At 46.9% G+C, this 137,912-nt stretch overlaps 16 protein-coding genes, 1 long non-coding RNA gene, 1 other non-coding gene and 2 pseudogenes across 25 annotated transcripts; 7 read left to right on the top strand and 13 right to left on the bottom strand.

Moving 5' to 3' along the window:
* Positions 1-17,652: 17,652 nt before the first annotated feature.
* LOC140223464 (uncharacterized) lies at positions 17,653-20,627 on the top strand (annotated as a pseudogene).
* A 1,630-nt stretch (positions 20,628-22,257) lies between these two features.
* LOC117863048 (non-specific lipid-transfer protein) lies at positions 22,258-23,107 on the bottom strand. Its single transcript, XM_034746625.2, has 2 exons — positions 22,691-23,107; positions 22,258-22,517 (listed from the first exon to the last, which is right to left on the bottom strand). The coding sequence occupies exons 1-2, from the start codon at positions 23,016-23,018 to the stop codon at positions 22,501-22,503; spliced, it is 345 nt and encodes a 114-aa protein (XP_034602516.1). The 5' UTR covers positions 23,019-23,107; the 3' UTR covers positions 22,258-22,500.
* Positions 23,108-24,893: 1,786 nt separating this feature from the next.
* LOC140220041 (non-specific lipid-transfer protein-like) lies at positions 24,894-26,541 on the bottom strand. The gene is made up of 2 exons (XM_034746627.2): positions 26,124-26,541; positions 24,894-25,986 (listed from the first exon to the last, which is right to left on the bottom strand). The coding sequence occupies exons 1-2, from the start codon at positions 26,443-26,445 to the stop codon at positions 25,970-25,972; spliced, it is 339 nt and encodes a 112-aa protein (XP_034602518.1). The 5' UTR covers positions 26,446-26,541; the 3' UTR covers positions 24,894-25,969.
* A 1,965-nt stretch (positions 26,542-28,506) lies between these two features.
* Positions 28,507-29,795, bottom strand: LOC117862957 (copper transporter 6). The gene has a single exon (XM_034746516.2). It carries the CDS (start codon positions 29,345-29,347, stop codon positions 28,790-28,792), a length of 558 nt encoding a protein of 185 aa, XP_034602407.1. The 5' UTR covers positions 29,348-29,795; the 3' UTR covers positions 28,507-28,789.
* A 7,795-nt stretch (positions 29,796-37,590) lies between these two features.
* LOC117862769 (putative HVA22-like protein g) lies at positions 37,591-39,594 on the bottom strand. The gene is made up of 6 exons (XM_034746284.2): positions 39,293-39,594; positions 39,043-39,141; positions 38,554-38,610; positions 38,412-38,475; positions 38,039-38,245; positions 37,591-37,946 (listed from the first exon to the last, which is right to left on the bottom strand). Exons 1-6 carry the CDS (start codon positions 39,322-39,324, stop codon positions 37,830-37,832), a joined length of 576 nt encoding a protein of 191 aa, XP_034602175.1. The 5' UTR covers positions 39,325-39,594; the 3' UTR covers positions 37,591-37,829.
* A 4,427-nt stretch (positions 39,595-44,021) lies between these two features.
* On the bottom strand, positions 44,022-45,720 carry LOC117863133 (uncharacterized). The gene is made up of 2 exons (XM_034746730.2): positions 44,904-45,720; positions 44,022-44,823 (listed from the first exon to the last, which is right to left on the bottom strand). Exons 1-2 carry the CDS (start codon positions 45,432-45,434, stop codon positions 44,383-44,385), a joined length of 972 nt encoding a protein of 323 aa, XP_034602621.1. The 5' UTR covers positions 45,435-45,720; the 3' UTR covers positions 44,022-44,382.
* Positions 45,721-52,156: 6,436 nt separating this feature from the next.
* LOC117863255 (uncharacterized) lies at positions 52,157-58,072 on the top strand. The gene is made up of 3 exons (XR_011898712.1): positions 52,157-55,966; positions 56,087-56,264; positions 57,762-58,072. It is a non-coding gene; the product is annotated as an uncharacterized lncRNA (long non-coding RNA).
* Positions 58,073-59,250: 1,178 nt separating this feature from the next.
* On the bottom strand, positions 59,251-67,591 carry LOC117863252 (putative pentatricopeptide repeat-containing protein At5g37570). 4 transcript variants are annotated; one of them, XM_034746886.2, is made up of 4 exons: positions 65,335-67,591; positions 64,240-64,351; positions 63,942-64,018; positions 59,251-62,530 (listed from the first exon to the last, which is right to left on the bottom strand). In XM_034746886.2, exon 1 carries the CDS (start codon positions 67,522-67,524, stop codon positions 65,701-65,703), a length of 1,824 nt encoding a protein of 607 aa, XP_034602777.1. In that variant the 5' UTR covers positions 67,525-67,591; the 3' UTR covers positions 59,251-62,530; positions 63,942-64,018; positions 64,240-64,351; positions 65,335-65,700. The 4 variants fall into 4 exon arrangements, with proteins under 4 accessions (XP_034602777.1, XP_034602778.1, XP_034602776.1 ...); XM_034746887.2 differs by having other exon boundaries at positions 64,245-64,351; XM_034746885.2 differs by lacking the exon at positions 59,251-62,530 and having other exon boundaries at positions 63,721-64,018.
* An 845-nt stretch (positions 67,592-68,436) lies between these two features.
* On the bottom strand, positions 68,437-69,569 carry LOC117863254 (photosystem I subunit O). The gene is made up of 4 exons (XM_034746892.2): positions 69,383-69,569; positions 69,210-69,294; positions 68,908-69,087; positions 68,437-68,788 (listed from the first exon to the last, which is right to left on the bottom strand). Exons 1-4 carry the CDS (start codon positions 69,453-69,455, stop codon positions 68,692-68,694), a joined length of 435 nt encoding a protein of 144 aa, XP_034602783.1. The 5' UTR covers positions 69,456-69,569; the 3' UTR covers positions 68,437-68,691.
* Positions 69,570-74,696: 5,127 nt separating this feature from the next.
* Positions 74,697-76,112, top strand: LOC117863869 (F-box protein At3g44326). Its single transcript, XM_034747751.2, has one exon. The coding sequence runs from the start codon at positions 74,906-74,908 to the stop codon at positions 75,833-75,835; it is 930 nt and encodes a 309-aa protein (XP_034603642.1). The 5' UTR covers positions 74,697-74,905; the 3' UTR covers positions 75,836-76,112.
* Positions 76,113-76,507: 395 nt separating this feature from the next.
* Positions 76,508-79,134, bottom strand: LOC117863870 (small RNA-binding protein 11, chloroplastic). Its single transcript, XM_034747752.2, has 4 exons — positions 78,875-79,134; positions 77,118-77,186; positions 76,902-77,008; positions 76,508-76,802 (listed from the first exon to the last, which is right to left on the bottom strand). Exons 1-4 carry the CDS (start codon positions 78,993-78,995, stop codon positions 76,692-76,694), a joined length of 408 nt encoding a protein of 135 aa, XP_034603643.1. The 5' UTR covers positions 78,996-79,134; the 3' UTR covers positions 76,508-76,691.
* Positions 79,135-79,696: 562 nt separating this feature from the next.
* On the bottom strand, positions 79,697-84,115 carry LOC117863868 (OVARIAN TUMOR DOMAIN-containing deubiquitinating enzyme 6). Its single transcript, XM_034747749.2, has 8 exons — positions 83,062-84,115; positions 82,469-82,630; positions 81,396-81,473; positions 80,912-80,990; positions 80,657-80,802; positions 80,474-80,542; positions 80,183-80,348; positions 79,697-80,106 (listed from the first exon to the last, which is right to left on the bottom strand). Exons 1-8 carry the CDS (start codon positions 83,734-83,736, stop codon positions 79,856-79,858), a joined length of 1,626 nt encoding a protein of 541 aa, XP_034603640.1. The 5' UTR covers positions 83,737-84,115; the 3' UTR covers positions 79,697-79,855.
* Positions 84,116-93,276: 9,161 nt separating this feature from the next.
* On the bottom strand, positions 93,277-101,136 carry LOC117865255 (mitochondrial fission protein ELM1). 2 transcript variants are annotated; one of them, XM_034749412.2, is made up of 10 exons: positions 97,709-101,136; positions 96,396-96,634; positions 95,672-95,768; positions 95,400-95,549; positions 95,180-95,306; positions 94,361-94,473; positions 94,215-94,278; positions 94,037-94,130; positions 93,847-93,955; positions 93,277-93,674 (listed from the first exon to the last, which is right to left on the bottom strand). In XM_034749412.2, the coding sequence occupies exons 1-10, from the start codon at positions 97,895-97,897 to the stop codon at positions 93,576-93,578; spliced, it is 1,281 nt and encodes a 426-aa protein (XP_034605303.1). In that variant the 5' UTR covers positions 97,898-101,136; the 3' UTR covers positions 93,277-93,575. The 2 variants fall into 2 exon arrangements, with proteins under 2 accessions (XP_034605303.1, XP_034605304.1); XM_034749413.2 differs by having other exon boundaries at positions 93,601-93,728.
* Positions 101,137-101,272: 136 nt separating this feature from the next.
* LOC117865257 (uncharacterized) lies at positions 101,273-102,881 on the bottom strand. The gene has a single exon (XM_034749414.2). The coding sequence runs from the start codon at positions 102,500-102,502 to the stop codon at positions 101,723-101,725; it is 780 nt and encodes a 259-aa protein (XP_034605305.1). The 5' UTR covers positions 102,503-102,881; the 3' UTR covers positions 101,273-101,722.
* A 3,010-nt stretch (positions 102,882-105,891) lies between these two features.
* Positions 105,892-105,971, top strand: TRNAL-UAG (transfer RNA leucine (anticodon UAG)). The gene has a single exon. It is a non-coding gene; the product is annotated as a tRNA-Leu (tRNA).
* Positions 105,972-106,629: 658 nt separating this feature from the next.
* LOC117863439 (putative hydrolase C777.06c) lies at positions 106,630-109,485 on the top strand. 2 transcript variants are annotated; one of them, XM_034747136.2, is made up of 10 exons: positions 106,637-106,993; positions 107,217-107,352; positions 107,454-107,581; positions 107,687-107,834; positions 107,927-108,032; positions 108,523-108,590; positions 108,692-108,727; positions 108,860-108,969; positions 109,064-109,125; positions 109,207-109,485. In XM_034747136.2, exons 1-9 carry the CDS (start codon positions 106,785-106,787, stop codon positions 109,119-109,121), a joined length of 999 nt encoding a protein of 332 aa, XP_034603027.1. In that variant the 5' UTR covers positions 106,637-106,784; the 3' UTR covers positions 109,122-109,125; positions 109,207-109,485. The 2 variants fall into 2 exon arrangements, with proteins under 2 accessions (XP_034603028.1, XP_034603027.1); XM_034747137.2 differs by lacking the exon at positions 107,927-108,032 and having other exon boundaries at positions 106,630-106,993; positions 108,534-108,590.
* Positions 109,486-110,261: 776 nt separating this feature from the next.
* LOC117863441 (putative hydrolase C777.06c) lies at positions 110,262-113,276 on the top strand (annotated as a pseudogene).
* Positions 113,277-113,705: 429 nt separating this feature from the next.
* On the top strand, positions 113,706-118,015 carry LOC117863440 (small ribosomal subunit protein uS11y). Its single transcript, XM_034747138.2, has 6 exons — positions 113,706-113,865; positions 113,958-114,080; positions 114,198-114,243; positions 117,217-117,302; positions 117,376-117,505; positions 117,750-118,015. The coding sequence occupies exons 1-6, from the start codon at positions 113,863-113,865 to the stop codon at positions 117,815-117,817; spliced, it is 456 nt and encodes a 151-aa protein (XP_034603029.1). The 5' UTR covers positions 113,706-113,862; the 3' UTR covers positions 117,818-118,015.
* A 5,508-nt stretch (positions 118,016-123,523) lies between these two features.
* On the bottom strand, positions 123,524-126,085 carry LOC117865056 (beta-fructofuranosidase, insoluble isoenzyme 3). The gene is made up of 5 exons (XM_034749133.2): positions 125,862-126,085; positions 125,694-125,702; positions 124,511-125,553; positions 124,079-124,417; positions 123,524-123,974 (listed from the first exon to the last, which is right to left on the bottom strand). Exons 1-5 carry the CDS (start codon positions 126,022-126,024, stop codon positions 123,783-123,785), a joined length of 1,746 nt encoding a protein of 581 aa, XP_034605024.1. The 5' UTR covers positions 126,025-126,085; the 3' UTR covers positions 123,524-123,782.
* Positions 126,086-128,422: 2,337 nt separating this feature from the next.
* On the bottom strand, positions 128,423-133,208 carry LOC117862780 (beta-fructofuranosidase, insoluble isoenzyme 2). Of its 3 annotated transcripts, XM_072295168.1 has the most exons (8): positions 132,982-133,208; positions 132,265-132,349; positions 131,734-131,742; positions 130,467-131,335; positions 130,156-130,314; positions 129,133-129,380; positions 128,934-129,024; positions 128,423-128,837 (listed from the first exon to the last, which is right to left on the bottom strand). In XM_072295168.1, exons 1-8 carry the CDS (start codon positions 133,084-133,086, stop codon positions 128,652-128,654), a joined length of 1,752 nt encoding a protein of 583 aa, XP_072151269.1. In that variant the 5' UTR covers positions 133,087-133,208; the 3' UTR covers positions 128,423-128,651. The 3 variants fall into 3 exon arrangements, with proteins under 3 accessions (XP_072151269.1, XP_034602192.1, XP_034602196.1); XM_034746301.2 differs by lacking the exon at positions 132,982-133,208 and having other exon boundaries at positions 132,265-132,896; XM_034746305.2 differs by lacking the exons at positions 131,734-131,742; positions 132,265-132,349 and having other exon boundaries at positions 132,909-133,200.
* Between the last annotated feature and the right edge of the window lie 4,704 nt (positions 133,209-137,912).

Below are 137,912 nucleotides of genomic sequence, written 5' to 3'. Positions count from 1 at the left end.
CAGCCACGAGGAAGGTGATGGCAGGGCCTTCCTCGAGGGATCCCTCGTGCACCGTGCATTCTACATCGAGCTCTCAACACTCAACGGCAGCGGCGGCTTCCACGGTGTGGGGCTGTCCAGGGTGGCTAGGGCTGCCAGATCTGGTGGTGGAGCAGCCGGATCTGGTGGCAGGCAGCATCACGATGGTCCTACGGGGTGCGGCAAGGACGGTGCGGTGCGGCACTGTAGATGCCACTCGCGTGGAGGTGCGCCGGTGGCTGCTGAGCGCAGGAACGGTTTCAGCAGCGTGGAGGTGCGGCGGGCCAGCCCTGCGGCGGCAGCGAGGTGGCCAGCCTCATAGAGGCGGTTGCGGTTGTGTGCGGGCGGAGGCGCCCTGGGTACCGGCCCAATGGCGGCGGTGGGCGATGCGACAGTGGTGGAGGGTGTTAGAGCTGGTGGTACGGGAGCAGCGGTGGCAGCGGCATGAAGCGGGGAAGCGGCGCGACACGTTTGCTCACGAGCGTGGTGGCCAGCGGCGGCCGCACGCATGAGGTAGCGGCCTGCGAGTGGGGGTGCAGATCTGAGGCGATGACGTGGAGCAGGGCATGCGGCTGCACGGCCCTTGGCTGGTTGCAGGTGAAGATGCGGAGGCGAGGTTGTTGCGTGTGGTGACCCTCGACCATGGTAAAGAGGCTAGGTGGAGGAAGGTTCGTGCTGGCGCCTGCCGCTGCCGTTTGGGTCTGAGGGGAGGTTTGGCTAGAGGCCGCGCAAGAGAGGAGGTGCGGTGGCTCAAGGCCATGGTGGTGCCGCGGCATAGTGGCTACGCACGTCGAAGAGGAGGATCTATGCTGGGGGTGGAGTGGCATTGCTATCGGCATTCGACTGTATGTGAGGTGAGTTGTGTGCAAACGTTTACCGATTACGACAATGGCGACGCCTTTGGGTGCCATTCCCCTCCTTGGAGGTGTTGTCTTTGTGTTTTTGCACACCCCCTCCTCTGGTCGACGTTTGATACGTTTCACCAGGATGATGAGGCATTGTCTCTGGAAGCTTTGTGTTTGCGCACGTGGTGCAGCTGAGATTCCGGCGGCGGCAAGGTGGAGGTGAAGTTATTGGAGTATCTCGGTGGCACCATGTCACCCTGCGGCAAAGCAAGTCCGAATCCTTGGAGCGGAGTCCAGCGGCGGAAGTGGCGAGGCTCCCATCCGCTTTAAGGTGATGTGTCCAAGGAGTGGTGTGCGGCGGTGGATGTGGTGAGGCCCCTGCGCGTTCGAGTCGCCTTGGAGGGCCAGGATCCTGTGCGGTGTTTTGGTCGTTTGGTGTGTATGGTGCTATAGCGGTGCTTCGGCGTTGGGTCCTGCATAGCGGTGCTTCGGCGTTGGGTCCTGCATAGCGGTGGCCTTTTCGGTACGGTGCAGTGTGCTCATCTTTGACTTCTGCCGACGCCAGGCCATGGATTCGGAGACCAACAACCGTGTGTGCGTGACCTGAGGATGTCAGTGGCACGGTGGAGGAGTTGTGGTAGCTACACGGCTTGCAGCGGACTGCGGCTGGTTCGACGTGGGACATCGATGGGGATGACGACGTTGGTGATGAGGGCTACTTGTCGGCTTTTCTCCTGGGTTGTGGTGGTGTGGCGTGGTGATTGGTGCTCAAGAGTTATCATTGTGCAGCTTGTGTCGATATTTCAATCCGACCGGCCGCAGAGCCCCAGAGTTTGTTTTGTTTGGTTTTGAGTTCAGTTGAGTTCAGCGCGAGCTGTTGGGAGGTTCCTTTTGTGATTTTGTTGTTGTACCCAGTTTAAGTTCATTCTTCTTTTTAATATAATCGGTAGCTCTTCTGGTTCGTAAAAAAAAAAGGAACGAACACTTGGGGACACTTGGCGAGCCCGTGCGCGTCGTCCAGTAGAGTTGTGCAAGCTCAGGCCCGGCGCGGTAATGCATGTTTGCAAGTGTCGGGCACAAGGCTCAGCCGAGCACTTTGGTTCATGGAATGCATGGTAAGAGTTTCGGTTGTTTTGACATTTTGGGCTTTTGACAGCCTCGAAAGTGGAGCACGATGCGGTTTTTGACAGCAAGTAATTTGCTTTGCTTGTGCACGTGTCTGCACCCTCCCTCTATTTTTGACTTGCGAGCCATGGTTGGAGCAACAACTAGCGTTGAGGTGATCAGGTGAAGCCGTGAAAGAGGATGGCAGGAATGCCATGGCACGGCACGTCGGCACCCGGCAACACCTTGATGGGCTTGGGCAACGAGACCTGTTGTTTTCCCAGAGATTTCCTTGCGCTAAAGCAGATCATTGCCAATGCGAGAATGCCCCAATCTCAGTTGCCCCAGGCTGCCGGTGGGCGAAGCACCGCAATGCCGTTGAAGGAAAACGCGGGCGCGTGGCCGTGGCATCATTATTCCAGCAAACTGCCAAGCTTGAACGCACACAAGGGTGCTGCAGTCCAAATGTTTCTCAATATTTCTAGTAAAATCATTTCAACGGGAAAATTTCATATTTCGGCTCAACATTTTCGAGGCCCAATTAAAGTTTTGGTATTATTTGCTATATTTATTTTTTTGCCTAGTGGATAGGGGTTACAGTTACAGACCACCTCCACTAACCATACAAGCTATAGCTTGGTTCTCGCCTTTAGTATGTTCAATATTTTTTCAGGATGCAGTTTGTAAATTCATGGTTGCGTAGTTGCCACTTAAAATTATTCTCCCTCCCTTTCATAATATTTGCCTGGATGAAAAATGGGATCCCACGAATATGTGCAGGAAACACCCTCACCCATTTCACGTCCCTCTCTTGGACACGCACATCCCGTTTCCATATATTTCTCATCATGCTTCCGCATTTTAAAAAATGTAAGATAAATGTAGAAAATGGGTGGGACATGATGAAAATTTTTCTGCCCGTTTTCAACCCTAATCCTCCGCCACATCCACCTGGTTCTTTGCCGGTTTGCTTGTCCAATTATAGGGCTCTATTCCCTTAGCATTAGGATGCCCACCATCATGTGGTCTCCGAGGTTCCGCTACTCTGCTCTTCTATGTTTAATTATGCTCTCCAGCTCCTATGTGAAGTCTATCTTTTTTATTGGTTTTGGTTATGGAGTAAATTAAGGTGCACAGTTTCTCTTCGATAGAGGGAAGTACCCTTGCCATAAAGGGAAGAATAACTTCCCTCTTCCACATTGGCCTCCATGGGCAAGGTGACCATGGATTCATCCAGAGAGACAGGAGCCACTCGACTGCACAAAGAAGGGGTGGTCATGTGCATTTTCACTGTGGACGATCACCAGAAACGATGCCCAGATCACCGCCACCGTTAATGCGAAATGAGAGACCATACTTGAGCCCGTTCGGCAGGCTGCGGCTTCTCTTTTCCGGCTGGGCTTTTCAGCGGAAGCCGTTCGGATGGCTTCGGCTTCTAGGCTTCCGCGGAAGCCGTTTGAAGGAGGGTAACGACACACCGACGCACCGACGCGCCTCCAGTGCCTCCCTCTCACCCCCTCCGTCGCTTGCTCCCCTCCGTCCGTCGCTCCGGATCCGCTGCTGCCGCTCCCTCCGCTCCCCCACTCCGTCCCCTCCGCCCGGTCTGCGCCGCCGGCGGGCCCTCGGCTCGGCCGCTCCGTCGCGCTCGCCCGCGCGACGCCGCCGTCCGTCCTGCTTCTCGTCGCCCCCTCCGTCCGGCGCGGCCCATCCGGATCCGCCGCCGGCGCAGCTTCCGCTCCGCCGCTCCCTCGCTGCCGCGCGCTCCCCGCCGCCGGTGAGGCGTGGAGTGGCCCTCTCCCTCCCTCTAATCCGGCCGGGCGACGGCGCCGTTCCTCCCGCTGGACGCCCCCTCCATCCCTCGGTCCGGATCCGCCGCCGCCCGTCCCTCCAGATCCGCCGCCGCAGCTCCGAGCCGGCGCACGCGCTGCCGCCGCCGGTGGGCCGTCGGGTGGAAGGACCGTCTCCCGCGCCGTCGCCCCCTGCATCCCCTTCGCTCACAGGTATGGATGCTACCCCATCCGTATGCCGCTAGTGAATGAATGAATGCTTTCACCTCACATTTCTGGATGTGATTCCTGTTAGGCATGAAACCTGTTAGACATTTCACTAGATATAAGATCTGGTCAAGTACATACCTTAATGCTTATTGTTGCCCATTGTGATAAAAGGAAGGCCTGAAACTAGGATTGAGGTTATTTCATGGGTTATTCCTTACAGCAAGCGTATCTGAAACTGAAATATCAGGTTATAGCTTGATTGGTTGATTTAATTTCTCCCCTGGTTTTGGAGGCATACTTTCTTCTCCCTGTTTCCCTGTTACATACTAGACTACTTCATAGTTAGCTGACATAAGTAGCAATGGAAAGTTTAAGCGAACGTGGGTGGAATTATGTGTTTTCTCATGATATTTGGACCTTTATTTCCTTTTCAAGTATGCAAGTATTTTTTTAGATATACTGTGAGAAGTTTGCTGAAATTGTACAAAATATAAGTATAAATGCAGTATGAATTGACAATGTCTTAGAGACTTAGTTGGAGTAGACATTAGCCCTTTGACTGCACCAGGATTGTCAGCTAAACTAAAAAGGTCCTGATAACATGCACTTCCTGATTTTTACTTGGATCTTAGAGCCAAGTCTCGTGAATGTTTGTAAGCTGACTATCATTCTATCATCTGAAGACTGCATATTTCCTGATCTGTAGATTAATCAAGAATATAGAATGTCAAGTGCAATTGTGAGATCTTGCATTTTTTTTCTGAAGACGCAGGAGAAAGAGACCTTCCATTTGGAGCTTTCAGTTCTAAAGATGCACCAGTGCTTATCTTTTTAAGATGCATCTTGATGGTAGAGCTAGTGAATTTAGGTTCCATCAATGTTTGGCTCCACATATTGAAGTTGTGTATTAGTTTATTTTTTGTGTCTTCAAAGGTTAAAACTATCAGCGCCATTTATTCAATGTAGATGAAAGATAACAACTGTAAGGGGCAAGTCAGATGGATTCTTTAGAATTAAAACCTTAGCAGAAACTTGGTATTCCAAATTCGAATCCAGTTCCCATGTTGGTCGAGGTTTCTTTATCTTGTGGATTCTTTTCACCTCAGATATGTGTAATCTGACCTTGTGATTTCTTTTTGTCACCTTTCAGGCTTCAGGAGGAAGGGTGCAAGGAACACAACACTGAGGCAGATTCAAGGGTGCCCACACTGGCATCGTCATCGACTGGTTCCTGCTCTCCCCCCCCCACCCCGTGTGCCCGTACAATTTCCGCCACAAACGCCCCAAAGCACCTGCTAAGGCAAGTAACAATTTCTTTATTTTACATTGCTTAGTTGTGTACATAGGTCGTAGTTGTCCATAAATCGGTGCCATATAATTGCAGCTCCTGTGTGCTCAGATGAATAACCGTGCCAGCTGGGATGAGCCGACGACAAAAATTTTGCTGGACTTGTGCATTGAACAGAAGAACCAGCTCAACTGGAGCGATAGATGCCTCACTAAGTTGGGATGGAGGAATGTGCACTCCAGGTTCAGGGCAGAAACTGGATTGCAATTGGGAACGAAGCAGCTGCAGAACAAGCTCAGCAACTTGAGGAGGCAATTCTTCGGCTGGCGGGCATTGCAAACCTCATCTGGTTTAGGGCGCGACACACAAACTGGTGGTGTGTCTGCTGATGCCACGTATTGGGAGCAGGACCAACAGGTACGGACTTTGCGACGGCCCTAAGTTACTGATCGTCTTACTTGTACTATTTTGTTTGCGATGCTGATATTTTACTTTGATGGGACATTGCAGGACACCCAGGCGAGGTCCCAGCCGCATTCTGTGAAGCCTCCACCTTTCCTCAACGAGTTGTTTGAGTTGTATGGCCACGAACCCCAAGACAGGGGCACCTTGCTGTCGGCCGGAGGTATTCGTGAGGACACACCTAGCATGGGGACTGAGGGCAATTTCGTGGACTTGGAGCAGGACCCCGCCCCTGCTAGTAGTGCTCGTGTCAGTGCTCGTGCCATGTCAAAAAGGCCGGTCTGAGAGTTCTCTGTGGACAGTCCCACCAAAAAAAGAAGTGACAACTTGGAGCAGTACATTAGGGAACTATCTGAGAGTGTGGCCAAGCGGAGCCTGCTACGTGCGCCGAGTATCCAGGACCAAATCTCGCGTTGTATTGAGATCCTAAAAGAAGATGGTATAGAGCAGGGGTCGGAGCTTCACAACCAGGCTATGTTTTCATTTGGGCAGAGCGCGGAGTGTCGGTCCACGTTCATGGGGTTAGACACAAAAGATGCCCGATTGAGTTGGATCAATTTCTACTGGAACATGATGCACAAGAAGTGATGGTGCCCTGCTTATTTGTTAGCTTAGTTGCACTTGTGTTGTGTTGAACATTATTGTTAGCTTCTGTAACTAGTAGTGATCGTTGAACCTTTCTATGTGCGCCGAGTTGAACATTTTTAAGTTAATGATCGTTGAACCTTTCTCTGGTATGTTAGTGGTTGTTTCTGTTCAGGTGTATCTGACTGTTGACCATTTCTATTAGTTAGTTGTATTTGTTTAGTTGTACGTATAAGTTTTGTTGCTAAGTTACTTTGAAGTTAAATTACGTTCAATTTTTTTGCAAACTAGTTGTACCTCTCTCAGTATACAGAACGTTGTTCACCTTGTCTTATAAGCTGTGTTTTCATTTTCGACAGGTACTTGAAGTATGAGTGGTGCAGAGGAACACAACAGTGACACCGGCAGCGACAGTAGCTCTGTGTTCGATATGAAATGTTTAGGAGGAGCTGCACCCGCATATGCGGAGCTTCGCAGCATTCATCGTGCTAGACGGAACCCGCCAGTTGAGCTGCCAGTTGAGCTGCCACGCCTAACGGGTCGGCAATGGGTGGAGCTGAACCTCCGGGACAGGAGGCGGTGCTTCGATAATTTTCGTATGTATCCCGACACGTCCCTTCAGTTGCATGACATGTTGGTTAGCAATCATGGGTTGAAAACGTCGCAAGGGGTAGAATCTGTTGAGGCGTTAGCTATGTTTGTGTGGGCATGTGCGACACAGCAGGCTTGCCGTCAGATTAGAGAAAGGTTTGACCGGAGTTTGGACACAGTTAGTAGGAAGATGGCGCATGTGGCGAATGTAATGTATTCGTTTGCCCAACAAGTCATCGCTCCAAAGGATAAAGCGTACTCTACGGTCAATCACAAGCTGACCCAATATGCACCGTTCTTTGATGGGTGCATAGGTGCTCTAGACGGTACGCACATTCCAGTAATTGTCGGGCGTGAGTCCCGTGTGGATTTCCTAAACAGAAAAGGATGGACGAGCTTCAACGTGTTAGCCATATGCGATATGGACATGCGATTCACGTACGTAGGAGCTGGGATGGCAGGCTCGTGTCACGACATGGCGGTTTTGCGTGACTGTATGTCGGCAACGACGTACCCACATCCACCTGCAGGTATGTGACTTCTAAGTGTGCACATGTAGCTAGACTTGGAAAATGTGGTGCACTAATGTTGATTTTTTGTGATTACCTGCAGGCCGCTATTATTTGGTCGACTCGGGCTACGCCGTTCGCGAAGGGTATCTGGGGCCGTATAGAAATACGAGGTATCACCTGGAGGAGTTTAGCAGAAGGGCGGCGGACACATTGGAGGAGAAATTCAATTTTCACCATTCCAGTCTTCGCAATGTGGTGGAACGCGCATTTGGTGTCCTGAAATCGAGGTGGCACATTCTGCGGGAAGTTCCACTATATTCAAGAGAATGGCAAACCAAGATTGTTATTGCTTGTTTTGCACTGCATAATTATTTGCTGGACCTTGCCAATGACAGTTCTGCAGGATCGTCCAGGGCGCGAGAACCGGACTATGCGGTGTCCGAATGGGTGGCAGCTAATGCTACACCTGATATGGGCAGTGTCCGAGATTGGATTGCGGCGGGAATCTCGTTGATGTAGACGCGGGATGTATGTTGTGTACGTTCATGTTGTAATTTGTATGTACGAAATTGTAATATGTTGTGTGTACGATCGTACCCTCGAGTGTGTTTGTTATGTTTGCCGGCCATCATTTAAATGGTGTAGTTGCATTTACCGCTACAAATTTTATTTTCGAACGTAGCAGCGCATCTGTAGGGAAACCACTTTGGGAATTGCTAAGGATAAGCTGTCACCGCTCCCTCACTACTATCGGTACAGGAACAATTTATTTTCTGTTTTTTTAACAACCTTATATTTTTTAAGTATCAACAATTCCCTTATGATTTGTAGTCCCACACGTTGTAATTGTTTCATTTTCTAAAAAAGAGTAGGCAAATGAGATTTGATTAATTGGTTTGCTGCATAAATTGCTTTTGTAACCGGACTAAGTTTAACCTTGACCGTCATGTGGGCCAAACAGCCCGTTACCAGGCAAACCCGGCGGGCCAAACGGCTGTTAACAGGCACACCCGGCGGCAGCAGCAGCAGCTGCAGCGCTGCAGCAGCCGCAACGGCAGCCAGCAGCCGCAGCCGCTATAAGCGCTGCCGAACGCGCTACTTGTCCCACTGCCGTCACAGTTGAAGCCATGATGAGAGAGGAGGCATGTAGACAAATGCAAGGAGATGCGGCCTAAGTTATGCATGAACATCACATGGTTGTGCATATGGGTGCTCTAGAAATTAGGAAAAGAATCCAAACCTCATAGATGATCCTCAAAATCCAAAGCATATCCAAACATCAAAACAAACAAATGTTAGAACCTCCAAACCTTTAGCAGGCCACAGCCCACCTTTCTCTTCCTTCAGCCCAACCAACCTGGCCCGCTCCTTCCTCCAGCCTAGCCCGCCACCATCTCCACCTTCTCCCGCACGCACACCCGGCCAGGCAGGTCGTCCGGCCCAGCAAGCCGGCCCAACCCATTCGCCGGCATCGTCATACTCCTTTCCCCTTCTTCCTCCAGCCGCGAGTACATCCCCCCTTGCATGCCGGTGCGGATGCCTCTCGATCCGCCTCCCCCGACCGCCTTCCTGCTCTACGCCACGCATGCCGCACCGCCGCACCTCACCCTCCCCACTCGCCCTGTCAGAATCTCTCTCCCCCTCCCTCACAACCCTAGCCGCCCACACCTGCCCGCACGACGCCATGGCGTGGCCGCAACAATCGCTGCCCTGATCCCCCTCCTCCTGGCCATCTCCAGCCACTTTGAGCAATACCCTGGAGCCACCACAAATAGTTGCGCAGCCTCGTCCTCTTCTCACAGCTAGAGCCCCTCTCCTCCCCCTCCTACCGTCGCGCCACGTACATACAACACCCGAGAAATTCTTCCAAAAAGTCGTAGACCAGGCGCTTGTAAATATGCTACAAATTGACTTTTTCAACGGTATCTCGTATGGACGATCAGAGACTGTAGATGCGTAGAGCTCATCGAGATAATTTTGTTTTACTACCCATATATTTGTTTTGGATATCAGATCAACAAATGGCAAGATGGCAAAGTTTGATAGAGTTAGAGAGAGAGAAAGAGAAACCTACGTGACCCGTAATGACCGACCTTAAATGGCCATTAGGAGTCCGTTTTCTCCCGTGACCAGGTCCTGCGCGCCTCCTTTTCTTTTGTCCGTCAAAACCAGCAGCCGGCCCTCTATCCTTTTTCTCCCGTGACCTTAACCCACGTCTCCTGCTGTTGATCTACCGTGGTTCATTCTCCCCCCGCCGATCTGCTACTCCTGCCACCACTAAGGAACGAGAGGAGGGAGAGAAGGAGAGAAAGAGGAGAAGAGGCAAGGAGAGGAAGGGGGCTGCACAAACCATATGTTTTTTGGAGGATCAAGGTGAGATGGTTTTGATCTAATCACCTACTTTTGGATGAGTTTTAGGGCTGGCTTTTAATCTTTTTCGTTGGATTAGAGGGGGCATTAGAGATGGATCTCGTGATTAGTATCTGCAGAATGACAGTTTCAGCAGTTTCTGTTCATCGTTGAATTTGAAAATGATACAGTCCTAATTAATTTTTTCCACCTTTAGAGGTTTTTTAAGAAGACTTACAGACCTTTCGATGAAGTCCTAGATCATAATTTTTGGCCAAATGGTTTAAGAGATATTGCAGTTCAAAGATGCCTGTCTTATTTTGACAAGTTTCTGAAAAGTAATAGATCTGTTGCACCTTAGAGGCACAATAAGCTCTTCAAATGAATACCAAAGTTTTAGAGTTTTTATCAAGCTTTCCATATTAGTATAGATCATAATTTTCAGATGGCTAGAACTCCAGAGATGAAATTTTAAAGTGGACTAATAATTTTGTGTTGTCAGATTTAGCACTCGAGGTTGCTACAATGATTAATTAATCTTAGTGATTTTTTACTGTAAAGAGCCATATAACCAAAGTTATGGATAATATAATTGTGCATTCTCTGGTAAAGTTTCATAATTATTGGATGAGTGATGCAGATATCAAGGTTTTACTCTCGACTGTCAGAATTCAATTTAAGACAGATTCTATAGTCTGAATTGAACCGAAGATTAGTACAATTTGCTTTGTAAATAAAAATATTTTGACCAATAAAAAGTTGTTCTCTTTTCTCTGCAGTTTCTAAATATGTATTTATTTACTAGCATTGCTTTTGTACATTAAAAGTTAAAAAAAGAGAAGTGTTGCTGCTCTTGTAGGATGATTATGGTTTTGCAGTTTTTGATCTTTCTCGTATGTTTAAGGGTTCGGGCATAGGAGCGGTATGCCTATTGTTCATATATGTTTGTTTGAATTGTATGTACTGAGTTCATGATGCTAAACAGGTGGTATTGCTCCGGATCTTGCCTAGTGCCATTTGCATCATTGCTTTGAGACAAGTAAACGTAGCGGTGGTTTTGCTACAGTTTTAACCGGTTGTTTATCCTACCTACACCTTAAAATTCAAAACCTCAACCAAACCAATAGATTGAATTAACTGAAGTTTAACTTGTTCTTTTAAACATTTTCATAAATGTTGAGCTTCTGGCTATTTATTTCATCATGAGGAAAGAGGTATGTTTATGTACGCGGTTGTATGTGGCATAAGTGATAACCTTACTTGTAATTGCACCGTATCATTGCATCATATTGCATTGCACATCATTCATAGATGTCGTCGCTTGCTAGCCATGACCATACTGGTACAGCATCGTACGTTGCCCGAGGAGGAGTACGATGTAGCTTCATACCTTGTTGAGTATGGAGGCAGTGGACATAGCATTTGCATTGCATTTACACTCATTGTGGTTTATGTATTTGAGTATTATGCATCGACATGGAAGTGGATATGGGTCTTGATCATCTAAAGTAAATAAGCGGTTGTGGTTTATTCATTTTTGTTCATATGAGGATGACTTCCACGATTATCCGGTTTATCTTTTTTTATCATGTATCTATATTTAAATTGATGAATAATGAACACATAGTTTAAATAACTTGTTAAGGCAATTTTCTTGGTGAAATTTATTCTCACGTCCCTTTTATCTTTCTAGGTGCTTGAGTGGATGCTTTGCTTGAAGGGATGAGATTAGCTGCACATCTTCACATCTTTGCCACTTTCCATTTATAATAATAATGATACATTTGTCTTGTTGTAATGAGTAGACCTTGTGGTGACCACTTGTGGTTTCTTAATCATGAGTGCAATTGTTATCTTGTTAAGTTGCTCATTAAATGCTAGTGTGTGGTTTATCTTTACATATCATTTATGTTGTTGCTTCCATATTTTACTCTATTTATGGGGTTATGCTGCTAAGTTTTTGTACTCCAGCATGTGGGAAGGATGTTTAGTGACATCATGGGCCTTTGTGGCGCCTGGGGTGTTACAGTACACAAGCCCGGTGACACCCTACCGGTGTTCGTCGTCCAGAAGCGCTGCATCCAAGCTAGGCGCATGACACTAGGCAGTGCATTAACTCCACCTCACCCACCTGCGCTACTCTGCACCCTTATCCCTACATGCGGTCATCCCTTTACCCCTTTGCACGCACACCAGAGAGCCATGCCGGCGCACTGCGCAGCTGTCCACCATTAATCGCCACCAAGCTTACCCTCTGGCTCTTATCCTTATCTGCTAGCCTGAGCTCATCCACAAGCCTCACCTAGGGTTATAAATAGCCCCCTCCTGGCGCCTCTCCTCAACCCGCACCACCACCTCTTCCCTCCCCCACTGGTTGTAGGAACGCGAGCTCGCCGCCTCCACCCACCACTACGCTCTGTCCCCAAAAGCTTGGACAGGTCGAAGTCGAGTGCGACGCGAGCCCATAGCCACTTTCCTAGCACCGCTCAAATGGCTGCTCCGCGCAGACCCGCTGCCGCCGCTTTGCTTCGGCCGATATGCTACCTACGGAAGCACTCCAGGTAGCCCCGTCGTGCTGCCCAAAAGCTCTCCGCCCCCTCATGCCACCCCTCCCCCTCCTAGCCGCCATACTACCCAACTCCGGTGAGCTACCAACGATCCCCCGGTCACCTACCAGCTTGCTCAAGGGCACCTGCACCTGCGGCTCGCCATCCTGTACATGCCCGTGCATCCCGTTGAGGTCCAAACCCCCCTCTAGCCATGCTTCCCCTTTACCCTGCACCCCCGCCACTACTCCGACAAGTTATCCCGGCCTCCCTAGCCCCTAGCTCACCACAAGACCTAGCCTATCCCCTCCACCATGCCTCCCTAAACCCTGGACCCAATCCTTGCCGCGGCCGCCACCCTGTAGCGGCCGGCGGCGAGAACTCTGACCACTTTCCATGTTCCGCAACCGCGCCCTGACGCCCATCTTGGGGGGCGCCCTGACATGGCACCTAGGTGGCATCCATGCTAGCCTTAGCCCCGCCTGTCAGCCCCATTCTGCTGCCCCATCAGCTGCCACGCCACACCCCCTTCCCCATGCACGCAATCCAGTGGACCGCACTCACGTGCACCCCGCAGTCCACACGTCCATGAACCTGGTCCACGACATAGTAAATGTGGGTGCGCCCTGCTGACGCCACTTGCTGACCCATTGACTTGGCCCCACCCATCAACCTCACAGCTGGAGCAAAAATGCTAGGTCCACCCAGCTAAGTGCACACAAAACATCATTCAGCCCAATTCTTTTATCTAAAAATTCCATCAAAATTCCCGAAAATATTAGATAAATTCATAAACCTATTAGAACAATCCAAATCCTTTTTGCACATCTCTAAGGCCCAAAAACAAATAAGAACTATTTTCAACCAATAGAAAAGCCCCATAAGTGTGACCCAAATTCCCCCTTTCGTATTCCTTAGCTCCGGTACCCAATAAATTCCCAAAAATACTAGGATATATTCTAAGCACAACCATAAGCTCACATCCCAAAAATCATGTCATAAACCTCCAAAACCAAAGAGCCACCTAAAATAAACCTATAGAAATCCTCTTTTCTTATATTAGAAATTATACCAAAATCCCAATAATGCCTAGAAGCTTAGAAAGTCCTTAGCACATACCCAAACCCTATAACATAAAGACCACCATCAAGTTATCTCCTAACCCCAGAACCTACACCTAGAAGCTCACATAAAATATAAGGAACCTCACATGAAATATAGGAGATCACAAGAAACTCAAGAAAAACCATCTTAGTCCTATGCAATAACCCAACCCCCTTCACAACCCTTCTTAAATCCCTTCTGTTGAGCTTTGGATTACTTTGATTGGTTATTGATTGCGTGTTAATTTCTTTTGTAACTTAAGTTCTCTCCGCGAGGATCGTGTTCCACCTCGGAGATAGTCATCCGTTTAAGGATTCGGGTTCTCCACTCGATAAGGAAGGCAAGTCTTAACACCAACCCCTTGATCCTGCTTTTATCCTCTATTTTGTAATGCTAAAATTTACCCAAATAATAATATGATATTGCATACTTTCATAACCCCTTAAAATATAATGTTAGGCATATCCCAAGAAGCAAGCCTCTATTCTCTCCTCCTTGCTATAAACCCTAAGGAAAAGCCTTGTACTCAGGGCGTATTAGACTTCATATTTTTCTATTTCCAACTTTATTCTTTCAAGGATGCACAAATGTTATGAGTTTAGGTAAAGGAAACAACTATAAAACTTGACTAGCAACCAGCTAAGGAGGAATGCGAGGTAAGTTGGGTAGCCTCGCAGGGAGATCCTATCCAATGTTATCTCAATCGTATAAGTACCAGTTCATTGAGCAAGTCTTTCTAGTGTGTAAGTCCAACCATACAAGCTAAAAAGGTACAGCCTTCGGGAGTGCCTATTTATGTGAGGATTTGATTCACACCCCACTATAGAATCTAGTAAACCATCCCAAGGAGCCACGGTGGACAACGAATGGACTGGAGAAGGACCTTCGCATAGTCCCAGGTCTGGCCGGCATGGGTCATTGGTTGAGGTTCGGAGGACCTATTTTTATATCATGATATGATGCATCTTTTCCCAAGTTTGTCCTTGAGTTGACGTTGAATGGCCCCTGTTAGACCCTAGTGTTGTCCGTGGATGGAGTTAGAGGATGTCGTTCAGAGATGGATGCCGGTGGGTATGGATCTCGTAGGGTAGTACTGCCAGAGGCCTTGGCATGGGCTACCCGATCATATGGGTAAAGTGTACGAGCTCTGCAGAGTTAATTAATATATTTGAATAGTCGAGGTTCTCGATCAAGAACTCACATTGTCAAAGCTCTCTTTGATTAGTCCCACCCTTCTTAGTAAAAAAAGAGAATAAGGGGCGGATGGCCATGCTTTTGAAATAAGCAGGATCTTGACGATCGTTGCCATTAAAATATGGGAACTGGCAGGGGAGGCTTTATTTCCTCCTCCATGGCCAAAACAACATTATCATTATAACAACTCCCTTTTAAAAAAAGCCCCAATGGTGTTACACATTGCATACAGATAACTTTCTGCATAAAACCCTAGTCATTCCTTGATTTACCTTATGTGTCATTAACTTTTCAATGTTAGATATTTGCTGAGTATTTTTGGCAAAAGTACTCAATCTTGCTTGTTTTGCCAGGTCATTTAGGGAGCCATTTTTCGTCTTTTCGTCGTGTCTTGATTCCTTCCTGCTACTCCTTAAAGGTGATGATACACCGGCATAATTCCTTCTCTTATCTCTTCTTCTACTTTGATGATCATTCCGCTTAACATTGGTGCCGGATTCTGGTCTAGGAAATGGCACTCTATTGCTTGAGTGGGGACACTCGATGGGCGGTCCCTACAATAGCTCCTTGAAAGATGGAAGCAAGAAGGAAGAACGACCAAGATCACCAGGAATAATGATAATATTTCCGTAGGTGTCATGAGTTAGCGAGTCCTGGCTTGGTTATTACCTCCACACTTGTAGTTGATGGGGCGATCGGCGATGTTGTAGCACTTGGGGATGGTGATGGCGACCTCGGGCTTGATCCCGGCACTCTAGCGGTGCTTGACGGCATGACGGTGCAAAGGCCCTCCCAGCTCTACTTCCCGATGGTGCACACTGCGCTGCAGCAGTAGGCTGATGTCGCGGAGCTCGGATTCTATGCCATCGACGCGCACGGCGCCAGCCTCACAACCATCCTGTCCGGCAGCGTTGCCTCGCACTCGCCTGTGCCCTCAGCAACGCACGCGGCAACGGCGACGAGCAGGATAGTGAGCACAAGGCAGTGCTCCTATCCAATGTTATCTCGATCGTATAAGGACCGGTTCATTAAGCAAGTCTTTCCAGTGTATAAGTGCAACCATACAAGCCAAAAAGGTACGGCCTTCAGGAGTACCTATTTATGTGAGGACTTGATTCACACCCCACTACAGAATCTAGTAAACCATCCCAAGGGGCCACGGTGGGCAATGGATGGACTGGAGCAGGACCTTCGCATAGTCCTAGGTCTGGCCGGCATGGGTCATTGGTTGAGGTCCGGAGGACCTGTTTTTATATCATGATATATCATGATAGATGCATCTTTTCCCGGGTTTGTCCCTCAGTGGACGTTGAATGGCCCCCTGTTTAGGCCCCAGTGTTGTCTGTGGATGGAGTTAGAGGATGTCGTTCAGAGATGGACGTCGGTGGGTATGGGTCTCGTAGGGTAGTACTGCCAAAGGCCTTGGCATGGGCTACCCGATCGTATGGGTAAAGTGTACGAGTTCTGCAGAGTTAATTAATATATTCAAATAGCCAAGGTTCTTGATCAAGAACTCACATAGTCAAAGCTCTCTTTGATTAGTCACACCCTTCTTAGTAAAAGTAGAGAATAAGGGGCGGATGGCCGTGCTTTTGAAATAAGGAGGATCTTGACGATCGTTGCCATTAAAATATGGGAACTGGTAGGGAAGGCTTTATTTCCCCTCTAGGGCCAAAACAACATTATCATTATAACAACTTCTTATTAAAAAAGCCCCAATGATATTACACTTTGCATACAGATAACTTTCTGCATAAAACCCCAGTCATTCCTTGATGTACCTTACATGTTATTAACTTTTCAACGTTAAGCTGAGTACTTGTGGTAAAAGTACTCAATCTTGCTTGTTTTGCCAGGTCATCTAGGGAGCCAGTTTTCGTCTTTCCACCGCGTCTTGATTGCTGCCTGCTACTCCTTAAAGGTGATGATACATCGGCATAATTCCTTCTATTATCTCTTCTTCTACTTTGATGATCATTCCGCTTAACGCTGGTGTCGGATCCTGGTCCAGGAAATGGCACTGTATTGCTTGAGTAGGGACGCCCGAGGGGCGGTCCCTACAATAGCTCCCTGAAAGATGGAAGCAAGAAGGAAGAATGACCAAGATCACCAGGAATAATGAAAACATTTTCGTAGCTCCCTGAAAGATGGAAGCAAGAAGGAAGAACGACCAAGATCACCAGGAATAATGAAAACATTTCCGCAGGTGTCATGAGCTAGCGAGTTGTGGCTTGGTTATTACCTCCGCACTTGTAGCGGATGGGGCGGTCAGTGATGTTGCAGCGCTTGGGGATGGTGATGGTGACCTTGGGCTTGATCATGGCACTCTGACGATGCTTGACAGCATGACGGCGTAAAGGCACTCCCGGCTCTGCTTCCCGATGGTGCACACCAAGCCCGTACATGATGCATGGCAAGTGGGCCGATCGCACCAGGCCTCCAAAATTTTAGGGCCCCCATGTGTACGTGAGTACGTGACCTACTGACCTGTCAATCTCTCTCTGGTGGCCTCTATTCCTGCCTGCATGCGAGCATGCGACCAGGCCTGCATGGCTGCATGCAACTTTTTGTGTTTTTAGCCTGGGCCCTAGAGATTGGAGAATCTGTTGTCGTGTTGCCGGACCAGGACCGTCCGATCCGAATCATCCGATACTGATTAGCAGCCTAGCAGGCCTGGCCTGCCGCTGCCGCCTGCCGATTATTCTAATTTCTAAATCTAATCGCGAGAGCGCCGCCGGCCGCTGCAATCTCACCGAGTCGCCGAGCTGCATGCGAAATTGCCCTGCCGCAATCAAGTCTGCATGCAACGACTCCACCTGCCTCTGACCATCTGACGGCAGTCGGCAGGTCTTCTCCACAACGTCACAACAGTCAACAGAACTACAAAAGGCAAAAGCTACCGCCAGGTAATGTAATGCTAGGTGACTGGCTCTATGATTTGTGTGCAATTGGGTCAATGATTTGTTAAATGTTAATTTAGCTTTGTTGCTTTGTAATTCATGAAACAGGGAGTCCTATTTATTTATCATCATATCATGTCTTCTAGAAATAGAAAATATGAGTCAGGTAATGAAAAGCGCAAGAAGAAACAAAGGCTTGAGCAATTTGCTTGGACTCAAAAGGGTGCTCTTGATAGATTTGTTGTTAAGAACTGTCAAACTAGTGCACAAGATGAAACTCCTTAGGCACATAGTGATGGAAATCACGGTGATAACACAGACAACGTTGAAGCTCACACTTTAGGAACTGAATCAGTGCAAGTTAATCCCAACAATGCGGATGGTGTTGATGCTACCCTTGATGGATCAGCTAGTATTGAAAGTGACAATGATTTGAGGGTTCCTTTTCAGCCTAACATATTTGATCCAAGATATTGGGATGGACTAGATCAAAAACAGGTTGATATTTTGGTCCAAAAGGGTCCTAAAAGGGACTTGTCTATTCAGAAAGGTCCTAAAGATAGGTTATCAAGGAGGTTTTCTGCAGCATTATATAGTAGAATTTTATCAAATCGGGAAACTTGTGATAGAGAATGGCTGGTATATTCCAAAGAGCTTGATAGAGTATTCTGTTTTTGTTGCAAGTTATTAAGAAAGGGGCATTTAAGGAGTCAGCTAGCAAATGAAGGTCTGAGTGATTGGTCACATGTTGGCACTCGACTTAAAGATCATGAAACTAGTGCTGATCATATTACAAATATGGCTTCTTGGTATGACATGCGTCTCAGATTTGATAACAACCAAACTATTGATAAAGTTGCTCATAGAGAAATTGAGAAGGAAAAGGAACATTGGAGGAAGGTTTTGTTCAGAATTATTTTGATTGCAAAATTCCTTGCAAAGCATAACTTAGCATTTCGTGGCACCAATAGCAAGCTGTATCAGGACAGCAATGGCAATTTTCTAGGCATGGTTGAAATGATGGCTGAATTTGATCCGGTTATGCAGGAGCATGTTCAACGCATAACAAATGATGATATCCATACACATTACCTCGATCATGGCATCCAGAATGAGGTAATAGATTTGCTTGCTGCTTCTATCAGGTCTGAAATAATTAGAAAAATAAAGGAATCAAAATATTTCTCAGTTATCCTTGATTGTACCCCTGATATAAGCCACCAAGAACAAATGTCTTTGATCATAAGATATGTTGACACATCTTCAGATTCTATTTGCATTGAGGAATCATTCTTAGGTTTTCTGGATATTAATGATACTACAGGCCAAGGGTTATTTGATGTTTTACAAAATGAATTGAAGAATCTTGACCTTGATATAGACAATGTGAGAGGACAAGGATACGACAATGGATCAAATATGAAAGGGAAAAATATAGGGGTACAAAAGAAAGTTTTGGAGATCAATCCTCGAGCCTTTTATTCTGCTTGTGGCTGTCATAGTCTTAATTTAGCACTATGTGATATGGCAAAGAGTTGCGGTAAAGCAAAAGATTTTTTTGGAATCATACAACGTATCTATACAGTATTTGGTAAGTCCACTAAGAGATGGCAAATTTTAAAAAATAACATATCAGGATTCACTCTCAAGCCATTGTCAGCAACTCGTTGGGAGAGTCGTGTTGACAGTGTTAAGGCTATAAGGTTCCAAATGCAGGATATACGAGAAGCTTTACTGGAAGTGTCAGATACTGATAATGATGCAACAATATGTAGTGAATCTAAATCCTTGGCGACCAATGAGCTTGGTGACTTTGAATTTATAGTGGCAATAGTTATCTAGTATGAAGTATTATCTGCTATTAATTTGGTCAGTAAACAATTACAAGCAAAGGATATGCTTATTGATATTGCTATTGAGAAAGTGCAGGGGTTGATTTCATTCTTCACTAAGTATAGAGAAACTGGTTTTCCAAATGCATTAGAATCTGCAAAAGAAATTGCACGTGAGATGGATGTTGAACCAACATTCCGTACCAAGCGTAAAATCAAAAGGAAACGGCAATTTGATGAGGCACCTGAAGATGAATCTATTGCTTCACAATCTACAGAGGAGTTAATTAGAATCAATTATTTTCTATCCATTGTTGATCAAGCGAGTTAATTAGAATCAATTATTTTCTATCCATTGTTGATCAAGCTATTGCTTCACTTACAAAGAGATTCGAACAATACGAGGGATACGAAAAAACTTTTGGTTTTTTGTTTACTTCAAAGAAATTATGCTCCTTAGATGACAAGAGTCTGTTGTCTTCTTGTGCTCATCTTGAGGCTGCACTTAAGAGTGGTGACCATTCTGATATTGATGGCAAAGAATTACATGTGGAGTTAAAGTTCCTCCAATATTTCATTCCAAAGGAAGACATGGGTCCTCTTGATATTCTGAAGTTTGTGAAACGGATGGGCTGTTTTCCTAATGCCCTTGTTGCATACAGAATTTTGTTAACTATTCCTGTAACAGTTGCATCCGCAGAACGAAGCTTTTCCAAATTGAAGTTGCTAAAGACCTACATGCGCAGTACTATGAAACAAGAAAGGCTAAATGGATTGGCAACAATTGCGCTTGAAAATGATCTTCTAGAGAAGATTAAGTATGAAGATATAATTGAAGATTTCATTTCGAAGAATACTATACGAATGATGATTTTTAATGGAAGCTAAGAAGTTATCAGTAAGTAAGATTCATCATTTAATCGTTTTGTACGAATACTTATGGTATTACTCTACGTGCACTTTAGCTTTTTGCATTTTATAAATATAGGTCCCACTTTATGTTTTGCACCAGGATCACAAAAACATAGGTACGGGCCTGGTGCACACCGTGCTGCAGCAGCCGGCTGATGTCGTGGAGCTCGGGTTCTGCACTGCCGACGCGCACGGCGCCAGCCTCACAGCCATCCTGTCCGACGGCATTGCCCCGCACTCGCCCGTGCCCTCAGCGACGCACGCGGCGGCGGCGGCGAGCAGGATAGCGAGCACAAGGAGACCACCCTTCGTCCTCGTCACACTAGCCTGGCTTGCGGATGAGGGAGGGAGGGAGAGACAAACCAAGCTTCAGCCATCGCATATCTAATATCTTCATTCCTAACGTTAGTAAAAGATGCCTGCCTTCCCAAAGGACTTTTTACTGACCACAAAACGACGCCTCTCATTTTTCTGTCTGCTGTTGGACGGTCGATCACTCGATCAGGCACTGTGCTCGTGTTGTCCTAACTGCTACCTAATTCCGCGCGATGAGATGCAAAAGCCGTGCTGCTTATTGTCACGGCTGCACCGCACGCCAGCTCCCTTTATGACCGAGCAGAATCAGAGTACAGCACCGGATGAATATGCATGATTGCTACAGTACCGCATAGTAGTGAACATACAAAGTAAGGTATTAGACTATTTCTACAAAAATATTCATTACAAGACTACACCGATAACTTCTTAGTAAACTTTTTGGACTGGAACATGCTAAGAAAAGTATAATGAAATAGAAAGATCAATTTATGAGAAAATATTATGATACACTGATCCCAAGATTATTAACCCTCTTATTGACAATGAACTCGTATCTTAGCTACACCTGATATTTGACCGCACCAAGTGGATACGTTAGTTGAAAAATCAAGTATGATTTGGAAAATATATATTTCTTGATTGTTTTGTAGCATTTTCTTAAATTTAAAGCTAATTATTTTGCAAAAGTGGGAGATAGTAGTCCGCTAAATTTGGAACAAGCATGCTTTTGGAGGTGAATGGTAAAAACAATGTTGACACCTTGTGGCATGTAATTACTTCAGTACAACCTTCAAGAGTATATGTTGTAATGGAACAACTTGAATTTCAATTGCAAGACAAAATTGAATATTGGACTTATATCGTGATGATTGTTTTATTGTAGGTGTGAGACCATCAGAGGCTATTCCATGCAAGGTAAGTCTTTGTTGGTGTCAAATGAACGTAGCCAAATGAGGGATGTACTTGCCCAAGTGACCCCATGCATGGGTTCTTTATATTGTGGAGATGGGAGGATATTTTTATTTCACCCTTAGTAGGAATAAAAAGAGAAATATGCCCCTAGCTTATGCACATGGGCTAGGCTTTTCGCCAACAAAGTAGCCCCTTAGGTGCTAGGTTTTTGGTGTTACCATAAAAACTAGTAGGCACAACACATGAAAAAGCCTAGAACAACATGATACTTTTGGCGGTGAGAAACGCTCCCATGATTTCATCTGCGTGTAAGCCTCGCTAAAAAAATCATTCACGCAACATAGTAGGAAAAAGGGTGTGGAGAAAGTACACTTTACGGATCTAACTATATATATAGAAAAGCTAAAGACTAGACTCAAGATTATCTTAGAGTCTCCTTAGTGTTGACAGGTTCTTGATGACGAAGGATAGAGGCTCTTGTTACATCCCATATTTTCTTGTAAGATGTTAAATTGTGCAAAAATCTCAAATTTTGAAATCTTCTTGCGTGAGGTGTGACAATCAATCAAACCCAGGCCAAAGTAATTTAAAATGTCCTCAATTTAAGTTCAGTAATCCAAACTTGTGCATTTAAATCAGTTCATGAGTGCATGTATGATTTGGATTTTTTGTACTTTCTGTGGATTTGAATTTCAATCACGATCTGTTTAGTTGGTCGAGCACCAAATTTTCAGTTCACAAACGGTGGAGATGTGAATCATTGCACAACGTCTATCTTTCAATCAGACTTATCGAAAAAAACCATTTTTATTTCGACAGTGCAGGACTACATCTCTGGACCCTGAACAGAACTACATGGAGTACGTATCTAGTGATACACTCATCATACATTCATGCTAGAGTTCCACATGGATGGTACTCGCAAGTCTCGTTTATTGGTAACACAGACACAGAATCACAGACGGACACGACGACTTCGTGCTTCGGTAATTTTCGGACATGTTATGCATCAGCCCTGGAGTCATCACTTCTCATGGCAGAGTGTAGGCTGTAATACAAAGATGAACAATTGGTTAGTGCATTGTGCAGCTGGTAACCTGGTACTGCTGATGGTAATTCTCTGAAAGATCGAAGCAACAAGTGAAGAAAAAACTAAGATCATCAGGAACAATGACAAACTGTTGTAGGCGTCATGAGCTAGCGAGTCGTGGCTTTGCTTACCTCCGCACTTGTAGCCGACGGGGCGGTCGGCGATGTTGCAGCGCTTGGGGATGGTGATGGCGACCTCGGGCTTGATCCCGGCGCTCCTGGCGGTGCTGGACAGCATGACGGCGCAGAGGCACTCCCGGCTCTGCTTCCCGATGGTGCGCACCGCGCTGCAGCAGCCGGCTGACGGCGCGGAGCTCGGGTTCTGCGCCGCCGACGCGCACGGCGCCAGCCTCAGCGCCATCCTGTCCGGCGGCGTCGCCCCGCACTCGCCCGCGCCCTCGGCGACGCACGCCGCGGCCACGAGCAGAACAGCGAGCACAAGGAGACCACCCTTCATCATCGTCACACTAGCAGGCTAGCAGCACCTACGCGCTTTGCTTCTTCTCCTGTGATTTGCGTGCAGCTGCTTGAGCTGATGGCTTCGACATGCTGCCGAGCCGCTGCTTATATAGCGGCGTCGAGAGTGTAGCTGTAGGCGTGTAGCGGCCATCAACCGACGCCATGATGGCCGGAGGCGACGGTGCGGCGAGCACTAGCGCGCACCGTCCCCGCGGCGTGGCAGCACGGGGCGCCTCGTCCAGTAGCGTCAGGCAAGCTCGGCCACGCATCTCGGCCGGCTCAGTGCGCGCCGGTGGGTGGCCGTCCCCGCGCGGGTCCATGGCGCTGCAGCAGCTTTTGGGCCGGAATTCGAGGAACAGAGTCTGAACGCCGTGGCAATGGCGCCGCACGCATGGCACGTCGGCGTGCCCGATCGGCGATGATTTTTTAAAATTTTAAACCTTTTTAAATAATATTTTAAAAATAACTCGGAACAAATATTTTCATCTCGTGACCCTTTTGATCACACCGGCCCGCGTGACGTGACAAAATAATATTATCACACCACGTGCACTGGTGTGACAAGCCTGCCACGCTTGCGCGGCGAGATGACATGGACTCCTCTTGTAACGCCACTGCATGTGGCGCGACAACGTGGTTCTGTCGCACCACTTTGCATGGCATGATGAGAGCAGCCTATGTCATATCGTCGCGCTAGCGTGGCAGGCTCGTCACGTAGTGTGACAACGTTATTTTGTCGGACCACGCGCCGGCGCGACCAAAAGGATCTCAAGATGGAAATATTTATCCGGAGGGGTTATTTTTAAAAAAATTAAAAAAATTAAAATTAAAAAAATTCCGGATCGGCATGCGCGGTCGCTTTGAGAGCTTGGGAATTGGAAAGGGCGTGTGAAATGGCTCCCTGACCCTGATTGGGTCGTTTCAGTGGACGCCACGGAGTGATGTTGGTTGCTTAAAAGTGCTTCGTCTGCGCTCATTCTAGCAAAGAAAAATTAGCAGCAAGGGTAGTGGTTCCTTTTGTTTTGTTTAGCTGCTGGAGGTGTCGGTGGTGGTGTTAATAACATTTGCTTAAAGGGGGCACTCGCGCAAACGAAGCGCGCAGCTTTTTAGTTTAGTTTGCTGTACCATCTAATATCTTCGCTTCCTTTCTTTCAGCTGGGGCTAAAACAAAGTTTCGTTCAATAAACAGGTTGTATATCAGTGCAGTCATGCAGCCTAACTGCCTAGCTCGATTTTTTTTTTCATACCTCACTGGACCGTCATGATATCTAAGGTTTTCGTTTTGTGGATCAAATTTGCAAAATAGAGACCTATTATTTGGCAAATCCGGAGCACCGTAAAAAGAACGCGTATATTTTGAAAAAAAAAAACATACACACGCGCGCGCGTGGTTGTGAAGAATGAAGGAAGACAAGGAAGAAATCTTAAGCAAAAGAATGGGCCGGTCCTTTCGAGAGAGAATTTTGACAGCCCAAAAGGCCGAAACTGAGTCAACCACGCGCGAGAAATTGGTTATTTCCCATGGCCCAGTTACAGAGTTGTCTTTCCCAAATCCCAGCCCGTTAGAGGAATCTCTTCCTGGTGCAGTGGACTGTACTCGTCGTGAAATGCAGACTGGCAGTCAGCAAGCGTGCCATCTGTAATTCAAAAGAAAAAAACAAAAATCGGGCGCACGGATTCACGTACCCTCCCACCACGGCGACCACGCACACAAATAACCTCTGATAATCATGAATACAAACGCGTAACTAAAAAAAATGCAGTAGGAGTATATGCTGAGCAGCAAGGTACGTTACATGATGCCACGTTTACAGATTGCACCACACAGTACATTCCATAGGGAAAAAAAAACGATAGACAGGCAATGGCCATGGCATTTCGGATCATGGATCGACGGCGTCCAGAATTTCAGATGCCGACAACACAGAACAACACATTTTTTTTCTTTAAAACATAATGAAGCCACCAAACAGCAACGCCCAAGCCACGAGCTCGCGGTCGGGACGGGGCCTTCCTCTGCCTGGTGGCTGACGCGTCGACCCTGATCCACATATCAGGCACCCAGTGTCAGAAACGAGTACGTCACCCTCTCCCGAGGACGAGGAGGGTGCATCCTGCTCTGCCTCCGCGCGGCGGGGAGCCGAGCGCCTGCCCCGGCCACGACGAACAAGAAACCGCTAGCTTTGCGGTGAAAGAGGATCTGTTATCCCTAAGAAGGCCGTGGTGGCACGTCCGCGTCCGGCACGGCTGGTGGGTTTGGACGCAACAGGACCTGCTGGGATGAAAACGGATCGGATGCGAATGGATATACGCGGATACGAATACAGATAGTTATTTATCTTGTCAGATCGAATTCGAATACCCTCCATTTGAATTAAGTATCCGGATTTGGTACGGATAGATACGAATATTGAATATCCGAATTCACATACGAACTATCCATCTAAGGGTTGTGCCCCCGGTTGTCCCAAACTCCCTGTGAGCGATCCGCAGCGCCGCGAAGAAAAAGATGCACGAAGGGTGGTGGCTCCATCATTGTTGTTTTTTTCTTCCTCGAGGATGATGGTTCCTTGTTTTCATCTCGCAAAAAGAAATATTCGTTGAATATAATACTAGGCATGTCATTTATTCGATTGGTGTGATACAAACGGAGGAGGTACTACGAGTCAGTGCACACAAGCATCTCTAACCGAGTTTGTCCAAGAAGCTAAGACGAGTCTTATTTCGAGGATGCAAGACTACATCTCAGGGATCCCTGACGGCTGACACTGACTACACTAGAGTACGCATATCTATCGATACACTCGTCACGCTGCAGCTCGACATGGATGGTAATCTCTAGTCTCGTTTAGTGACAACACACACATGCTCTGACACGTCACCATCACACAACCTCGTGCTTTACTCATACTGGGACGGATCGTGCACCGGTGCTCGAGTAGTTCTCGCAGCTCATGGCAGTGTGTAATCTGTAACAAAGAATAGAAGAAGTATCAAACGCTAACTCTCATTTATCTGTTCTGCCAACCGTTATTGAAACAAAGAAGGGAAGGATAATCAAGGTCACTAAAATTAATGAGTTGACGCTGCCGCTTGAATAAATTACCTCCGCACTTGTAGCCGACGGGGCGGTCGACGAGGTTGCAGCGCTTGGGGATGGTGATGGCGACCTCGGGCTTGATCCCGTGCTTCATGGCGGCCTTGGACAGCATCACGGCGCACAGGCACTCGGGGCTCTGCTTCCCGATGGTGTGCACCGCGTTGCAGCACCCGCTCGACGGCGCCGAGTTGGGCTTCTTCGCCGCCGACTCGCACGGCGCCAGCTTCTGCGCCACCTTCTCCGGCGGCGACGCCCCGCACTCGCCCTTGCCGTCCGCGAGGCACGCCGCGGCCAAGACCATGGCGACCACCAGGAGGAGCCCCCTCATCGTCGCGACGCGGCAGCTCGGCTGATCAATGGTCACCACTAGCAGCAAGGTGCTTGCTTCTCTTGTGACTTGTGTGTGGTCTCATGGCTGCAGCGCCGCTGCTGCTTATATAGCGGCGTCGACGCTAGTGACCGGGTGGCCTCATGATGGCCGGAGTCCGGAGAGGGATCGGTGGGCCGAGCACTAGCGCGCACCGCCGCGGCGGCGTGGCGGCACGGGGAGCGTTGCCCAGTAGCGGCGCGCTACCTCTCGGCCACGCAGCTCAGCTCGGCCGGCTTCAGTGCGCGCTGAACAAAGTTCGAACGCCATGGGCATGGCTACCGGGCGCCGCGCGCGCATGGCACGTCGGCGTATCCGGTCGGCATGCGCTGCCGCTTTTGGGAGCTTGAAAAATTGGAAAACATTGCGAAGTGGCTCTCTGATGACTGATCCCGTAGTTTGGGTGGATACCACCGTGTGTTGTTGACTTTTTGTCTAAGTGCTGCTGCTGCGCTATAATATATGTCCTTCCAATAGGATCTAACTTAGGCTTGCTAAACTTTAGTTGCTAAACGTTGCTAAACTTTAGCAAAGCTGTTTGGATACTCTTGCTAAAAGGCATTTAATAAGCTGTAAAAGGACCTATCTACCCTTATTAAAGGTGCGCAGGAGGGGGGAGACAAGCAATAAATGAGGGGTATATGTTGTCCAGCCCACCTTTTAGCAAGTTTTAGCAACCCAAAACTTGCTAAAGTGCTAAACTTTAGCAACTCAACTTTAGCAAGTTTTAGCAAGAGTGTTTTGCAGTTTAGCAGCTCAAAGTTGCTAAACTTTAGCATCTAAAGTTTAGCAAGGTGGCAGAAAACAGGCCCTTAGTGTCATTGAATTCTCTAACAACCTAATTTTTATTGCATCATCACTGCAAAAAAATTACCCCCTCCGTTCCAAAATGCAGGTTATTTTGGTTTTTCTAGGTATATAGATTTTGCTATGTATCTAGACATAACCTTATATTTAGGTGCATAGCAAATCTAAAAAATCCAAAACGATCCACATTTTGGAATGGAGGGAGTGGGGGGGGTTTGTTTGTGGCTAACAGTGGTAGTTAATATTTGAATTATAGTTACTTCCACAGTTTTTTTCTACCACTGTAACTAAAGTGCAAACAAAAATTCCTACGTTATAGAAAGTTATTACACACTCTTCAGCAAAACATAAATCTTGACATGAATTCGAGACACTAAAATTGAGTTGTTGGAAAACTTTATTAAACTTAGCTTTTTTTTTCTCCTCATGACTTAACAAAGCATTGAACACATTAACATGTACAATCTTTAACTTTCTGTCTGTCTTTAAAGTTATATCCAGAGATATATGAAGCTCTCATACGAGAAATAAATTCTACACTACTAGTTTGTAGCACACATTACAAAGTGCGCGAACAAATCTAACTGTAATGTTGAGTGGATACAAGATTTTATAAGTTCCATAAAGGAGTGAATTTAAAAAGTGAGTGAGTGCATATACCCCCACTGACATAACAATACAGATATCTCTATGTCTAACGTCTTTGCTATGCACCAATATATATACGAAATCTCACCCATTTCTGATTTTTTCTTTCACAAGATAGATTATCAGGCCATCACAGTTGGTATTAGAACCTTCTAAACTGTCACGAGCTTAATTGAGGATCAAAACGAATGGGAACGAGCACGTTACCAATTCCCATATCCACATGACATCTTGATATATTCGGCCACCACACGAACACAAATAAACACTAAGCCACACCGGGACACATTCACACATCATTATGGTACTATTTTTAAAAATGAACTAGGAGAGATGCCGATTATATTAAAAAAAGATGAATGTTTAGATTGAGCAATAAAACAACAACACAACCCAGCATGTCAACAGTTGACACATTCATTATGGTACTACCAGCTTGCTGCATGCCTTGCCTGCACAGCTGCACTAGACGTGTGCGTTATGCACGGGCAGCACGTCTGAACCAGGAAGCGCCATTAGCTAGCAGTCAGCAGCCCACCATATACTACCGCATAACACTTCACCAGATAGCACAACAGTTGACATTATCAATTATCATTCACCACAGAAATACTTTCTTCGATATAAACACAGGATACAGTAAATCAAGTCACTCTGGAAGTTCTCTTAGCAAGGGACATCATGCCATCTTCCAGCGTAATCCATGACACAGAAAAGAACAACGAGATGACAGCCATGGCAACGGCATTCCGGACTTGGAAAAGAGTATCCATAATTTTCAGATGCCTACAGCAAAAGACAACACGAGACAGCCATTAGTTTAACCCCCCAACTGCATTTGCACTGCAGCCTAGGCCTTGGAGCCATCCGGGGCAGCGGCGAGCTCACGGTCACGGGCGGCGGCGGCGGCGCCGCCACCCCCAGGGTGCACCCTGCTGCGCGCGAGGAGGAAGCCGAGCGCGTGCCCGGCCACGGCGGCGAGCAGCACGCCGCCGTTGAAGGACATGACGGCCAGCATGACGAGATACGCCGTCCCCATCCTTGCGGCGTGCGCGGCCGTGAGCAGCGCGGCCGAGGACGCCGGGGCGCCGCGCCCGCCGTCACGGCCCGCGCCGGCGGCGCCGCGGCGGGCGACGCACCGCGAGGCCGCGGCGAGCGCCTCGGTGAGCGCGGCGAGCGCGAGCACGAAGAGGAGGCAGAGGGCGTAGGCGCCCGCGCCGCGCGCGCCGGGCCACCCCGGGAACAGCACCACCGCGCGGTCGCCCCAGAAGAAGGTCATGTGCATCATCCCCATGTGCGAGCCCGCTGGGGGTGGCGCCGCCGCCGGCGCCGCCTTGCCCGCGTGGGCGCCCCCGTGCGGCGGCGCCATCGCCATCGGGCCCATGCCGCCGTCCCCGCCGCCGGCCATGCCCTTTCGCTGCTGGATCCTGGCTGGGTGGACTTGTTGTGTTGGCTGGCTACTAGCGCCCAGCCCCGGCGAACGGATCTCTATAACCAAATCCTATCGAGCAGCGAGGCCGGACGAGGCGGGGACTGGGTGGACACGGGCGGGGGACGCAAGGGGACGCGCGCGAGTACGTGACGTGATATAGTGGTGGCTGGCCACGGTGGGGGTACGGGGAAGGACTTACTGAAATCAGGGGAATCGCGAGGCGGGCACGGCGAACAGCGAAGCAGGGTTTGGCCGGCCTCAGGCAGCGCCCGTCTCGTGACTGAACAACTGGGCAACTGGCCTAGGAGCGCGGGGGACCCGGCGGCGGGCTGAGCGGTGGAGCTGCCGTCAGGGTGCACGCCGACGACGTTGCTGCTAGAGTGCTAGTGCAAGGCAGGCGCCTGCGGTGGGGCACGAGCGATGGCCCCCGCCTGTCGGTGGCAGGTGCAGCGGCTGTATGGACGGAGCCATGGAGGAGCGTAGGCTAGTTTATCGCTTTGGAATCTAACGATGGCAGCGTATTTAAAGTCGATTGTAACAGGCATCTCGGTGTGAGCTCCGTGCGGAACCTTTTCCGGTGCAGTAACTGTGCATTGTTGGGCGTGTTGAGCTGATGCCAAGAACCTCCTGCCGGAAGCATCTCGCCTCACGCACGCGGTCCATTCGCTTTACCATTTTCTTGAAGGAAAAAAAAAACTGTTCATTCACTCCAGCTCTCGAAACCGAACATATGATCTCTCATCTCCAACCTCTCCGATCCGATTCTACACTGATTTGTGCGGAACCTTTCCGGTCCAATAACTGTGCATTGTTGGGCGTGCTCTGCTGATGCCAAGAACCTGCTGCCGGGAAGAAGCATCACGCTTTTCAAAAAAAAGAAGCATCACGCTTTTATTATTTATGTTCCATACTTGATAATTATATATCTTTCATGTAGTAGTTTTTGACATATCAGTTTTAGCTATTCCCTATAATTTCATAGATAAAATATTATATAGAACTTCATGGGTGGAATCATGATGAACAAAGCTAAGTAAAAGATGACCCAGGACAGAATTAGGTGCTTAATATGTTGTCTAAAATTTAGATCAATTATTTATGTATCTTAATGACCTTAAATGAAAAAAAATCAAAACTACAAAGTTGTAAATCTCATCGAAAGCAACAATTTTCATATAAAAAACATCTTCATCCAAGTTCATATGAAAAATATATGATTTTTCTAAAATCAGAGCTTGTCAAGATAGTGTTGTCACGCTGGCGGAAGTGGCGTGACAAACTTATCACGTGGAATATGTGATGGAAGACACTTTCCATGCGCTCCGATGTGGCGCACTTTGTCATGCCATTGCACGTGGCTCGACAGAGTGTTCTTGTCACATATGCGAACCGACATGATCAAAAAAGTTCAGATCTATAAATATTTGTACGGCTGTTTTTAAAAAAATATTAATTATTTTGCAAAAAAATATTAATTAGGAAAAGTTTGAAAAAATAAAAAAATCTGAAGAGTATACAACGCGCGCGTTAGAACACTTGCGACCCGATTAGCACATATCCCCCATCCGCTTAGCTATATGTTCTCTTGTCCTCTAGGTTGGAGGAAAAAAAATGTTGTCCTCTATGCAGCGAGAGAGCCAACGGCAAAAGACCCACGTCGTATAGTTCGCGGCCTAGTCTGTTCCTGGCCGGTTTATCCTGAGCGGGCCCTGCTCGTCAACACATCGGAAATCTTATCAATCTTCTGAAATATTTTTAAGTACCTTCCGATGTTTAAGATTCGTGCAAACATTCACGTTCGTTGAATCACCACCACCTAAACCCTAGCCTCACTCTCTCCCACCCCTGCCTATGATGCCACACCCCACGCGGGGCCCACGCCACCGCGCTGCCCTGCCGCTTCCCTCGCCGACCCCTGCATGCGGTGTGCCGCTGCCCCAACCCATGCGCCTGCCGCCGTGGCCCTCGTGCTGGCTCGCCGGCCGCGCAGCCTTTCGCGCGCCGCCGCCGGAGAAGAAGGCGCGGCCGGTGGTGAACTTTTTCTAAAAAAATATTGAAACTATTTTTTTTTACAAAAAATGTTGTCAACTTTTCTTAAAAAATGTTGGTTCAACTTTTTTCAAGAAAATGTTGGTTAACATTTTCTTGAAAAATGTTGAGGTTCAACATTTCTAAAAAAATATAGCTTCAACTTTTAAAAAAAAATATTGGTCAACATTTTTTATCCAATATTTTTCCAGTTGAAATGTTGAATGGGCCATCATCAGTTGGGCCTTGGTGGCTTTGGAGGGGAACGGAACTGCGAAGCTAGCTCTTGCTGGGATTTATAATCTAATCGCTTAACCATCTTCCGGTAGATAATATGAGCTCCCAATACACGAGCCAAAACAACACAAACGTATCATCAACGGAGGGCTGAAAAGGCCGAGTTTGATTTTGACACGACTCGTGCGCAAGACAACCACTACTGAAAAATTGAGTATTCGTCCCGAGCCTTAGTATCGGTTGTTTATTGGGCAGCTACTAAAGTGAGCATTAGTACCGAGCCTAACGGCTAGTCCCCGAGGAGCCCCCTGACCCCCTTTAGTACCAGGTGGAGGATTCAACGGTACTAAAGGTCACAAATTAGTATCTATTGAAAACTCCAACCGGTACTAATGTGCCTGAGAGCCTTTAGTACCAGGTGGAAGCTCCACCTGGTACAAATTGGTGGGTGGGGATCCGAAATTTGGTCTTCACTGGATTGAAGTCCGCACGCGTCCGCTCCTCTCCCCGTCCGCTCGTGACTCTCCCTCTTTAATTTCTCCCGAACGACCTCCCTCTCTCTCCCTTCTCCCCCGGTCCCTTCTCTTCCCCTGGTCCCTTCTTTCCCCGATCCGCTCCTCATTGGATCCCATTCCAGGCGCCCCTCCCCTCCCCTCCCCTCACGACTGCCTCTCCCTTATCCCCTCCGCGCACCTCTCACTACGACGCCGGTGAGGAGCGGCGGCGGGGCGAGGTGAGGCGACAGCACGGCAGTGGGGGAGCGCAAAGGCGGAGTGGCGGGTGACAGCGCATGGAGCAGCAGCGGGCGACAACGCGTGGAGCAGCAACGGGCGATGGCGCGTGGAGCAGCGGGATATGCAACGCGGCGCGGATCTGCAGGCCAGCGCGGTGGGAGAGCACGGAGGCGCAGCGGGGGTGCCGGTGAGGCGCGGCGGCGGGGCTAGGTGAGGCGACAGCACGGCGGTGGGGGAGCGCAGAGGCGGAGTAGCGGGTGACGGCGTGTGGAGCAGCAACAGGCGATGGCGTACGGAGCAGCGGGATCTGCAACGCGGCGCGAATCTGCAGGCCGGCGCGGTGGGAGAGCACGGAGGCGCGGTGGGGGCGGCGGGATCTGAGGGGTGGCGGCGTGGCAGGACGAGGTGCGTGGCCTCACCTCTCTCTCTTTCTCTCTCTCTGGGTGATGGCGGCTAGCTGGGCGAGGGGGTCGCGGGGGAGGCGAGGCGGCAGGGATGAGGGCTGGGACCAAGCTCGACCGATGAGGAGGAAGGGTGGCTGGCAGTGATGAAGACGAAGGGTGGCCGACGGTGACGAAGACGAAGGGTGGCCGGCGATGACGCGGGGGCGGCGAGGACGAGGGTCGGGACCTAGCTCGGCCGATGAGGAGAAAGGGGGGCCGACGGTGATGAAGACGAAGGTTGGCCGGCGATGACGCAAGGACGGTTGGGACGAGGACTGGGACCAGGCTCGACCGACGAGGAGGAAGGGTGGCTGGCGGTGACGAAGACGAAGGGCGGCCGACGGTGACGCGGGGCTGGCAGGGATAAGGGTCGGGACCAGGCTCAGCTGACGAGGAGGAAGGGCGGCCGGCGGTGACAAGGAGGAAGGGCGGCCAGCGGGGACGAGGAGGAAGCGTGGCCGATAGTGACGCGGGGGTAGCCGGGTGGGGTCCTTAAATTAGTACCGATTGGTATAAACAACCGGTACTAAAGGGCTGTAGTACCAGTTATTTGACTCGGTACTAAAGCGGGTTAAAGGGGGTTTAGAGCAACTCCAAGAGTTTCCAAAAAAATTCTTCCCCAAAATAAGATATTGGGGGCTATACTAAATTTTTTTTCCCCAAAAGCATACCAGACCACAGCAGATCACTAAAAACTACTCCTCAATAATTCAAAACAGGCCATATCATCGGATTGGACCCATTAAAATCAGTTCCAGCGCCGTCCTGCATCCACCGAGTGACGCATCACGCATCCTCCGAGTAACAGAGGGTGACGGCACATTACAAATGTTGTAATTGTTCTGTTCACTTTATCTTAATTCATTGCTAATCTCGGTACCCGTCTGTGTCATGGCCAAATATGGTTGATTTTATTTATTTTATATCTTTCTTCCTCCAGGCATCACGCCAGACCTGCACTCCGGTGTGGGAGGAGAGGAGCAGGGAACATGATCTTCTCAGAAATGAAAATGACTATTTGATCAGCTAAATCTGTTCAGGTCGTTGGCGGAGTACTTTGTCCCCGTGGCGGTGGACGGCGACGTGGAGCACAGCGATGCCGCCGGGCTGCAGGGTGCGCTCGATCTCGGCGGCGAATCAGTCCAGGTAGAGCGCGTGGTCCAAGTCGGTGGAGAACTGGAAGAGGAGGGCCGCGCCGGCGCTGGGAGAGGAGGGCAGCCGCCGGCTGGAGATGGCCACCGCTGCTGGAACCAACCGCCAGGAGAGGAGCGCGCCAAAAAAAGAGAGCGGGAAGGGGTGCGGGAACGGAGCTCGGGCGATTGGGGGAACACCGCGCGTCACAAAAATATGCGGGACGAGGGATGTTTTTTCGAATCGCTAATCTTTTGGGAGAGTTTTGATTGGACTGTTGGAGTTAGTTTTTTCTTTTTTTAAGGATAAAATTTGCAGTCTCTTGAAGTTGCTCTTAGACCCGGTACCAAAGACCCATTCCCTAGCAGCGAGAGCAGCATTAACCCCTCATGCAGTCATGCGGATCCTAACAACCTTCCTAACAAAATCAGATTCCAGCCGTCAGACTGTGTCCCATCCCATGCCACCTCCGCGCCGCCTGGGCAGCCTACTCGCTGCCGCATCTAGGCCTGCAAACCTACAGCGACGACACCGAGGATGGCTCCTCTTCCAGCGAGGAGCTGCGCCACTCGGCCTCGACCGGGGCGCGGTGGCGGCACTCGTACGGCGACATCCTTCCTCTCGTCACCGGCGGTGTCGTCCCATGCGGTAAGCCACGGCACGCTAGCGGAGGCGGAGGCGACGACGAGCAGGCCGACACGTTCCTCCGGCGCTACGAGATGGCGCCAGGCTACGTTAGCTTTGAGGACATGAGCGACACCGCGGCGTTCCGGGACAGTAGCGGCCGGCCGCCCGAGGCCGCCATCAGCGACCCGCTCGTGAGGACGGCGTCGCGGCTGTACGTACGCGTGCGAGGCGTTCAGGCGGCAGCAACCCCGGCGGCAGCGGTCGCCGGGGCCGCTGGGGACCCACCGGGGCAGCGGTCGCCGGGGCCGCTGGGGACCCACCGGGGCAGCGCCATGCACGGGTTGGTCAAGAAGTACTGTGCACTCCTTCGGTTTTATCGCGGGCATCTTCTGTTGTGCGATCCCGATTTTTTTTATTTTTTTTATTTTTTATTTTAGTATTTTGTAAAAATATATATCCTAATAAAAAAAATTGCAAATCTATACCTGTACTGCCATTTGAAACGGCGGAAGATGTACTGTAGCAACCTACCGTCAGTTGAACCGGCGGTAGCTTCCCTCCTCTGAGCCGTACACTTTCAAATAATTTTAGTTATGATGTTTTGAAAATGTACTATCCAGAGGAGGAACCGGTTCAACTAACGAACCGGCGGTAGGTTGCTACAGTGCACCTCCCGCCGACGGCGGTATAGATATAGATTTGTAATTTTTTATTAGACTATATATTTTTGCAAAATACTAAAGTAAAAAATAGAAAAATAAAAAATATTCTGCGATCCCCTCGTGATGAGCGAGTCAAATCGATCAGTGGGCCAGAAGCCCAGATTAGGTTCGGCTAGTTAGCTATTGATTCTTCCTTTAGTTGGCATTAGATCTTAAAAGCTAATGACATCAAGCCTGTAAATAGGCAAAAGCTAATGCTAATTTGCTAGTTATTTAGAGATTGATTGTCATGATTCACATGGTAGCAAGTTTTCGTTTTCCATAGATCTATCCTTCCTGCACTTTTGTTTTAGAAAAATTCAACTAGAAGCAATCGACGGAAGCATGAATCGGCAGCATGCATGCCGCAGCACGACCAGATTATATATTGTGAGATTGTGTACTGGATTTATATGCTAAATGGGTGTGTTGTATTTCTTTCTCTAGAATCTAGTACTCCCTCCGTTTCAAATTATAGGTCGTTTTGACTTTTCTAGATACATAGATATTATTATGCATCTAGACATAAGGTATATCTAAGTGCATAACAAAGTCTATGAATCTAATAAAGTCAAAACGACCTATAATTTGGGACGGAGGGAGTAGCTTCTAGCGGTAACTTCATCATGCTCTAATTTTTTTTTCTGCCAAAACGATTAAGGCTAAAACCTCGTGGTGGCTTTTCTTTTAAGAAATAATCATATTTACGGCTTATGCAACTATTATTTGGATCGGATAATTCTGTTGGAATCAACAACGTTTTCATAACTCAACACATGAATCGTGGGAGTAAATTGTTACTGACAATTTGAACAAAAAATTTACAAGAAGCAATCTATGTTTCTAGTTGAACCTACAAGTTTTATCCATATATAACTCATCTATGTTCAAATCTACACTTTGAGCGTGCGCCGTTTTTTGACGTCTTAGTTTGGGCGGCGGCGCAGATGCAACTGTGATGAGCTATGATCAGCAGCCAAGTACGCTCATATATTATCAAAGAAGATTACATATGTGCACCACACTTTAGAAATTACTCCCTCCATTTCAAATTGTAGATTACAAACTATAATTTAAAACGAAGAGATAAAGAAGACGTACATCGAAGAAGAGAAAAACAATTCTGAAGTGGTGGCACCCGCCGCGCTGCCGAGTCGAGGCCACGCTAGTCGTAGAGGGGCTGGAGACCTGTCGATCGCACCTGTAGCGCCAAATATAAACACGCGTCTCCTAACAACTTTCCAATACCCTAACTATACTCATCTACCCATCTAATCCGTTCTCGCCGCCCGTTGCGCTCGGCGTCGCATGGACGGCAGCCATGGCGAAGAACACGCAGCCGCTCCTGATCACCCACAACCACGATGATACCGGATCATCCTCCAGTGGGGAGCTGCGCGGCGGCGAGGTGCGGCGGCAACGTTCCTGCGGCGACTTCCTTCCCATTGGAGGCGGCGGCGGCGGCGGCGGCGGCTCATCCTCTTCCAGCGGGGAGCTGCGCGGCAGCATTGCCCGCCCGGGCGAGGCGCGGCGGCGCTCCTGCGGCGACCTCCTTCCCATCGGAGGTGGCGGCGGCGGCTTTCCCCGTGGCAAGCCGCGGCACAGGAAAGGAGGTGACGAGGCGGCGGAGGGGGCAGTAGGTTACGTGAGCTTCGAGGACGTGATCGGCACCGCGGCTTTCCGGGACGGCATCGGCAGGCCGCCCGAGGCCGGCATCAGCGACCCGCTCGTGAGGACGGCGTCGCGGCTGTACTACGCACACCAGGCGCCCAGGCTGCGGCACCGCCGGCAGCGGTCGCCGGGGCCTCTGGGGACTCGCCGGGGCAGCGCCATGCACGGTCTCGTGAAGAAGTACGTGCACCCTTTCTTCAGCTTCATCGCGGGGATCTTCTGTTGTACTGTCACCTCCTCATGATCAGCAAGTCAAACCAGGTGCGGCCAAATTAGTGTTTGGCTCTTTTCTTTTAGTTGACATAAATCTTAAAACTAGGAGGATCAAGTCTTTCGAATAGTGGTCATGTGATGATGGAAGGCGAAAGCTGATACTAATTGGCTAATTAGTTACTACTTAGTACTAGTTAGTTGTCGTTATGATCCATCATGATCCACCTTAGCTGGAATTCTCTTTCTTTTGTTTCGACACACTGTCGAATGTGTATACATATAGTAGCTCATATTAGGAAAGTTTATTTAGATTTATATATGTTACAAAATACTTATTTATTTACAACTTTGGTTGCAACAGCTGTTTGGATCTGTATCGGTAAATCCTATTGGAATAAAAAAAGACTTTCAATAACTATGCACAATACAGGGAATGAGCAGAACAACCACATTGCAGTGTGCAGCATTGCAACAAGCACGCGAAGCGATTGTTGCTGACAATGTGAACCCAAAATTTACAAGAAGCAATCTATTTTTTCCGATCGAACCTACAAGTTTTGTTCATAATCCACCTACAATCTGTTTCACAATGATTTGCTTGTTCCTAACTAAGCCTATGCCAGTAATCATTTCAATTTCTGTGCTATACATCCACTTGCTAAATTTTGGTCTGCTAGTAGCCACTACGTGGTCGCCGGTGCCTCCCACCGTCCCTTCTTTCACCACCAATTGCGTAGTCGTCAGTGAAGCTCGGCCTCTCAGCCCGGTCACCTCTGAACGAGAAGAAACTCTGCGCCACCACCAGAAACAATCACACATATTAACAACTGAATGTCATAACCTCTGAAGAGGAGAATGAACAAACTGTTGGAGTTATTTTACCCTTGTTCTTGATCCTCTAGATGCCTGCGACCGGACATAGTCAAGCGCCCGGAGGAAGAGGTCGTAGCCCCTCTCAGTGAAGTTCTTGAGGTAGAAGACAAGGATGTCACCAGCGTTGGCGCGCAGGTACTGCAGTCTCGCCTCGATGTTGGGCTGGTACTGCATCACCAGTGGCTGGAGGAACGTCTCGTACACGATGTCTGTTCCCTGGTTCATAACAGAATGATTTTTTTTTTCAGAATTCAGTCAATTATATTGGAAGGCACACTATGGTTCAAAAAATAATTCTGACATAGATCAACAGATTGCGGGTATGCACATCCACGGCTTTCTTGCTGCACTGCAGTTAGTGTTATGTGTTTCTAGTGCATACCCTTGTCTTTGGGTACCACAGGTACACGAGGAAGGCAAGCTTGAGCTCGTAGTACATTGGAATCCTGTTATTGGAATGGAGGGAATTGTCAGACCACAACCAATTTTCTTAATGAAGGTATGGTTGGTGTTTTGGTGATTACTTGGAAATCAGAACACCGGCAATTTCGTCGAACATGACCAGGAGGACTAGGATAATCCTGCAAGGTTGATGAAACTCGTCAAACTTGGCAAGACCAAAATCTCCAAGCACATCACAGTATGTCAGGTCAGACTTTCAGTTTATCATCCTAAGACCTAAGTCAACCACCCCAAAAGTTTTAGCAGATAAAATGAAGATCTTGTGGTTCCGCATCCCATTCCCATATGAAATGAAATTGCTACAGCCTACATGTTCCTTCTTCTCAGAAGAAAAAAAGAATCTGCTACTGAATTCACACCAAGCGAAACAACACTGTACCTACTAGATAGAAATCAATCCCCTTTTCTGGACGGGCACTAGGTTTGCTGCCAGATCCAATTCTCTCTATTAGTTTGATATCGAATTCGAATTACTCCCAACCACCAATTAAGCAAATCGCAGAAGCTAAAATGGATCAATTACCCAGAGATACAGGCTTCTGAATCATTACCAATACTCGCACCAGAACCGGAGCTGGTCAGCCCGGCCGGGCCGCTGCTCGATCGCCTTGAAGCACTCCAGCGCCGGCATCGCGTATCCGAACAACAACCTGCAGCCACACAATAAGCAGATGAGCCATGCACAGCCCTCTTCTTCCAGGAACAGGGACCAAACACAATAGGAAGCACCGCACGGCGTCGAGAAATTCCACCAAATTTCAGGCAAGAACGGCCCGGAACAGGGATGGAAGGGGCACTCACGTGAGGAATTTCGTCAGGAGTTCCGTCGACATCTCGAAGCCAGCGGGGAATTCACCGCAGGAAGAGGAGGAGGAGGGCGAGGTCTGTCTGAGTTCTCTTGAGTTCTTGCTTCTTGGGCGCCCAAGACGATGGCCTAACCGCCTTGCCTAGATGACCTGTTTGGTGTCTGATGACTTGCTTACCTGCAAAGTTAGAGGCGATGAGACAAGTGCCGGCCGGTGGTTAGCTCAGCGGCTCCGGCACCGGCAGGATCTCCATCTCTCTGGTCCTGGGGCGGAAGAATTACGGATTTGCCCTTGCAGTTGCATTAGATGGCCAATGATGGGTGGGGGCATCAGTTGGGGCTTTACTGCCTTTTGGATCTAGGACACATGATTAGTTGTGGATCAAGGGATGCTTTGTGAATATACTAAAGGGAAAGCTGAGTTTTTTTTTTGTTAAAAAAAGGGAAAGCTGAGTTGGGTGTGTGCAAAGCAGAAACTTAAACAAAATAGGGGGGGTCAATAATTTAGGCATAATTTGGTGCCATTTGGTGTGATGTGACATAAAACCCACCAAAAACTAAAAGTGAGGTCTGAGTTAGTGAGTAACAAGGAGAGTCATACAGTAACGGTATCTTCTCTATGTAGTCAGTCATGACCCACTCTATCCGTTCGGATATGAACTGTTCTATTAAGTGCGGGGACATTTTATTTTGTGAGAAGTTTTCAGGTGCTTTCTGATTAATGATCGAATTAATATCAAGAGCATTACATTTGAACCAACAGCAGAGGAGGCACTGCTCTTTAAGCTTTTTTCTTTTCAGCAGGCAAGATCTTGATGAGATTTGATGTTTATGTAGTTGTACGATCACATCTTGTTACAATTTTAGTTTGTGTACAGTACTGATTTGCGTTCCCTGGCAAGAGAGAGTTTCTGTAGTGGTCCAAGTATATGCACCTCTGAATCCTTATCCATGAGTTTGTGGCTTTGTGCTCAGAGACTCCGAGTTCAGCGTCCTCTACTTTTTCTCATTGGTATTCCCTCTGTTTCAAATCGTAGGTCATTTTAGCTTTTTTAATTCATAGATATTATAATGCATCTAGATATAGTGTCGGTCTAAGTACATAATAATATTTATGAATGTAGAAAAGTCAAAACGACCTACAATTTGGAACGGAGGGGTACCGAAGAAAAGATTTATATTCTTTTTTTTCAGTAGCAAAGACAGCACTGCAGTAAAGACAACAGCAAAGACCAAACAAAGCAAATCCTAGCCCTTGTTTAGTTCATCCCCAACTCCCAACTTTGGCACTATGCAAAAAGAAGATTCCCCATCACATCAAACTTGCGGTACATGCATGGAGTACTAAATGTAGATGAAATTAAAAACTAATTGCACAGTTTTGTTATACTTTGCGAGACGAATCTTTTGAGCCTAATTAGTCAATGTTTGGACAATAATTCACAAATACAAACGAAACGCTACAATGTGCTACAGTGCCGGCACAGTAATTTTGGCACTTCCAATTTTAACAACTAAACAAGGCCTAACTGCTGTCCCTGGAATCTGAATTGATGGATCCAATCCTTGACTCTACCATAGTGCCCTCCCTGTAAAGTTGTTAGTACTCTTCGTATTAGGAAAGTTATTATAAGGCGATAAATCCCAGAGAGATCAACCCCTCCTACGCGAAGTTTAACCAAACAAACTGTTGAGCCTGCATCCACAGGATCGGTGAAATATAACTTCAGAACATTGCTCGTTTTGCAAGAAGAAACCCATGTTACAACCCAACCCATCCCTGGATCTTTCACTTTTGTGCACACGTGCACCAACATCTGGGCCTGGGATCTGATAATGGGCCTGGTTTGACTGTACCTGTTCATCTCCATCAGCAGCAGCAATTCTGATGGTGGAGCCTGTGTAGTATAGATCCATGCGTACCATCACGCGTTCACGCCATGGCACGTACGCATCAAACGGATGGGGGCGGGGTACACAGTTGGTTACGTTAGGTGCTCGCGCGATCTCGACGTTGCCTACGGCAAAGGACCACGAACGGTGCGGTCGCTGTTGCCGCCAAGGCCGGCGGCGCGCCCACCGATGAACGGAGGCGGAGAAGCCCGGCCGGCCGGTCGGAGGTGATCGGCGCCTCGGCGGATAGCCAGCCCGTCCTTGAATTTTGTATGGAGCTTCGTCGATCATCGTGAGCGTCTCCGGTTTCTTTCTTGTGTCGTTGCAGGCACACCTTGCGTGAACAGGCAGGGGACGCAACCGGCTGGCCTGTGAGCCTGTGACTCCAATCGTGCAAGCATCTCTGGGTCAGTAGTAGCCTGTCTCCGTAGCTAGGCTAGGAAGCTTGGCTCTTCAGGGCCCCACGGGAGGAAGGTTACTTGCGCCATGTTTAGTTCCCTCCAAACTCCCAACTTTGACACTATGCAAAAAGAAGATTCCCTATCACATCAAACTTGCGGTACATGTACGGAGTACTAAATGTAGATGAAATCAAAAACTAATTGCACAGTTTTGTTGTACTTTGCGAGACGAATCTTTTGAGCCTAATTAGTCAATATTTGGATAATAATTCATAAATACAAACGAAACGCTACAGTTGCGCATTTATGGCAAAATGCCAATTTTGCCTATCCCAAATTGGGAACTAAACAAGGCCTTGGAAGGATAGCTGCACTGGTGGTCTAATGCCAGTAAACGTCCGGAAATTTTACGTGGAATTGTGGAATGTGGGCTACAAATTAACAGAGCTTCTTAGTTGCAGGTGCACTTTTGGTTTAAGTGTGATCTTAGACTTCCTGAACTATACGGCACACGGTCATTCTGCTCGATGGAAATTTTCACACATGTAACTCTCGGTCTCGGAGGCCGGTCAGCACGAGAGTCGAACTCGACTGGCACAGTTCGCCGTGGATCGGAAGAGAACAGCTGGGACCTCGCCTAGCTGGAGCTGGTATTGCTCGCTCGCGCGCCATGTCCTGCGAGATTGTCACGTCATGATAAGCAGCTACAGATTCATGGGCCCCCTGTACGCGTCTTCCACGCATTCAAGGCAAGCCCGGCACCGAAAGGGACTGCCGCTGACGACGTGGGGGCAAGGCCTTATTTATTGACTAGTATTCAGTAGGCTCGGTCTATCGAGCGCCACCCTCACCCAACTCAACTCGGAGTAAAACCCAACACTATGAAGCACTTGCCACCGTATCAACTACACTGGCAATTGTTATACAGATTTACTCCTCAAACGTTTGATTTTTAGTTATCTCTCCATCATCCAAACTTTATATTTGAACTTGAATTAAGGATGGGGATTCGGGGTTAGGATTTTGGGGTTTTCGGGGTTGGGTGGTTACCTCCATGCCCAGCGGTAGAGGAAGCTCCGGGGAAGCTCGCCGGCTTGCGGTGGAGGTGGAAGAGACGGCGGCGGTGTGGGCGCCGCCAGAGCCGAGCAGTGGAGGCGGCGAGGGCGTTAAGCTCCAAGAGATTAGCGCCGGCGGCAATTCGTCGGCGGAGGCAGCGAAGGCCGCCGGAGCCAACAGGAGGCAGGGGAGCTTTGGAGAGGGAGGAAGAAGAAGGACGCGGGGGCAAAGGCCACCGGAACGGGGAGGTGGGAGCGGCTCGTGAGAGGCGGCGGAGCCCGCCGGAGCCAGAAGGGAGGCAGGGTGCGGCGGGAGAGACAGAGGAAAGAGGCATCGTTGGAGGAGACGGATGACGGAACGGTTCGGGAAAGAAGATAAGAAGGGGTGGAGGTAGAGCAGCGGATCTAAACCATTGATTGGCAATCGGAGGGCAAAGGAATAGTTATTGGGAAATAGCTAAATCTCAAATGTGAGGTATAGACAGATCTTTATACTCTTCCTACCCTAGCTATTTGATAGTCGGAGCCGGTTGATCTCCAGCACCCATGGCTAGTGGCATTCCTCGACCTCATGTTTACCACTACCATCGGATTGATCTACAGCTTAGAGTCTTCTTCTAAGGGCATTTGGAACTTTGAGTCCACTCGAGTTCAATGTACGAAATAGCGGGCTATAGCGAAGCTATAACGGTTGATGCTAGCTGCCGCTACAATAGCGTTGTACTAATTAGCAGGCTATAAGCTGTTGAGCACAACTCTACGCTAAATCTCATAGCCCGCTATTTTATACATTGCTCGAGTTAAAGCTATCCAGCTAATTTTAACTCTAATTAATTTGAATATGACCTAGCTATTTCCAGCTAATAATTTCCTAGGTAACATTATCCGGCCGGTAGCTGGCTCACCCAATTAGAGCTTAAATTTTCGGGATAGCTCTAGCTGGGATTGATCCAAAGATGGATCCAAATACACGTTCTCAAGCCTGGAAATGAAGGTGGCTCTTGCCAAAAGACCCCGGTAGACAATTGCTACAATACGCAACATTTCTCTTCCTAAGAATGTCATTTGAAAATCACACTAGCAAAACCAGTCTTAGACTAAGACAACAGCTGTCGCAACCATGGGTTCAATCAAACAATGGTTGCCTTCATTCACTCATATATACAAGGGCAGTGAATCAGAATGGACGCAACAGCTGAGTGTGAGACTACAATGTCCGGATCGGAGACCTGCTGACGCATTGAAGGGCTGCAAGCATCTCAAAATTATGACATGTTGGTGAAAACACCAACAGTGCTAAATGCTCACTGCAAGGCTTTAGGCTAATGTTTCACTCAACTTTTGTTTGGATCTTCACACAAGTAACTTGAGCCGAGTTGTGCTCAAATGCCATGAAAATTGTTAAGAAAATCAGCCAAACAACAGCTGCTACCAGCAACAGGCACATAGAGGGAACATGCTTCAGAGTTAGTCTAGTCCAACACACGGGGCAGGCATCAAAAGGACAAATAAAAATGCAAAATAAAAAACTATCGATTAGTAGTTGTTTAGGCATTAATCTACTCTGATGGTCAGCATCAACTAGTTTTAGCAACTGTACATACATCCATGGCTACATTCAGGCCTCACCTTCCATTCCTCCACAGGCACACAGAATATTTCACAAAAACTGCCATCTCTGAACGAGACAAGAACTTTTTTTTAAAAAAAAAAAAAACTGAACTCCTCAGCCTCAGCTCAGCTCTTGCCTTCTTCCTCGTCAAAGGTCGCCGACGAGTACTCCTCGAACGTGATGCACGACGACGAGGGCGACGGCGACGGCAGCGACGGCGGGCTCGGCATCGGGGACGCCGCCGCCTGCGGCTGCATGCTCACGAGAAGGTCGATGAACGCGCCGACGATGGCGGCGTGGACGCCCTTGGCGTTCAGCTTGAGGTACCACGCCAGGAGCTCCTCCAGGGCCTCCCAGTCCCGCAGCCCGTGCACCGCCACCATCTCCGCCATCGACGCCCGGAAGTCGCGGTAGGGATCCTTCGACTCCACCGTCACCACCACCGCGACGCCCTTCACCTCCGCCGCCGACTCGTTCTTGTCGGGTGCCGCTGCGGTCGCTGACTCCTCGTCCTTGACGCGCACCACGGCGGCCGCCTCGTTCTTGCCTCTCGCCGGCGCCGCCTCCTGAAACCACACTCGCGTTAGAACCGATTCGAATGGTGCCTTCTCGTCGGACATCACACAAGGCATGCAAAATGTGTTACCTGCTTGGGCAAGAACTCCGCGCCGGCCGGCTCGAAGAACAGCCGCTCCGACCGCACGCCGCGCACGACGGCCGTCTCGCGCAGCTGCATCTCCTTCTCCTCCTCTTCCACCTGCTCCGCCGCGGCGGCCTCCTCGGGCAACGCCAGGGGGCTCTGGTCGATGCACGCCGCCTCGTCTATGGACGAGCGCCGGAGGAACTGCTCCGAGGCCGTGTCGTAGACGGTGTTGGCGGTCCGGAACATGGCGGCGGCGGCGGCGGCGTCCTTGGGCCCGCGGAACGAGCTGGTGCGCGGGTGCCGGCACGACGGCCACGGCCACGCGGACGGCGGTGGCGGGTAGCAGCGCTGGGCGTAGTGCGCGGACGGGGTCGACGGCGACGGCGAGGGTGAGGGCGGCGACGACGGCGGGCGGTGCACGTCGCGGAACTTGTAGAGGATGGCGACCAGGCCCTTCTTGGCCATGGCGGCCGGGTGGCTGCGCCGCTTGAGCTTGTGGGAGTGGGGGTGGGGAGGGTGCAGGGAAGGAGGCATTGCGCCGCTCTTGACTGGCCGGCGGGAGCTGTTCTTGCCGGTCTGCTCTGTTCGCTTGCTTCGCTTGTTTTATAGAGAGAGGAGGAGGAGACGAGAGGGAGTTCTTTCTTCTTCGTCATGCTCATTTACTGTGGGGGTTGGAGAGGTTTCAGTAAAAGGAAATGAATACTGCTGTTGAATGGTCTACTGCCCCAATACAAGACCACATCAAACAAGTTTTTTTTTTCATCGTCTGAAATTCTTTTATGACGGTTATGGTGCATATTCCGCATTTTGCACTTTATACACACTTTCTCACTCTTCGCTGCTCATGCACACCCTAAAATTGGAGTGGCAAAATGAAAAGAGATTAGGAGAAAATATAGAATACACTTTATACCATACTCTCACAGTCACAGCCCACATATATAATAGCATTTCTGACTATGCATCTGGACAAATATCTGTCCAAATTCATAGTTAGAAATGCTTATATCTAAAGACAGATAGAGTGGTAACTTTTCTAAAAATAAAAATAATGCAAAGTTTAGTCCTCAATTTTTCACGAAGCTCACTTTCATTTCTGAACTATTAAACTGGTAGCTCAAGTCCTTGAACATTTTCTTTCGAATAAACTAGTTTCTGATATGATGTGGTGTGCAATGTTAGCATGGCAAGTCACATTTCAAATATTACATGAATCGAATAACTACACCAATACGTCCTCTTTTGTTAAGCAATACAACCACACATCGATGTGTCCTATAGCATATTCCTCAGATTGTAAACAAACAAATCTCATATTATAACAATCCACAAACCATAATATTACAATCTAATAAGCTACCTCCTCCACAATTACATGATCTGAAGTGGGAAATAAACAAGATCTAAGGGTGCCTTTGGTTGGACTTTTCAACTTGCTTTTGCTTTTGCTCTATGTGCTTTTGTCCAAAAGCTGTTTTTGCTCTAGTACAAAATCAAAAGCATCTTCTCCCTGCTTTCAAGAACTTTTGGGATAAAAAATTACCCACCTGCTACTGGTTATGAAGGTAACGGTTCATTTTTCTCCCCCGATCTATTTTTCCCGACGCGTAGTCCTCCGTCCGTTCCTCCACGCATAACCGTTAGCCTCCTTCGCACGCCGCCCCCGGCGTCCCGTCACCCGCCACCCCCGGTCGCCGGTCCACCACCCGCCGACCCCGATCGCCGGCCCGCTGCCCCCGGCCGCCCGCCGCACCCCGCCCCCGGCCGCCGCCCTTCGCACCCCACCGGCCGCCCCACCCGAGATTTGAATCCCTTTTTCTGATCTGCTCATGTTTGATGTGTTCATGCCCTAGCAATTGGCCTCACTTGGTTGGATTTTCACAAATGGGTCAGAACACTATGACTGGTAAAAAAGAATTGGTATTTGCTCAATGATATGTGCGCTGCCCCTTCTAAATTTGAATCTGCACTTTAGACATTTGATTTCAACTCATTGATTATTTTGTTTGATGGCACTCAATTCTAGTAACTAGTGCAATCTTGAACTACTGTCGCAAAGCAAAGCTCAAGTAAGGGCCCGTTTTCTTCCACTGACTTATTTTTAGCACCCGTCACATCAAATGTTAAGATACTAATTAGAAATATTAAACGTAGACTATTTACAAAACCCATTACATAAGACGAATCTAAACGGCGAGACGAATCTATTAAGCCTAATTAGTCCATGATTTGACAATGTGTTGCTACAGTAAATATTTGCTAAAGATGGATTAATTAGGCGTAATTAGGCTTAATAGATTCGTCTCGCCGTTTAGATTCATCTTATGTAATGGGTTTTGTAAATAGTCTACGTTTAATACTTCTAATTAGTCTCTAAACATTCGATGTGACACGTGCTAAAAATAAGTCAATGGAAGAAAACGCCCCCTAAATCACTAGTGCAATCTTGATTGGCTAATCATTTGATCTGTAGCATGAAAGGGACAATTCACAATTTTGAAGTTAAAAGCACGAGCTGCTGACACACCTACTGATGAACTAAAGAGCACTTGCAGCTACTGTCCATCTATCTATCTAGCAAAAGTTGCATCTATCTGCGCACAGATAAAATGAAGTCAATGTTGCATACTTGAACAAATGGGTCAGAACACTACATACTGATTGCTTGTTCTTCATAGCACTTTTGTTTTAGTTCTTATAATTTATTGATGTCACAGTATCTTTCATTAGTCATATGAATTGAATCAAATAATATTTTTGGTTGGTTGAAGAATGGGTGATAAGGAGTTCGAGAGATATGATATTCATGAGGAGTACTTGGTACAACATACAAGTGGTACGAGACAAACACAAGGAGATGAGAGTGATGATGTGAAGAATAAGGATACCATGAATACCATTTGTATTAGTATTCATTCGTATTAGGATAGCTGATGCTTTGGTTAGTGCGAGAGGAGGATAGTAACGTTGAGGGATGGCATCAATGTATAAACCTTTTGATGGATATTGTTCTATTTATGTAGACCAATCACTTTGATGGATGAAGAACATATAATTTTTTTCCTTTCTAAAATAGTCATTTACATGCGAATTAGTGAATATATTATTTTGTTACGAGCAATTTGCATATAAACACACCCACAGACCTTTAGGGGCATTACAGGTATTTCTTACACAGCCTACAGTTTCGCAACTGCTCTAATCATTTCTCACAACTGCTTTTCTACAGCCCACAGCAGGTTTTCCAAAAGCCACAGCCCAACCAAACACACCTTAAGTCTCTCTAATCTATGCAATTCCTCTTAGAGTGAAAATGCCTAATCGGCCGGCCAAAGAAGAAAAAAGTAAGGTCCTTTAAATCCAGTTAAATTGGTCACCAAGTCGTAAAAGATAATAAAATAAAGAAAATATATGAACGCCGGATGAACCAATTTATGATGCCACATCATATTAGGGAGTAGTTTGACACTTTGACCCAACGAAGAAATTTAGGGGTTTAAATGGTTGACTCGGTACCTGAGGGATGAATTATTTTCACACGAGGAGAACGAAGCTGTTTAAATCCCTTAAAGCTAACTACTAAATGTGTTAGCGAGGAAAATACGTCCCAAATTGTAGATTGTTGGCATTTTACTTATGTATCTAGACTATCGCTGACCTATTAGTTAGGTTTCTGACGAGACCTTAGCTAATATTAGTGGCTAATAGTTAGTTTTAAGTAATCAAAAAGCAGCCTAACATATCTTCGAAACTTTTGAAGCAGCCGAGGTTATCTGCTCGCAGCTCGCCTCTGTTCACCCTGAGGTCAGAACGACCTGCTTGTTGTTAGCTTTTTTCAACTTCATAGTGACTTTTTCCTGCTTGCGCGCCAGATTGACAGTGCTCCAGAGTAGAGTAGTTAATTCTTGGCAGAAAGTTATGTGCTGTTCTACATAACTTTTCGACCTTTTCTCTGAGATACCAGATACACATGTTTGTTGCAAAGATAGGGTGCGCTCGTCATGTCCATAGTTCGTTGCTCTCTGGTTCTGATCAACAGCTTTCTTTACCTTTTTTATGCACTTTTTTATTATGCCCCAAAGCTGCATTTCTAAACTATTTTTGAGCCTAAGCTGTTTTCTGGCTTTCTGCTAGCATGAAGCATTACAGTTTTTTCTTAAAAATATATATTTGAGGAACAGCACAAAATCTAAACAGTTGTGCTGGTCAAAACAATGTTCTGTTGTATACAGGTCTTGTGGGCATTGGTCCTATTTTGACCTGTGGGTTGTTGTTCATCTCCCTGGAGCATTTACAATGCACCCTGTGGATTTCTCCGCTTCAAGCTGCCACTCCCTGAATCCCACATTCAATATTTCCTGAATTGCTGCAGTACTGTGTACTGTTCTCTGCCCGATTTCAATTAAAAAAAAGACAGATGCAAAAATCTACAGGGCGCCTGCCTGCCTGGCACAATCTGCAAGCTATTGAATGGATGCAAGGTGGCAGGTGTAAAGATGTCACGTCTCACACTTATGGCCCTGCTCTCGCTTGCTGCTGTCCTGCAAGTCCGGTAAGCAAAAACTAGCAACATGACATTCATCTATCTGAAGAACTTCTGAAGAACAGAAGAAACCATGCTCAAGTACACCATGGATCATGGATGCATGTATCAGGTGATGTATTCATCATTCATGCATGGAGCCATGGACACATCCTGAGCATCTCTGAACAAGTGAAAGATTAAGACGGACCATCAGAGAGATATTGGAGAGATCCTTGCCCTGACAGAGACGGTCACAGGGCCGGTTGGGCATTGTGACAAAATTTGAAACGTCCCATAGAAAAATCTCTCACTTGGCCTCTTCCCAGGGAGATTACCATTAAACAAGGCATACTCGCCACCCCCTTGTCCTATTCCTGCCGTCAGGCCCAACGCCACAGTGGCCATGCTCGCAGTCCCCTCGAGACGATCGAGCTCTTCAGCCTCCACGCGCGCGAGCGTGTCTTCGTCGTTCTCAAGATGAGAGGAAAAGCCATGCTTTATCGCCTAATTATATACGCGTTCGCCATTGCTGCTTTTGAGGGAGAAAGCTTTGTCTGTTTTTTAAGTTCGTGTCGAGTGGGAGTTGTGCACGTGTGAGAGGTTGCAGCCTACGGGTGTCCAGGGCCGTCGGATCGAGCAACCGACGGTCCAGGCCGGCATGGCTTTTCTCTGTTTCTGCCGCTAGAGTATACGGCTATATGTTGCTTTGAAGATGAATAGGATTTGAGGGGCAAAATGGCCATGAACCCTACTGATGGTCCCTGATGTCCCCTGCGAGGCTTTCCCTGTTCCTTAGGACAAGAAAAGCTAGGCTGGAATATACAACGGGCCACTTGGTTCCACAGAGAAAGTTGATGGATCCTACGGCTACGTGCTCAAAGCCTCAAAGAGGGGCAGTGCTGGCGCTTTTCAGGGCCTAATGACCTGTTCCCTTGGCAAAAGGATAGCCAGGTTTCAGGCAATTATAAGCCGACAAATGCCAACATGCACGGCCGTTAAGCTTTTAGATCTTTTCTTCCATGTTTTTGGCTGCGTTTTGGATGCCACCTTCTTGTTCTCTTATAGTGATGTTCTTCCTGCTGAAAGTTTAGTTGTTGTTCATCAGGTTATGTGGGTGGAGCAAAAGCCGCATGTCTCTGTTGTTGCCTGCATTTGAAATTGAGTCGGAAAAAAAAGAGACAACGTCCTAGCAGCATCCAGCAGCTGATAAGTACATTAATAATTGTGTGTGTTGTTTTGCCAAAAAAATGCTGTGGATGTTGGCATTTTAATTAAGATGGAGTCGTATAATTTGGTAGCTTAGTGTGCTGCAACTAATTTCCCCATTGAAATTCAGTTTGTTCAGCACAAGTGGATTGCAGAGAATGCAAACCCATAGAAAAATGCATTCATGTACTTTAATCATTGCACTTAGTCACCCACTAGTTATGAAGGTAATTAGGTTTGTTCCTCTGATGGTGCCGAATTATGGGAAGCAGATTTGAAGCATGGGGAACAGAAGAGAAGACACGCCCCTGAGAGTCTGACTTAACAAACGACACAGTGTTTTATAACAATTCTTCAGGGCAGAGCTTCCAAATGATGATCGAGTGGAGTTAAGAAACTACGGTTGCGGATTCACAAGGATAATGATGCCCCGTCTGCACATGCAAAGTTGACTAGTTCCTTGTCTCTAGCCCATCAAGCTCGTATAGAAGCAGTGACCACACTGTCACACTGGGATTCCCACACAGATCACCAGCTTCGAGCATGTTGAGTTGCTCGAGAGGTACCGGCTGGAATTGAGAGCCGGCTGCTGGCCCATGCATGCGTGCGAGAGATCGAAATGATCGAGAGGAGACTGCAGGTATCGGCACCAAGCGTGTGGTGATTTTTTCCCCCTCTTAGTGCTTGATGAATTGATCATGTCACCCATTGGGAACTGCATCATGTTACTTACAGATGGCAATGGCGTGGTGGAAAATGAGCATGCAAGAACCTTCGATCCGACAAGCGTGGCCTAAACAAATGAGAGAGGTTGCTGATAGTAGGTAGGGAGCCTTTTGTTTTTAGCAGCAATTGCATGCCAATGATAGGGAGCATGTAGGCTGTGTTTTCTTCTACTATATGTCGTTGGGCCAGCAAGATTATTCACGCGCAGCAGTGAGGAGGGCGAATATGTGACCTGGTCCTTTGCCTAACGTAGCTTATCCTCCCCAGATTCCAAGAATCGTTTCTCTCTTTGTGCGATTCCTTCTCGTTCTTGTTCTCTTCCGGACTAGTAGCTTCACTGTGCATTTCATCTGCCGCCTCCGGATTTGCTTATTTTCGAAGAAGATTAGAGGCGGCGAAATGAAATTTTGGTGCCCCGGATTGGGGCCGGACTGATCGATCACTCTCGGATTGGAAGCACATCGAACTGCTCTGCGCCTCTGCGCCACGAAGCCTCGGTGACCCTTGCCGCCCGGCGCGGCCCGTTGCCTCCGTGACCGAGATGTGTGCCGGCAGCGATGGTTGGGTGCGTTGCACAAAGAATGGCGCCCACGGCGGCGGGGGCGGCGGCCGAGAGCGAAACAGAGGGGGAGGAGGCGCCGACCAATTTTCAGTAGGCTCCGATCGAGTCATAGGCTGGCTGGCCTACTGCGTTCGGCCCAACGAGAACATGGGCCAGTTGGGCCAAACCCAGATTGCTCTCTCCTCGGGCAGTGCTGCCCAACGAACGAACGAACCCATGCCGCGAGCGGCTGCGACCTTTTCGCTTTCGGGAGACGAAGCGAAACGGCAGCGGCCGTCTTCGTCGGCGCAACGCCCTCGCCTCTAGAAGTCCGGAGGCCGGAGCCCTCACCTCGTCCTCGGCGAACGGCTTTCTGAACCGAGTTGGGCAACTAGGGGAGCCACTTGACACGGTTGTACTCTTGCTCATAGTGACGGTTGAGGTCTCGATTTTTTCCGTGCTTGTTTGGGGGCATTTTCACCTACATTCCGTGCTTTTTTTGTTTGATTTTATACAACCCTAGTTTGGGCTCGGATTCGTGATTGAAATCTTTTGGGGACTATGATAGCTGCGTGTATTTTTTTTCCGTCTTCTTTTTGTTCCATACAACAGTAGTTTATGCTACAATTCGTGCTTTAGTTGCAATTAATGTCTCTCGTGCACATGTCTGCAATGTCGCAGTTCAACTACGCCACAGCCTTTCAATCTGGTAGTTCCGTCTAGACATTTCCATGTGACACGATGTGATTTCTGCGGGAACATGCCTCTGCGGCGCTTGGGTGACTGCATATGCAGCCAAACTTGTCGGCATTGGGACCCTTGGTGGATGAATGGGTCAGCATTAGGTGAATGTTCTTGTCTGCGGTCTACAGATGGTGCGTTTAGGCCCTTTATGTTCCATTGCACATGTCAGGATGATTGCAGTCAAGGATTTCCTTGTTTTTTTTCTTTCTTTCGAAAAAGGACGCAGTCAGAGAAAGGCTTCAGCCATTTTTGAAGTGTGCTTCTTTCATCCAACTAAAGGCATGCTCTTTATAAATTATGAGGTCATTGATAGGTATTGGTTAACCTGACATGTGCAATGGAACATAAAGGGCACTTTATTCTTGAATTAGTTGGTTAACTTGAGATTTGTAATGTAACCTTGCCCTTTTTGTGTTGGTTAACCTGAACACAAATGGAATGGCTGAAAGGTGCTGCCACAAGTTCAGAGTGTAAAAGAACATAAGTAGCGGGCTATCTCATTTTCACTGGGCAAGGTGTGGCTTTGTGTATAATCTAAAGGTGCATATCTAACTTATATTTTAAAATTGTAATGAGATCCAAATATTGTCAACACGTTTCTTTGGCCAGATACTCCCTATTTCTCTATTAAGCAAAAACAATGTAATAAGCAATTTTGTTTACAGCTACATGTGTTAGTTTCAGTTCTTTTAGAGTGCATGTTCATGTGGTGTAACTCCCCTATTCTCCCTATTCTGGACCCATTATTCGTTCATTCCACATATAGTGTTGTAGGCATTTGTTATTTAGCTTCTTGGAATACTGGCCTGTAACTTGAGATGAAGCTTGCTGATGTTCAAAGAAACGTGCAGAGTTGCAATGTTATATTTCCTTTTTCATATGTACAATAAATCCAAATGAAGTAGTTGGTTATCTTATTTTACTTTTAGTGTCTTCCGGAATTAAAAGATTTTGCGTTTTGTATTCTTTGCACTTATGAGATGTACTAGTTGATGCAGAATCTGTTGCACACTTTGAACAACAAATAGTGCAAAAGTGACCTTGAAGTTCATGATGTTAGCACAGAAGGGGATAAGAAGAGGACATTAGTTCCCTATATATTTCATTTAGGATTGTGAACTGATATCCTGCTTCTTCCTTTGGTTCTGTAGAAGACACTTTTGGCCTCAACTTGAAAATATCCATGGAGCTTCAGTGTGTCATACTCTCTAGTCTCGACATCAGTACTTTTGGATATACTCACTGGTATTGACCTTAGCTGTGGTTTGAGTGCTTATTATTCTGTGTAGTTCAGAAGATCAATTATTCCTCTTGTTCTTTAATTTCCCTCTTTAGTGAATCTCCCAGGCCTCAGATTAGCTTTTTTTTCCTTCTAATGATCTTGTAATTATTTTAATGTGAAAAATAATGTAATATGCAAATATGAAAGAACATGCAGATTAATACCTTGACGTTTTTTTATTGTTTCACATCCTTGGGTTCTTTGCCTTATCAGTTCTGTCATGCTCCAATTTATTCCATGCAGGTGTTTTCACATTTCTATTAGCTTATGCTTTTGGTCATTAGGTGTGTCAAATTGGTAACTTAGTTGATCTGAGACTTGAGATCATGGGTTTGTTAGTTGTATATGACAAGGCAAGTACACGTAGACCCCACACTCACCAAACGAAAAGGCTGCAATACAGCCTTTATCTAAATATAGTTAAATGGTAAATATACTGGTAATAGTTAAATATACAACCTTTACTTGAGATCATGGTAATAATTAAATTAGCTAACTTTTTTCTATAACTGTCGTAAATATATTGTAATACACTTTGGCCTGATATTTCAATATTGCTTTGTTTCTTGCTTCTTTCTTATCTTGCTGCTGTCATTTTATTTCTTTCTCTGATAACAGTTCATTCCTTTTCTGTTGTCTTGTTATTGAACTACCATATTACAACCTGAAAGACTGAAACACTGTTGTTTTCTTCAATGAAAGTGACAAACTTGCTATTTCCAGTCAACATGGATTGAAGGATGCCTACTATATACGCACATGTTATTTTGATCTTTCTCCTTTTGATGTGATTCAGACCAATTTGTAGTATGGCTGGTCATGTATCTGATAATGATGATATGGACTTAACCTGAGGCGTCTTTATTAAGTGAACTTAAATATATTGGCTTGACAAAGTTGACCAAAGCAGCATTGAGTAAGGTTGTTGCGTCGTAATGCACGTATTCAGATGGATGTATAATGGAAAGAGATAGAGTGACGCATGACGAAATTAATCAGTATTTATTGCATGGCGTCACACCGTCTTTTTTTCAACTGTTTTTAACATCTCGCTTTCCAATTTGAAATTCCATCACCATTTCAATTACTTAATGTCTTCTTCAGGGCTAGTTGAGAGAGTCCATGAAGCACACCTCTTTATGTTGCAACGTGGAAGCAGTAATGCCAATTGGTCAGTTCAGCTAACCTGTGATGACAACTTCCTAACACCCATTTCTGTGATTGACTGTTCTTCCTGTGTATCCCCTTCTTCCTGTTTTGGGTTTGGATTCCTTATCTAACATAAAGCAATGAGAAAATTGAAATCGGTGACTTGAGGAAGCTCGGATTTGAAGCTGCTATGGATGATAGAATGAAGTTACTTCTCAATTTCACACTATCAGGGGTGAACTTTTCTTTTTATCTTGAAATGAAAAGACAGGAAGTCTGGTACTATCTCTAAGAAAAACTATTACATTTAGAGCCGCAAAAGAAGGAAACAAGGATGAAGGATATAGTCCCCACCCCCCAGTGTATCTGTGATATATCAAAATTGTGATACTAACACATGGGTGCTAGCTTCACAATTTTAGTATGGATATATCAGGGTTACACTGAAGAAATGTCCTGACAAAATGGAATTACTGGATCTAGGACTTCATATAACACTTTTTCTTTGTGTTGTGCCGCCTAATGTAACCATGTTGTTCATCCCCTCCTGCTCCTCCTGTTGCTATTGCTATTACTGTTGTTCTTACTATTGTTGTTGTCCTGCAGGAAGTCAAGGAGCACGGGGCTCTTGCACTGGGGGCACCGAGGGTCATCCTGGGGGAGCATGACGTAGATGAAGCAGCGAGGGCAGGCAGCAAGAACCATGGACGTGGCCTCAGGGCTGTTGGACCACTGCAGGCCATGCTCGTTCTCGGACGACAGGCAGGAGCTCGGGGATGACTCCTCGTCAGCCATCAGCCTCCTGGAGGAGTCTCCTGTTGCCGGAAGTGAGAGATTCAGCTTCAGGTCAAGGCCCCTAGAGCTCTTCCTGTTGCTGCGGCTCATCCTGGGAGGTATGTGGCTGCCTGCATCCATAAACGTTTGAATCAGCTGATTGAGATACACACTTCAGAATGAATTTGCTATTGTTACGAGGATTAGCAAGGGAACTTACTGTTTTGTGGGGCGATCAGGCGCTGGGTGTAAGCAGGTGGAGATGAGAGCGATATGTGATGCTCTCAGAGGAGAGAACTCTTGAGCTTTAGAATGCTCAGAGGTGTTTCTTTGGTGCTGTTGGAGAAGAGATGGATGGTACTTATAGGGGGGGAAGGATGGGAGGTCAATTGGTTTTCTTTATTGTGACAGTAAGAGGTATGCTCCCATTTAATTACTCCCTATCTCAGTAGCAGTAGTACATTTATACACATTTTATTGCCTATCATATTCATGGTTGGGGAGTGGCAAGGGAAGGATTGAATATGTGTTGGGTGGAAGAGAAGTGCGAGGTGAGAGGCTTTGTGGTGGCCTGTTGGGTCATATGCAAAAGATTGACAAATCTAAATGAGGAAGATAGGAGCTCAAATACATATCTCCGGTTGTTTTGCTTTGCTTTTTCCAAATGAGAAGTAGTGCTGGGAAGCTTCTACTATTATGGTGTGTAATGGGTTAGTCAATAATTTTAGCATTTAATCGGAATTTGTTTAGCTTGTTAATTGGTATTTTCTTAGCCTGCTAGCGACGAAAAGTAATTGCTCTACAAAGTTTTACTTACTATATTTTTTTGTTGTATAATGTGGGTTAGAGTTGAAACTCACTATCGATATCTGAATCATGTTTTGAAAATAAGTGACCTCCAATATATTTTAGAAATAATCCCTTGCATGGTATTGGAAAGTTAGGTGGACTCATCAGATAATTATGACAATTAATATTGGTTGTGTAGTTGAGTGTTGAAGAACTCATCAATTTTGTTTCGATTTGATTATTTCTAAATCTTGTACAGTAAAATTTTGACTGGCTCTCCAATTGATTTCACAACTTGATGTGGCCTCGAATGGAATTTATTGGGCACAGCATTTCAAATGCACAGCACTGCTAAATGAACACTAAATGGACTTGAACGCTGAGCCATTGTTTTTGTTTATTTGAATAAATGAGGCTCTTGAATACATGGAGCATGCTGCTAGCTTATGCAATTAGGACTTTAAATGGCGCAAGGCAAGGCCTGTGTACCCATACATCGCCTGGTGCGCATCTTGATACAATGGCAAAGAGATAAGCAAACTCATTAATGTCACTTTGTTTGATGCACATAAGAGCAGCCCTTTCTCTATGAATCACAGGTCTGCTGGGATTTTGATTGTTTCCAGCTTGCAAAGTTTAAATGCTGACAGTGTATATATTAAATTCAACAGTTGACTTATTAGTATTATTGAGATATTGTATCCCAGTTTGCGACTTAATCACCTTTTGTTTAAAAAAAGAGCGAAAAGTTGCTTCTCAAGTCATAGTAGGAACCCAGTAATGTAATCCCCCAAGATTGCTTCCATATCTCACCTTGGTAGATGATGACATACAACTCACTTAAAGTTGTTTTGGTTTGTGTGTTGCATTGGGTCTGGTCAATGCTACTGCCTGCTACTCTACATGGTTAAGAGAGAGCCATCTGTGCATTTCTTTTTTCTTTGTGCCTTGGCTGGAACTAATCCCAGCATTAATGCCACTTTTGGGGCAAATGGAAGCCTTAATGAATGGTTTTGGGATCCAGAGCAAAATTTTAAGATTAAATTTCGCCTTACCCGATCACATATTATTTTGCCATCATTCGCCATGATTCGTTGCTGATGTGTTTAACATTGTGGGTGGAAGGCGCGGAGTTGAACGCAACTGCAGCCCAACTACGGAGACAAGGGGGGTTGACCTGAATGTGGGATCATAACTATGGCATTAGGTTACTTAGTACAGGATATAGTTTAAAATGATTTTGCATGTATAAATTGTGATTAGTCGGTGTTTTGGGGCCAATCCCATGTGCCCTTCTTTAATTCGTGGAACAGTCTAATGTATTGATTAAAGCTTCCAAAAAAAAAGTTCCAAGCATCACTCATGCTATTGTGGTTTCATCTGTTGCTACTGGTAATACTGTTCTTTGTTAATTGAGAAATTTGCGCAGAATTATGATTTCTCCAGAAGTCCCAGTCTTGGTGTACGCCTGATGTCTTCTTTTGAATTCCTTTTTGTATGTAAGTTACTAGTTTATCTTGAGTATTGTATGAAAAATTTTGGGCTGCAAAACTTTATATTGTTTCTGGTGCGGTTCTGGTTGTGGCGCTAAACTTATAAATGGCGCTCACATGGCGTTAAACTGTTGATGCGTCACTCCTTCGTGAATCGTGATAAGGAGTGATTTAAATTCCATATATAAATTCAAGTATATGCGGCTAGGATATGCCGATGTAGCACGTACGACAGGACAGACCTAGGTACTGCTCTCATGGTGCTGATAATAAGTTGTGTGTGCTTAGTGAAATTGGCGACGGTATTTGAATTGAATATTAGAAGAAATATAGAGAACAACCACAATGCAAAATACACGATTTAGCCCATGTAATATTGGTTTGCAATTATTTCCATTTTAATTGTCTCAGACAATACAGCAGTGGCAGGGAGTTTGAGGTATAAAAAAGTAATATTTTGTCACTAATAAACTCAAAAATCCATTTGTTTTTCCAAACTTTCTACAGATCCTACCACCAAATAACACACCTTGCCGTGCACGTCCTAAATCATGCGTAACAAAAACAAATGAGTTCCTACTGATTTCCTTTTCCCCTAAAATGCTCCCACGATCAACCCTGCTTCCTCCAAGATAATCCCATTCCTAATTTGCTTAGAAAAAAATAACAAATCTTGCAATCTCTCTCGATCCAAAATTTGCCTTGTAGGGAGAGGCAAACTTTGCTGTTGCAACTGAATTTCATTTGGATCTTATTTGGTTGTGTACTTGTCGCGTCTTTCACTGGTTGCGATGGATGCGAGAAGACTTTGTCAAATTTCATTGTAATTTTCTTTTATGGCACAGCTTTCCCTGTACTGATTCCTATTGTTTCTTTAATATAAATCGGCTATAACATGCCCATACGACGTCTTTGGTCAATTGAAAGAACATTTTGCCTTGCAAGCAGCAAACCTGGTGCCTGATAACTCCAAAGGCACTTCGTGTACATAAAACGAGATAATTATCATTTTTCGAGGATATCCGTGATAATTCATCTCCATTGTTTGAGAGACAAAGATAATTCAGCGAAATGGAGCAGCAGCTAATAATAATTATATAGCACTGAATAACATAAGCGTGTAGTATCCAGCAAAAACTTCAGTAAAACATTTGCCGCAAGATGGCAATAGTTTGAAGTAATGTTTGTTGCACCCAATTATCCAGAAGTGTGTTATATAGTCGTACATGTGATCTATCATCGTATATTGCATGCAACCCCTTCAAATCCTAAGGGAGAAAAAGGTGGATAAAAAAGCAAATTATTGCAATAGGAAGCTCCAGAACTCATATGATTAGCACTTGATTTCCACTGTACGTAATCTCTACAAATGAACGAAGAGATGTGTAGAAAAACAGCTAGCAATTTTCCCATTGGCAGTCGGCATTAGTTTTCCATCTCTTCCCCTGTTGCGTTGGAAGAATAGACAAATAGATCATCCCACCCACGAAGGGAACATCTTCGCCAATATCTTAACCTTGCAACACCGTGGGGTTTAAGTGCGGCAGCTCTCTTGTAACTCGCGGTTCAAAAGAGATTTAAGGCTAAATATCATATTCTAATAACAAGTGAAAAGATCCTGCGCATTAATGTTGCAGGAGTGAGTCAAACGCCTAATCTTCTCACACACGCACGAGCGCGCCCAACTAACAATGCATTAAAGCATCCGAAGCATCCTTAAAAAATTAAAAGGGAAAAACAATGCATTAAGCTAAAGAACTTGTTTAACTTAGTCTGAAGATAGTGGACTCAGAGTGCAGGCATCACATTAATCTTCCTTTTAATGCTAGTACGAACTCAGGAGTAGACTACTTCAAGAAACTGACACGTTGTTAGAGGGAACAAAGCATTAACGCAGTTGCTTGAAGATACTGCCATGAACTTCATAGCCCAACTTGAATAAACAACAAAAGAAGGTTTGAACCTCCTTAATACCTCCATAGTGTGTTAGTTCAAACTATAATCCTAATGTCAACCCATAGGACAAGTCTAGATCTTATTCAATATTTTTTCCAGTTCGTGTACTGTCCCAGCTTATACTTGTCTTATATGCTCTATACAATTAAACTATATGCCTCTATTATTTGTTTAGAACTTTTTGTAGAAGATATACTGAGAAGCACTGGTGCAACATGACATTAATATATTGAAATGATAAAAGAATATGACATTAATATCATTAAGCCAAGTGGAGCATTTTATGCCTCAAAATTTTAATAGTTTGTAGCAACCTGCAAAAGAATTTGATCATACGATTTAGTCAATCATATAACTGATATAGTATGAGACTCGTCACCACAATCCAACCATTAGACCCACTTCTTCAACGGTTTTCCCTAAATATTTCAGAAGGTTCTTATGCACAGAGGTTCGTTTAGTCCATATAATCACACCTCAATCGCCTAACCTAACGAAGATCAGGACAAATTTAGCACCCCATCCTCAGCAGGCCAAGTACTAGAACTTCCTTCAAAGAGGCATTATCACAGGATTCAGAACATGCATCATAATGGTAGTGGTAGACATGTGCCACGACATGCACATACACTCGTGTGCACGCCCACAAGAAGACATAGTGCTTGCAGGCACACATCCCACTAAGAATCTAACACGGGCCAACCAGATAAGCAGAGTGTGTTAATATTTTTATATACTTTCCAAATTGCTGTTACTGTTGTGAAGCTACTAATGTGAATACTCGTAAGGTCAATGTTTGAATCAAAGTGTGATTACAATAATAACAAGATCATTGACCTGGGAGAGCGATATTGGTGTAGTAGCACCATACGTGGGCAAGTTATTAATACTCTCGACATGAAGATAAGTTTGTCTGCCATTAACAGGCCGTAACAGATCCATACACCTAAAAACAAAAGATCATGCACCACCTATGCAAGAGAGGCTCCAACAGGCTAGGTGGGTAGGCACTAGGTGAGGCTTATATACCTAGGATAGCACATGTAAAGCACTAACTTTCAAGCACAGCTGCAAGGGTATTTTGAACCTTCGAATGTATTAATATAATATCCCTTTATAATCCAAAAAGACACATCATGGCTTGCCAATGATCCCACACATTATTATGCACGCATCTGTTCAAGCTTAGCTACAGCTAAGCATTGTATTTTTGACATAATAACACATACATCAAAATTTCATAAGGCAAAGTTCAAATATGACAAAGCAAGTCATGGTCTGGTTTGTTACTAAGCCCATTTTACTCTGAGAAGCCCAATTTCTGGCTAGATCAGCTTCATGCCATTTGTAAGCAATCATGTCTCGCAAGTCGCACAAAATCCCCTTATTTGCTGACTTGCACACATGTATCATCCTAGAAGTATTACTACCATGATTAGCATGGCTTTATAAAGTCCGAAAACTACTATGAGCTCTGACATTTCACAAGCATGTAATGCTGGACCACAAAATCACACATAGGTATCTTGTATGCTGGTATGCAGACGAAAAGTCAAGAAAGCACTATGAAAGGTGGTCCACTTGAATCCATCTAGCAACCAATCTAATTGCTTTCTTTAAGACTAGGACAGTAGGGTATAATTTAACAGACATATGACATGTTATTTACTAACTTACTATAGTACCGATTCTGCAACTTAACCAGAGGTATCCCAAATGGAAGCATCTGAAAGTACCTTTCCTCGAATCAAAAGGTAAATAACATGTGAGCATTAATGGCAACTGCTTGACATGTTAGCGTACTGACTAAATCATAGCCTAGTGGACTTTCAGTTTATAAGAGCATAATTAAATTCTATAGGGCTGCAAACAAGCCAATCATAGTGAGACAGAGGCTCGAGCTGAGCATAGACTGGCCTTTAAGTTTAGAGCTGGGCACTAACTTGGCTCAGCCAAAGCTCATGGAAGGTCAAGCTTGGTTGAAGGGAGCTCTAGAAATCAGTTAATTGATTTTATAGTAATTTGGAAATTCAGGAAAATAGGTGTTTTTTCTAAGGTTAAATATCTAACCTTCTATGATAACTCGACCAAAGCTCATGGAAAATGAGCAACTGCTTTGTATACAAGCTTGGCAAAAGCTTTAGTAAGCGTGATCTCAGCTTAAAAATTTGGGATGGATACATCACATGTCTTGGGGAAACTAAGGAGAGTCGGGCCTTAACCACACCAATCAAGCTCAATATGCTGTGGCCAGCTTTGGTCTAGGCATAATCTCATCTTATGTAGAGTTTGAACTGAGCTCAAAACAAGCCACACAAGATCAGCACGAGTAGCTCATGAGCACTGGGATCTTTTGACAGACCTGTATATGAACCCAACAGGCTCTACACTTCATCAAGTAAATCAACAAGTCATAATTTCAAGACCTTCTCCAGAACTGAAAGCCTGAAACGACCACACCATTGGTATCAGTTCTTACAGATATAACAATTACAGGAGGAGTGCCTAGGAACATCAGACTTTTCAAACCTGACTAGGATTAGAAAGGATTGTGCATATTGCTACAGGTATACAAACAAAATTCCAACAAATGTAAAATAATTTTATACTTTTGGCACGAACATTTTGAGTCAGAAGACGATATTGTCGGTGCGAAATCTAGCCGACAAGTATTCGTAGTTTTGCCGTGCATTAGATCGGATATGGCCTAGCACACAATGACACAGGATGTATACTGATTCGGCCAACGCGCCCTACGTCTAGTCAGGGTCAGTTGGTCGACTTTATTTCTAAGCCCAGATGCTCAAAGTTTGCAATGGGGGTACAAACGAGAGGAGGATGAGAGGGGGTGCTTGAGTCTTGGCCTTGTTCTTGTCTCAGTGGAAGAGAGTGGCAGGAGCTCAGACGTGCGCTAAGTGTGTGAGAGTGTGAAAGCATAGGAGTGTAAGAACGTAAGAGGGCGTAAGTCGTAGAGGTGGAGGGTCCGTCCCCTTTTATAGTACAAGGGAACGGCCTTATAGGTCGGAAAGGATAAGAGAGTGAGTGTACGGGCGCTGCCTAGTCTTGTTGGGGCCCACGTCGTCGGGTACGGTATGACCTCCGTCCTTGGTCCCTGTTCTCCTCGTCAGGCCACTACGTCGTAGCGAGTAGGTTTACGGCAGCACTGTGCAAGGCGTGTGTAGTGCTTGGCGCGGTACGGTTCCGCATACAGCCGGCTGACCCAGGCGCTTCCTCGTTATCCATCCCACCTGCTCCCTGGGCCCACACCGAGCGGGCGTCCCCGATGGGTTGTCCCAGTCGGCCCCGACCGAGTCGGTCGGGGGGAGCGGTACGGTGCATCCCCATTCGGGAGGACTTGGTTGGGAGGATCCAGTCGGGAGAACTCAGTCGGGGTCGGACTGTGGCCCCACCCCCGACTGGCTCCTTCTGGTCGGGGCGCCGACCAGGCTTCCTGGTCGGAGGAGCCGGCTAGTGTCCGGATTGTGGTCTCGGCCTGGCTTCGCATAGCTGGGCCAGCCCAGGTACGCGTTGTTGTTGCGCCCTTCGTTGGGCCAAGTGTTGTGGGAAGGCAGTCCCGTTGGGGACCCCGGGTCTATGGACCCGTCAATATTATATTAAAATTCAACAATGCAACATTATGGTTCAAATATGATCTTTCTATTACTATATATATGGCCACTTACTATGCTATGAATATTGAACAAAAAAGCAGATACACCGTATTGCCTGTTCTTGCCAAGTTAACCATAAGAGAATTGCATAATGATTGATGAACATAAAGCATGTGGTGTACAGTATTTTCGATGTGCAATGCAACTTTTCTGTATTGATTCTTACGGGTCAAGATTAAAAGTACCTTCATAACAAATGTAAAAACTTCGTGTCTTCATCAGAACCATATTTGTACAATGGCATCCTGATCATTGAAAGTACCTGCAAGGAATTAAAAATACACCAATCAAAGCAATATTCCAAGTGGTTATGCTTGGCAAGTGCGACTGAACTCAGCAGCAAGCATCCAGGATTATATACTGAGGCATGCATGTTCAACAGCTTCAATACATAACTAAATGAACTTCTGAAGCAATACATTTCATTTAGATGCAGATGCGTTGAAGTTCAAGCCATAAATGAACCATGGTATTGAGACTCACCTTACCTTGAGAAGATTGTTGTCAACAGCTCGCTATAAAAAAGTTCTTACAGAAGGCCAAGTAGAGGTAAAATAACTTGATAGAATTTTGACTTCTCAAATACCAATATGCCCTATAAACGAAACAAGGAGGGAATTAACTACTAGGAAGAAACTAAAAACAGAAGCATTAGTGACAGTAATAATATTGTTCTTCAAACATAAACCAGTTCATGAGGATTATATACAAAGTTGTAGAATCGGTATTTCAATAATGCTTACAGCCTTACAGGGTCAAGATTACATGCTACAAGCCTACAACGTACTAGTTTTCTTAACCTCGAATTCCATGCTAGCTAATCAGGCTATCACTTTAGAATACCTCCATGAAACCAAATAGAATTAAAGATTTGATATATAGTGGGAAACAAACCAAGTGCATACATTGGTTTCATATCCAAGCAATTACCGGTCGTTAAACAACTGTACTTGAACCATTAAACAACTGGAATCCTTATCCAGAAAATCTCACATCACTCAATCCTGAGGCAAGACCATACCGGATAAGTTGCAAGAACGATTCTTTATCCAAAGGAGCCCTTAGATAACTAACAGATTATGCTAATCCAAGCATCTGATAAAAGTAAGGATGCAAAGTTTTCTTTTCTCTGGATCATTCGGTCGACCAAACTCATCCAAATGAATTAATCCGGATTTCAAAGCAAGAAATGTGAAAAAAAAATGAAGGAAGTGATCTACAGCTACCCATTGGTACCCACGTGCATCCCTGGATAAAAGTAAACCTAAAAAACTCGACCTCAGGGGGAAGACGCCGCCTGCGCTTTGCCTTAAGAAGGGGTACCAGGCTTCAAACATGGACTGGCAAGGGGGTTTCAACGACCCCACGAGTTCACTTCTCTAACCAGTATAACTCACGAGAAGCTGGTGATAAAAGTAAACTTAGGCAAGCAACCATTTCGTCTTATCGATAATAGCAGTTTGTTTGCTGGAAGTTGGAGTTCACCAGTAATCGAGGAAAAACACACTAGAATTAACAGGTAATATTTGATGCAGTCCCAAAAAATTAAGGAAAGACTAAGCACAAGGGAGCACTCACAGGAAATCATTTCATCAGCAATGGCAGCAGTGGATGGTCTCACCAGCAACCAAAGCATCCTCCCGGTTCTGACAATGTTTCATTGGCATAAAATTGTGGGAACACCAAGCAAATTGAAGTGTCTTAATTCAGTTCAGATAGCCTCCAGCCTATTATTAACATAACAGCCTGCTGATCAGCATGTTGCCTATGTCAACATATGCTGAACTTCCACCATATGCATCTTAACTTGAGTAATGATATCTTGTTTTCCATTCATTTCATAACCGTCGTGAGGTCTCCTTTCTTCCTTCACAGCCTACTCAGGTTTCCAATGGGGCCAGTAACATGAGACAAAATAAATATAACATTCTGGTTGACACTGCCTCACTGCAAAACAATAGTACGACCTGCAATTTTTGTTATCCTCTTTTCAGTCATCTCATTCCTAATTACTGAAACATCTCCCCACCTGTCAATGTTTGCATACATATTTGAAAGGGAGACATAATTTCCAGCATTATACGGTTCAATTTCAAAAAGCTTCTTTGCTGCGATTTTTCCAAGCTCAATGTTACCGTGAAGCTTGCATCCACCCAGCAGTGCACCCCATGCTCCAGGATGAGGTTTCCCAGGCATCGACATTATAAGCTCATATGCCTCTTTTAGTCTCCCACAACGTCCAAGAAGACTGACAAGGCAAGCATAATGCTCACCAGATGGCACAATCAAGTACACATTCTTCATCATATCAAAGAACTTCTTTCCTTCTTCTACTAGACCAGTATGACTGCAAGCTGTTAAAACAACTGTAAACACAGCATTATCAGGGGAAAGGCCCTCCAAAAGCATCTGGGAGAAAAGTTCAACAGCGTTATTAGCTGAACCATGGAGACAATGACCTTGCATCAGTGAACAATATGAAAACACATCTCGAACTGGCATTGACTCAAACAGAACAGTAGCCCTCTCCAAGTTCCCACACTTAGCATTCATGTCCACAAGACCAGCCAACACATGGACATTGCTAATATCTATCGAGTATTTTGCAATGTAATCTTCAATCCAGCATGCCAACCTGATGTTACCTAATTGGGAGCATGCTGACATCAGGCCAACAACAATAAGCTCGTCTGGGTGTATGCCTTGCTCTTGGAACTTATAAAATATCCTCAAAGCCTCTCCAGGGTAACCATTCTGCGCATAACCTGATATCATCGCTGACCATGAGAACACATCCCGGTCCTCTAACTTATCAAACAATGATCTAGCAACTTTCAAGTTCCCTGCCTTTGCATACCCGCCAATCAAAGATGTGCATGCTGTGGCAGTTCTCTCAGGCATTTCATCAAACAGCCTCCTTGCGCCCTCCAAGTCCTCACACTTCACATACCCATCAACCATCACATTCCAGTGCACCACGTTCCGGTGGGGCATTCTATCAAACAGCTCTCTAGCAGCCACGATGTCACCATTGTTGACATAAGCCACAATAATGGAGGTCCAGGAAACCTCACTGGGGATGTCGATTTGATCAAATAGAGCCCGGGCTGGGCCAGCCGCACCGCACCTCCCGTAGAACTGGATGAGCGCTGTGCAGACGAAGAGGTCGGCGTGGACGCCGAGGCGGATGGCGGCGGCGTGCAGGGCGCGTCCGGCGGGTAGGCAGGATACGCGGGCGCACGCGCGGAGGAGGCAAGGGAATGAGAAGGAGTCCGGCCGCGCGCCTCGTTGGAGGAGGTTGAACTCCGCGAGCGCAGCGTGGAGCAGGGCGTGGCGAGCGAGGGACGCGAGCACGGCGTTGCGGAGGCGGAGCGGGGAGTCGGGAATCGCGGCGACGAACGAGGCGGCGACGGTGGGGCACCCGAGGGCGTCGCAGGCAGCGGCGAAGCGGGCGACGAGGGCGTGGTGGTTGTGGAGGCCAAGGCGGATGATGCGGGCGTGGAGCTGCGCGAGGCAGCGAGTTGTGCGGCAGCGGCCGAGGAGGGTGGCGACCGCGGGGGACGGTCTGCTGGCGGCGGCGGCGGCGATGGGGGAGGGGGACGCGAGGGCATTGTAGGTGGCGGCGAAGCGGCCGAGGAGGGCTTGGTGGTTGTGGAGGCCGAGGCGGAAGATGCGGGATTGGAAGACCTGCGGGATGCAGCGGAAGGAGCGGCAGCGGCAGAGGAGGGTGGCGACCGTAGGGAATGGCCGGCCGGCGGCGGGTGTCATGCGGCTACGCCGGCGAGAAGGAAGGCGGTCAGGCGGGTCGGCATTTGCGTTTGCGGAGCCTTTCGGCCTTTTCAAGTGGGTATTCGTTGGGAGTTGGGCTTGGGCCTCCTCGGTGCTTGGCAAATCGGAATTCCCCAAAGAATTTACATTTCCTTTTAAAAAAAAGCTCAAGAATCGTAGAATATATCTAAAAATGATTTTTACATACCACTTTTGTTATTGCTTCGATGAAAATTAGTCATATAATTTGTAAAGTATAATTTATGTAATTTTGTTCTTTTTAAAGAAAGTAATCATAGATTATTGACAGCATCTCAACTTGTATCTAGGACCTCCTCCATTGCTAACGACTCCCGGCGTTTTATCTATTCCATGGAATAGGTATTCCGTTTTAAAAAGGTATGTAGGGTTTATTTTCGAACGATTACTTCTTTCTAAACATAAAGGCTATCCAATGCTAGCTAGGATGGGAAAAATATATTCTGCGATCGTTACACATCCATCGCTTCCCTATGCTTGTTAAACGGACAATCCAGTGATGTAGAACTTTTGGATTCATCTACATCTTGGATCTTAGGCTAGCTCCAATGCATAGTATTGTGATGGTTTATCGAATTTGTCACGTCATACAAAATATCATTAAATTATTATGTTGATACAACCCCTCCAATGCATAGTACTCATCTCTGCATTGTTGTTTCTGACCAGGAGCCCCAAAATGAGGTTAAATTTCCTTTGTCCAAAACACGTTTGGAAGGATTAACCTTAGGGAGGTCCGATCGAGGACAAGTTCCGCAAAAATCCACAGAAATACCCACTTGATGCCATGACAGGCGCCCCAGCCTCTCTGGTAACATGTTGTCGTAACTCGTAAATTATGGTCGCCACCTATCAGGTTTGCACACTTTCTAATTCAATTCTTGAACACTTCTCCCTCATTTTTGTTGCGCAAATTAAACTTTGCAAAGATCTCCAGTCACGAGACACTAGCTAGATTATTCATCAAATTCAACCCAAGCGCGCAGCAGGGGGACGGTAGATTTACTCATTTACATTGAGCTCATCACAAAAGCAGCACCACACATGAATTCAGCCAGATCAGAGCCCTATACAAAGCAAGGTTCGATGCGGCACGCACGCCGCTTCAGCAGATGGAGCTCAGCCGCTTCACTTCTCGAAGTAGTCCTCGGTCCTGCCCTTGAAGCCGATCTGGCCGAAGGTGAGCACGATGAACAGGCCCAGGTGCCATGTCACCATCCACAGCCTGCAACAATTTCGTGTGTGAGTCTGTCAGTTACAAGCCCCATCAAATGCTGCTGCTGCCGTACAGAAAGTCAGAAACAGTGGCCAGGCAGAGCGTGAGCGCGAGGTCTTGAGCCTGACCAGAACTGGGAGGTGACTGGCGGGGGCGTGGGGAAGTGGGCGAGCTCCTCGCCGATGCTGGAGAAGAAGAGGCCCGTGAGGCTGTTGCCGTTGATGACGGGGACGCTGGACGGGCCGATCCACCCGATGAGGCCGAAGCCGATCACGCTCAGGTCCCTCCGCAGCCAGTCCCGGGGAAACCTGGCGAGCACGTACACGGGAAAGGAAAAAACCGCCGAGATCGATCAGCAACGATTTCACAGAGACAACATGAACAACGCGCGCTGCCGCTCTTGGGCAAAGCTAGCCAGAGGTGTACTCACGTCATGCAGGTGATCCTGCCGTTCCTCTCCAGGTTCCTCGTCATCAGCGGGTTCCTGGCCGACACCCGGCCGCCCCGCACGAAGCCTGCAACGCAAGGATCGTCAACGTCATCAGTTCTCCACCTCCATACATGATACAACTGCGCATGCAAGAAGGGGCATTGTGCACATACTGGTGGAGAAAGCCGGCCGGCTGGCGAGGGCGGCGCCGGCGAGGCCAGAGACGGCGGAGGAGGCGGCGGCCATGATCTTCTGTCGATCGGTTCCGCTGCAGCTGCTATGGCCCGGGGGTCCGTTCGTGGCTGCGCTGCAAGGGGGTAGCCCCCTCGTTTTTGTGGTGCGGAGGCACGGCGCGGACAGGGACGCGCGCTGGCGCGGGCAGGAGAGGACGGGATGAGGCGGCGCGGATTGTTGTGGGGGCGCGGGTGATGTGGATCACTTGCAGCGGATGGAATAGATTCGTCGCAGGAGGAGCGGCCTATGGGAGCGCTCCACTTGGATATGTCTGGATAAGATATTATTATGCGCGCGTGGAGCCGATCCGGGGCCTTTCTGTCACGGAGCACGCTTCTTTCTTCTTCTTCTTCTTCTTTTTTGAGGAACACACTTCTTTCTTCTGTACGTAGCCGGGAGCATATGGCTTTGTAGTAGGCCGGAATGACCCCAGGCGGTCTTAGCAAGTGACGGGCCGCACTTTGTTGGGCTGGGCTGTTAGACTGCAATTTCTCGGACGGACACGCTGGCGCGGTGGTGTTCCTATATGGCTTTCGGAGCCCGTTAGTAACTTGACTTGGCTTCCACGCTTTAAGATTTGTGCGAGCGCTGAACACCGTTCGATCCCTTCTCCTCTTCCTCCACTTCCTCTTCTCTGCCGCGCCGCCGCTACGGCGCTACCGCCTGTGCCGCCGAGGAGTGAGCTCGGAGGAGCGGGCGGTGGGTAGGGGAAGCGGCCGGCGGCGAGGTCGCCACCGAGCGGGGTGGTGGTCGAGGTTGGCGGGGTTAGGTTTAGGGTTTCTGGGTTCTGGGAGTTCCAATGACCGACGGCCCTAGAGGATGAGGTCGGTGGCGGTGGCGGTGGCGGCCCTGCGATGGTGGTGGTTCGTTCGGCGGCGGAGGCGAGTCGGCGCTCGACAGGGCCGGGTTGGACCCCCGGTGGGCGGTGGGCGGTGGCGGGGGCGAGGAGGCGCACGATTAGGTAGGGTGAAGTGGAGTGGAGAGGCGGCGGCGGTTGGTGGGAGGAAGCACGGCGGCATGAGCGCCGCCGGCCGGGCCGGTGGAGGAGTCGACGGCGGCGGTGCTGGTGGAGAAGAAGAAGAAGATGGACGGATGGGCCGGAAGCTAGAGTTTATCCGGCTTCCGTTCTCCATCTAGGAGCCCCCGCGGGTGCGCGGCCCGACCGGCCCGGCTTGGCGTCTAGAGACAAAATTCCACAAAGGAATGGTCCGTTGTCTCGGGAGTACTCCTCCTCGGGAGGAATCTGCTCTGCTCTATCGAGATGAAAATGGCGGATGAATGAGCCTGGACAACATGATGGTGGAACACTGGTACGTGAGGTTGCTATTCGATTGCCTCTGTCGGTGACGCCGCGGGTTGCCTTGCACCGGCGGGGAGCAGGCGGCGGAACCGCGGAAGGAGGCAGAGCTGGCTCGGCCGCTCGGGCCAAAGGTTCCAGGAGGCAGATCAGCCTCCGCATTTCCGCAACAGGAGGCGCAATTGGGCAACCCTTTGCTTTGTGGTATGATTACCATCTTTGCTTACCAAATTCACGACGCGATTAACGCTGCTCCTTGGATTGATCCGCAGATTCTGTGTTTGGTATAAAGAAGAAGATTTCCCCACGTGCACAGCAGACAAAATGATGGAAATCCTCCGATCCTGTTTCGAATGCTCAACTTACCTTGTTTTATTCGGCAGAGATCAACGAGTTACTAGCGGTAAACAGGCATGGTGCGAAATGAGGAGTTGGCTGCTCCAGCGTTAGTACATGCAATCGGTTCACAGAGGTGGAAGAGTTCACTGTTGATGCAGCTGGAACTCTCGGAAGCCTGCCCTGCAGGCACCCAAAGCACAATTTCCTCATCGCACAGCACCACAAACTGATGGCAAACAAACAATGCAGCACAGGTTCCGGTCGACAATTCCGGGTGCGTCCATGCCCGCGCACAGCGTCCTGCTGCTCACGGGAAACAGCCGGTGGGATAGAGAGAGAGAACCGCGACGCGAACGAACCAGACAGCGACCGGAGCTCGTTCGAAGCTGTTTGCGCTTGGATTCTTCTCTCAGGTTCTCGATGGATTAACAACAGCTAGCTGTCGTGCACTCACGCTCGCAATCCAATGCAGGTTTTTCCTTCCAAATTCCGTGGCAGGTCCTTCGCGAAAGGAGGACGAATGATTGGAGTTTGCCGGACATGGAAGGATCCAAGCTCGAGCTTCTGTGTCACCAAACGCTCGCCTTCGCCTTACAACGACAAACGGGGAGGTGGCCCGTCGTCAAACTCCGTCCTTGTCCAGTCCAAAAGGCAACAAGAGCATAGTTAACAATGTCGGACTCCAGCTGCGTTAACTGAGATGGAGATGCGGTCCGGTTTTCGAGCAGATTTCCAACCACATGCATCCAGATCCGCCGCCGCGCAACGACAACACCCCACCCGCCCGCACGGCAGTGATCTGGAGAATCCAGGGAACTCGCCCACCGATTAATGGGCGCATGGAAACTTTTGATCCGTTGCTGGTGCGAAAAGGGGAACAGTTCTTGAGCGCGCGGGCGGAAGAAAGGAACCGGAAGACAGCGACGGAGAAAGAGAAGCCAAAAGAAGAAGGGGGCTTCGGTCAGGAATTGCGATCGCGAGGGGGGTACGGTCGTGGAGGCGGTGCCCGCGGCCTGTCTGCCAAAGCTCACTCCAACTCCTCCGCCACTGGCGCTGATTCACTGAACGAAGCGTAGAACAAGAGCTGGAGGCGGCTAAGGACAGTGGACAGTGAAGAAGAGTGCCGAGGGAAGGAGATGCACAGGCACTGCACAGCACAGCCGCACAAGTGCAGGACGCTTATGGAGTGACGAGTCCTACAATCCAACTGCTCTTTCTCTGTAGCTACTGTCACTTGCGAGAGATTTCCACGTACAGTGCCGTAGGTCCCTGACCCGTTTTCTTCCGCTGACTTATTTTTAGCACCCGTCACATCGAATGTTTAGATACTAATTAGGAGTATTAAACGTAGACTATTTACAAAACCCATTACATAAGTCGAGGCTAAACGGCGAGACGAATCTATTAAGCCTAATTAGTTCATGATTTGATAAGGTGTTGCTACAGTAAATATTTGCTAATGATAGATTAATTAGACTTAATAGATTCGTCTCGCCGTTTAGCCTCCACTTATGTAATGAGGAGTTTCTTTCTCAGAGGGTGCGGGACACTTCCAGTTTTGTAAATAGTCTACGTTTAATACTCCTAATTAGTATCTAAACATTCGATGTGACACGTGCTAAAAATAAGTCACCGGAAGAAAACGTCCCCTAATGGGTATGCGCGAGTCGTAATAAGCTAGATGCGCGAGTCGTAATAAGCGGCATTCCGCTGTCCGATTGCAGAGATCTCAGGCAATCCTGACGACGGAACGCGGAAGAGAAGCAAGGTGCTGAGATTTTACCAGCGATGTCGATCGAACGAGACGTTCCTTTCCTGGCGCTTGGCGGCACCGCTGGAAAACTGCAGCGCGAGGTTCCAGCAGAAGCGACGACATCCCAGCTGAAAAAGTACGGACAAAGCCAATTTGCGCCAACCTGATTGAAACAGGAAGCAAAGAATGAACTAGCTCTCAGTCAGATGCTCCTCCACTGGTTCGTCGCCTCAAAAGCATTACAATTCACCCAATATTTCTTCATCTCTAATGCTTCTTTCTATACTGGAAGGCTGGAAGCAATGTGTACGTTGGTAGAACGGATGCATGCTGTTCGTGCATACTGCAGCAATGCAAGACGTGTAAGAATGGAACAACGCCACGTACGTACTTCGTACTAGCCTCCTGCAGTCCTGCGTGTAGCATGGGAGATGGGACCATGCATATATCCTCGAAAATAATTGATTCTAGAAGCATTTGGGCCCCAGAGGGCCGCCTGATGCAAGATTAGGGAACCCATGATGGCCGGCCAGGGCACCGGACACCATAAACACTAACTAATGTGTTTTCTATGCAACTCCTGAGCTAATCTGATGCTTTATTTTAGTTCTTTCTTTTGTTGGGCGACAGATCTGAAACCAATAGGAAGTTTGACTAATCTTCAGTTCCTCCGGGCAATCCTGACAGAGACTGTTGCTGCCATGCTCTGCACACCACCTAGCCCATTTATCCTAGGAGGGTAAAGATTACTCATGAGAGGGTAAAAAGGTCAGTTAAAATGCGTCTCCCGATTTTGCTTTTGCTTTGCGTTTCAAAAAGCATTTGGTTTGGCTTCGGGGGACACTCATTGAGGGTGAGTCCTCCATCTCACTAACCTGACGGCTACTTGGAACGGCAGATCACGGTTCATCCAGATCTCGCGCGCGGAAGCCAACAGGATTCAATCTAGTAGGATATGCATAAACTCCATCGAGATTGGATCCGGATCGTACGTGAACCGTACACAGTACGCCCGGGCCCCTCCAGCATCCCAAGCAAGCTTCTCTGTCACGTGGCCGGGAGGACATGCACGTTGACACGAAGCACGCGTAGACTGTAGCGACATCAATTCAGACTTTTCGACAGAGGAAGATATTCGCCGAACAGGACCTCACACTGGAGCTTGAAGGCACGCGTCCAGCGCGCAATGCTAGTGTTTAGCCTGCTGTACGCACGCATGCTAAACGGCCGGCCGGTGCAGTAGACGCTGCACGGCGTTGCCTCTACTCCTCCTCCCCCCTTCGTCATCGGTGCAGGGGACGGTGTCGCCGTCGCCGGTCGCGAAAACGATGGCCTACTAGCGCAATTATATGGTTCACGGCTCCTGCGACCTAGGCACCACCTAGCCCGATAGCGTCGTGACATACGCGCGCGGTGGGCGTGCCACGAATTTGCCCGACACGCGACGCGAAAACGACCCCGTTTTCCCTTCGTCGGAGACGGGGCGAATCCAGCAGGGGCGTACACCGATACCACCCCCACACCAGCTAGCGTCCTCCACCCGACCGCTCCGGCACCGGCGCGCCGCGGAGAAAACAGTGGGGGCAACCGGGCAACGCGGCGCGCCCTCACGGCCCGCAACGGTACCCTACCCCCGGGCGAGGGACGGCGGGCGGAACGCGCGGCCGTGCCACGCCGTCCTGCGGGACGAACAGCACCGTCGCTCACCCGGCAGCAGCGACGCCCCCACCGCGGCCGGTTCCCGTCGACGCCACGGCAGGTCGGCAGCACTCTGGCACGGGATCAATTGCGCGCAGGGAGAGGAGCAGAGTAAAATACAGTATGACGGACGCTGCCGATGCTGGACCCCGTCGTTTTCGCGGGGAGACGCCCCGCGGGAACAGAGGCATCAGGAGCCGTAAATGAGGCGACGGGCAGATCAGCCTTTGACCGGAGTCTACCGCTACAGTGCCTCGCGCGTGCTGTTATATATAAACCCGCGTGCGGCTAAAGCGTCGTCTCATCTGATCAGATCATCACAAGCCAACGGAGTTTACTCCAAGTAGAAGAGCCACAGGAAGCACAGGAATCAGGATGGTGACTACCACGATAGAGGACCTGCACGCCGACGTGCTCGGCTGCGCGCTGCGCCGCCTGGACGGGCGCTCGCTGGCCGCCGCCAGCTGCGCCACGGCGGGGCTCCGGGCGCTCGCCGCGGACACGGAGACGTGGCGCGCGCTCTGCCTCGCCGAGTGGCCGTCGCTGGCGCTGCCGGGCGGCAGCCACGGCCGCTGCCTCCTCACCGCGCTCCCGCCGCGGCGGCTCTTCGCGGACGCCTTCCCGTTCCCGTCTCCGGACGCCGCGCCCGGCGTCAGCGACGGGCTCGGGCTCCCCGGGGAGCTGGTCTCCGCGGTGGACGTGTACCACAGGGGCGCGCCCCTTCTCTCCCGGGTGGTGGAGACGCCCGCGTCGTCGCCGTGGTTCCTCGGCTCGCCGTTCCGGGTGGAGGCCGTCGAGCGGAAGAGGCCGGCGGCGACGGATGCCGCTTCCGCCGCGTCGCCGTCGCCGGAGGAGCTGGAGCTGAGCTGGGTGATGGTGGACCCGTCCCGGGGCCGGGCGGTGAACGTCTCCAGCCGGCGCCCGGTGTCGGTGGGCCGGCACTGGTACACGGGCGACACGCTGGTGCGCTTCGCGGTCGTGCTGGGCGGGTGCAAGTTCGAGGCCACCGTCGCCTGCGCCGAGGAGGGCCGCGTCGCCGAGGTCAGCCTCGCCGCCGAGGACGCCGACGGCGCCGCGGTCGGCGGCGAGGGCGCGCTGCGGCTGCTCGCCGCCGCGATGGAGGCGCCCAGGAGGGGAGGGGATGGGGAGCCGGAGGAGGCCAAGAGGCGGTACCACGAGTTCGTGAGGCGGAAGAAGGGGAGGAAGGAGAACAAGGCGCGCCGCGAGGCGCTCGTGGACCTGTGCTGCTCCGCCGCCAGCGCCGCCGTCGTGCTCACCTGCCTCGCCGCCGTCGCGCTCCGGTGATCGACGCCTGCCGGGCGGACGGGCGGACGGACAAGTGCAAGTCCGGTTCCCTTTTTTACGCCGGCGAACGAGTTTGAGCAATAAAATGTTGTACTACTACGATCAACCGTCAGGTGCACTGGACATGTCATTAGCGTACAGCATCTTTCTGTAACGCTTTTTTTCTTCCTTGTAACAGTTAGCAACTGTACATCATCATGTCCTGCACTGGTGTGCATCGTTTTCCTTAAACAAAGAAAGCGACAAAAATACAATTATACAAGAAAAAATATCTGCCGTTGAGTACATTAATTTTCAATGTTTTCGTATAATCAAGTAGTGTTCCCAACTTCAGGGATCAAGGTCCGCCGAAATGGAAGAATTTTCAGGAATCAGATGAAGGTCAGAGAAGTACAGGTGAACATTGATTCCAATAATTCACCCCAAATACTCCGTAGTTGGAGTGTGATGAGATTATTAGGAGACTGCAAGAGTAATTCTCCATTAAGATATTCCCATTAACTAATTATTGGAAAATATTTGTTGGAAGATTGGAGACGCTCTAAACATCATGTTCTTGAACAGATTCAAGAGCACGTGCTACTACCATCTGCAACCCGTAACATCATCCAGATCTTTCGTGTGCCTAGCGTTATAGCAACACGTGTTTATGACAAGAAAACACAGCATCCGAAACACAAGTACACAGGATATTTAAACGGACTGTGTTTACGTTCTTGCAAAGCCTCAAAATTCGCCACATTATCACACATCACCTTTATCTAAGAGCTTCCGAATCTGAGTGGCGAACTGGTGAACTAGTATAGCAGAGAGGGCAGAAGAGAATTATGGAGTCTACACACCAGGCCATCCTTTATCAGTCGTTGCCAATTGGCTTAGGAGGGCCTCTCGCTATTGGGCGGGCATCTGCATCACGTTCCAGTTTGGGCTTTGCAATGTCGACGTAGATCACACGGCCGTTCAATACCTGTCACAGGCTTGCATATATTAGATTCTCTCCAAAAGGACACAAACATATCTGCAATTCATGTTGCAAAGAGCGTAAACTAATCCATCAAAATCCTGCCTTGCCGTTCATCTCTTCCCTTGCGGTATTAGCTTCTTCCTGGGAAGCAAATTTCACGAAGCCGAACCCTTTTGGTCTGTCGGTCATCTTATCCGTGACGATGGTAGCTGCACTCAAACAAGAAGCCCCAGCTTGGATAACAACAACTAACAACAGCAGGCAGAATGACTATCAAGTATGAACAGATGTGTGTTCTGGTAAGTGATGAGAATAGACCTTCTATTACTTGGCCGTAACGAGAGAATGCTTCTGCTAGGCTGTCTTCTGTGGCAAACTGTGACAAGCCTGCAAAAGGACAGAGGACTCAGACGAGGTTATAAATAGCAATGCACAAAATTCTCATAAAGAGCACAGAGCAACAATTTCTCAGTGGTCCCTGAGATTCTCAATTTTGTATAATTCCCACTTAGAAATTAAGCTTAGATGAAGCTCAGGTGGTCTCAGCAGATCTCACATTTTGAACAACATTCTGCAACAATGTGTTTCTTGCAAGAACAACATGAATAGCATCAATGTGAATATGTGCACCTCATAACTTGGCATAATTCAGAGTAAAGCAAGCATAGATTAGCAAAATTCAAACCCTCGCTGGAATTTCTAAGATATAAGTTTTGTTTTCCTTATTAACAGCCACAGCCATTACCTGAACTGTCGGTAGGAATCCACTACGATTTGGTTGAACTGGATAAGGCAACTCCTATTGCATCTAGAACTTTCGGAGTGTTGAATGTGTACTCTTACAGTATCAACTATCAAGGTATGATCTTCTTCTTAATATATTGATACGCAGCTCTCCTTCTTGTTTGCGGGGTGGGGGGGGGGGGGTGGGGGGGGGGGGGGGAAGAGAGTATTGAGGCATGAAGTCCTGGAACATTTGTCTCCTTGAAAACACGTGACTAGAGATTAATGGCCAAATCAGACCTCTGCCTGCTTTGTCGCTGCCAATGGAAACAGCACTTCACCTTTTCGCCGAATGTAGATTTACCATAAGGATATGGGAGAACATCTCGGTCTGAACAGGGAATCAAGCAATTCATCCAAGGGAGTGGCCCCAGGCGGACTCCCTGTATTACTGGTGGACAATTTTAGCAGCATCTGCATGCACCTTGAGGAAAGGACTACGCTCCCTAATAATGCTAACCACCTGGGTAATTTGGAAAGAGCGCAACGCACGAATTTTTTATCATAACGAGTCGACGAGCAGCGAGTGCTAGCAAGAGTTCAGGAGGAATCTTCGCAATGGATGATGGCTGGAGCAAAGCATCTTGCCATTCTGCTTAGCATAGCTTAGTTCCTTTACTTTTTTCTCCGTTATGTGCACAGATAGCAATAGAGTGCTGGAGATTGAGGATGAGTTCCTCTTGTACGTATTTTTTTCTCCCATCTGGGGTCTCCTCCTCCTTTTTAATACAATTGGCAGCTCTCCTGCCAGTTCGTTTCAAAAAAATATATGGTGAAAAAACAAAGCAACAACTGACACCTACTTAGAATTCAGATTGACTAATCTGCAGCCTAGCAGCAGAAACTCAATGGATGTGATGCCACGCATTTCAATATTCAAACTGCATGATTCTGATTTTGTGTACTGTGTGGTATGGAATTGTACGATTAAATTTCATAATTTGACACTGGTTTCCTATGCTAATGATTTCGGTGTTTGCAACTATATTAGTTTCAGAGACCGCATTCAGTTAAAGTGCGCCTCTCAGACAAGCAGAGCAAGTACTAAAGTCGGTGTAGCTATATGGCTGCATCAAAATACTGTACCAACGCGCCCTGACTGTACGGACATTCCGTCGAACACTAGGCATGCGCGCCCTGGCGACGCATGAGCCACGCAGAAGACGTGCTTCCCTCAGCCAGAAAAATGCAAGAGAGGGGACAGAGCGTCGGGTCTCGACTGAGCAAGATGCAAAAGGGACGCGCGGGTGAGGAGGAGGGATGGAGACGGGCAATTGAGCTAGGCAACCAACCTCCAATGAAGAGCTTGTAGGTGATTCCGCGCGAGTGCGCCAGGAGCATGGGGCGGACGGCCGCCGGGCTCCCCCCGGATGCCAGGCAGCGCGAGGCCCCGCGCAGCGCCGCCATGGCCATGGCTGCGCCTTTGCTTGGAGCGAGGGAAATTGGTGCGACCGTGCGAGACAAGCGGGAGGCGAAGTCGTTTCGGTTCTGCTGGGTCGTCCGCGGTCGCGGCGTGCGAGACGGAGGCGAGGGAGGGCACGAGACCGGCGTACGTGGCGTGCGTACCCATGTGCTGCATTCATTGGGCTCCGGCAGTCCGGCCCCGTTGACGCTGCCTCTCTGCAAAAAGGTCGAAGGAAAGTGCGCTGGGAAATTGCAGATGGGCCTAGATATGCTGCTTTGTTGGGCTTCGCAGGTAAAAATGGCAGTCCCAGAAAATAAATGCATTCCGTAAAAAATACACACTCTGGCATTAAACCAAAGAGTTTAGCAAGTCGAAATGAGCATGTTCGCATGACCAACTCTGACATCAGAGAATGGATTTAGCCAGCTATTGTAAGAGATGTCTTACCAAAATAGTGGCACCAAATCCAAAGACGCCCAAATTTTGATCAAAATTCCCATTTTTTGATAGGGCGATTCTCAGATTAGTACTATCTGTTTTGCACGCAAAGCATAAACAATTAAACACAATTTCTCGGATATCACCCAAAGTGTATCAGGACAGTAGAGTCAAGTCTCCCTGGAGATTGCCTCCTCAGTTCCCACAAGGATCACAAAGGGGGGCACCAGAACAAGCACCACCAACCATTCATTCCAAACACCAGATCACATCGAGAAGTCGCAACACGCGAGTTCCATTTATTTATCACCCATAAGGTAGCAGGTATATCGACATCTCAACTCCCACGGCTGTCATTATCTGGTATGACTTATGCCCAACGATTCGGATCCATTACATTCTGAGCAAGGAAGGTGGCAATGTGCGCACATCACTCAGCAGCCTTGCCTTTCCGGCGGTTGCTACCGCCTTCTGAGGCTCCAGGGCCTCCGGTCTCCACCAGGTAGCAGATCATCGAGTCCACGTCCTCGCCGAATATGCTGTAGGCCTCCATGACCTGGATGTAGCTGAACCCCATCGCCAGGAGCAGCTGCATGCTGCGAGTCAGCACGGTGTCTGGGAGCACGAAGCACTCCTCACTCCCTCTGTCTACTGCCGCAGCGGAACGAGAAGACCCGCTAACTGCAGAGCAGGAAAGAATTGTCAGTTTCATAAAATCGACCGGAACAAACACTTTGTATTCTTCAGATAGGCTTACTTGCGGCAGAAGATGATGGCTCTGCCCCTGATGTTGATGACTCCCTGATGTTAAGCTTTTTCTCCTCCGCCAGATACTCTGCCCTTGAGGCCTCCATCACCATCCGTTCTATTTCCCTTTCTGTCAACTCCAAATCAGAGTAGAATCTCCCTTCAGCCAAAAGTGCCTGACATTGCCAAAACAAGAGTTAAGGACATGCCATCTTATTCTCAGATAGCTTCAGATAGGCTTATTCGGTTTATGAGGATACTGGGATGGCAACAGCACACATAAATAACTTGCAGTGCTTACATTCTCGATTTGCTGATCTTGCTGAGCTTTTATTGCAGCCTTCACCTGGTCCCTGTCAACATTATTGGTCTACACAAAAAGGGAAGTAAATCAATTTGAAAGAGAACATAACCATCAATTGTACTAATAACTGTCTACTACAAGCAAGACAAGAAAAGGTTCAGAGAAGCAAAAAAGATTTACCCCTCTAAGGGAGCTAAATCCAAGGCCTGCCCCAACTGTCTGTCGACGGGGATCAACCACTGAATTGTAATGATTACCATGATGATAACTTAACCTAATCGGAGGAACATCTGTGTTATAGCTTCCTTGAAAAATGTTAATGGGCTCTGCAGTAACAGCAAACCATGTTAAGTTGACATTAGCTATTATAGGAAAAAAATAACAAGGACAAAAAAGCAACAAGGGTAAAAACATCAAATGCTAAGCACAGTTTACCTGTACTGTATGAATATATGTGAATGGGACGATTGTACATCTCTGCAAATGCCTGGATCTCAACATTGTTGCCATATACCTTAATGAATCAAATAACCAATCAGCAAAGAGCTTTTAAATGAGGCAACAATGCCAAATTTCTACTTTTAGAAGTTCCTATTCTGCTAGTTTACAGAGATTGGTGTTCTTGCCCATAGTTTATATTAGAAAGGCAGATGCTTTCAAAAGTTAGGAAAAAATTCAAGTTTTGCTGCGTGGAAGCATGTAAAAATAGTAAACACAAAAGGAGGTTCAAATAGGTGGAAATGCTTGGCAGGGGCACAAGAAAGCAAAAGAAAAAAAAAAGTTATGTACGACAGAAGCTGACCAAACAATTGAAGGTTACAAGGTTATATTACAGAACTGGACACATGCACACCTCATTGGAAAAATAGGACTAACAAAAAGGTGGGAAATTAATAGTTTGCAATATATGATAGCTTACCTTATCTCTCCTTTTCCTCTTACAGTATAATGTAAAACTTTCAGTTATGAACTCAGAGAAATGATCCCGTTCCCTTTCCTGAAAAAGAATTACAAAACGACAATGAACTTTTCGACTGCATGGCTATCAGAGTAACGGATAACAAGAAATCGTGGCAATGCATGTTTTTCCCTGTTCCAAAACTACAGAGCAATCAGTAGTTTACCCCATAATTCAATTGCACATTATGCTCCCAAATACTGTATTTTTTAATTAAAAAAAATACACTTCTTCCTTTATTCTAGCACCCCCATATTTACAAAATGATTGGTCTCATAGAAAGATAGAGAATAGCTTAATCCTTGCGCAAAATTCCAAATTATCAAAGAATGCAAGTGGGCAAATAACACAAGAAACTAGATTCAGAAAATATTCCTCTTAAATCTCATTGGCAAGAAATTCTGCTTCATGGATAGGTCGTACCTTGACAAGGGACTTTCTGTCTACCAAAACAGAACATACACATAGAATTTGGCAGCGTTTTGCATTGCCTTTACACAAGATACAGTAACCGATGCTATTCATAATATGCCAAAAGGCAATTGAAAGTAGCTGAAACTTTTGTTGGATACAGCTATAACCAATTCTGTAACGGCACGTAACAAGTTTTTGACCACTTATGGGTCAAGCTACTGGAAGATACCTCGGCAAGTATCCAACCTAGTTAAAAGCTGGTTATTTACTGGTAAGTAACCATGCAGAAGACATCAATTGCTAGCAGCTGGAATCATGGAACAGGTGGCAACCATCTCCATAACAGTATAATTGTGAACTGGGTTGCCTCAATTTGTCAGTGCACTATTTAGCTCATAACAGTTCTGTCAAAAACTACGTCAAAACTAACCAATCCAAGGACTTGGCGTTCATAAATTGGTGACGTAGAAACCAGACTTGTTATAGCAAGACAATACAGAACTAAATGATTGAGTTCATCGATTATAACGATGCTGCTCATTGACAACACAAGATTGCCCTTGCAAAGACATAAACTACAAAAATTTCCATTCATGATCAGATGCAATGATGCAACCTACCATGTAATCAACACACATCTGCCTAGCCATATCATAAGCTTCTGCATCTCCATAAACTTGATCAGCAACTGCTCTGAACAGACAGTTACCATCTTCTGCCATCTTTCTGATTTCCAATCCTTTCACTCGCCTTAGGTCATGCTCAAACATGAGGTCCCTTTCCTGAGGCACAAATGAATTAGATGAGAAGTAGTCAAAAAACATAACCATATAAAAATTATCTGCTCATCTACATGACAAAATCTGTTACTACATAAGTAAAAAAACCGCAAGGTTTTTCTGGACTAAAAAGATTAGTGTCCACTTATATTATTAGGATGAATAGCTCTACTGAGAAGAATGCTTTTGTTATTGACACCTTGGAGGAAAACACATGATATACAGATTCATCTAATAATCAAACACCTAAAAGTAACAGATGAGCCACCAAAGAGCGTATTATTTAAATATACGGATATTAAACATCACTAGGACTATCTTCACATTTCACAATAAATGCTGATGTAATATATAAGACTGCTATAAATGTTATTGCCTTATAGGAGAAATGAAAGCTCGTATATAAAACAGAACAAGACATCTGGAAACCATACCGAATCATCATAACTCGAGCCGTAACAGGGACCCTGTTCATCTGCACTATTATAACCTTCACCATCAACCAGTGACCTAGGCGAAGAAGGCCGAGAACCTGAAGCAGATGTCCGGGCTGCCACCGGTGGCCAAGCTACTGGCCTTCTTGAAGATCCAATCCGCATACTGTTTGAACTTCCAGACCCCATTCTCCGCAACCCAATATTCCCTGGAGATGGTTTTGGAGGTGGAGCTGGTGGTGGTGGCGGGTGCGATGCTGCACCTGCCATCTGTGACGAACCAGTGCTAGACGGCACAGAATTCCCATGTTCAATCTGATCAGAAATCTGGAGTCCTTTCAGTTCCTCCACCAAGAAAGTGGGGTTGATTAGATTAGAGTCATCCTTAGGAGGTTTCTCTCTTGCAGCCCTCTCCTCCGCCGAGCTCGAGCTCTCTGAAATGGGGTCATCCAGCCTTGAAGGCTTATTGCTGCTGCTACTGTTCTCGCTGCCCTCATTTAGATGCTCGGTTATATCATCAGTGGCCAATAGCTCCGGCAGTTGCGGCTGAGGCCGCAGCGGCAGCTCCTCCTCCCGGGCAGCTGCTGGCGGCTGCGGCTGCGCTGGCTGCGATCCCGAGCGGCTGGAGCTGGACGAGGAGCCGGCGGCCCCGCGCTGCACGAAGATCCTCGTCATCTCCCGCCGGGGTCGTGCTCAGCGTCGAGCATGGGAGTTTGAGCTGAACCCCCAATCTTCCTAGAAAAATCAACTACACCCAACCCTTGGCTTCCCAATCCCTTCGCGTCAGCTGAGGTCGATCGATCTCGCCCCCGATGTCGAAGGTGAAAATCCCATCCGACAAAATTAGGGTTCCTTACCAACGAAGGGAATTCCAAGACCGAGTCGATCTCCACTCCACTGCCAATCCGATAGCAGCGGAGGAAGGGAGGGACGAGGGCGGCCGCGGTGGCGATGGCTGCGAGGGGAGAGCTCCTTCGGGGAGGCAGCAGCTTCGGTGGTGGGAGGAGGCTGGTGGCGGGTTCGGCGGCGCTGGCGAAGAATAGGACGATGGATTGGTGTGTGAGTCATGCTTTGAGGTCTAGGCGTCTAGCACCGGGCCGGGGCGATCCGGGCTGAGCCGGGCCTGGTTTTGGGCTGAACCCGGCCCTGATGGTTTTAGGCCTGAAATTTTAGGCAGTTCTTTGTTATTTTTTTTACTCTAATCCGTAGGGAGGCTTCTACCTATTTTTTTATATAAAAAGATATGTACAAATGGATTACATGAGCCTCGTACTCAAAGCAAAAAGGGGAAAAAATACAATTTAGAGATTACTCAGCCAATTAGATAACAACATATTAACCTATGGCTTTGCTTTAAGCAAAACCAAAGACATCTATTAAGAACACTTTCCAAGCAGATATTGATAGGACCCTATTATCGAAAATAATTGAATTTCTGTGGCACCAAATGCACCAGTAACCAACCATAATCATTTCCCTGAAGATAGGATTTCCAAAAATATTCCTGACTGTAATGATCATGTTCAGAGATGGCAGATCCAAGTCCCAAATTATTCCCAACCATGCCTAGCAGCTTTGACCGAACGAACAATAGAAGAAAAGGTGCATAGTATCCTCTTCCATGCTGGAGGTGCAAAGAACACAATTATAATCATCAAGATGCATGTTCTTTCTTCTGAGCATATTTCTAGTATTCAACTTGTCCCTCAACAGTAGCCAGAAGAAGAATTTATGCTTGCTCTGCAAGATGATTTCCACATCCATTTGAAAAGCGGTGAACATGGCTGTGTGCCAATGATCTGTAGATACGTCCTCTTGGAAGAAAAAATATTGGAACCATAGATGAAAGTCCAATCATCATTCATATCTCCTTGGATATTGAAATCATTCAATAAGTTCATTAGTTTTGAAAGTTGAGCAGAAGCTGTGGCAAAGAGGGGTAGGTGGAAGTTGCTTCCTGCTTCACATGATATAAAAGTCTTAACCGAGCAATTTTTCCTCTTAGCATAAGAGAACAACTGCGGAAATCTAAGACTAAGTACTCCAAGATCCCATTGGTCCTTCCAGAAAATAATAGTGTCACCCTTATGCAGTGTTGAAGTAGCTAGCAATCTGAAATTATCAGTTAAACTCATGATATCTCTCCACCAAAAGGAGCTCACCTGAGATCTAGTATGGGGATGATTTTCTCTTTGGTAGAAGCGAGTCCATGTTAACTGGTGGGAGGTCAGCCTTGTTGTAGAATTTATGCAAATACTTCAGTAACGGGGTTGTATTGTGAGCTCTGATGTCGATGATGCCCAAACCTCCTTGATCCTTGGTTCGACATGACGTCGTCCAAGCTACAAGACATCCTCCCCTTTTAGACATGTCCCCTCCATTCCATAAGCAATGCTTGCAATACTTTTCTATTTGTTCAAGAATTGGGACTGAAACTTTGAAGGAGCATAAATAAAAAGTAGGCATAGCTGCGTAGACCGAATTCACCAGAATTAACCTCCCTAAATATGATAAGAATTTATTGATCCCTGACAACCTTTTCTTAATCCTTGTCAACACCGGCATCAATTCCTCAACCGCAGGCCTCATGGTACCAAGAGGAAGGCCTAAGTAAGTGAAAGGCATGGTGCTTATTTGACATCCTAATGTACTAGCTAGTTGCTTGCATTTTTCAATCAACACATTGATTGGCACTAGGAAGGACTTACTGAAGTTCACCTTTAGGCCTGTAGAATCCACAAAAGACATCAACATGCCCTTCAAACAAAACAGGTCATGAGCATTAGCAGGCATTATTAGCATTGTGTCATCTGCATATTGAACATTGGATAGTCTCCCCCGAAATCAGGCCCCAGTGGATGCCCAATAGCTTCTCTACGGCAAGCCTCATTTATGATGGTTTGCAGCAAGTCAGCAGCCAACACAAAGAGTAGAGGAGACAAGGGATCACCTTGCCTAACTCCTCTTTTACAAGCAATTTTTTTTCCCTGGAACTCCATTCAATAGAATAGAAGAGGTCCGTAAATCCAAAATACTTTTGATCCAACTGATCCATTTGCCAGAGAAACCTTTGTAGTGTAGCATATCTAGGACCACTTGGTGTTCAACTTTATCAAATGCCTTCTCAGAATCAAGCTTCAAAATGATAATCTCTCTTTTAGACTGATGACAAATGTGCAGGAATTGGAAGGCCGAAGCCAAACAATCTTGTATGGTTCTACCCTTGATGAACCCATAGTAATTTGTGTGTACCACCTATAGGATTACTGCTTGGAGCCAACACAATGAGTTTTGTGAGAAGCTTGATAGAGTAATTTAGGAGTGAAATAGGTATGTAGTCATTGACTGTCTCAGGATTATCCTTCTTTGGGATCAAGGTTATTAGGGAGCCATTAATGACAGATAAAGATTACCCTCTGCAAAATCTGTGCATAACCTGATGAAATCCTATTTTAGGATTGGCCAGCACTTTTTAATGAAGAGACCATTGAAGCCATCTGGGCCTGGAGCATGACTGACAGGCATATCTTTTATGACTGCATCTATCTCTTCCAAGGAAAAAGAAGCATCAAGATAAGGCAGAACCACCTGTTGGATAATGGATGCCAAGTCATAGGAAATGCCCACAAATTCAGAAATCCCCAATCTTTCTTTATATGAAATCCAAAGTGCACCAGCTATCTGTTCCTGCTCTGTAAGAATTACTCCATTCTGCAGGCATATCTGAGAAATAAAATTCCTTCTAAAAGAATAAGTAGCCATGGCTTGAACTAAACTAGTATTTTCATCACCAAATTTCACCCATCTAGCAGTGTTCCTTTGCTTCCAATAGGTCATTTTGGCTTCCAGAAGGTTAATTAAGTGGGCTTTTACAATTCTCCTGCAATTTCTTTCTACTGTATCAAGAGGCCTCTGATCTTCAAATCCATCTAGGAGAGAAAAGACCCAGTTGCTGTTATTGATGAGTTTACTAATCTTTGACAGTTCTCTACTCCATTTTTTAAGGTCAGCTCTCACCTGCTTAAATTTAGCTGGCAAAGTTCTTGCAGCTTTAGCAAAATAAGATGCCAAGTTCCAATGGAGTTCAACAGTAGGTAGGAAGTCTTGAAACTCCACCCAGTAATTTGCAAACCTGAATAGACTGGACTTGGGTATGCTAGTACTGACTGAAACAACATATGGAATGTGATCAGAAGTAGGCCTGGACAGAGGTGTAACCTTAGTATCAGGATTGGTGAGAGCCCAACTTGCTGAAGTGAAAACCCAGTCCAATTTCTCTAGCAATGGATCAACTTGCATATTGCTCTAGGAGAAAGATCTACCCTGAAAAGGAATCTCTACCAAGTCCAAATGTTGGAACAGTTCATTAAACTAAAGCATACCATTAATATTACCTTTGTTTGTTCCTATCAGTAGGAGCACGAATAAGATTAAAGTCCCTAGCAAGAAGCCAATCCTCAATATTATCAGTGTTGAAATTATAAAGCCATGATATAAAAGCAGTTTTTTTAGGTTGCGAAGAGGGGCCATAAATGTTGGTCAAATGAAATGCCTTCCCAGTGAGATGTGAGGTAAGCTTGACTGTTACTGAGAAAGCATTAGCCATGATAATATCCCCATTGAAAAGAGTACCATTCCAAGCAGTAAGAAGACCACCAGAGGCCCCATCAGAAGCAGAGCAAGCAAAGCAATTCAGTTATCTTGGTCAACATTTACTTAGATAGAACTAATCAAAATCTCTCCTCTTTGTTTCCTGGAGGCAAATAACTGATGCAACACTTTCAGCAATTTTATTTCGAATAGCATCCCATTTGCCCTGTGAATTAATGCCACGAACATTCCACACTAAGATGTTGATTGCATGATTGTTATTCATTAGAACATAAAAAACAGTGGTATAGAAAAGGTCTGACTCTAGGCCAAACCAATTTCATCCAACAGACCAGGAAGAAAACCAGGAAGTAGGCATCAAGGTAAAAACCAACCCTTATCACTAGCATCGTAGATGATATCTAGATAGATTGTGCACTGATGAGTTCGAAACAAATTAAAAAGTAACAAAACAAAAGCTGGCATCTTGCAGGCTGCAGACATAACTAGCTACCACCACCATAAATAACTAGAGATCTATTCATCATCAGAAACTGCTAGGATATCAGCTGAAACCGCCATTGGCTAGATTTGCAGAAACCAAGTAGCGATGCCCTGAACATTTTCGATAGAGAGATGTGGGGCTGGGACACCAGAGGACACGACATGACCTCCATACAGCACCAAAGCTTGCGATGCCGCTTCCTGCTCCGCTGCAGCAGCACTTGCTCCATCTTTGAAGCTGTCAACCTCCTTGTTTAGCCTTTGACTCCTGCAGACAAACTTGACATCCGACGGTTCACGGAGCTTCTTAGCACGTCTCTTGCACGGTGTTGTTTTGGGCACTAGGCCATCCACGATCATCAGGTCACAGTCTTTTTCTCCCTCCTCTATCACGCCCTTGTCAGCTCCCTCCTCCTCATCCACTAGAACCTTTGCTAGATGCATAAGCACATCAGGATCATTAAAATAGGTGGGAATTTGGGTGTTAAGGTCAACATCCAATTGGAAGAGGAATTTATAAGAATAACTGCTGAGAGGAGGAGGTACTGCTAGGAGGAGGAGATTAATCACCTTGGATAAAACCAGCAAGGTGTTTGCTTGGGGGAGCAGAGATGGCTCGATGAAGACAGAAGGGTTGAGAGATGCTGCAAGATCCTCCCTGGCTCCTGAGAAGGTACTCTTGCTCTGTTCCTTTGTAGCAGTTGCCTGTTCCTTGAGCCTAAGAGCATCCAAACCAGCAGGATCACCAACAGCATCAGCCACATCAGCCTCATCAGTTGCAGCGAAACTAGCAGAATGGACCTCAGTTGCATTGACCTCTTTCATAATCCCATCCTCAGCTTCATCCATGGCACCCCCATGGCCATCATTGTGGTTGGAGCCCATGCCATCTTGCTGACCAGATTCAGCTGAAAACCCACCATGGCCTACATGACCCATCCACCTTGGTGCTTCATAAGGTAGGGGATGAATGAGGCCCTCCTCAGGCAAAGGATTCTCATCCTGCAAAGGAACCACATCCTTCTTGCACAGCGCATACACCTGGAAGGAAATGGACTTCGCCTTCAAAGAATTACCAATCATCAAGGTGACAGCTTGGGGAATCTTTACATCATCATTTAGATAGACCTTAACAATCATCCTTCCCTTATAATTAGTCTGGTGCCATTGCATGAGTAAAGCAAAACCAGCAATTGCCTTAGCTAAATGTGTAGCCTGGCGCAGATCTAAGGGATAATTGAGAAGCATAATCTAAGCCTCACGATCCAAATCATGAGAACGAGCATTAAATCCTTCATCATATTTAATGAATCTCATCTGATAGTCACCAAAAGGCCATACCTTGCCCAGAAATCTCTCTCACTCGAGGGCGTTGTTGAAGGTGATAAAAGCTTCTCCAATCGAACATGCTTGGATCTCCAGGTTGCAGACAGGATGGCGATGGTGACACCCTCATTAACCTTGTCGATGCAGCCTGCGATGTAGGCATTGAGGTGCAGAGGAGGGGCGTTGGGATCATGGAGGCACACTTCGAAATCATGGGGAGTGAAGGGATAGGGATCAACTGGGAGGTTGACCATGGTGGCTACTGGCCGTGGCGGTAGGGTGGAGGGGGTGGGGTTTTTCGTGGGGGCGACAGTAGCTGGAGATGGTTCTGAAGAAGATGAGGAGCTGGGGGGATTGCAGCCAGGCAATGCTAACAAAGCGATATTTATAGGCTTCCCCTAAGAGGAACTTTGACCTGGGCCAGACTCCTTCTTGGCGCGATAGACGCGTGCCTGGGTTCGAGAAGATCGGCTGGAGCGGGCCATATGGCCATAAAAAAGCAGGATTTGCACCTAACCTGATTGCAGCAATTAGCAACGTGGTGATCCGGGGATAGGCACCGGAAACAACGCATCTCAATAGACTTTCCAAACGAAAAGGAGCTAGATTTTGAATTTGAATTTGAAGCCTTTGGCCCCGGAACCCGCTCCCGAGGGATCGAAGAACGCGGAGAATTGCGTTCAAAAAAATTATTAGGGAAAACCAGACGATCATGAACTAGAACCCGATCAACAGAGCCCGTGGCATAATTTTGCTGATAATAATTCGCCGGGAAAGATAGCCTCTTGAACACTGATCGCTTGAGCAAAGAGAATCCACATAGGAAGGCTTATGAGATTTCTTATGAACATGAGTCCATTCCTTGGCCTGTTCTTGCAACCAGATATTGTAATCCTTCTCCCAATTTGGACCACCATTATCCCACAGAACAAAGTAAATGGTAAAAGATTTGCAAACATGAGAACGAAGCATGTAAACCAGAAAGCCAACATCCTTGGAAGCCACCGAGAAGCAAAACATGAAACCCGAGAGGTGCTGAACATCGAAATCACCAACGATTCCACCCAAGCAAGATTGTAGAATCAAACCCACTGATTCCACATTAAGCCTAATAGCAGATCAGCCAAAGGAGACCACCAACCAGAACACCGAAGAAGAAGATCCAGGAGAGAAACTGACCGAGGAGGAAAACCTATCTTGCACCAGGCGTTGAAAATCCAATCTTGGACCGAAGTTCTTTGTGATTGTATTCCAATATTAAAAGGTCATTTAGTTTAATAAGGTTTCTAACTAATTCCCCATGTGCAATGTGATGTAGCACAGTCACATAGGGCGCGTTCGGTTTCCGAGCAAGCCTTGTCTTGCCTCACCTTACCCGATGCGGAGAGCCGATCCGGCTCGCTTTGCTGCAGCAAGGTAAAACTAGCTTGCGCAGGACTTGAGGTACTGCAGCAAGAGAAGCGAACGCATTTTCTTTTGCCCAGCCTGGCAAGGCAAGCAGCGGCAAAGGTTCCAAGCACGCTCATAGATGATGTTGCTAAATTGGTCAATTATATTAGCCAAAAAATTGTGAAATCAAAGTATAAGCCAAGCTCAACATAATTAGGCCCAAAACCATAAAGTTAGAACAAGCAATAAGATACATTCGAGAGTGAGCAAATATAAGCTAATTGCCATCTTTGAAGTTCCAAACATGAATCGCTAATCAATCTATAGTCACAATATAAAATTGATGATATATAATTTTGTTTAATTATCTAAAGGTCACTTGTAACACTGAAGCACTCAAATTATTCAGTTTATTTATTTTTGTCAAGTTTATACTTTTAGATAGCCAAGTCTAAACTTTTGATTATGCTAGATCTAGAATTTTGGTGATGCTAATAGACTAAGAAAGAAGAAATAACACTGGATTTATGATCGAGAAAAACTATGTTTAGTCTCTTTTTTTTATAATGAAAATTTTCTAACTTCCTGGCTCCCCTTGATAAGGGCGAATCGGTTTACTCATTATTACACGTGGCAAATCAATGCTACACGCACCATAATGAAGAGGTTTAACAAAACGATCAACGGTAATGCTACAACACGGACGTCTGGAATTTTAAAAAATCGGACGCTCCAACATATATTGCAATAGTTAAACATCGATGTTGCAACTGTTAAACATCGATGTTGCAGCTATTATTTCTGTATGTTTCACAGTGGATGTTGCATGAAACATAGTGTTTATGTTACGGTGGGAATTTTCTATCCTAGATTCGAACGTCGTAGTCATTTTTACACATCATTTGTCATGTTGCAAATAGTGACCGTTTTCAATATTTCGTCGGAGCGTCCGATGGAAAATTTTCCATAGGACATCCGCGCGCTTGCAGCGCCAAACAATCAAAGTATAAATACTTATAGATGCTATATTTATTTTCAAAATTTATAGGTGTGTGACCAAGCCTCCAATTCAAAAAGGAATCTTCCACAAGCCTTCAATTCAAAAAGGAATCTTCCACATGCATCAAATTTTAGGCTTCTTAACAAAACTCACCTTTGATCTCGTGAGACCATACCATAGGCGCCAAACAACTATAAGGTCATTTTCAATGAAGGATTTCATGTTTATATTTCCAAAATAAAGAAAACATTTAACTTGTAGTTAAAATAATTTCATATAATGCATTGTTTCATTCGTTGTTATTTCCTAGGCTACATGCTGGGTACAAACTGTGTTGGAAACAGTGTATATATCGGTCTGTTCGCTTCAGCTTATTCAGCTGGCTTATCAGTCACCAAATAGTATTTTCCTCTCACAACAAATCAGTTGTTTCAGCTTTTCAGCCGGCTTATAAGCTGAAGCGAACAGTCCCTATGATTTCATCATTATGAAACTCATTTCACCTCTCTTTTTATTAATTTTTTGCCACGAAAATGCTGATATAGCACTCTATTTAACGAGAATGAGACTCTAGTTGAGAGTGACTGAAGCTGAACCTCGCAGTGACCGTACAAAGTACAAACCCAAATCCAACCATTGCGGGCCTGTAATTTGGCTCTTTGACCCAATGGTCCTGTAGTTTGGCTCTTTGCGAAACTTCCTCCAGGGCACAACGGTAAATGCCGCCACACGGACACGGTTTCCCAAGGAATCTACGAGCTGTGCACCCAGTCGCTGCAGTCTGCACAGCCACGGAGGAGCAAGAGAGGAATGACCGAAGGACCCAGCAAACAGCACAAAGTCATCCAAGACTTCACATGTTTACACACACGCATTCTTCTTTCTTTTTTTGAAAGTATAAAACACACGCGTTCTTGATTTTTCTGTAGAGCGCAAAACGTCTACTCCTAAATACTCCATCCCTAAAAGTTAGTCGTCAAACATTTAGGGAAGATGGAGGTAGTAGCTTGATAACTGATTACAGCTTGCGACTTAATTCTGAATTCGGATCAGCACACACGGAAAAGCAATGCTACTGACAGACCAATCAGAACCCGGATGATTGATTCGATTAAAAATGTCCAGCAGCCAGCGGCCATCCAACAGATGGTCAGCTACATCTAGCAACCGGATCGGCCAGACAAGTAGGCGAATCCAAAGTATCGGCCGCACCCGGATAAACAAGAGAAGCAACAACCAAGCTAGATCTATTACCCCTTTCGCAAAGGAGGGGCTTAGTTTATGCTGCCACCTAACGTGGCCTCCATAATTTGTCACGCCACGAATGGAGTTACACACCGTTGCAGCACAAGGGAGCAATGGCGTTTCAGGATAAACTCAGCACAGTCACAGCCCACGATGGCAGATGTCCCATGATGCCACGGCCAACTCTTTCAGTGATATCTAACCCCACTTGCAGTTCAATCGGGGTCTTTACAACAGAACAATACAATGGTGAATGGATATGTCATGATTTCACACCTTTGGATGTATGGTTCCTCAAAACTTATGTGGAACCAAGTGTGCTTCATGCAAATCGCACAATCAGTCAAGTACGGTTTTGCCTCGCAAGCAAGGCATGACCAAATACCAAATTTCTGTGATACTGAAGTTCTTTAATATCTAAATTTGGCATAATAGTTTTCATTCTCTGCTTCTGTTACTGTTAACCCAACCTCCATCCACGTTGTGCAAGCGCTTCACGAACACGTGAAGCCACATCAGCAGCATCATTCAGGGGAGGATAGCTCCAGCTATCTGACATCTGCGATGAAGGACATTGTGGCGTTTACAAATTCAATGCTGACGAGCTTCAAAACTGAGATAATTGGAAATCACTTTGGTGCAATTGTATGTTAGAACTAAATATGTGGATGTATATCTAAGCGCCGCCCAAGAGAAATCAACTGACAAAGGGTAGCATTAAGAAAGCTTACATCTTCCAGCCCAGTGAATGGCCGGACAGCCCTACGCTCACGTAGACGGTTGTGAAAATCTGAGAACTTCCACCTGCAGTGCACGGCTCCAATGACGTATACAGGCTTCCTGTAAGAAGTTATACTCGAAGCTTAGTGATGCATTCCGTCAAAGTCTGGCACAGTGTAAGAATATAGCATAACAACTAACCCAGTGCTGCATGCCTCACTAAGCATGCTTATAGAATCTGCTGTTATGATGAAAGCATCAGCCCATGCAAGATGGCCCAAGTGCGGGTTAGGATCTGCAATGACAAAACCAGATCAACACATTTTTTCCATGTTACACAAGGATCAAGATATGCCACCAATATCATTTGCAAATATACCTTCACCGTCCCAAATATAAATCTTAGGATGTGTACTGAACTCTTTCAATATGAGATCAGACACCTGCCGACAATAGTTACAGAAATTGAGTGTAAACACTTCCTAAAAAATAAAAGTGAACACTCAAAGGTCCTAGTAACCCTACCTTTTGTGGTGTTCTCCTTGAAAATGAAATTCTGACACTTCCACAGGTCTTCAGAACATTGTGTAGTGAGCTTACCAGCTGCTTGGCAAGGCCCAGATCATATTTACAGTTTCCTAATCATTGAAAAGACTATGCATTAGAAATACCCATATATTCATATGAAGTTGAAAAGAATCAGATCAACTGTAGAGTAAAATATAGTAAAACTATTGAAACAAAAGAGATCTAAAAGCCTTTGTTTTATTGGTCTCCACAATTTCAAACTCCAAAAGGTTCTGAACTTTTCCTCAATAATTAAAGGAACAAAAAGAACATGTGGAATGCAAGAGTTTGCATGAAAGGGAATGAGGAATCTGGAATATATCGAAATGCATACAATTAGTTGTGCAGAACAGAGATCTAGCATTTGTGCACTTGAGCAATTGCTTCGCATAGATTGAACGGATGCCATTAATGTGTTAACATATCACCTAACATGGGGTAGTACTGTAGTAGGCTACCTTCACACCATATATGATTACCATTCTCATTTCATATTAGAATATGACCAAAATCTGAAGAAGTAACCTTTGTATTGAAATATGTCATTGAAGATAACACTATACATGAAGTGCGGATTCAACATGGGACTACAGTTTAATTGTAGGATGATCATATGTTCCTGAACAAAGGAGTTTGGTGTTTGTAATAATTTGTGGTACCACTAATTGGTACTGCAGATTGTTCGGTTCCCCAGTCAAGTCAATCAAGGACATGACTTAGATGGGTACATTGGAATATAGTCGGCGCAGGAAGGGCAAGAGGGTGGGGAATATTTACTTGTTGGTCCACCAATGTTTACTATTACCAATGGCTTTGGCAAAGGAGCAAGTTCGGCATGCCAATCTGCAGCAGCAAAACGTAATGCAGAAGAATCTGCTCGGTGTAGTGCACCAGCAGTGAGGACCTGGCTTTGCAAGTTTCACATGTTAAGAACAGCACAACAATTACATGATGAAAACATACAGGGCATTTTATATAAGAAAGTTGAGCAGCATACCACGTTTGGACCAGGTGGTTCTTGTGGAGTAATCCATCTCCGGAGAAGGCGTGGAACTTCTTGTTGTCCTTTTGCAGTTAAAGCATAGTAGTCATGATGAGGTGTCACGACTAAATCAAACCTATCAAGGTGAAACCTGGGATGTTGTATCTGAAAACAAATAAATACAAATCACTTGCTAAGCAATGATCCGCTAAAGAAGTAGGAAAAATATTCAAAATCTCCAATTGAGTAACATGAATTAAACAGTTATACTGATCATGGTATTCTACCTGAATGACAAACACATTATCTGGAGCTAAACACCTTATGGAACTTGCATACGATATGGTATCTCGGCCACAAGCAACAACTAATGCAGGACCTTCTCTGAAAGTGAATCAAAATTTGATGAAGCAAGGGGCTGATGATGTTACAGAACCTATGAATAAATGTCTTAGACAATGTCTAGGCTGGTCATCATTTTGCAGAGCAAAAGTCATCTACGAAATTCAAGAAAAATGCTTTAGCTTTGAGAAGTTGACCTTTAAATCTATGAAGAACTATTCTTATTTCCAATTTTATTCCTGAAAGCGTCTTATCTCAGTGCAACGACAAGTTGACAACACACAACTGACATGTTACGCTAGTTCTATCAACATAATGCAAGCTTGCAACCTTATTTGCTTATTTAAATTCAGATTGAGAACACTACAGTTTACTTATACCTGAGAAGCCAACAAACCTCAGCCATATTTCGAGGAATGTGATTAAGTTTATACAGGAAGCCATATAAATACTATGCTCTAATTCACAAGTGATTTTTTTTTAAAAAAAGGTGACCAAGCCATAAAAAATGACCATCATTTCAAATATTAGCATGTGTGAAGAAATGGAAACATGACGATTGACCTCATAAATTGAAACAGGAGACTTAAGAAAAAAATCAGAAATTAAGAAGAAACCATGCTTATATGGATAATGCTGAAAACAGCTAAGGAAAGGTACGTGACCTACTTCTCAAAGGTATCACGGACCATGGTCACCATCTTTTGAGTATCTGCTTCCAGTACATAAGACAGTCCAAATGATTGACAGTTATGGACAGGATACTGCACAAACTTGTTTCCTTGAACCAATGTTGCAAATCTCATATCAGAAAATACGCGTCTGAGAAATTGATCCAGTATTTTGTGGAAGGAGATTGGGAGAAAATGCAGCCACTTGTTGATTCCTCCTGTGGGCCTGATAGCACGCTGTGAAACCAGACATATTCAGAAAAAAAGAAAAGTAATTAGCAACCATTAGCTAAATGAAAGAACAAATAAATGGGTCTTTAGGAGAGGAAAGCTGAATTGTAATCTGAATCTAGATGATAACTCCCATTTCAAACTTTTGCCATGCTTTTTAGAACATTTGCCATGAGAATTTTTTTTTAAAGGAAGATGAGAAATAGGTAAGTTGAGATATCACTAAATTTCTCTTCCATACAGAAAAGAACAAAGCTTGCACAGACAAGAAACAGCAATGCATATCCTTTTAAAATGTACGACTGCAGTGGCACTGGAAAGAAACAACAGTTCAGTTACAGCATTTCAGGCAACAGATATTTCCAGATACATCAAAATAAACAACCAAAAAAATCCAGTCTGCATTGTGGCAGAGAAGCTGCCAAGAAAAACCCCGGGTTACATTAGGCGCAGCATGTGGCAATGCATAGGCCAGTAATTAACTGGTTCCACATTCAGAAATTTTCAGAATTAACTGCCGGTCCATTTTAGAGTCATCTCAAGACTGATGTTTACATCTGATCCACCACAATTGCAAAGATTCAGATATACAGTCCCCTCAGCGATAGCAAGATAAAAATCCCAATTTAATATTAGGGCAATTAATAGATACAACTCAATGCAGAATACATTAATGGAACTGAGAACCATTCTCACCCAACTCAATGCATACCTCAACTCTTGAGCCACAGCTTATGTGAACAAAAATGTACAATTTTCTCTTAAACCATGGGCCGTGGATACACCCCCACAGGACCACACATGAGGCACCAAATTCTTTTCGATGCATAATGCCATTTTCTCAAAAGAAAAAAAAGAGAAGGGGATGCATAATGCCATTTTCTCTAGCCACACCAAATCAGCCCAAACGTTGCATCAGAAATGTATGTGGCAGTACGAATCAGCCATTATATGTAGAACAATAGAAGGATAACTGAACTGACGACATCAATCGAACGAGCAACAAAATAAGGTGAACAATCCAACCACACCACCACCGCAGGGCTGGCAGGGAATGAGGGAAGTTGGGGGCTTACGTACGTAGAGCGTGAGGCGGTCGGCGAGGCCGAGCGCGCGGAGGAGGCCGAGGCACTGGCCCTCCGCGCCGGCGCAGCCGTTGCCGATGACGACGGCGCGGCGCACCACCGCCGCGCCGCCGCCCGCGGCGAAGATCTCCGGCGTGGCCCCTCCCGGAGGCTCCGGCGGCTCCGGCAGCCGTATCGGTCTCATCGGCGCGTCGGCTTGCCCCTCTCTGCGGCGCAGGGCTCAGAAATGGGGGCCGGCGCTGGGCGAGTGGGGCCGGCCGGCTCGTCTGCGGCTGGGGTAGAAGGCACTGTCGAGTGAATCAGCGAGGAGGAAGAGGAGGAGCATCCATGTGGGTCGTGGTCTCGTGGAGAGCACTGTCGAGTTTGCTTTTGCATTTTCTTCTTCTTCTATTTTTTGGTCCCCTTTTTTGCTTTGGTTGCATCTAGCTTTGCTGCCTCTGCCCGGCGGCGGCGGGGGGAGCGCACCGCCGGGGAGGCCGGGAGGGGGCGGAGAAGACAGCGAGGCGCCGCCGCCGATGCGAATTTGTGGGGTGGGCTTTTGGGCTTTGTTCTTGATTTCGCTGATTGGGCTTGTCTAGTGGTCCGAAACGTGCCAAGGATTTCAGCCTTTTTAATTCTCTGTCGCATTGGCGCGCTCCTCGATCTTTCCCCCGTTTTTTCCTGCTAAAAAACCGTCCTAAAATTCTTACACTACGTTCAAAAAAAAAATCCTGCACTGGACACGGAACATCCAATCCTGCACTGGACACGGAACATCCAATCCTGCACTGGACACGGAACATGCTCAGGGGGACTGTTCACCATCCGACAGTAGCTTGCCTATGAGACGCAAGATCAAGTCAAGAGGCCTGGATGTGACACAAGATGCCCTATGCTCCTACGTGCTTCAGACTTGATGAAGATGGGGTAAATGCAAGTTTGCAAAATCTTTGTGGCGTGAGCTGACGCTGGAGGATCACAGAGTAGAATTGGCAGCCTTCATCATCACAAAAGGAGGTTCTACTGGATATTTGGGAGTATACTGAATTCTTCAGTAAGAGACGTGACAATGCCGAGGAAAATTCAGTATCCTGGGCCAAGCCGAGGGAGGATTACCTGAAGATTAATGTTGATGGTGCGTTCCGCGGCGAGAATATGAAGTCTGGAAGTTGGCATGTCTGCAGGCTCTGTACTTGGCTTCGGCAGCAGGGATGAACCGTGTCGAACTAGAAACTGATGGCAGCATCGTGAGAACAGAACAACTCAGCTCGCAACTGGGTATGTCCTCTCTAGGAGTTCTCTTTCGGATATCAAGTTCCAAATGTATGTTAATTTCGGTGATGTTCGAGTTTTGTATGTCAATTTCAGTGATGTTCGAGTTTTTTCCATTAATTTCAGTGGACTTCTACCCAGTTCCTATTTTGTGTGTTCTAAGATATTAAACTCACTGCGAAACTGCACTTGCCAAAGGTCAATGACTCAATGGTGATCGCTGATCAAACATGCCGAGCACCCTTTCAGTGAAGAGTGAAGACAAAGCGTGCGCTGCAGAATGTATGGGTATAATTTTCATGACAGATTGTTTATTTGTCTTTACATTCTGCAGCGTATAAGCTAATAGAGTGGTCAAAAGTGGCATCCTTCTGCAAAGAAAAAAAAAAGGCAATGTCAAAATATCTTTTTTAATGAAGAGGGAAGATCGAAGAATGGCTCCTGAAAAAGGTTGATGCATTGCTTTCTGATAGTCTCTGATGTGCCTTGCCCTTTGATGCAAGAACTAAAAGATGGAATCATGGGCGCATGGCTTGCCTACCAACAGGAAACAGATACAGCAGTCTGACTAGACCTGCATATCTCTGGAAGCATCTTAGCAAACAAACAGGCGCAGCAATTGCCAGGATCCAGTCCAGACTGACAAAAAAATGCTTCCGACAAATCAAATTTGCAAAGCAGCGCGGTCAGTTCTCACTCAATGGGGAATCCGGCAGCAAATTCACACTCAACACAGCCCCACAGATGTAGAGACTAGAGACAGAACACCATGAAGCAAATTAGGACGGTTCATTGTATTGATCCTTGCCATGCTGAATAGGGGTCCAGCAATTGACTAAAGCACTGCACCCACAATCTGAAATTGACAAGGGGAAAGGGGGGGCACAAAGGAATAAAGCAAAATGCAGAGTAAAAGAGGCAACAAAACCCACTTCCCCCAACAAAGGGCCACTAAAAGTGGAGCCAAGTGATTCACAGTCCGAGCCAAACCAAATTGTCTCACAAAACCATGTTTGATAAAGACATAAAGCATCAGGGCTGGCTCCCATATCATTTGTGGATTTGTTTAATGAACACCAACAGCACAAATAAGGATTGCCCAACAGAATCCAAAAGGCTAGCTGATTCATGATAAGCATCACTTGAAGTATCAGCGGTTCGAGATAATTGTTGTGATGCCGTCATGTTTGTGCACAATTCTCCTAGCTGCAAGCACCTTGCTTATTTTTTTCAGAAAAAAAGCACCTTGTTTCGAATTTCCAGAAGAATGATGCATCTTAACTAGCGTTCAATGGTGTATAGTCCAGGGCACCCAAAGTTTCAACATTCATAATACTGTATTACTGCAGCTACAAGAGCCACAGACCTAAAGGCACTGAAATATATCACTAGAGCATACAGACGCTAAAGTGCAGGCAGAAAGTTATGAAGCACCGAAGAAAGATTATGTGTTCTTCTACTAGTACCAGTAGTACACCTGGCATCTTTCAGCATTGTGTGCTGTACAACAAGGTGGAAGTATATTGCCCAAAAAAAAACAAGGTGGAAGTATAAGCTAAAAGAAACTAGTAAAATTGAATGCCAAATATGTTGCTGGTATATTTCATTTGTTCAACAAGTGATTGCCATCAGGGCGTTTACAATGCAAGGTGCTTAGACATGAGTGCTTAAGGAGAGAGAATGTTGTCACATCATTAAACATCAGTATAGAAGTCCCTTCAATGCAAACTGGTGCTTAAATAGGCTCAACCATCTTGTTAGCACACATTAAGCACCAGTGCAAACTCATTACAAAACAGTTCATGAAAACTAAGCATGAAAAACAGTTCATTAAGCACCTCCTGAAAACTAAACATGAAAAACAGTTCATCGTGAACACCGAACTGGTTATCTACAAAATTGTTATGAATGGACGCATAGAAGTACAGTACTACTGTGAGTTACAGAAAAACAAGATCAGGTCCTACAGCTTTTCATGCCTATTGAATTAAGAGTTCTAGTGCCAACTACAGTCCTTCCCAGCAAATAAACCATGTGCATGCGTTGTTGAATGAGTGCATATACATCTTCCAACTACGAATTGAGAGCTTTGTTACCAACTACAAATCCTCCCAGGAAATAAACCATGAGCATGCATTGCTGAATGAGTGCATATACAGATGCTACCGAACAAACCCAAATACATCTCTGATACTCCGTAGGAGTATATTTGAAAGCATTATCAATTCACTAGGGTGTGATATCATATTGGTGATCAAATAATTCAGCAGCTCTCTGAAAACAAAGTAGATTCAATCAAGAATGCACATCAGGCAAGCAGCACAGAAAGAATGCATTTCCATCAGCATCCGCAGTTTGGTAACATTAAGAGAGTAAGAAACAAAACTAATATTTTCACTAAGAACGAAAACCATAGGTCTCTGACTATCATCACGATAGTTGATAGGGACACCTAATAAACAACCCGGACAAAGAAAAAAAAATCTCTTTCCTCCTGAATTACAGAGAGCTCGCAGAGACAGACACAGGACACCAGTTCTTATTACTGCTGAAGCTTACAGTAATATGACACGCACACATCCAAGGACACCAAAATTGCAAGCAGTTGTATGAAAAACTCAACATGTTACCTTACCTTCCCGCTTTGCCTCTCGATCTACAGCAAGAACCCTCTACAATTGTACCCTACTGTAACGCATCTACGACTCTGAGCACACGGTTCTGAACAAAAGGCCAGAGCCACATCACCTCGCCGGATTCAGTCGAGGAACCCGGTTTGCCGGAGCACGGCGTCGCGCACCCGCCGCAGGTCTCGGCCCTTGAGCGTGCGCCCGGCGCCCTCGAGCATGGAGAAAGGCGCGGTGGGCCCGGCCCCACCAGCGGACGAGCGGGCGACCATCTCGTGCGGGGGCTGCATGGTGGCGTCGCCGCGCCGGAAGTCGTCGTCGTCGTCGTCGAATTCGTCCCACCGGCCCATCTCCGGCTTCCGGGGCGGCCGGACGGGCACCCTCACGGGCGCCGACTGGTGGTACGGCGGGGCTGCTGGCCCGGCGTTCTTCGGCCTCGCGGTCGCCGGGATGGCCCGCGCGGCGGAGTTCGGGGACTGGGTGGGCGACATCGCGCCCCCGCTCCCGGTCCCGGTCCCGGTCGCCGCCGCCGCCGAGGCCGAGGCCGAGGCGGCCGCCGCCGCGATGGTCGCCTTGCGCCGGAGCAGCGTCCCGGCGCTGGCGGCGGCGGCGGCGGCGGCCGTCCCTCCCCCTCCGGCGCCGCCGCGGACCAGGAGGCGCCTGTCCCCCTCGTGCATCGCCAGCGCGGCGAGGAGGCCGAGGTGCCCCTGCGCATGCGGCGTCCCCCGGCCGGGGCTCCTGGGCGGCGGCGGCGCGGCGTCCGGCGACGAGAAGAGGAAGTCGTCCTCGTGGAGCTCGTCCCCGGCGACGAACGAGGGCTCCGTCGGGGACGACGAGGGCGTCGACGGCGACGAGAACATCCCCATGAAGCGCTCGCCCGCCGGCGACCGGCGCGTCCGGTACTCGTCCATCGCGCGCTCCGGTCCCCCGGGGTGCCCGCTGCTCAGCTGGCCTCGTCTCGTATCGGGGCTCCCAATCCCAGCGGCGGGCGACTTGGTGTGGGGAACGGAGGAGAGGGCGATGCGTCGTCGTGGGGGTTTGGTTTTTATGGGCGTCTGCGCCGCGCGAGACCCACCGGGCGGGGGGGCGGGGAGAGACGCGGGCGGCGGGCCCGCACGCACGCTCGCTTCGTTCGGTTCCTCGGCTTGGCGGAACACGTCCGGGGGGTGGCGCGGGCCGTGGCTGCTACGGAGGGACGTCGGGGGAGGGAAGAAGATTGGGCGCAGGCGGTTGGATCTGTCAGGTGTTTGCACATTGAATGAATCCGTTGTTTTTAGATTTTGGATCAGGTTCTGCGAAAGGCCAGACCCGAAATTCGGCAGGTTGGTGGGGTTTGTGGATAACGGGACGAGAGACTGATCATGGAACCACAACGTTGGGTGAATTTTTGGGAAGTAGATCGTGAATGGTCGGAGGGTTTTGTTTGGGAAAGTAAAAGGCTATACGGATAACCACGATAGTTTTGGCGTGCACTGTGGAATGCTGTAAAATTTACTCTTTACAAAAATAAATAGTAAGGTTTATACAATGTAATCACTCTATTTCAATTTCCAAGTGCAAACAAAAGTTAGGTAAAAGGAGCCTTGGATTATTTCGAAAAGCTGGTAGTGCGTCACGCCTCTATTCTGACGATAGCCGTCGGTGTAACACAGACACGTGATACAAAGAGGAAGATAGCTTAGGAGAGAAGGATCCTCTTTCCCCTTTCCATTTCTCAATTAAATTTTGGCATAGCCTTCAGGCAGTACAGGATCGGCTTCTATAACTACAAGCCAGATACTGTTTTGTTTTATTGGGCCTTGCACGCACGCAACTCCAATCACGACGAGACACATCGCATAACCGAACTTTCCGCCTACACCATTGGCGCAAGCTTCCTTTTACGCCTTCACCTCTACTTCAACCTGTGCCACATGCGAGACATGGCGCCGGGTGGTTATCGAGCAGGAGAGGTTGATTTAGAGAAATAGTAACGGGGATGAGCGATATCCATAAAAAAAGAGGCAGGAGACGTCCGTGAGCTCTTTTGTATCGTGCTTCAAGAAAATATAAAAAAAACATCTTATGGACCTATATTGATTTTTTTTGATAAAGTGAATGAGAGTAGATAGTATAGCTATAAAGAGATCCCAAAAGATATACTCATATACGAAGATGGTTTCATCGGAGAAATAATATAATGGCTCAAATTTCCTCTAGCAGGTAGTCGAGGGTCTGTTTGGTTTTAGCTCAACGCTGCCACACCAATTGCAGGCGTGCCAACGTGCAGACAGGCCAATTCTCATGCCCACAGTTCGCCAACGTGCGGGCAGTTAAATGAATTGGCAACGTGCAGGCGCGGGCGTAGAAGGAAACGGCGGCCAAATACGCGTGGCCAATTCATTGGCGTGGTGCGGTTTGGCAATAAACCAAACAAGCCCATAGTGCAAGCTGTGGGGATACCAGCAGGAGGGGTCCTACTCCTTTGATCCTTTCTTAAATCCATGGCGACGAACGGGAGGAAGCAAACTTCAAACAAGATGGTGGAGTAAGCAACAGGGCGTGCGTAACACTAGCTCCGGATATAAAAATATGCGGGTCAGGATCTCATATATTTCCTCCCAAGTCTTGTTCATATGCCCCCTCGCCGCAGGTCCGCTGCCGCAGCGGCGCCAAGCACCGCTGTTCGCGCAGGGGTCCCCATTCGTCCCTTCCTGCCGGGAGGCGACGTGGACGGTAGGCGATGTGGCTCATGCCTGGCTCGCCTCCCTATCCCGGGGACCTCAGCTGTAGGAGTCTCGTGTCTCCCATCTCCAGCCCTCCAGGGCTTCAGGGATGCACCGGGCGCGCGCCCGGACGAGACGCCGACCGCTGTCCGATCGCTTTAGCTGGGGTGTCACCTTCACGGTCAAGGCTCGAGAGGCGATCCCTGGCCACCCCGGGTGTGGGTGCGTCTAGCCAAGCCAAGTGAGCCAGCAGAGGCACTGAGGTAGTGAGCTCTGAGCATGCGCACGTGTAGTGTAGCCCGCGACGAGGTTCATGTTCGGGGGTAGGTCTCCATACACTGATAAGGGATGTAGGAATTCTCAAGAAGAGAGGAGCCGCGGTGCCTCCCCCCGGGAGTGAGTAAAAAGTTAGATCTACATTGGAACTCACCTGGATCGCCACATCTATCCTCCTGAGGAGAAGTTTGTTTGGTTTCAAACTCCGATTCAAACAGGAGGAGTACGCCATGCTAATGTGCCTTGGATGATCCACATCTTCAGGTTAGACACTTATGAGCACATTAAACTATCCATGTAGCTGAGAGCTCTCACAATATAGGCACAATAACGCAATTATCAGGGAAGTACTCTACTACTGAACTAATAGCCTATCGCGTGGGCGTCAAAGGAGGTCTGCTGCGCCAAAAAGCGAGAAAAACTTGGTCCCTTTCCTTTTGACGTCCCACGCCGCCGCACGGGGGGACATGGGACCCCGCAGCACGAGCGTGCCTGCAAGATGCCGAGATCCCTGTTCGCCTGACATCCCCCTTGCGGTTTGTCGCGGCGGCGCGGTGAAAAAAAAACGTGATTTTTTTTTTTACGGCTGGGCTCGACCCTGGTTACTAGCTTAACTCTATGGTCTCTGCGCTTGTTTACATGCGATCGATCCAACCTCGCCCTCGCCTGGACCTGAACCTGAAGTCTCAATCAGATAGTGTTATCGGAGCACACCTTGGCGAGAAAAAACTCAGGTCTCAACAGCGACGACAAGGTCTCAATCATTTGCCTGCGGGGGGTTCAGGCCAAATAACAACACCTGCTCCGCTAATTAATCTACATAAGCCCGACCGCAACCTCACCCCTGCTAATTAATCTACCTCCATCATTAACCTGTCGCGGTCGTGTGAATGACGTGCTCATGCTCCACGGAGGCGCCGCTCCGGGCCTCTGGTCCCAGAGACATCGGCGTCAGGCTGCAAATGTGTCTCCCCTCTCGGCTCTCGCCCTGTCGCCCAGCACGACACCGCGCGCTCTGCGTACGGCAGGGTGCAAATGGTGGTTTGCAGCGTGTGGTTTTATCGTGCAAATCCTGCTCCTTCCTGACCTTCCACCACATACTAGGGTTTTCGTGATGCGATTGATTGATTCTTACTCATGCCGGTCTAGAAGATAGCGTAGCCCATTGCTGGAAGTGGACAGTTGAATGATCGGATCAGATCATGTCTGTCGTTTATGGGTCGTCGTGTAGATTGATCATTGGATTGTGAGCGCTCCGAGGCTCTGAGCATTATTAGTTATTGATACTTATAACTTTTATTAGTAAAATTTACAACAACGACAGTTTGGCCGAGTGGTCTAAGGCGCCAGATTTAGGCTCTGGTCCGAAAGGGCGTGGGTTCAAATCCCACAGCTGTCAACGTTTTCTTTTCCTTTTTTGTTTCGTTTAGTTCACCTCGTTTTTCCTACTGCGCGTCCAGATCTCAGTGATGCCATCATCTAATAATTCCTTTTTTTTTTCCTTTTTTTTGTTTCGTTTAGTTCACTTTATTTTGCCACTGCCCTCCCTTTGTATATGTTCGTCGAAGTTCTTCTATGCATACAAGAGATTTGGGTGGGGATGCACAGAGCTTAACTTGTTCGAAAACGTAATTAATTCGTTAAAGAAGCACAAATTTAAAGCTGCTATGTATCTTTACTTTATGCAAAAAAAAGAAGCTGATATACATGGAGATGCAAAGTGTAAACTAAGTAGTAATTGTATTTTTTCAAAAAGGCGGTGGGAAAAAAGAGAAGACGATGCAAGTATCCAAGCATGGTGTGGAGACGCGCATACGGGCCGTCGGGGCCGAAGTTGCCGAACATGTAGACAGAGACACGAGCCCAGTGAACGACCCGTGCTGGGCTATCTCTATCTGATTTTTTTTTGCGAGTATATCTCTATCTGATTATTCATCCTTCGTTCATTTTTTAACGAGTCAAGAGGTTGCATTAGCATTAACTATCATGGTTTTACCATGCGTATTAAAATAACAAAAGAAAAGGCTGCTCAAGTCGCAGAGACTTGCCGCGGTCAATAACAAATGCGAAGAAAACAAAAGCTTTCCCGCCGGCGGCAATAAACAACCGAACAAGGAGGACCGGAGGCGAACGAGAGCGAAAATCAGTCCAAGATCCGCACCAACCGAAAGCTCTTTCCCTGCGAGACACCCAGCCCAGAGTCCAGGGATCGATGGAGCCCGATCCGGTGGCGCCGCCAGCTGGGGGCACCGCGGCGTCTGTGTGGCCGCCGCCGCAGCCATCGTCGTCGCTGATCTTCCTGGGCACGGGCTGCTCCGGCGCGCTGCCCGATACGCGGTGCCTCATCAGGGCGTCCACGCCGCCCTGCGCCGTCTGCTCCTTGGGCCTCTCCCTCCCGCCGGAGCGGAACCCCAACTACAGGTGCGCGCAGTACGGATACAGGCATACAGCCTACAGGCAACGAATTCTTGCTTCAATCGACATGGAGTTAGTTCATTTGGCAACAGTATTCTTTTTCACAGAATAAGTAGTCAGTCCAGTGTGAGTCCCTATTAGATACAAGAGATAAGGCCTTGTGCCCTTGTGATAGACTACTGCCAGGACGATGGAATCCACAAGTAACAACATGTCTGTTTGCCTTCAGGCTGAACACTTCCCTCCTGATAGACTACTGCCATGACGATGGAACCCACAAGTACATTCTAATCGATATTGGCAAGACCTTCAGAGAACAAGTTCTCCGGTGGTTTGTCCATCACAAAGTTCCTTCAGTTGATTCGGTTAGATCTTTGACAGTGCATTCTTTTCTGAAAAACAACTGATGCTCACCCTCTCAGTTCTAGTCTTGGAAGCAGGACTAAGAGGGTTCTGTGCAGTGCAGATCATTCTGACTCATGAGCACGCGGATGCTGTCTTGGGCCTTGATGAAGTATGGGTGGTGCAGCCAAGAAATTACAGAAACGAAATTAAGCAAATTCCTATTTTTCTCACACAATTCGCAATGGACAGGTCCATCTTCATCTTATGCTTTTCCAGTGAATTGAATAATACTCCGTACCGGATTAGTCACCAACACAACGTATCCTGTAATAATACCAGCCGCCAATTTTACAGTATCACAAGAAGATTCCCCTACTTGGTCGAGCAGAAGCCAGAGGATGGCGATGAAGATGCCCAAGCTGCAAAGATTGACTGGAAGATAATTGAGGAGGATGTGGAGAAACCATTTGTAGCATCCGGGCTAGAGTTTGTGCCATTGCCGGTAATTTTCAAGCTGTTAAACATTGCTTTGATCTTGTTACGCTACGTGTTTGCCTCCTGGATTGGTCACTTAGCTCGCTCTATTCTGTTCAGGTAATGCACGGAGAGGGGTATATTTGTTTAGGCTTTTTATTTGGGAGGAGAGCAAGAGTTGCATATTTATCTGATGTCTCGAGATTTCTACCTAAAACTGAGCATGGTAAAACAAATTCTTGGTCCATAATTCTTTGTTCAGATAATTAGAATGCTTGTTCTCACGGATCATAGAGAGGAGCATTTGTAACCAATATTGACTTTTCTTCACTAACATCTGTTAAAAGGATTCATTTGTAAACAGAAAGATGGTACTAATCCGTTCAATTGCATCCAAAATTATCGACATTATTTGTGAATGTAGTTGATAATGTAGCAGGTCGAAAATCATAAAATCTACACACCAACTTTAGTGATTTCATCTGATCAAATTCAAGGGTATCACTTTTCAGTATGTTTCTCAGAGATCAGAGTCTTAGTACATGTCAGAATCAAATATTATTCACCTAGGGTGCAACTCACAGTCTCACATGACGAAAAATCTAGCTTTTTTGTAGTTGGATTCTCTTGATTCCTGCATATTTTATTGCTCCATATCACTGAATGGAATACAATACTGAATTGCCGATGCTGAGTCTTTGGCTCTTTGCCTCTAGCTATTTCAAAGACTGGTGCTGGACAACTTGACCTTCTTATACTAGAAGCAAACGCTTTGCATGGAGTGGTAAGCCTGTCCCACATTGCTTGCCATCAGAGAATACAAACTTGCTTCCAAATGCTGTCAAATATGTTGATAGTCTGACACAGACTTCATGTTCTGAACAGGGAGATGCTTTCAGCACCCATTTAACTCTGAGTGAGGTTATGTTTCAAGGACTTCTTAATATTTGTCTTGAAGTTTTTAAATCACATTTGCTTAATAAACTGTCAAGTGTTTTCTTGTGGGGGAAAACAATATGTTCTTCAGCATGAAACAACGTTCCATTTTTGCAGACTCTTGATGCTATCAAGAGGATCCGTCCTAAAAGGGCTCTGTTGATTGGAATGAGGCATTTTTTTGAGCATCAGAGAGAGAACCAGATGTTGGCAGAATGGTCTATCAGGTACGTCTGTGTGTAGCTGCTGCAACAGTTATTCTTCCTTTATTTTCTTTAAGCCTAAACGCCTTGTCTCATGTGTAAGCTTGTATGATTATAGTGAAGGAATACCGGTACAACTGGCTCATGACGGTCTGCGTGCCTTTATAGACCTCTAATAAGGTATACAAGGTCGCTATGCAATATTCGAGGAATATTGAACTTTGTTGGTACCTTTGAACAATTTCAATGATGTTATTGCAGATTTCAGCATCCATATCTCTGTTGCTGATTGAATGAAGATCCGTCATAGCAATTCCAATAGTTTAGCAATTATTTTGTGATTTTTATGTATACAACAGATTGTAAGTTTTCTCATGTTGAAGTTTTTTATACACAAATAGACGTCATTAATTAGATACCATATCAATGTCAGTAACTGACAAGTAAATAACAAAGGATGGTGAAGTAACAAGTTACATGGATGTATAGTATGAGCTTTCAAAGTACCTTATTTGTTATGAGATTCCTTGAAACTCTCTATCATGGTATCAGTATTTTTTTTGTTGGAATATTTTTATTATCTCCCTTTTTAAAAAAAATTATCATGGTACAAGTAACCTATCTATACTCATTTACAACCAAGAGACCAAAATGCTCACATAGTTTGTATGATTATTAACTTATATGAACCAAAAGTTCAAATCACCTTGTTGTAACACAGTTGTATGAAAGAGCTGTGCGTGAAATGCTTCCTCTTTACCAATTTGATATTTAAAGTTAACTAATTAAGTTGAAAAGACACAAATTACGTTGAAAGATACATAAAAGACGCTTTGCTTAGTTGTTTCAATATTAATATCGCAAATGATTATTTTCTTAAAAAGAACATTGCTGCAAAGGTTTTGAGTTTTCGCACAATGTCATCTTTTTTTTGTTATTTCTCACAACCAGCTGTTGAGAAGGTCTGCCTCAAGAATCTTTAAAATGCTACTTCCTCCGTTCCAAATTGAGATCGTTTTGGCTTTTCTAGATTCATAAATATTATTATGCATCTAGACATACACTATAGCTAGATGCATAATAATATCTATGAATCTAAAAAATCAAAATGACCTACAATTTGGAACGGACGGAGTACTCAATAGTATCCAACTTTCGTAGAAGAAGCACTCTATTTTTCTATCCCGGATTTATTTAAACTTCTAAATTATCCATAATTCGGTTCACTTTGTAAAGCGAGGCCGTTGAAGTGTTTTTTTTCGTGGCATGAGTGATTTTGACTAAAGTCGGCACAGTTTCTGTCTGAGGATAGTGACATGGCAGTGGTCATGGCAGCTCGGTTGAAACGCACGGGCGGGCGGGCGCCACGGCCGCCTTGACGGGCGCAGTCACCTGCCCTCGAGTGAAGTGTCGGCGCAGTAGCTCGGCGCGAAATATGAAGTAGATCTGCCCTGGCCGCAGCTCCTCGCCGGCGGTTACCAGCCTGGCGGAGCCCTTGGGCTCATACTTCCCTTCGGAACAACCAAGAACTGATCCAGCGATGGAGCCCGATCGAACACGTCCCCAGCCGGGGCCACCGCTGCCGCGGCGGCAGTAGTGTCGTCGTCGCTGATCTTCCTGGGCACGGGATGCTCCACCGCGCTACCTGACACCCGGTGCCTCATCAGGCCGTCCACGCCGCCCTGCGCCGTCTGCTCTACGGCCCTCTCTCTCCCGCCGGATCGGAACCCCAACTACAGGTGAGCCAGCCGCCCCTGACCTTCAATCGACAATGAGCGTGAATAATCCATTTCGCAAAAAGTTCAACATTTTTTTAGAGCACAAACAGTCAGAGTCCGTACCAGATATGGCCTTGCGTGCTCTTAGGTGACAAGATGCCATTTTGCTTTCAGGTTGAACTCCTCGCTCTTGATAGACTATTGCCATGACGACGGAGCTCACAAATACATTCTGATCGATATTGGAAAGACCTTCAGAGAACAGGTTCTGCGATGGTTTGTCCACCACAATGTTCCTTCCATCGATTCGGTGAGATCTTTGACGCTGTAACACCCCCCCCCCCCCTTCCCCTCCAAAACAACTTATTCTCAGTGTTAATCAGCTGAGCTGCTAAAGTTCCCTGCAATTCACGAATAGAGTGACTAGGAGGGTTCTGTTCAGTGCAGATCATTCTGACTCGAGCACGCTGATGCTGTCTTAGGCCTTGATCAAGTTTTGATTGTTCAGCCACGCAACGATTGAGATGATATTGAGCTGATTCCTTTTTTTCTCACCCAATTCACAAAAAGGACAGGTTCATCCTATGCTCCAAATCGTTCCTAGTGAATTTAGCAACCGTGTTGCATTAGTTATCAATGCAATGTATCATGTAGTACCAGCTGCCAATTTTACAGTGTTGCAGCAAGATTCCCGTACTTGGTGGAAGGAAAGCCAGAGGATGGAGATGAAGATGCCCGAGCTGCGCAACTGGTTTGGAAGATAATTGATGGTGATGTCGGCAAACCATTTGTATCATCGGGGCTAGAATTTGTGCCCCTGCCAGTAAGAATTTGTTTTGTGAATGGATTTTTTGAGCTTGTAATGTTTTGTGTCGTGAATTAGTGAGCTTGGTATTCTCTGTTCACGTTATGCATGGAGAGGGGTATATTTGTTTAGGCTTCTTATTTGAGAGGAGAGCCAGAGTTGTGTATTTATCTGATCTCTCGAGATTTCTAACTAGCACTGAGCATGGTATGATTTTTGTATCCTCCATCATTCTTTGTTCGAATAATTAGAATGGCATGAAATTTTTCGCTGTGTTTGGAAATAGTGTGATAATTAATATAAGCTAGTGTTACAAGGGCTATTTCTCAAAGGAGGGCTATAATAATCCGTTAAACTTATCATCCAAAATTCTTGAGTTTATTCACAAATGTGGTAGATCAGGATAATGTAGCAGGTTGTTTGTCTCAACTGTATTACAAATGTTATATGTGGGGTATTGAAAATCATGTAGATCCTGGCTCCAGTTGCCATCTGATAAAGTTCAACTGTAACAGTTTTTAGTATGTTTCTCATTACCAGGGTCTTAGCATCATGTCAGCTGTCAAATAGCAGGATGGGTGCAAATCATGAGTCCACATGGAAAAATTTATAGCATTTTTTTATGTAGGTGTTTTCTCTTGATATCTACATGTTTTATTGTACCGTGTCAACAGAATATGACTCTGATGCAGTATTTGCCTGCAGGTATTTCGAAGTCTGGTGCTGGACAACTTGATCTTCTTATACTTGAAGCAAACATTTTGCATGAAGTGGTAAGCCTGTGCCGCTGCCACATACTTTCCATCTGGAAAAAGACCCATAGTTGCTTTATCTTTCAGACAATTAAACTGCAAGTGCTAAGTATTTCATTCTAATATGAAAAGCCCATATGTTGATAGTCTGAGACTGAGTGTCTGATACAGACTTCATGTTCTGTGAACAGGGAGGAGGTCTTCGCAAAAACCATTTTACTCTGCATGAGGTTATTTTATTAGGACTTTTAAATATTTGTCTTGAAGTTTTTTCTGTAATCAGATTTGCTTAACAAACTATCAAGTATTTCTTTGGGGAAATATAATTTTGTTCCTCAATATCATGCTGTCATAATTCAATTCTTGCAGTGTCTCGATGCTATCAAGAGAATCTGTCCTAGAAGGGCTCTATTGATTGGAATGAACCATGAGTTTGAACATCACAGAGAAAATCATATTCTGGCAGAATGGTCTTGCAGGTACATGTGGTTGTTGAAACAATTATTCCATCTGATTCAAAATAGATAATGCTTAGGATATCGATATGCTTTTCAAGGTGAAACTTTGACCAACGATTTCTATGACAATATGACATTTCAAGAAAAGGTGATTACATATTTTTGGAAATACTTTTCATGGTGAATCTAATGACATCTTTCTTACGTTGTCAAAATATATGGAATTCCTTATATTGTTGGTCAAGCTTACAAAAAGTTTGACCAGAAAGAATCATGAAACGACAAATATTTTGAATTGGAGGGAGTATATTCCTCTTTATTTTCTCTAATGCCCTTGTTTGATACGGTAAGCCTGTATGATTGCAGAGAAGGAATACCGGTACAGCTAGCTCATGACGGCCTGCGTATCTTCATTGACTTGTAATACGACGTGTAGCTTTTTTCTTGGTGTCCACATTGAATAGCTTTAGTATTATCATTGCAGATTACATTATCATTTTAGATTGGACATCATTCATATCATATCTCCGTTGCTCATTTCATACGGGAACAAAGTTCAGACTGGATCGAGCAGCAGTCAAGTGTTTACTTTACCTTCCTTTGTTCTGTCTCCAAGCAACGTTCTTGTTCTATTGCTATTTTGTGCGATGGTGTTCAGAAATATATAAGCTCGCTTCATTTAGGCAATCAGTTGTTGAGATGGTCGTAACTGTAAATACTGCAAATGGGCATTACGGAAAAGAAAGATAATGTTGCAAATGTTTCGACTTGGGCATAAGGATTACCGCAGATTTGTTGTTTCACGCCAATGGCTATTTGAAAAAAAAATCAGTATTATTGCCTTTTATTGTTGCAGAATTTGTTGTATTAGTGGCTAAGATGGTTGCATACCCAAAGAAGGGGGGAAAAAACAGTTGGATCGTCTAAGTTACAAGCTAGGTAGGCCAGCTATTCGGCCCGCACGGTCTATGCAAGAACATAAAACAAAGGAAAAACAAACCAAGTCCATTCCTCTGCAAAAGGCCCGCTAAGCTGTCGGCCCAATCAACACCGGGGTTTTATCTCTGCACATTTCATCCGCTCCTCGCCTCGTCTCCCTCTCCGAACCCTAGCATTCGTTCTCTCCTCCCAGCCGCCGCCCCCGCCCCCGCCCCCGCCGCCGCAGCGAGCACGCGGTCGCAGCCATGGTAACGCCACCCCGCATCTCTTTCCTTCGTTGCGCCACCGTTGGTTCGTCCCCTGTGCTGATCCCGTCCTGGAATTTCTTGTGCGTGTGCAGTCTGGGAGGAAGAAGACTCGGGAGCCCAAGGAGGAGAACGTGACGCTCGGCCCCGCCGTCCGCGAGGGCGAGTACGTCTTCGGTGTCGCGCACATCTTCGCCTCCTTCAATGACACCTTCATCGTGAGTATCCCAAGAAGCTTGCATCCTTTTCGTGCTGCCACTGGTGGTGGTTCCTGTTCTAAGCGTGGCGTGGGACTCGGTGCTGATACTGTGTTATTTCTGGTTTCGTTCTTGCAGCATATCACGGATCTGTCCGGGAGGGAGACGATGGTCCGCATCACTGGTAATAAATCCTCTTCTGGAAACGCTGGCTTTTGTCATAAAGTTGGTATCGTTATCACTAATGCTAGTCTTGCTGGTTGTGTGCAACACTAGTGTAAAATCAACCACACTAGTAGTAATTGGTGCTTCTGTTGATCTTCTTTGTTATGTGAAGTGGGATCCTTGCGTATGACATTTGTGTTGTACTGAGTGGCTAGACCATGCGTTATGGACATGATTCATGATCATTTAGAGTAAGAGTTGCTGTTCTGGATTTGGAATGCTTGGTGCTCTTTGGTGCAATCTATATTTTATCTCCTGAAATGTTTTGTTGATGTTGTAGCTTGTAAGATAATAAGGTAGCTTATCATGTACTGGTAGCTAGGGGTGAAGGTTGGAATTCTTGCACACCTGGAAAGCAATTCAACGAGGTAGTTTTAATTTACATACAAGTGTGCCAGTGACTTGGTGGTTTAGCCTTGGGACTACTATTCTCCAAAGAGGACCATGCTAGGCCCTATATGCTAGGCGTTGTCCTTTGTTAGTATGTGCCATGACAGTCTGTGATGCTTCTTTGTTACAAAACTTCTGATACTTTGTTGCATTGAGGTATGTGTTGTATAGCCACAGGATATTGATTATCTTTTATTTGTGATATTACATACTTAAAGTTTGCTGTTTTAGTCACTGATCTTGTGAGTTTGCGTTGTATGCATGGCCCTTAAGATCGCCTCCCTTTTTCTGTGTGGGAGCGTGTCGAGTCATTGCCATGCAAAATTGACCACCAGGTTGCAGAGAGTTTTTCTCTGTAACTACTTCTCTTCCTGTTTCAGTTCCAGGTGTCTTCATCCTGGCATTGAGTTTCCTGTAGTGTATGGTCAGTAGGTAGTCACTGCTTTCTGCAATGCTCCTGCTGAGTGCATCACTCCCGCAACTCTTTGCCAAGTCAAATGGAGATGTCTTGGTTTTGGAAGTGAATATGTTTTCAGACAGAATTCCATGATTTTTTTTTCACCTGTATAGTTGTATCTATATCTATAGTAGGTAAGTAAAACCTTTTCAACTAAACCTCACAGTTGTCAAGTTTTATCCTGTTTAGTTATACAATAACTGAAATGTGTGACCAAACCATACAATCTCCCAGCCACCCACTTCTCTTCCTCCTTACCTTTTAAACCAGAGCTGGTGGTGCATGCTGTGACATGCTGCCAGCTGTATCCTTCGCGCAAGGTTGCAATGTTAACAAAGCCATCACAGATCTTCCCAAGTCACTTGTTCTTGCCATCAGTGTTTGATTTTTCTGGTTGTCAATATTATTTGCAAGTGTGCCTTTTAAGATGGTTTGCTTTCATTTTGTGGTAGCATGTCAAGCCATGTTAAAATTCACAAGATCTACCAGAGTTTTTATCTTTTCTTTGTCTGCACATTTAGTTCCAGGTGTCTCCATCTTAGCATTGCATTTCCTTTAGGAAGCGTCAGCATGCTGCTGCTCTTCTGTGTTGCCTCTCCATATCCCTTGCAAACCTTTGGTACATTAAGTGGTAGGCTTAATTGAAGTGAACATCACAAAGTATCCTTCTGTTTGAAAAGAATTTAGCTTTGCACCTTTGTCAGCCTTTTTATATGTATAATAATGGTATCCAGTAGATGGTAGTACAGAGGTATGTGCTTCTACTGGAGCAAAGCTGGATAATATTTCATGTCTTAAGCTTGTATCTTAGTGTGAATTTTCTTAGGAATTTGTAGTGCACTTTTTTCTTGATGGTTGTTGACAATGTGACTGGTCCTTGAGTAACTAAGCTGATCAGTGTATTTTACTAGATCATCAGAATAATTTCAGCTGGCTGATTGGTTTTGTTTACTCGGTCAACTTTACCTGATTAAGCTGCCTGTACTTTCTTTAACCTGATTATAACTATCCTATTTTGTTCCTTAATTCTGCAATCTGATTACTTCTACATCTTTGTAGCTTTGGTTTCTATTCACATTAACTTCGTTTGACCTTTTGGTTTATAGATGATATATGCTATGTTTTTTCCACTAAGGGCCTCGCCCGAATTTTATTACCAACAAGCAACGAAATTACAGAGTTTTAGAACAGACGTCACAGGTTCACACAGTGACTCTACACCTGAAAAGAAAGTAACCAGCATGACAGACACAAAGGGCTGACCCGGTTGGAGAAGAACATTCACCAGGGACCTACTCTGGATTACAAGAATTCCACCAGTAACTACCAGAAGAAAAGAGAAACAAAAGCAGCTCAACAGCTAGGGGGCTACTCTTTAGAAAACAGTGGGCGCGAGCTACCATCCTTTTCTTTCAACGCAGCAGCACCACCCCTGAACCCACGTCTTCCACTGTTCCTTCACGAGGATGGAAGTGCAGTGCCGCCTCCTTCAGCTCAACAGCTGGGGGGCTACTCTTCAGAAAGAAGTGGGCGCGAGCTACCATCCTTTTCTTTCAACGCAGCAGCACCACCCCTGAACCCGTGTCTTCCACTGTTCCTTCACGAGGATGGAAGTGCAGCGCCGCCTCCTTCAGCGCTTCTGCTCCCGCCTCCATGTCCTGCTTGTCATCCTGCTTCTGGAGGCCTGCCCAGTATGATATAAAAAAAGAAGCTAAGCAGACAACCTCTGTAGGAGGTTTAATCTGTTTTTTCTCAAAACAAACTGCATTCCTAGTTTTCCATATTGCCCAGCAGATTGCTGACAGGCCAGCAAAGTGAATATTTTTGTTTTGTGGCATATATCTCCTAACCCATTCCCAAAACTGTGTGAAAGTGGATGGTGGATATATGCTATGTTGGTCATGTATTTTACATTACAAGATATTTTCTGTAGTTGCCTTGCAATTCACATTAACTTTGGTTCCATTATAATTTTATCACACTTTGTCAAGTGCATAGATCCTTATAATCACACTTTGTCGAATGCTGTCAGACTTATTTTATATTACTAATTTACATTCACGATTTCATAATCTTTTTTGGCAGGTGGCATGAAGGTCAAAGCTGACCGTGACGAGTCATCCCCTTACGCAGCTATGCTTGCAGCTCAGGATGTTGCACAGAGATGCAAGGTACCGAGCTGCTAGTTCAAATATTGATTTGTCAACTGTTGTTTGATACTTACTGTGCATATGCCCTCCTTAGGAGCTTGGAATCACTGCTCTGCACATTAAGCTCCGTGCTACTGGTGGAAACAAGACAAAGACTCCGGGCCCTGGTGCTCAGTCTGCGCTTAGGGCTCTTGCACGTTCTGGCATGAAGATTGGACGCATTGGTGAGCATGCTGTTAATATTTTTTAATTAATAAGAAATCAATGAAGCATTTTATCTGCATTTGATGTTAGTGGTTCTTCCCTTCCTGTTTCTGTGCAAAATGCAAATTTGTCACACAATGGGATTCACACATTCTTATCCTCCGGTTTGCATGCTGCCACTAGTGTTCATGAACTCATACTTTCCTTTTTGATTTCGACTTAAGATTAACCGTTTCACCATCCCCTGTGTTGTTTGTTATGCAGAGGATGTGACTCCAGTCCCAACTGACAGCACGCGAAGGAAGGGTGGTAGGAGGGGAAGGAGGCTGTAATTTCGTGCAGAAGCAGACGCAACCTGGCCGTGCAACCTGTTTTGTGCTTTGTTTGTGATGCTAGCAACAGATTTCATGGATTTATAAGTTTTGAGCTACCTTGTATCGGATGGTCTTAACATTTTCCTCGTGAACGAGTTGCTGGCCTGCTTTTGGCTGCACATTCTCCATGTTATAAGTTAGCTGTTTTGTTAGTAATCTGCGAAGTGTCCCCCTCTTGTTTGCACACCAGAGTATCTACTTTCTCGACATGCAGACGTAGTATGATCGCTCATTCGATCGGCTGAGCAATACTAAGGTTCACTCCTTAGTGCTCGATGAAGCATGTGTGAAACTGCACGAGCGCATAGTTCTATGAAAAAAAGTTACGGACTTGCTAGCGTCCGGGCGCTAGCATCGGAAGGTGGTTTCCTGAAAAAATCTCACGAACATCAAAATACCTCATTGCTTTCATATCTTTGCCATATAGAAAAAAATACCCCACCGCAACATATATGTAGCATGTTTCGTGCAACATTCAGCTATGCTATTTGTTGCAGCATTGTAAGGTGCAACATCCCAAACCAACTATTGTAATATCTTAAATCACTATATGAAACATCAAAAATCATCTGATGCAACATCGCTAATTTTACTATCGCATCGTTTCGATTCCAGAACAAAATCACCGTCTATCAGCCATGCAACATCAAAGTATCTCCAATGCAATATCTCAGGCTAACTATTGTAGCATCAAAAAATCGAATGTGGAAATAAAACAAACTAAAAATCAACCTCGCAACGTCAAAGATCATCTCGTGCAACATTTGCGAACACCCAACATCTCCAATCATCCATTGCAACATTGAAAAAATACAATATTCTTGGAGAGAGAGATAGGGAAGACGAGAGGAAGGAGAGGGCATGGCACCCTCACCGGCAGAGGGCCGTGGTGATGAGAATGCGAGCAGCTACATCTTGCTCCTTCTTTGTCGCCTCCTGTTGCTCCACTGCCCCCAGGGGTGAAGCTAGAGCATGGACGATCTGGGTGCACACTTCAATACGTACATGTATAAAAATCTATGTCTAACCTATACAATGACAAAGCGGTAACGGAAAAAATGCTTATCTGACCAAATATTGTAGGAAAAAGTGTTAGGATGATTAGTGCACCGATATAATAAATTAAGGGATCAATTTACACCAATTAAAACATGAGGGACACTTCCAAAATACCTAAGAGATGAAAAATACATATTTCCAATTTTATTACACCAATTCCCCAATTACATGATTTTGTATATTACTCCAATTCCCCAAGTCTCAAATATTGATGGATCCTTTCTTAGTTGCCCATTTGTTGCAATTTGCAAAAGCAAAACCTCTAAATGTAGATCCTAACATTGCAATTTAAATGAATGAACCAGAATTGGTGACAAAAAAATTGAAACACTACCTTATTACTTCAAACAAATCGATTTGCACCCAAAATATTCGTGTAGAAAATTAGTTGCATACCATTAAAATTTGGAGCAAAACAAGATTCCGGGAGGATGCTGCAGCGGAGAGAAATAGAAAAGGAAGTTTACGAGCAGCTTGAGGCCGTGGGCACCGATCCGACGAGGAGGCGTGCTGCAGCGACCGACAATGAGTGAATGATGCCTCCCCATCTTTCGCCACTTGCGATTTGGAACCTGGGCGATGAAGTTTTTGCATTTTGAGCAACCGTAATTCGCGGGTGTCGTTTAGCTTTCTTGTGCAACACTGGTAGAAAAATGAGCATTAGTCCCGGTTGGAAAACCTCATATATCTTGGTTTTCCCAACCGGGACTAAAGGTCCCCATCTTTACTCCCAGGTCTTTCACCTGGAACTAAAGATCTCCTTTAGTCCTGGTTGGTAACACCAACCGGGATTGAAGGTGTCTCCACGGACTACAAAATTTAGACCAGGGACTAAAGCCTCTTCAGTCCCGGGTCCAAAAACAACTGAGATTTTGTTGAGGATGGAAGGTCGTTTTTGTACTAGTGCAACTCTTGCTCGTCATGTGCGCGACACACTTTGCTTGTTAGCAGACGGCCACTGGCCCGTCCGTGTGGGCTTTTTCTGTTACAATGCTTTGAACTGCCCCATTTGTTTATTGCTGCTATCCTGCCTGCAAAGAAAGTATGCAAGCGCATGGTGGTGCATGCATCGGAGTTCATGGAGTGCACAAGTGGTGAAAATTAAGTGCTAATCTCTAAAATTTTATTTTTTTTCTGTTGGTTGTGCACTCAGCAAGTCTAACGTGGCTTCGCCCCTTAGGGCATACTGCCCTAAGGCGGAATCACCTCCAATGACACTTGTAGCCGATCTGCTGCTCCAGAATTCGTCCCCAACGGTGGCGGTGGCCAACTACCGCCGGGTGCCTCACCTCAACGCTAGGAGCTAGGTGGAGATGTGGTGCCCGAGGATCTGGAGGCAGCCACGGAGCCTTACGTGGACTCGTCTGGTGGATCGTTGTGTGCTTACGTGGACTCGTCTGGTGGATCGTGGATGAAGCGTCCGGCGGGGGAGTCTGGCCTCGGACGTTTGATGCTTAGCATTACCGAAAAAGTTAAATACACACTGTATCACGGGACATGGGCTATCCGAAATGTTCCTATCCAGTGTCCCTCGAGGCTTGAGCACGTGAGACGAGTGAACCGCTGGGCTGTTCAGCCCGTGAGAAGCCCATTTCGCGTATCTGGTCTTTTCTTTACTCGGAGGCCTCCTACAAATGGATTTTTTTTTTAAAAAAGCGAAGAAACACAGCAAAACTTTTATTTTTGCAGGATACAAGAGCTTTGTCAGCCCAGTTTGGAGTAACGCTGATTCAGGAGTATTCAGGTTTTTACAAGTGAAACCATCCTCGCACATGAATGTGCTACTGAGTTGGCTTCCCTTTGAACAAAAGAAATAGAAAACCCACAAAAGGACCTGATTAGCTCTAAGGTTTCATGCTGAAGACCAGAAATTGGCGATCGATCCTCCGTCGCCGAGCGTAGATCCTTTGCGAGGGTTGTGAGGTCGACTTCCAGGATCACCTTACGATGTCCCTGCGCCACAGCTAACAATAGGCTGCAGCAGCAGCAACCAAACCTTGACAATCACGAAGCACCCATCCACCAGCAGCTCCTGAGCTAGACTCTGAGTCAAACAAGCCATCGGAGTTCAGCTTAATCCAATCCAATCCTCCTTCGGTGCACTAGCGCAAAGCAGAACCTCTCCGGCCTGTACGCAGCAACAGGCCAAGGGCATCGTGCGTGTGCCTCACTCAGCGCCTGTTCCTCGACACGTTGCAACCCTCCCATACCCACTAGCCGTGCATCTTCGTAAAGGTGCTGGCCCGATCGCACATCCCTGTACTGCAGAATGGGCAGGATCGGGGACTATCAGTGTCACCACCAAAACGAGAGCCGGAACGACATGCAGGTTGGCTACGCCAATTTGCCCCCTCCCGATAAGGAAAGTGAACAGCGATAGCACGGGACAGTATCGCCCTCCACCACCACCTCTCCACCGCACTGGTGGTCGTACGATTGCAGCATCTCACAGGTCACCGCCGCCGCGAACTCCACCGAGACCGAACTGGATCGCCCCCCGTCACCGTCTCGTTTTCCTCGGAAAACCAAATCATTACCTCCAAAATACAATTCCTAACTCATTTTTCAGGTTATTTTCAGGAGAACTTATTGGACAAGGAGTGGGACGCTCCTCTCTAAGGAGGAAGAGGAAAATACTCTGAAAGCAAGTTGCAGCAAGTTGGAGATCACTATCATGGAGATCTTCAATAACTTTGGATGGAAAAACAGAAGAAGACTTCAAGCCTAGTGTTTTGAGTGTATCTTTTGTATCGGTTGTCTCTATTTAGGGATGCTTAGCTCTTTAGTGTGGGCAGCCTAAGTGCTGCGTTCTAAATTGGCTGTAAGTGAATATATTCAGTTGAGGCCGGATTTGCCTTTATCTAGAAAAACTTCGGACCGCCACCAGCAAAGCAGATTCTGGGCGGCGCGCGTGCAAGTGTGCGGCTTCTAGTTCTGGCTCACCTACTCGTCAACTGGTGGTGGGGGTGCACGGGCACGGGCATCTTCGAGCTGGCGGCCACACGATGTCCTCCTCTTCCTCCCAGAATCTCCCGCGCACTGCGCGCTTTCACAATCCCCCTCCGGTCGCCGGCGCCGACACCCGAGTTGCGGGCTGGCGGGCAGGTCGGTTGCCCAACTCGCGCCGTCAGTGTGGTGGCTGTCGCGTCGGCCGTGACTCGTCCGGCGTTGCCGTACGTGCTCACCCACTCGCTGGATCCTGCCGTCCCCGCCGCCTCGGCCTGCGCCGCTCCACTTCGCCGGAACGGGCTGGGCCCTTGTTGGCAATGTCTCGGTGCGCCTCGATTCGATCGCGTACGGCTGCCGATCGGGGTTTGGCGTGGCGTACACTTGCATGGCGCCGAGGCCGGCCGTGACCACGGTGTTGCATAGGAGTATGCCGGAACGGTGGGGGCCGCCACTACGCGATCTCATAGCTAGTGTGCGCGCGCGCGGTGCGACGCGTGCCGAACTCCGATGGAAAGCTGCAGCGTCGATCGGTCGCGTCGCGTCGGAGATGTGCGTCCGTTTGGCTGTGACTCGTGTATGCAACTATATGCATGCTGAAGAGAGGGGAAGCACAGGATCAGCGCCCCGGACCGGAGGCGCGTTACTCTGTTCCGCGGTCCGTTGGGCGCAGAGGCAGATGACATCAAGGTGACCTCATCATCATTTGGCTCGCACGGCTTTGTTAAGTTCTTTCCATTCGGTGCCGCTACATGTCTCGTTGGCATTCCATTCTAGTTGACCTTGGGTACAGTAGCACGGCCACTCGTTAACGACTAGTAGTATCCACAGTGCTGAAGTACAGGAACATGGGGGTGTTTCTTTTCAGTTTTGCACGGAAGTTCAGATGGGCCAGACACGTGTACCGGTGCACAGAGTGCACTTGACAAAAGGTTCTCACCTCGACGCTTCTCTTCCATCTCATCTACCCGTTGGGGCCAACCACCGGTATGTACAGCGAAGTGAGAAAAAAGGAGGAGGAAATTTCGTGAATTCGGTCAATCCAAACAAAATATTTTCGTATTCTGTGTCCGATTTTAAACTTCAGAGACAACTTAGAATTTTTTTCATATACGAGTTATAGAAAACAAAGATACCGTATACTTATTGAATAATATTAGGACATTGATGAAATTTTCCCTGAAATTTTGAAGTTTAATTCGCAGTTACAACTTACAAGCACTGCTACCACAAGTCCACACTGCACCACGCATCCACAGACTGGAAGTGGTGTAATTAACGGTTAGCTAGCGCTCAGGCAGTCAGACATGGCCCCTAACTAACCTGCTAATTACCCGGCATTTCTTTGCGAGAATTGTCACTCTACATGGCATTTTGACAGTTTCTTATACTTGCATTCTGAAGTGTCAAGTGTTGTTGTTGGATCACAACTGCCCAGTCCAAAGATGAGCGAAATGAGTGACAGTAGCTAGGATGGACTGTGTGCAATAGCCGCCACATGTTCTTATTTTCTCCTACTAATAGTAAAACCTTCTTTGCTTTTTAAAAAAGTAGGAAAAGAAAAAGAAAAGAAAGAGAAACCCCATATCACACAAAGGTTTTGGGAAAAAGATAGCAGTAGCTTTTTTTAAATATGCAGGAAAGCCACGTATCATTGCATTAAGATGGAAGATAGTAGTAGCTCCTACTGAAACAATTCCATAACTGAACATTGATTCCTGACCATCAAAACTTTTGTGCATGCACCGAGTACTGCTGCATGCTGCAATTCTTGCGATGGAGAGAGAGAGAGCGGTGTGAGATGATCTGAACGAAACGAACCCGACCATGCATTTCTCTGAAGCTTTGACGATCTCAGCTAACGTTAAACCTACGTACGGCTACGGCTAGGGCTACCACCACACCACTAGTCCTCGTGCTACTGCGCCGGCGCGTTCATCTTCGGGGTCTTCATCTCCCAGGCGTCCAGCTTCACGACCTTGATGTCCACCTCGCCGTGGTTGAAGACGAAGAGGTGCGCGTCGTCTCCCACGGCCTTCTTGGGGTACACCCTCGTCAGGATGCACGTCTTGCCGCCGGCACCGAAGCTCTCCACCACGGAGTGGTCGATCTGCATTGTTCATACGTGCAGTGGATCGGAGCAACCAAAGTTTTATGATTCACAGTGTTAGACCTCGCGCGAATCTACGTGTATATACAAGAACATGTACGTACCAATGTCCTGAGGGCTATCGTCTTCGTCTGGGCGATGTCGACGTTGACGAAGCCGGCAAAGGTCGGCCGGTAGACCTGCGACTCGAACGTCGAGTTGGTAGGGTCGTTGCACATGAGGACGACGTGCTTGCTGCCGGTGGTCTTGAACACCCTGAAGAAGACGGCGGTCCTCTCCGTGAGGTCGCCGGCGGCCAGCACCCACAGCCCGAACGGCCCCACCTCGCCCGTGACGCGCGCGCCGCGCTTCTTGCAGAGCGCCTGCGGGTCCCTGAGCCACGCCGGGTTGAACTGCTCCGCCTTGCTCAGGTCCTTGATCGCGAACGCCACCTCCACATCCGACTGATGAATGGACATTTCAAGTAAGAATCCTACGACGGGATGACGTGGAAACGTAAGGGCGTCGATCGTGTTCAGACAAAGTGCTTGACGAACCTGCACGGACTTGAAGCCGGTGACCTCGAAGTACTGGTCGCTCTTGACGACCTTGTCGCTGACGTTCACGTGCTTGGCGCGCAGCGCCTTGATCTCCTCCACCGGCCACTGGATCAGCTGCTTCCCGCGTGGCGACAGCCACAGCTTCCTCGGGATCGCCTGAATGCCAGCCCAACCCTTCTTGCGGTCATCGGGGACGGTGTCGGACTCGTTGGCCCAGCCCCAGAGGATGCGGCGGCGCTTCGCCGGATCGTAGAACGACTTGGACGCATAGAAGTCGCCGTAGTCGTACCGGAGGCCGTAGTCGTTGTCGGGGAAGCCGGCGTCTGGGGTGTACCTGTCCGTGGCGTGGTCGTAGGAGCCCACCGTGTAGTACTCGTACCGCGTCAGGTCCAGGCTGACCTTGAGCACGTACTTGACCTCCTCGGCCACGGCGGCGTCGCGCAGCTCGGCGGTGTCGACGCCGCGGCGGTGGTGGCGGCTGCCACCGTGCACCGCGACGGGGAAGAAGTCCGGGCACTCCCACATCCCCGTGAGCCCCGAGTGGAGCGGGTGGTGCGCCTTGACCCACCGCTTGAAGTCCCGGCTCCGGTACAGCACGGCGAGGCCCTTGTCGCCCACCTTGCTCCCCACCAGCAGGCGCCAGTGCCTGTCGGGCCCGTACCAGGCGGTGGTCGGGTCGCGGAAGGCGCTGGCGTTGATGCCGCCGTCGGGGGAGATGATGGGGTTGTAGTCGGGCTTCACCCACTCGCGGAGGAACGGGTCGGAGAGGTTCTTGGGGTAGGCCACGTTCTGTACCTGGTGCTCGTCCGGGTCGATGCCGGTGTACATCATCACCGGCACGCCGCTGGGCAGCAAGGTGGCGGAGCCGGACCAGCAGCCGTTGATGTCGAACGGCTTCGACGGGTAGATCCCCGGGTCCAGCGCCGTCCAGTCGATCAGGTCAGTCGAGACCGAGTGCGCCCACACGATGTTGCCCCAGACCGCGCCCTTCGGGTTGTACTGGTAGAAGAGGTGGTACAGCCCCTTGTAGTACATTGGCCCTGCATCCGTGCATTGCAATATTGCATGACAATGTGCCATCGCGAGTTAGTTACATCGAAAAACAAAAACCACATTGTTATTCTTGTGGTGTTTCTTATGAGTCGAGTGTACATGAAGGGGTTTCGATGCAGGGGCATACCATTCGGATCTGATCGTCGTCAAATCGCGCGAGGTAGAACGCAGGATAAATAAAAATCAAAAGGAACAACAAAAAAGGTAAGATCAACCTCCAATCAATAACAATGGCACATAAAATATGCAAAGGCTGACAAGTCCAACACAACGACTCATGCATGCATCCACGTACCGTTGATCCAGTGCTTGGGCGGCTGGAAGTGGTACCCGGTGCGCGACGTCTCGTCGATCTGCGTCGCCTCCAACGACTGAAGCTCCGGGTACACGACGTGCGACGCACGCACGATCGTAAGCAGAGCCACCAGCAGTAGTGCCGTCACTTCCGCCGGTCCCATTCCCAATAACAAAGCAGCCAGCAGACGAGCACTTCACTACCGAGCTCGATCGTTAACTGGATGACGGATGATCAATGAAGAACACAACAAAGAAGTGCAGGATCGATTCCCTTTTATAAGGAACGAGGGGTTTGCATCTAACGCGGGGCATGCAAAAATTCCAGAAAATAAACTATCCATGCATGTCATAGTCCACGCGCGCAGCAAAGGATTCTCAACTAACTGGATAGACTTGCATCGCAGAAACAGATCGAGGCACAGAGCTGGATGGCGCATGCATGCAGCAAGCCATCACCCATCAGTCCAAGCAGCTACGGCACCCTAATTAACCAACAGAAAGCGTCAACATGATCCCCAAGATCCACTCGACGCATGCAGCTCACGTCCAGCAGGGGTTCACGATGCGCTGACATGAGAAGCGTGCTGCGCCGAGTGTGGTGGAAAGGACATGTGTAGTGCTACTATTATTCTTCTTTTTAAATTATTAAAACACAGTACAAACACAGTTACCCCTATGAACATATGCATGTATATGAACACGTCCGAGAGAATGGGCCGACAGATCTTAAAATTGTCAAGATCGTTAGAAAAATGCGAGCATCTGTAGTACTGAGTTTAAAAAAAAGGATGACATGATGAAGAGCCTTATTGGATCACCTACAGATTATAATTAAGAATCTAGATTATAGGTATAGGTTTTAAAAAGTTGGATAGTAAAAAATGATTTGAGACCTGTTTAGATCCTTGGTTATTAGTGGTCGGATTTTTGGTTGTGGGTGTTGTGGTGTTAATTGGTTTTTTCCGTATCCATTATTACCTGCCATTAGCTCGGTTGTAGCTCGATTATGAGATTATGTAAATCTAGTAGTTTAATAATCTAACCACCTAAAATTACTTGTGTTCTTAGTTATGAAATTAGTTGTCTTCAAAATCAAGAGCATGGTTTTTAATAACTGAATGCATTCCAAATCAACCGTATGGTTTTTAAATGCAGTGCATGGTTAACTGTTAGCCATTTGAGACCCGTGGACAGCTCGATTAATTCCTGGATATCAAAAGTATCATGCTAACCCCCCCTTCATGCCTCTGTAGCTTTACTAACTCATCATTTTTATCACTGTTTGTCCCATATGGTCGTCAATGTATGGATTTTTTTTTTACTAATAAGGCTTCGAATTGGAGAGACAGGGGATGGGACTGGGAGAGAAATGGAAATACTACTATCTCCGTGCGTGCGTGCGTGTGGAGAGGGTAGATTAGGTAAGGCATTGACTTGTGGACTCAATAAATCAATGTATATGATGGAAAATATTCAAGGTGCCGCATTTGCGCTTAGGAAAAGGGCTGGGCCTCGCACTACATGCAAGAAAATTGATGATTACGACCTCGCTATATCCTTTATGGTTTATTTCTTCTCGTTTTGTTTGCCCCTTGAGGGTTTCTCACCCTATCTTATATGGGGAATTTCCTTACAAACCATTGAAAAAAATTTATAATCTCTCATATGCCATCAATGTGTCTATGACATGTGGGACCACTCGCAGTCAATGGCAATAGTATGCGAGGAATTTATGGTTTAACTAGTGGCATGCGAGGAAATTTTCGACCTTATATATAGTACTTTGGCACTCGCGTAACGGGCATACCCATTTTGAATTCCTAAGCTTGTTCTCTACATTGAAGTTTTTTGGGAGATCCTATCTTCAGTTTTCTTAGAGATATATACTAGTCATATCACATTGGGTGCCCCATTAGTAACCTTACTAGCCGGTAATCTTTGCGTAATATCTCGAACACTATATCTGACATTTTGATATGCAATACTCATCGCGATGATGCACGGGCTAATCTTCCTAAATCTGTATCACATCTGTTGAATTTGTAAGCAACTTTTTTGCATTGGTTCAAAATGATCCGTAGCGGGACCTGTCGTTCCCTAGGGTTGATGCTTTGATCTCGATGTTGTTCTGTATTCTAGGGTTACCTCTTTGTTTTATTCTTTCTATTGATTCATGCTTGGAAGTTGGAAGTGCCCTTGTTGCTCCAGTGGCGGTGGCAGATCCATGAGTTTGTGTTAGCTTATCATTTGTCTCCCAATATGTTAGGGTTGCAGCCGACTATAGCAACTATTTCCTCTATTCCACGTTGTAGGTCGTTTCCTCTGTTTCACATTGCAGGTCGTTTTAATTTTTTTAGATTCATAAATATTATTATGCATCTAGATATATCGTACGTCTAGGTGCATAATAATATCTATGAATCTAGAAAGTCAAAACGACCTACAATTTGGAACGGAGGGAGTAACTTAAAATAAATTGGATGGTGACTATCATTATTTAATCTTGGATTTAAACTCAATTATTACCCATGATTAATGGAGATCACATTCCAACAACCATCACCCAAATATGTGAATATTTATTGTTGTTCGTAGTGGAATGCATACAAACTGCACTTTCCATACCCTAATAAAAACACAATCGAAATCATTGTGTTTTTTTCTTGAAAAGTTTCAGTCGAAACAATTGTAGTATTGTACTATTCTAGTACGAAGGAGCCATTCTACACGGAAATTGTGTGGAACACTTCCCAATTTGTGAACCAGATCGACACAATGGAAGCTCTTGTCAGGCGCCATTCATGAGTGGCTTCTTCATCTGCCACGCCGTCAGACGCGACACCCTGACATCTGCCTTCCCGTTGTTGAACACGTAGAGGCGGGCGTTGTTGCCGATGGAGAGCGACGGGTAGACCCTGGAGAGGATGCACGTCTTGCCCCCGGCTCCGAAGCTCTCCACAACCGACCGGTCGATCTGCAGAAAGAAAATGCAGTCACACGGCTGAGAAAAAAATGAACCGCCGACTTGTTACATGAAACTTGTTTACTTAGAGTACTACTATGTGCGTACCAAGCTTCTCAGAGAAATCTTCCCATTTGAGATGTCTGTGTCAACAAAACCTGCAAACGTCGGCTTGTATAGATTCGGGTTCAGAGATGACCTGTCCGAGGGGGATAAAAGGAAAAGAAACCAGAGTCAGTGCAATCAAGGGTTGAGACCCACCCGGCCGGGAGAGATCGATCGACGCCGGCGCGGGGCGCGCACTTACTTGGTTGGGTCGGTGCACATGAGCACGACGGGCTTGTCTTTGCCGGCGGCCTTGAACACCCTGAAGAACACCGCGGTCCTCTCCTGCATGTCGGCGGACGCGAGCACCCACAGCCCGAACGGCCCCACGCCGCCCTCCACGGCCGCGCCCCTGGCGCCGCACAGCCGCTGCGCGTCGCCGGCGAGCGCCGGGTCCAGCGGCTCGGCGCCCGCCAGGCTCGACACCTCGAAGCTCACCTCCACGTCAGCCTGCAGCCGAATTAACCGGAGCGCGTGCACGCCCAAGTTAGTTTGGTTGGTTTCGCTGTTCGCAGCCCAGGTCGCGGCGCACCCGGGGATCGGAGAGAACACGTGCAAGTGTGCGCGGATGACGGTGGGCGAGGGCGAAAGGCGCGGAGAAGGCAGGAAGAGGACTAGAGGAGGCGACACGGGTGGCGCGGCAGAGGGCTAGTGGGGGCGCTGCCGTACTGCACGGACAGCATGCTGGGCAACTGGGCACTGGGCAGGATCAACTTGTGCGTGCAGAGTACTGGCGCCGGATAAGATAGCGGGCCAGGATAACATCGCGCTGGGTGCGGATCAGGGGAGCAGTTTTGCAGGACGGCATTGATGGCATTATACTGCTATTGTACTGCACTACTGCTGTTCTTTTTTTCAATCGTTAGAAAATGCGCAGCTGTTTGATAGCGGTGGCTAAAATTTAGACCTGACCTCGTACGTTCGGATACTAATTAGGAAGACTAAATATAAATTAATTATAAAATTAATTACAGAACCTCTAGCTAATTCGCGGGACGAATCTATTAAGCCTAATTAATCCATCATTAGCAAATGGTTACTGTAGCACCACATTGTCAAATCATGGACTAATTAGGTTTAATAGATTCGTCTCACGAATTAAACTCCATTTGTGTAATTAGTTTTGTAATTAAAGTATATACTTCTAATTATTATCTAAATATCCGATGTGATAAGATTAAACTTTTAACCCTGAGCCAAACACCCCCTACCAAGCACGCCAAACCTGTGCAGTTTGTAGCCCGATGACCTCGACGTGCTGTCCTGGCTTGATCACCCTGTGCTTGACAGTGACCGACTTGCCTCTGAGCGCCTCGACCTCCTCGATCGGCCACTGCAGCAGCTGCTTCCCGCTGGGGTCCAGCCACACCGTCCTTGGGATCGCCTGAGATATCATCCACGTCACACGCGCACAAAGTTTAGCAACAACAGAAAGAACTCTATTACGTCGAGATCTTTGTGAATTGTGATTTTAATAGGGGCTAATATGGCGACATGCATCGTGCACGTAGTAGATATCGGCAGTCGTCGTTGTACCTGAATCCCAGCCCACCCTTTGGCGACGTCGGCGGCGGCGGTGTCGGACTCGTTGGCCCAGCCCCAGAGGATGCGCCGCCGCTTCGCCGGGTCGTAGAACGTCTTGGACGCGTAGAAGTTGCCGTAGTCGTACCGCAGCCGGCGCTCGTCGCCGGCGGGGTCGTCCGGCACGTACCGCTCCGCCCTCCGGTCGTACGCGCCGACGGTGTAGTAGTCGTACCGGCGCAGGTCGAGGCTGTTCTTCAGCACGTGCTTCACCCGCCGGCCGGACACGGACGTCTCGAGCCCCACGCGCCGCCCGTCCCTCTCGACCGGGTAGAAGTCCGGGCACTCCCACATCCCCGTCGCCGCCGAGTGCAGCGGCCGCCGCACCCGCGCCCACCGCCGGAAGTCGCGGCTCCGGTACACGTACGCCACGCCGCGGGCGCCCCCGGCGGCCACGCTGCCGATCAGCAGCCGCCACCGCCCGTCGTCGTCGTCGCGCCACGCGGTGGTCGGGTCCCGGAACTGCGTCGCGTTGATGCCGCCCTCGGGCACGATGATGGGGTTGTGCGCAGGTTTCACCCACTCCCGGAGCAGCGGGTCGGACTTGTTCCTCGGGTAGGCGATGTTCTGGACCTGGTAGTTGATGTTGGGGCGGTCGATGCCCGTGTACATGATCACCGGCGTGCCGTCGGGCAGGATCGTCGCCGAGCCGGACCAGCAGCCGTACTGGTCGGACGGGATGCTGGGCTCGATCGCCGTCTCCAGGGCCACCCAGTTGATGAGGTCCCGCGACACCGAGTGCGCCCACACGATGTTGCCCCACACGGCGCCCTTGGGGTTGTACTGGTAGAAGAAATGGTACCAGCCTTTGTAGTACATCGGAGCTGTAGTTTCATTCGACCAAAAAATCTTTTAGAACCTCAGAGGAAAAAAAACATTCAATATGATGCTTGTTTCGAACTTTAGGATATTATACAAATTGTGCTTTTTTTTTGTGCTTTCAGACATTAAGCAAACAAATTTTTTGTTGATTGGTGGACACTGTCGGAGGCTTGGAGCCAACGACCATGGTCGACAAGCATGGCTACGTACATGTGGAGGCCCAGCGTGTGCCATTTCGCATGCTAAATGCATGTGGTGAAATTTTGTCATAAAAGGCGTCACTGTTTTCTGCCGGGAAATGAATTTGCAAGTTGCACGCAGGGCATTTATAAATATACTAAAATAATCTATCAGATGCGTGATGACGGGAGGAAATTTAAAGGGTGGTACAACGGCGTACCGTTGGGATCTGGTGTTGCAAAGTTCCGGCGCCGACGCAATCGGATCGCAGAGAAGCAGCCCACCGAGAAGATTAGAAAATCGAGTTAGAGCCAAACCTTGGAACGAGAACCATTGTTAAATTCGTAAAAGCAAACCAAGTGTCTGATACTCTCGAGAGTGCTGTACGTGATTTCTGATAGAGAGTTGAGTTGATGGGTTAACCAGCGTACAGCAGCACTGTCAGCGCGTGATTTTCTGCTGTGACAAGCATGTCTGAGCTACCAGTCATATCAAGTTTACTAATTCGGGCTCCAAGTGATCATTTCAGGAGATTGTTCAACATATCATCCAAAAAAAACTGGCTTGTTAGTCTGCATGACCTTGTCTCTGACTTATCTATGCAGCACAAGAAGAACACTAGCTATAGACTTCTGAACTGTTGGCTCCTTCAGCCTTTAGAGTGCCCTAGACGCAATCAAAATTAAGCTGCACCTTTTACTACCTCGTCCAATAACACAACAAGGCAGCAAGTTTGGGAGGTTTGCTTTACCATTGATCCAGTTCTTGGGAGGCTGGAAGTGGTACCCGGTCCTCAGCCGGGGGTCGACGATGGACGGCGGCACGGCCGCCTCCGTCTCGAGGTGGCTCTCGTAGACGACATGCGACGCCCCGGCGAGCTGCACCAGCAGCAGCGCCACCCCCAGGCATGCCCAAGAAGCATCCCTTCCGTGCGCTCCCATTGCTCTTCCTCACGCGCACCAGTACAAAAGTGAAGGGTGGGCAGAGGAAGAAGAGAGGGTGGAGGCCGGTATTTATACTTGCGCGAGCAAGCAAGAACTGGAGAACTCCAGAAATACGCGGTGTTTGACGTGTAATCAGGAGCTCAGGACTCTAGCAAAGGAAGCTAGCTGATGGTCAGCTGGTGGCGTGGTTATTAAAACCAGTGCACCGTATGAATGGTGTGGTTATTAAAACCAGTGCACCGTATGAACAGTCGAGCGGACACGAATTTTCCTATGCGGCAACTTGACTGGAGCTGCAGCGCATTCACTCGCCCCAGCACTCCAGCAGCAAGTTGCCACTCACAAGGCCTGAAAAGGCCAGGAGTAAGTTGCCAACACGCGCATTGCTTGCTCGTATACGCACCACCTACCTGAGCATGTCAGTAGGTAGGGTTTAGGGCTTTTTCATTACCATTGATCCAGTTCTTGGGGGGATGGAAATGGTACCCCGTCCTCAGCTCGGGGTCGACGATGGACGGCGGCACGGCCGCCGCCTCCACCTCGAGGAGGTTCTCGTAGACGACGTGGGATGCCCCGGCTAACTGCAGGAGCAGCAGCCATGCCCACACAACTCTTCCAAGCGCTCTCATTGCTCTCGCTTAGGCGCCACAGAGCCCCACAGAGGAGTATTAGCAAGAAGAACAAGTAGAGAACTGACGAAGAAGGATGGTCGGAAGCAGAGGACAAGGCGTGCTATTTATACTGTGCAGCTAGCTGATGGCTTCATGGCCAGCGTGCGAGGCGTGGCAGGCGTGCGCTGTTTTTTTAAGCGCTCGAAATCCCGTGATTGTGGCCTGGAACTTATGCTTTTTCTGAATTCAGCAACGTCGTTTTCGCCCGCGGAGGGCGGAAAATAATTCCATGGGACGGTCCCCGAACTTCTGTCCACGAGGACCCACTAGATGGGCGACGCGTGGCTACTGCTGCCATCCGATGCACCTGCTCGTGAGGCTCGACAGGCTCGGCTTGCATACCTTGGCTCACAGGCTCCAGGCTTCGAGCCAGCCGAGCGAGGGTCCTGGGAACCCACCGCCGCCGCGGCCATCGCCTACGTCCCCTCATCCGCTGCAGCTCGTCTGCCAGAGCCCTAGCGTCCGCGGCCGTAGCTCCCTTGGACGTCAGGCACGCTGAACGTGCTCCTCAGCGTGAGCGACAGCATCATCACCCGCACCGATTACGGGCCCGTCTGGAGCCTCCTGCGGCGCAACCTCGTCGGCGAGGCGCTCCACCCGTCGCGCGTCAGGCAGTTTGCTCCGGCGCGCGCCTGGGTGCGCTGCGTCCTCATGGAGAAGCTGCGGGAGTCGGGTGACGCGCCCGGCAACGTCATGGACGCGTTCCAGTACACGGTGTTCTGCCTCCTCGTGATCATGTGCTTCAGCGAGAGGCTCGACGAGCCGGTGGTGCACACCATGGAGGACGCCGAGCACGCCTGGCTCACGTACATATCCAGCCCCAGACAGATGGGCTCTTCTTCTTCCTCCCGTCCGTCACCAAGCACGTCTTCCGCGGGCACCTCGAGACTGGACGCGCCCTACGGCGGCACCAGAAGGAGCTCTTCATGCCGCTGATCAACGCGCCGCGGGAGTACAAGCAGCGGCTCATGCAGGAAGGCACGGCGAACGAGACCATGTTCCGGCACTCGACATCAGGTTGCTTGTCCCTGAGGAGCGCAACCGCCCGCTCACCGACGACGAGATCGTAAAGCTCTGCTCCGAGTTCCTCAACGTTGGGACCCGCACCACCTCGACGGCTCTGCAGTGGATCATGGCCGAGCTGGTCAAGAACCTGGCGGTCTAGGAGAGGCTCCACGCCGAGATCGAGGCCGCGTGCGGGGATGACGAGATCTCGGAGGAGGCCGTCCAAGGGAGCTGCGGCCGCGGACGCGGGGCTCCGGCAGACGAGCTGCAGCAGTGGATGAGGGGACGATGGCGGCGGCAGGTTCCAGGATCCTCGCTTGGCTGTATCGAAGCCTGGAGCCTGTGAGCCAAGGTATGCAAGCCGAGCCTGTCGAGCCTCACGAGCATGTGCATCGGATGGCAGCAGTAGCCACGCGTCGCACATCCAGGGTGGATTCTCACGAACAGAAGTTTGGGCACCGTCCTCTTGGAATTTTTTTCCGCGGAGAGCAGCAGGTCGTCGTATCTGACAAGGGGTTGCTGGAAAATCTGCAGATTTTGTCGAAATGTTCACGACTCTATCAGGCTGCATTTTTTTTTTCTTTACGATGTGAAACCTGGTTTGTTTTATTTGCTTTCGGCGTGTGTGGAAAATCGTAGTTCACCCGCACCTAATCAGAAGAAAATTTTCCCTTGGTTTATGTTCTGTAATAGTGTGATCTCTTCTGATGGCGCGCGGTAATTTTAGCACTTGATTTCGACACTTACCTGCCCTGTTAAACGTGGGGAACGTGGCGCCGAGTAACTTCCGAGGACATAAGAAAATAGCAAATTATAAATTATAAGTTATTCTAACTTTCTTAAAAAATCAAACCAATTTATGTTTGACTAAAATTATAAAGAAGATCACAAAAGTTTATGGCACGGAATAGATATATTATGAAAATATATTTAATGAAGAAACTAATGGTACCTATTAGGTATCATGAATGTTAGTATTTTATTGTATAAATTTGGTCAAATTTGAGATGCTTTGACTCTCCAAAAAAATTGAAATGCCTTATAATTTGGAACGGAGGAAGTACCTGTTAGTTAGTCATGTCCACTGAGTTACTCTTTTTTTTATAGCTTCAGCACTTAAACTACATTCCTACCATTGCTTTTAGCACATACGTGTAACAATAACCATCTATGCTTTTGAACAATAAATAGTTGTCCATCAAGTTGTACTCCTACATTTAAAACGGCTCAAGTGCCGGTGCCCCTAATCACCACCGCATCGGTAACTATTGCCAACGCTCTTGAAACAATGTAAATTTGGCAATTCATGAGGTGTCATCGGGACAATCCCGAATCATCCACGTTAGAACTGTCATCTTAACCATGCATTCAGGACTGCTTTTGCGAAGAGAAACTCACAACATACATCAAAATTTTTACATAAATAATTTATAGAGATACAATTTATTTCAAACCATAAGAAACTTTGGGGTTGTTTGGATACGAGGTACTAAACTTTAGGAGGGTCACATCGAATGTTCGGATGCTAATTAGAAGGACTAAATATGAGCTAATTATAAAACTAACTGCAGAACCCTTATACTAATTCACGAGACGAATCTATTAAGCCTAATTAATCCATCATTAGAAAATGGTTACTGTAGCACCACATTATCAAATCATGGACTAATTAGGCTTAATAGATTCGTCTCGCAAATTAGACTCCATCTGTGCAATTAGTTTTGTAATTAGACTATATTTAATACTTCTAATTAGTATCCAAACATCCGATGTGACAGGTACTAAAGTTTAGGAGTGTGTTGCCAAACACCCCCTTAAAGTGTTGGTCAAACCAGTCTAAGAGGTTTTCGAAACAAACTTAGTCGGGAACAATATTTTTGTAAAACTTTAATTATACAATAATCAAGAACGTATTTGCAAGAATATATTGGACTCAACAATATGTTCTTGTTCATCATAAGCACCTCTTCACCTGGCTTCAGTGGAATCTTCTGCCACAAGTTAAAGATACTTTGAGTCAGGGGTGAAGCTACACTATGATTAGTGGGTGCTAATGCACCCCTAAATTTTGCAAAAATAGTGATTATGCTTAAATTTTCACCATACATGCACCCTCCTTAGCTCAACACTATGCACCCACAAGGCAAATGCATCCCCCACTAATTTACTCTAGCTTCGCCACTACCTTGAGTATAAAGGTACTCAGTTAGACTGACCCGTCTTCTAAGGATATGCAAAGTGTTTTAGTGTATTGGCTAGTACATGATTTTTTGCTGAAGAAGCTTACTAAAATATGTCCTTTAGGTTTTCTATTTTTCTATTATATCTTGTAAGGATTAACATGGACACCATAAAAGGAGAGCACACAAGATATTTCTGTTGAAATATAAGTAAATTGCTCATTTTTTCTATCAACTATCAACTATCAACTTAGGATTACAGGTGTAATAATTAACTAATTGATACATGCAGCTAAATTGGTATTAGAGACAAATGCAATATCATTCCTAGAAGTGAAGTTTAACAAAAAAAAATTGTTGCCCGCTCTTATTATTCACGTCTAAGGCCTGACAACGCCTATGCTTGAGCGGGAATGCTGAAGTATAATTGAACTGCTAATCTTTTTCCATCAACTTAAGGTTTTAGAGATTTCTTGTAATGAACCCTGCCAACTCAAGTTCGAGTTCTCAATCTGGCATATGTGCTTGTATTTTTCTAGACTTATTTCAGGAATTAACGATTCTAGTCTTTCAGTGGTAGGTGACATGCCCATCAGATGCCTGTGGTGACTTCTTTAATCTCAAGACCTGTTAGTTCAGTCTCTTGGAGATGCTTATAGGGATAGTGTTACATGTATTCATAAAAGTGAGCGTGCGTGTGCATATGTGGGCATTTGCGTCTATCTTGTGTTTTGCAGAAAAAAAATTACGCATCTTGGCCGAGGTTTTTTCTTTACCTCCTAGCTGACATCAGTATCTTATTGAAACCGGTTGAGGTTCGCGTAGCATTTTCTTCGTGCGGGTTGACACACTATGTCATATAATAGAGTAGAATGGTGTTTATGTAAAGTACTATCTCTGTCTTCAAATAGTTGTTCTTAAATATATGACACGATCTATTTTTTCTCAAAGTTTGATAAATAATATTTATTTAATGAATTAGCTAAATAAAGTAAAATGATTATTATTACATCTATCATTAAAAGTACTTTTATCATGTTGTATAAATATTTTTAGAAAAGATGAATAGTTAAATGAAAAAAATAGTCAATGGTGTTTTATATTCAGAGGTAATATATATGTTTTTTATTTATACCACTGAAAACCGTAAATGTTCCCTAATGGTTGCGGACTATGCTTATGCACCTTCGCCTTTTCCCTTTAGTTTAGTACCCGTCGGCATCAGTAATCAGCTTCTGCGCAGCACAATGATAGCACAGCCTTCATCTACGTGCGTGGGCACATGGCAACTCGCTGGAATCTTGGCAATGTGTCCTCGAAAAGGAAAAAGCACTGTCAAGTGTCAACACAACGAGAAACTTTCTGTCAAGTCTCAACTCAACTAGGCCTCTTGTTCGTTGTCCTTTGCTCTCAGTTCGGGTTCTAACATTTGGGTGCGATTTCCGTTTCCATTCCTTTTCGAGCTCTACCTCCGCCCACTATGCACGTTCTCTATCGCTATGTTGTCTCTACATTCGACCTAACTTTTCTTTCGCAGCACCTTCTCATGCAGCCGAGGCTGAGGATGGGACTATTTTTTTTCTAGAACAATATGCCATG

Source organism: Setaria viridis, chromosome 7 (assembly GCF_005286985.2).
Source record: "Setaria viridis chromosome 7, Setaria_viridis_v4.0, whole genome shotgun sequence".
Taxonomy (NCBI): domain Eukaryota; kingdom Viridiplantae; phylum Streptophyta; class Magnoliopsida; order Poales; family Poaceae; genus Setaria; species Setaria viridis.
Note: the sequence above shows the minus strand (reverse complement) of the source record. Positions and strands in the feature narration are given on the sequence as shown.

Coding starts and splice junctions, on each gene's coding strand:
- LOC117863048 (XM_034746625.2), bottom strand. CDS start 23,018: ATGATGAAGGGTGGTCTCCTTGTGCTCGCTGTTCTGCTCGTGGCCGCG.
- LOC140220041 (XM_034746627.2), bottom strand. CDS start 26,445: ATGAGGGGGCTCCTCCTGGTGGTCGCCATGGTCTTGGCCGCGGCGTGC.
- LOC117862957 (XM_034746516.2), bottom strand. CDS start 29,347: ATGGCCGGCGGCGGGGACGGCGGCATGGGCCCGATGGCGATGGCGCCG.
- LOC117862769 (XM_034746284.2), bottom strand. CDS start 39,324: ATGTCGACGGAACTCCTGACGAAATTCCTCAC. Junction 39,142..39,292: donor CTCCTGACGAAATTCCTCAC/GTGAGTGCCCCT, acceptor GTGTGGCTGCAG/GTTGTTGTTCGGATACGCGA. Junction 38,476..38,553: donor GCCGGTGTTCTGATTTCCAA/GTAATCACCAAA, acceptor TTCCAATAACAG/GATTCCAATGTACTACGAGC.
- LOC117863133 (XM_034746730.2), bottom strand. CDS start 45,434: ATGCCTCCTTCCCTGCACCCTCCCCACCCCCACTCCCACAAGCTCAAG. Junction 44,824..44,903: donor CGGAGTTCTTGCCCAAGCAG/GTAACACATTTT, acceptor GTGTGGTTTCAG/GAGGCGGCGCCGGCGAGAGG.
- LOC117863252 (XM_034746886.2), bottom strand. CDS start 67,524: ATGACACCCGCCGCCGGCCGGCCATTCCCTACGGTCGCCACCCTCCTC.
- LOC117863254 (XM_034746892.2), bottom strand. CDS start 69,455: ATGGCCGCCGCCTCCTCCGCCGTCTCTGGCCTCGCCGGCGCCGCCCTC. Junction 69,295..69,382: donor CCGGCCGGCTTTCTCCACCA/GTATGTGCACAA, acceptor CTTGCGTTGCAG/GCTTCGTGCGGGGCGGCCGG. Junction 68,789..68,907: donor CCAGTCACCTCCCAGTTCTG/GTCAGGCTCAAG, acceptor AAATTGTTGCAG/GCTGTGGATGGTGACATGGC.
- LOC117863869 (XM_034747751.2), top strand. CDS start 74,906: ATGGTGACTACCACGATAGAGGACCTGCACGCCGACGTGCTCGGCTGC.
- LOC117863870 (XM_034747752.2), bottom strand. CDS start 78,995: ATGGCCATGGCGGCGCTGCGCGGGGCCTCGCGCTGCCTGGCATCCGGG. Junction 77,009..77,117: donor TTACGGCCAAGTAATAGAAG/GTCTATTCTCAT, acceptor GTTTGAGTGCAG/CTACCATCGTCACGGATAAG. Junction 76,803..76,901: donor GGGAAGAGATGAACGGCAAG/GCAGGATTTTGA, acceptor AGCCTGTGACAG/GTATTGAACGGCCGTGTGAT.
- LOC117863868 (XM_034747749.2), bottom strand. CDS start 83,736: ATGACGAGGATCTTCGTGCAGCGCGGGGCCGCCGGCTCCTCGTCCAGC. Junction 80,803..80,911: donor CATATATTCATACAGTACAG/GTAAACTGTGCT, acceptor CTGTTACTGCAG/AGCCCATTAACATTTTTCAA. Junction 80,107..80,182: donor GCCATCATCTTCTGCCGCAA/GTAAGCCTATCT, acceptor CCTGCTCTGCAG/TTAGCGGGTCTTCTCGTTCC.
- LOC117865255 (XM_034749412.2), bottom strand. CDS start 97,897: ATGAGACCGATACGGCTGCCGGAGCCGCCGGAGCCTCCGGGAGGGGCC. Junction 96,635..97,708: donor CCGACCGCCTCACGCTCTAC/GTACGTAAGCCC, acceptor CTGGTTTCACAG/CGTGCTATCAGGCCCACAGG. Junction 95,769..96,395: donor GTCCGTGATACCTTTGAGAA/GTAGGTCACGTA, acceptor ATTCACTTTCAG/AGAAGGTCCTGCATTAGTTG.
- LOC117865257 (XM_034749414.2), bottom strand. CDS start 102,502: ATGGACGAGTACCGGACGCGCCGGTCGCCGGCGGGCGAGCGCTTCATG.
- LOC117863439 (XM_034747136.2), top strand. CDS start 106,785: ATGGAGCCCGATCCGGTGGCGCCGCCAGCTGGGGGCACCGCGGCGTCT. Junction 106,994..107,216: donor GAGCGGAACCCCAACTACAG/GTGCGCGCAGTA, acceptor GTTTGCCTTCAG/GCTGAACACTTCCCTCCTGA. Junction 108,970..109,063: donor TTGGCAGAATGGTCTATCAG/GTACGTCTGTGT, acceptor GTATGATTATAG/TGAAGGAATACCGGTACAAC.
- LOC117863440 (XM_034747138.2), top strand. Junction 114,081..114,197: donor CCTTCAATGACACCTTCATC/GTGAGTATCCCA, acceptor TCGTTCTTGCAG/CATATCACGGATCTGTCCGG. Junction 114,244..117,216: donor GACGATGGTCCGCATCACTG/GTAATAAATCCT, acceptor CTTTTTTGGCAG/GTGGCATGAAGGTCAAAGCT.
- LOC117865056 (XM_034749133.2), bottom strand. CDS start 126,024: ATGGGACCGGCGGAAGTGACGGCACTACTGCTGGTGGCTCTGCTTACG. Junction 124,418..124,510: donor CCGGCTTCAAGTCCGTGCAG/GTTCGTCAAGCA, acceptor TCCATTCATCAG/TCGGATGTGGAGGTGGCGTT. Junction 123,975..124,078: donor CGATAGCCCTCAGGACATTG/GTACGTACATGT, acceptor TGAACAATGCAG/ATCGACCACTCCGTGGTGGA.
- LOC117862780 (XM_072295168.1), bottom strand. CDS start 133,086: ATGAGAGCGCTTGGAAGAGTTGTGTGGGCATGGCTGCTGCTCCTGCAG. Junction 129,025..129,132: donor ATGTGCACCGACCCAACCAA/GTAAGTGCGCGC, acceptor CCCCTCGGACAG/GTCATCTCTGAACCCGAATC. Junction 128,838..128,933: donor AGATTTCTCTGAGAAGCTTG/GTACGCACATAG, acceptor TTCTTTCTGCAG/ATCGACCGGTCGGTTGTGGA.